This window comes from Gymnoscopelus braueri (assembly GCF_963280865.1).
Source record: "Gymnoscopelus braueri genome assembly, chromosome: 16".
In the NCBI taxonomy this organism is placed as follows: Eukaryota; Metazoa; Chordata; class Actinopteri; order Myctophiformes; family Myctophidae; genus Gymnoscopelus; species Gymnoscopelus braueri.
The window spans coordinates 4,790,799-4,934,977 of NC_137616.1; the positions used below are offsets into that span (position 1 = coordinate 4,790,799).

At 40.4% G+C, this 144,179-nt stretch overlaps 5 protein-coding genes, 2 long non-coding RNA genes and 1 pseudogene across 13 annotated transcripts in view; 1 reads left to right on the plus strand and 7 right to left on the minus strand.

Moving 5' to 3' along the window:
* The first annotated feature begins 9,308 nt into the window (after positions 1-9,308).
* On the plus strand, positions 9,309-10,836 carry LOC308103453 (uncharacterized protein). The gene is made up of 2 exons (XM_080453420.1): positions 9,309-9,810; positions 10,431-10,836. Exons 1-2 carry the CDS (start codon positions 9,341-9,343, stop codon positions 10,612-10,614), a joined length of 654 nt encoding a protein of 217 aa, XP_080309546.1. The 5' UTR covers positions 9,309-9,340; the 3' UTR covers positions 10,615-10,836.
* A 608-nt stretch (positions 10,837-11,444) lies between these two features.
* Positions 11,445-13,185, minus strand: LOC308102734. Its single transcript, XR_013934687.1, has 3 exons — positions 13,051-13,185; positions 12,350-12,953; positions 11,445-12,049 (listed from the first exon to the last, which is right to left on the minus strand). It is a non-coding gene; the product is annotated as an uncharacterized lncRNA (long non-coding RNA).
* A 26,679-nt stretch (positions 13,186-39,864) lies between these two features.
* LOC308103168 (dynactin subunit 1-like) lies at positions 39,865-47,555 on the minus strand. 3 transcript variants are annotated; one of them, XM_080453055.1, is made up of 8 exons: positions 47,460-47,555; positions 46,537-46,648; positions 46,070-46,190; positions 45,575-45,711; positions 45,049-45,214; positions 44,338-44,456; positions 40,716-40,874; positions 39,865-40,606 (listed from the first exon to the last, which is right to left on the minus strand). In XM_080453055.1, exons 5-8 carry the CDS (start codon positions 45,056-45,058, stop codon positions 40,589-40,591), a joined length of 306 nt encoding a protein of 101 aa, XP_080309181.1. In that variant the 5' UTR covers positions 45,059-45,214; positions 45,575-45,711; positions 46,070-46,190; positions 46,537-46,648; positions 47,460-47,555; the 3' UTR covers positions 39,865-40,588. The 3 variants fall into 3 exon arrangements, with proteins under 3 accessions (XP_080309181.1, XP_080309179.1, XP_080309180.1); XM_080453053.1 differs by having other exon boundaries at positions 44,338-44,459; XM_080453054.1 differs by lacking the exons at positions 46,070-46,190; positions 46,537-46,648; positions 47,460-47,555 and having other exon boundaries at positions 44,338-44,459; positions 45,575-45,863.
* A 6,033-nt stretch (positions 47,556-53,588) lies between these two features.
* LOC308102633 (putative E3 ubiquitin-protein ligase HERC6) lies at positions 53,589-87,273 on the minus strand (annotated as a pseudogene). Its single transcript, XR_013934997.1, has 23 exons — positions 87,025-87,273; positions 86,412-86,418; positions 84,063-84,219; positions 83,682-83,770; positions 83,322-83,549; positions 80,780-80,871; positions 80,004-80,131; positions 79,632-79,786; positions 79,202-79,257; positions 78,968-79,059; positions 78,802-78,861; positions 78,535-78,631; positions 76,637-76,807; positions 76,377-76,490; positions 75,137-75,238; positions 73,195-73,371; positions 72,223-72,368; positions 71,919-72,085; positions 64,998-65,064; positions 64,430-64,500; positions 63,499-63,682; positions 54,098-54,200; positions 53,589-53,809 (listed from the first exon to the last, which is right to left on the minus strand). The product of XR_013934997.1 is annotated as a putative E3 ubiquitin-protein ligase HERC6 (transcript).
* Positions 87,274-102,493: 15,220 nt separating this feature from the next.
* Positions 102,494-110,538, minus strand: LOC308103224 (uncharacterized protein). 2 transcript variants are annotated; one of them, XM_080453125.1, is made up of 7 exons: positions 110,426-110,538; positions 108,977-109,294; positions 108,570-108,854; positions 107,427-107,555; positions 106,948-106,976; positions 104,426-104,500; positions 102,494-103,971 (listed from the first exon to the last, which is right to left on the minus strand). In XM_080453125.1, exons 1-7 carry the CDS (start codon positions 110,484-110,486, stop codon positions 103,906-103,908), a joined length of 963 nt encoding a protein of 320 aa, XP_080309251.1. In that variant the 5' UTR covers positions 110,487-110,538; the 3' UTR covers positions 102,494-103,905. The 2 variants fall into 2 exon arrangements, with proteins under 2 accessions (XP_080309251.1, XP_080309250.1); XM_080453124.1 differs by having other exon boundaries at positions 104,426-104,509.
* Positions 110,539-117,522: 6,984 nt separating this feature from the next.
* Positions 117,523-122,490, minus strand: LOC308103225 (uncharacterized protein). The gene is made up of 6 exons (XM_080453126.1): positions 122,364-122,490; positions 121,959-122,252; positions 121,273-121,539; positions 120,811-120,842; positions 119,451-119,534; positions 117,523-118,358 (listed from the first exon to the last, which is right to left on the minus strand). The coding sequence occupies exons 2-6, from the start codon at positions 122,176-122,178 to the stop codon at positions 118,290-118,292; spliced, it is 672 nt and encodes a 223-aa protein (XP_080309252.1). The 5' UTR covers positions 122,179-122,252; positions 122,364-122,490; the 3' UTR covers positions 117,523-118,289.
* A 7,716-nt stretch (positions 122,491-130,206) lies between these two features.
* LOC308103412 (uncharacterized protein) overlaps positions 130,207-144,179 on the minus strand; it is a 16,409-nt gene continuing 2,436 nt past the window's right edge. Inside the window, exons 1-11 of one of the 3 annotated variants that reach the window (XM_080453370.1) lie at positions 144,005-144,077; positions 143,297-143,615; positions 142,874-143,164; positions 142,142-142,210; positions 134,339-134,659; positions 133,917-134,210; positions 132,698-132,847; positions 131,163-131,291; positions 131,040-131,068; positions 130,512-130,594; positions 130,207-130,398 (exon numbers count right to left, since the gene is read on the minus strand). In XM_080453370.1, the coding sequence (XP_080309496.1) occupies positions 130,544-130,594; positions 131,040-131,068; positions 131,163-131,291; positions 132,698-132,847; positions 133,917-134,210; positions 134,339-134,659; positions 142,142-142,210; positions 142,874-143,164; positions 143,297-143,369 (1,407 nt within the window). In that variant the 5' untranslated portion in view covers positions 143,370-143,615; positions 144,005-144,077 and the 3' untranslated portion in view covers positions 130,207-130,398; positions 130,512-130,543. Of the gene's footprint in view, positions 130,399-130,511; positions 130,595-131,039; positions 131,069-131,162; positions 131,292-132,697; positions 132,848-133,916; positions 134,211-134,338; positions 134,660-142,141; positions 142,211-142,873; positions 143,165-143,296; positions 143,616-144,004; positions 144,078-144,179 lie in introns of those variants that run through there. The other 2 variants (XM_080453371.1, XM_080453372.1) reach the window with 2 other exon arrangements.
* LOC308103413 lies at positions 138,301-139,462 on the minus strand. The gene is made up of 3 exons (XR_013934735.1): positions 139,368-139,462; positions 138,837-138,919; positions 138,301-138,405 (listed from the first exon to the last, which is right to left on the minus strand). It is a non-coding gene; the product is annotated as an uncharacterized lncRNA (long non-coding RNA).

The following is a 144,179-nucleotide window of genomic DNA, read 5'->3' on the forward strand; positions in this document are numbered from 1 at the left end:
CATCCGGCCAGACAAGCATTTGGCCGGAAATAGCTGATCTACAAGCTCGCAATGTGACGCGTTGTGAGCATCGGCGAAGAGATTTGAAGTAGAGGGGGGAAAGGAGCCCATGCAGGGGAGTCCAGGTCTACAATGTATATGGCTGCTTGCTCAGGGACACTTCAACATAGTGTACGTACAGTATGCTTTTAGGCTGGGCAGACCCGGGGCCAATGTTTGGAGTTCAAACACCAACAATTGCTGCTACTATCTATACCCTTTATCAAGGCACTCCTTATCAGCAGTGGTGGAAAAAGTACTACATTTTTTCACTTAACAACTCATTCAGTGCCATTTTTTTTAAAATATTATATCACCCCTGTGCCAAGGCCACATTGTAAAAAAAAAGTGCTTAGGAAGCGAGATACAGCCTTTTTCAGTAAGATGTTAAATAAGAAGTGAATGGAGCAGCAAATCTTCAAATCATGATATCTTGGGTTCTGAATTTTTTTTTTCAAAACGTCATTGGCACTCTGGGCTTATGAAAAACGTGACGTCGGCGACGTCATTGGCACTGAATGAGTTGTTAAGTAAAAAATACTGCAATGTAGAAATACTCTGTTACAAGTAAAAGTCCGGAATAAAAAAAAATACTTGAGTACAAGAGTACAAAAGTATTGGCATCAAAATGTCCTCAAAGTACCAAAAGTAGAAGGTACACATTATGCAGAATGTCCCATTTCACAAGTTTTCAAATGTGTAAAATCTATAAGAATCTTTTGAATGCGGCGCATTGTGAGCTTGTAGATCTGTACTTGAGTACAGTACTTGAGTAAATGTACCTGTAGTTACTCTCCACCACTGCTTATCAGTGGCTCCATCGGAGTTACATGCATTTTGTGCGTGTGACGAGAGCATGGGAAGTGGGAACAGGCAGCAGACTTACACATTATAGAAGAATTAGAATGAATGCTTCATTGCTCATCTCTGGAACAGTTTAGGGATTGGAGGTAGGACTTACCTCGTGTGTGTGTGTGTGTGTGTGTGTGTGTGTGTGTGTGTGTGTGTGTGTGTGTGTGTGTGTGTGTGTGTGTGTGTGTGTGTGCGTGTGCGCGCGCGTGTGTGTTATAATCAGCTGCATGTTATTATCAAACATTCATTTGCCAGAGAGAGAGATGAGACCCTGATGAGAAAGAATAGTGACAAATCCATTGCAGGCAATTTAGCTTAGCAATTGATTATCCTTTGATCTTAAAGTAACAGTCGAACAGTATAGTTATATGATCCATTACCACCATTTGGAGGAAGCCAGCCAGAGCAGTTGATCAGTCGTACAACTACTGCCAACTTTTGTGGCACCGCCGCAAGATAAGTAAGTAGTTGTCACAGAACTATTCTCTGTGGTGCTGGAGATAAGGTGGTGTCCTAGAATCACTAGGTCACTGGTTCAAGTTCACCTTTTGGATCATCTTCACTTTGCATCTTAATCCTATTAGAGTAAGTAATTAGTCGTCACACAAATCATCTGTGTCAGCTATGTGCCTATAGCGTGGGACGAAAGCCAGTGCTTTGTTAACAGAAGATTCTTGGTTCAAATCCAACGAATATCCTGCTGCAGTGCAGTATTTGTGATGTATGTGAGCTTAATGTAAAGAATATAAAGAGGTTCAACTCTTAAATAGCAGGTCTGACGTAGTCAGCAGATTATAGTCATTTTTCTCACTACTTTAGACTAGGGTCCAACTAGCTTTGATGTTGCAGAGCAGCCATGATTACAGTATTGATCTCTCTCTCTCGCTCTCTCGCTCTCTCGCTCTCTCTCTCTCTCTCTCTCTCTCACACACACACACAAATATTGTTTTCTTTTTCCACTGTGCAATTACAAAGCAAAGTGTGAGACTGCAGAACATATACTGTACTGTAGTATGGTCAGTATCATGTCAGTATCATGGTCAGTATCATGACAGTATCATGGCCACATTGGCCAGCATCATGTCAGTATCATGAGAGTATCACGCTCAGTATCATGACAGTATTATGTCAGTATCATTGTCAGTATCATGGCCACATTGGCCAGCATCATGTCAGTATCATGACAGTATCACGCTCAGTATCATGACAGTATCATGTCAGTATCATTGTCAGTATCATGGCCACATTGGCCAGCATCATGTCAGTATCATGGTCAGTGTCATGACAGTATCATGACAGTATCATGGTCAGTATCATGTCATTAACCATAGTCAGTACCATATAGTCAACACCTAGCACAATAGTCATTAACCATGGTCAGCACCATGTCCTTTTACATTTATAACCACTGGTACATTGGTCTGATTGGGCTATGCTGTTTGAAATTAAAACAGTTTTATCAAGATTGACGAGCCAGAACCAAGCTTTCAGTTACCGGGTAGGAGCTGCAATCACTTTCTGGCAGGAGGAAAACTGCCTTTTATGGCATATATGGCCTTTTACACCACTTATTGGTCCAATTAGGCTGTAATGTTTGAAATATACACCTCAAGAATTACATCAAGTCATTTTGAGCCAGAACCAAGCTTTCAGTGTATGCACTCAAAAGTATGTTGAACAACAGTAGCCTACAGTACATAGGACGCAGGGGGGCAATCCCAGGTTAAGAACCTCACACATGGACACCTCAACCTATTGCTATTGACAGGAATCGAACGCTCGACCTTCGGACTCACAGGCTGAGACACGACCTGTAGTGCTACAGCTTCGTCCAGGCTGAAGTTGTCTGTTGAAGATCATACATTTTTGCCTTCTGTCATGAACCAAGCCCCTGGCTGAAACTGGTGAAAGTAGCTGATCTACAAGCTCAGAAACACGTTGCTATCTGAAAAGTTGTGAGATTGTAGATCGGCTATTTTCACAATGAAGTACGTCATACATTGAAAAAACATACTCTCAAATAAGCCTTTCATGTTATCTTTACCGTTTGCACATGTATTCATTGATACAGTCATGTTTTTTGCAATTCAACTTAAATGAGTCTGCATCAAGTGAGGCTTTAACCGGCAACCTTGCGGTCGTGAGGCACACGTTTAAGGGAGAAGCCATTGGAGGAACAGACAAGAACCTGTGAAAAAGGAGATCACACAGATGATACAGTTTCACGCAAATAGCTGAACAATCCTGGGTTTAAGTGTTTTTCAAACTGCTTAAAATTGCGGACAATCTAAGGGCGGAGTGAGAGACATGGAAACGGAATAGATTGAAGAGAGAGAGAGATGGAAGCAGAATGGATTGATTGGACGTCTCAACCTATTAGTCCAGTTCTATATGTAATTTCGTTCAAATTTTCGGGGGATTAGGAAAACTATACATTTTTGGAAACTTCAGGGTATAACAAATCAGAAAATCCATGATTCCATTTGCGCAGAAGCCAATATGGTGGCCATCTTGGATTTTGCAAAATGGCGACCTTTGAATATTCTTTTTTCAATATCTCGACTTCTAGATTACGTAGGATCTGGATTCTAGTGGCTAAATCTACATTTTTAGGGTCAGGAAATCCAATGGTGCTAATTAAAAATATTTACAAATGATCAATGGCACAGATTTGGTCATAATCCTTGATTTTGGGGGGAAAATAAATAATATTCGTTTTTCCACTATTTTGACTTCTAGATTACATAGGATCATGATTCAAGTGGTTAAATCTACATTTTTCAGGAAATCCAATGGTGCTAATTAAAATCAGTGATCAATAGCACATATTTACATAACAATCTAGAATTGTAATATATGATTATCTGAAGAGACAGAGACAGATGATTTCTCTCATTGACACAATTTATTTATTTACACAAACACAAACTAGACCAGTCTATACATCATCCTCACTATCATCATTGCTGTCACTAGCCAATGTATCTTGACAGTCTTCATCATTTTGGCAGTCAGCAGTACACTGACATAGCTCCGTACAGGGTAGCCCCACTGATCTGCACAAACATCTAAGTGAAGAACAATCTGCCAGTGACATCTGACCATCTCAATGATTGCCTCTGGTGCTGGGAGGGACTCAGTTGTAACTGGTTTCAGCTGGCCGTCCTTGTCTTGTAGTAGCCATTGTTGAGTGGGTCAAGGAACTCCTGCTGAGCAATGTGGACTCTTAGGACATGCTGCTTGAGAGCACCAAGGGTGGGTGGAAGCTTGTAGCCTGGTAAACCCTCCCTCCGGAAATCTCATTTCCATTTGATTTCAGGAGTGAGTCTGGCCTTATCGCCCATTCTGCAATATTGGCTGTGCTGGAGTTGGGCGGGAGTAATACCGTTGACTGACAACCCCTTCAGCCAATGATAATTTTTCCCCTTCAGCCAATCAGCAGTTCACCAGTCTTAATGTGACGCGACGGGACTTTTGAGACAGCCATACCCAAAATGGGTTGCCTTATTCGGATAGAATGGTGTCACTGCCCGCCCCTACCGGTTCTCTAAATTTTTATTTTTAAATAGGCTTTGTCATGATTAATTGACCACATATATGAAGTTAAACAACTAAATTCTATCCAAACGATATCTTATAAGTAAATTCCGTGCCTCAAAATAGAAGTTAGAGAGCTTTTTGAAGTAAAAAAATAGCGGAGAATTGGCCGCACAAGAAAAAGATGGCTGCCGTTCGTGTTTTGGGCTCACTCGAACTCGCCACCTGATTGGCCAACGTAAGCTGTCAATCACAGAACAATGAGCGACGACGCTGATAGGCGCGGCCGTTTGGCATACACAGCCAATATTGCAGAGAGGCGGTTCATGCCAGACTCACTCCAGGAATCAAATAGAAATGAGATTTCCGGAGGGAGGGTTTACCAGGCTAGGAAGCTTGTCCCCTTCTACCATGTGTTTGCAGAATATCACTCACTATCACCATTGCTGTCACTAGCCAATGTATCTTGACAGTCTTCATCATTTTGGCAGTCAGCAGTACACTGACATCTGACATCTGGGATTTTGGAAGTGGCACCAATATGGAAAATTATGGGTGCAGACGAGCCAAAGCTTTGCCGGCATTTCATGCCTTTACAGGAGCAGACAACACTGGGAGATTTTCTAGGATAGGCAAACCTACCTGATGGAACAGCTACCTCAAAGCTGGTGATGATGTCCTCGAGGCTCTGAAGATGCTTTCTCAAACCAGTGATGTGACAGAGGATCTACTAACTACAGTAGCTAAGTTTGTATGCCCTGCATACTTACCAAAGGGGATCAAAATCGAAAACAACCCTGAGCTGAGATGGCATCTATTCTGTAAACACATGGCAGAAGGGGACACGCTTCCACCCACCCTTGGTGCTCTCAAGCAGCATGTCTTAAGAGTCCATATCCAGGCCAGAGTGTGGAGTCAGGCACACATTGCTCAGCAGGAGTTCCTTGACCCACTCAACAATGGCTACTACAAGGACAAGGACGGCCAGCTGAAACCAGTTACAACTGAGTCCCTCCCAGCACCAGAGACAACCATTGAGATGGCAAAGCAGACTGTTCTTCACTTAGATGTTTGTGCAGATCAGTGGGGCTACCCTGTACGGAGCTATGTCAGTGTACTGCTGACTGCCAAAATGATGAAGACTGTCAAGATACATTGGCTAGTGACAGCAATGATGATAGTGAGGATGATGTATAGACTGGTCTAGTTTGTGTTTGTGTAAATAAATGACGCAACCTTGTGTCAATGAGAGAAATCATCTGTCTCTGTCTCTTCAGATAATCATATATTACAATTCTAGATTGTTATGTAAATATGTGCTATTGATCACTGATTTTAATTAGCACCATTGGATTTCCTGAACATTTTAGATTTAACCACTTGAATCATGATCCTATGTAATCTAGAAGTCAAAATAGTGGAAAAACGAATATTATTTTTTTCCCCCCAAAATCAAGGATTATGACCCAAATCTGTGCCATTGATCATTTGTAAATATTTTTAATTAGCACCATTGGATTTCCTGACCCTAAAAATGTAGATTTAGCCACTAGAATCCAGATCCTATGTAATCTAGAAGTCGAGATATTGAAAAAAGAATATTCAAAGGTCGCCATTTTGCAAAATCCAAGATGGCCACCATATTGGCTTCTGCGCAAATGGAATCATGGATTTTCTGATTTGTTATACTCTGAAGTTTCCAAAAATGTATAGTTTTCCTAATCCCCCGAAAATTTGAACGAACCTTCTTTTTTGGACATATAGAACTGGACTATATTGCCATTAACAGGAATCAAACCCTCAACCTTCGGATTGACAGGCTGCAACACTACCTATAGTGCTATAGCTTTGTCCAGGCTGAGGTTGTCTGTTGAAGATAAAAGTGAACCAGTGAAAGCAGCCGATCTACAAGCTCAGAAACACGTTGCTATCTGAATAGTTTTGAGATTGTAGATCGGCTATTTTCAGAATGAAGTATGTCATACATTGCAAAAACATACCCTCTCAAATAAGCATTTCATGTTATCTTTACCCTTTGCACATGTATTCATTGATACATTCATGTTTTTTGCAATTCAACTTAAATGAGTCTGCATCAAGTGAGGCTTGAACTGGCAACCTTGCAGTTATGAGGCACTCACTTAAGGGAGAAGCCATTGGACCAACAGACAAGACCTGTGTGAAAAGATATAACACAGCAGCCGATCTACAAGCTCAGAAACACGTTGCTATCTGAAAAGTTGTGAGATTGTAGATCGGCTATTTTCACAATTTTGTCATATATTGCAAAAAATACTCTCTCCAAGAAGCATTTCATGTTACCTTTAACAGTTGCGCATGCATTAATTGATACAGTCATGTTTTGTGCGATACAATTGAGAAGTAGCCAGCAAGAGTTCAGGCTTGAACTGGCGACCTTAGATCCAGAGGCTGATGCTGAAGCGAGACACCATTGGACCAACAGACCAGAACCAGTGAAAAAAGAATTCACACTAACACTAACACTAAGATCACTCGTTCACAAACCATTTACCAATAGAGAAATTGTATGTCTCCTCGAAACCGAAACCAGTGAAAGCAGCCGATCTACAAGCTCACAAAACGTTGCTATCTGAAAAGTTGTGAGATTGTAGATCGGCTATTTTCACAATGAAGTACGTCATACATTGAAAAAACATACTCTCGTTTAAGGGAGAAGCCATTGGAGCAACAGACAAGAACCTGTGAAAAAGGAGATCACACAGATTATACAGTTTCACGCAAATAGCTGGAACATCCTGGGTTTAAGTGTTTTTCAAACTGCTCAAAATTGCAGACAATCTAAGGGCGGAGCTTACTGGTCAACGTGATACATGTGTTCCTCATGAGTCAAGGCACATGTGTAAGCAGGTTTAATGGCTGTCGGCCAAACGAGGCATGACTTTTGCCTGTTTAAAGTTTGCACTTTAAAAAAATCGCTATAGCGCCCCCCTTTGACCAATTGGAGTAAGATTGGTTTCAGTAATATTTGGAATGACCCTCAACATTAACGCAAAGTTTCAAAGAAATGTGAGTCTGCATGTATGTGTTAGGGGCAGATGAATAATTGTCATAAAACTGCAATATTCATTGGCTCATTAAAGCTTCATTTTTTCACTTATGGAAAATCTTTTGCACAGGTTTGTCGGCATAGGTCCAAAGTTCATGTGTAAAACGTTTCGTGCAGATTGCTCAAAAATCCCAGGAGGAGATAGATTTTAGCTGCTTTTCATATAATTCAAAATGGTGGGAGATCTAAAGGTCAGAGGTCAAAAGTCAGAGGGTTAAAGTTGTTCATCATGAGTAGACGCATGTGTGTATTGAAGTTTTATGGCTGTAGGTCAAACAGGGCATGAGTTGTACCTGTTCAAAGTTGGCATTTTCAATTGAGTGCTATAGCGCCACCTTTTGACGAAAGATAGTGAGATTTATTTCTTGATAGTTTTTCATGACCATCTACCATATGGCCGAGTTTCGTAAAAAGCGACAGCACGGTTCACCCAGAACTGTGAAAAGTGGCGGAAACAGAAGAATACAGACAATATTAAAACAGGTCCAGAGCTGAGCTCTGGCCCCGTAATAACAATCAATTATATATTTTTTAACAGACCCAACAGTTTTCTAAATATAGGCCTCTACCAAACGGTTGAGATGTCACTTTATGGTAATAGTAAAAGTTTCATGCATTTACATTGATTTATATGCATATGAATAGATGAAGAAAAAGTCAAAGTCAAGTCTGTGTGTGAAAGGCTCTGTGAGAGTATGCGGCCACGATATTTACGCTCGGCGATGGCTTCCCGTTTCTAGATATCTAGCAGGTTTGATATTCGGCTCTGTCGCCGACTGAACATCAGTATCATACAGTATGAAAGGGTCTGAGACCACTCTGCGAGGAGATCCGCGCCACAGCCAATGAGAGCATATTACAGCCACCGTGGCTGTAGGGGAGGGTCGCTGGACCTGACCACAACAAACAGTCCCTACCGCAATATTACCGTCCAGTCCTGTATTAAAACACATTGACTGCCAGAGTTTTTTCAAAAAGTCTGTAGCCTCTGCCAGGGTTTTGACCGATTTTGGTACCTTTTCGCATAGCCACAGAATATTTTTCTCCAGTATGATTGATCCCAGATAATTTCTAATCACAGATGAGATTCAGGTGTGGTTTCACAAATGTCAACGAGGTCAATTTGACCTTGTTGTCATGTGTTGTTTGATGTTTGAAAATAGCTCAAAACCAGTAGTTTCAAACCAAAAAACATTGTGAATTGTTTGTCCGTTTCAATTTTAACATTGAAGTGGATGGAGCAGCAAATCTTTGGGAATTGTTATCTCCTTATTCGTTTGGAATATTGAAAAGGTGTCAATCTTAAATAATTAGAGAATCTTATTAGAATTTTTTTTTTTTTGAAAAAAGTTTTTTTTTTTTTTTTTTTTTAAAGACGTTTTTAAACGTCTTTGGCAGGCAATAGCTGAAGGCCCAAAGACGTTTATAAACGTCTTTGGCAGTTAAAGGAGCATTTCACCCCTGGAAGAAGTTTTCGGTCTTTTAATGAAGTTTAGGAGTGAAGAAACAAGATCCTGGGTTTTTTTTGTGAATAATCTGTGTTTTTAGATATCTAGTAATCTTTGCAATATTCGTGACGTTATTTGCATCATGAGAGATATGTCTCATTCCTTTCCGCACTACATGTTGTCTCGACGCGTCTCAGTCAGACAGCTTCAAAGACAGCCCCAAAGGGTGTTCCCAAGATTCGGTCCAACCTTCAACCTTCTTGCACTCCACCCCTTTGTTTTGAGTTGTAAATAATACCCACCCCTTTTTAGCTATGCGTTCCCCGTTCAGATTTGTATCATGGCGTCAGCACGCATATCTGAGTTAGAGGATTCCATGGAGGAAGATGACTACTTTCAAGTTATGGCTGATTTTGAGATACAGGAGGGCTATCTTTTTGAACCGGAGTATAGCGATGAACAGCTCCAGCGCAGGGACGAGGAAGAGGCGGCGGCGGCGGCTGCTGCTCTAGCAGCCAGGCAGGCAGCATTAGCTGCTGGGGCGGACGTGGAGCAGCCACGGGTCGGTAACACTTCTTGGTGCCTGTGCACCAATTGCATGCCCATGGTGACAGACATCGAGTGTATTTGTTGCCACGAATTCCCCCGTGCGCAATTCCTGCTGGATGAGCTGTTGGATGAGCAAGATGCCAGGGGGGTAACAGGGCAACCGATATGTACAACTGTGCACAACAGCTTTGCAATAAACATAGATCGACATAACCTGGAACTCTACTTCAAGATTCCCAAAAAGAACTGGGAGAATCAACCAGAACCAAAGGGGCCAAATGGACGCATGTCTGACGAGTAAGTAAACATTGCTGTAAAGTAACCACTATCACTAGCCCTGAAACATGACTGTCATACCATGACAGTCATGAAAGTCACAGGCTAGCTGATGAAGGTACATGGAGCCAATTACGCGTCCTGATCTGATTGCATTGTTGCCTCTTTTGAAATAAAATAATAAGTAGCCTGTCCTATCCTACACGAGGGACACAACGTGAGTGCTGGCATCAATTATTTTATTAGCTTATGAATTGTAGACTCCTGGGTCGTTATAATGTTCCAGGTGGATAATATTCTACCCAGTGTGTGTGCATTTTACATGTCAATATTAGGCTACTGTAGGTCTGTATTTACTGTAAGCATTGAAGAGTCAAATGGAAAGATCCGTGGTAGTCACAGGAGCATGAGTGTATGGACAATATTCATTCAACTCAACTGTTTTAGGCCTACATGGAAGCTAGATACAAGTATTATTCGTGTACAAAAATTGGAAAATGGTGAGGTGCATAATGAGGTGTTTGTATTATTTTAGCTGTCATTCTTCTGAATAGAGGTGGAATATTCCAGTCCATGTAACGGTAGTCTACCGATCTAATCAATGATTAGTAATCATGTCTTTTGTCAATTATATCTTTCAGTCAGTATCGTTTGGTAGCCTACAGGCACTACGTTGAGTGGGTGTTGCAAGGAGAGAAACTTGGTCCAGGAGTTCGCATCGTCTTACCGGCCTGCGTCATAAAAGCCGTCAGATCCGCATACCCATCACCAACGGGACAATACCGTGGATTCCAGCAAGTCCGTGAGGCTTTTGAAGAGCTATGAACAGCCCCCTTTAGTTCTGGTTTATTTTTCCAGGTTATGTCGATCTAAGTTTATTGCAAACACATATACACATATCGGTTGCCCTGCTGGTCCCCCCGTGGCATCTTGCTTATCCAACAGCTCATCTCGTCTCCATGGACATGCATTTGGTGCACAGGCAGCTGAAATCCAGCACATTTTTTTTTCTTCATATTTCTTATTTGTTTTGGAAATAAAACTAAGATTGTTCACATTTGGTTGCAATATTCATTGAAGGTATGCCTATAATAACCATTCATGAGAAATGTACATTTCATTACTTGGCCAGTATTTTCAGTTTGACATATTTGTTACCAATTACAGCTGTGGGACTATAATGTACTTTTGAACCATCATTAGACATATCTGGTCTGATGTCTCATTTGGCACAGAATTCCTTTTAGCATGTAAGTTACATAAACAGTGTACGTCATGAGTATACTGTCCATGTTTTAGTCGGAGATAACAGTGAAAACTGCCCAAAAACAGAGTTATTTGTATTTGGTCACATGTAATGTAGCAGGGGAAGCCTATACTGTTATCAACTTGGTGTTAGTGTTCGCATATTCAAAATGATATGGTGAGTAAAAACCAGATTACAAAGTAAGCAAGTCTACTAGCCTGAGTTCAATATTATCAAGACTTATCACAACTTTGTGGGATGATAAATAACACTGGTTGCTGGTTGCATCTTACAGTACATTTCATAGCTTGTATATGAGCACAATGTAAGGGACACAGCACACAGGTAGTAGGTTTTTCCTTTTTACTTCCATATTGGCACATACAAGGATTTTCTCTGGAGCCGGTGCATTACACAGTAGTATGCAACATTCTCCATTCACTCAAAATGTAAACAAGCAATGACAAGGTAAACAGTTTCCATAGTTTCAGCTTGATTCAATATTCCAATTGTCACACCTTGATTGACAAGTACATAATAGTAACATTCTATGTTTTGGTTCCTAAAATGATAGCAGCAATAATATACTGTGCACAATGCCTGGCTGTAGAATAAGCATAAATGCACTCAGACAATGTTATGCCAAAACAGTGTGTTGGTATTCAACTGTGATCATACCCACTTTGAAGTCCATATATTCATTTCTGCTCAACTTTCACGTGCATGAGGGGCCTTCTTTCAAGGACAGTTATTGTCACATCACAAGTTTACAGGTGTGAAACAATGGGTGAAACGATTGCAGTTATAAAATATAATCATAATAGATGAAGAAGTGATAATGCCTGTGTGACGTCCCACGTAGCCAGAGTGATTTAGCAGCAGGGCTCAGCACTCAGCCTGATGATGGAAAGTGTTCTGCCTTTTTCAGCACATCAAGGGTGGCCCATTTGAGGTCCTTGGTCATGTGTACTTGAACTTCAAGTGTTGAACAAAGCTGCTATCATTTGCAGTCTCCTGGGAATTAGAAAATAGCCATAGACAAAACACAAGGAAAATGGTCAGATATGTGAAATGTTCCCAATATGAGCAGATCAAATGTATGGACACATAACGGTGCAGGGTTCAACTAATGACAATGCAGGCATGCAAACAGCCCCGAGGTGAAAAAGGTGACAACATGTGTTTTTCTTTGGGGTCAGGTGTCACACAATTGCCCTATTTGGGTTCAAAAAGGTGACTGTAGCTGAAAAGTGACACTTTTGCATGTCTGACAATGAAATAAGGCAGCACAACAAGGAACTTGAAATTGCTGACCATCTCCACTGCGACACCGTCGATGCACAGGGGAGCAAGCTCTCTTCCCGGCCTCCTGTAGTCCATAATCAGCTCCTTGGTGTCCTTCATTGAGTGCGAGGTTGTTATCATGACACCATTGTGTCAGTGATTTGAGCATATTCCTGTAGGCAGTCTCTCTGTAAAAAATGTATCCCACGATTTTGTAACCCCATTTTTTACACCCAGTGCCAATTGTCTATGTAATCCTGGGCACTGCCTTCCCTCTGCCAACCTAGGGAGGCCAGGGCCGAGCTCATGCCTCCTTCAATGCATGAGAGCCAACTGACCTTCTTGTCACCTGACAGGGGAGAGTTTCCCTGGTTGGATGTAGCGCGTGGAAGGAACACGTTATTCCAACCATTTCCTTTCCCCTCTAGGGAGGGTACCTACCCTAGGGAACACGGGATGAACATGCAAACTCCACACAGAGGCCCTTTCGCCAACCCCACCTAGGGTATGGGCACTGATGACGTGGAGGAGAGAACACGCCCCCAGCGCCCACAGCGTCCCCTGCGGGAATCCTGTAGGCAGTCTCATCATCACTGATGAGACCCATCACCGTCATCAGCATGGTCACCAGCAACTGCATCAGAATATGACAGGAGAGGTGTCACTGACTGGCAACATTTTTGGGAACAATCAAGGAGAACACTAGAAGCTTCACAACATGCAGGACTTACCTATTGGAACCGACTCCGACTTCTGTCAAGTAATTCCTGCAGTGGGGGGGCAGGTGTACGGGCAATGTTGGGCGGAAGGTCCGATGGTTGAGGCAGATTGAGTGAAGATGTCGGGGCCTTGTACACCACACTTGGGTCCCGGCGACGTTCAATGACCAGCTGCATTAGTGCGCGTCTAAAGCGGTAGGTGCGAGGCTTATAAATCTTTTTCTCCACCCACGTGCCTGAGCGCCTGCAGTTGACCTTCTTGTGACGCGGTGCACCTGAATAAAAGGAGGAAAAAAAGTTTCAACAAGGACTCACCATTGAAAGTCTGCTGCAAGTGTAAAAAAATATGTCATATATCTGCTCCTAAAACACACCTGTAAGAGTAGTGGCTTGCCTTCTCTTTACAACATTCTCGTTGTGCTCCATAATGGCAAGATGGCCTCTCTCCTTCATCCCCATGTAGGAGAATGACTGGCGTTTCGGGATGTATTTCAGCAGGGCACTATGGAACACCTCAAGCTCACCTGTGTGTTGTAACATGAAAGCACACAAACATCTACTGTAAACCAACTGGTATGTGTCATTTGAAAAGGTGTCAACTTGACAATCACTTATGATTGCTTATCGCATTCAAGGGCTAATTCCTCACCAGTATGCTTGAAGAGGCCCATTTGTCCAAGGTCCTTTAGGAGCCTTTTGTCCTGGACCAGGGAGGACAGCGTCTTGTACGATGCAGACTCCCTCTGCATCCACATCCTCTTCCGTCGCTGCTCTGAGCACAGTGGAAGATGATGGCAGCTGTGCTCATCGTCACCCTCTTTCCACTTGTGCTCATCACATACATGGTGAAGAATGGACAGCCACCTCTGCTCCAATAGCTACAGTATTGTGAATATCAGTTATTGACTGCTTGGTAATGACTGGCACAATGGAAAGAAATTGCAACTGTCTGAGAACAATCCAGAATCGTACTGCTGGCGATCCCTCACCTCTGTGTCACCGTCACATGTTGAGCAGGAAAACCACATGTGGTTATAAATGGACCTTTCAAGAACAACAACATACACAAGAATAAACAATTACACTGAACAAATGACATGTTTGAAATATGCGTCTTCTTTGCATAAAGACTCAACACTCACATTGTCCAGCCACGCAATACGTCCAGGGCTTTTTTTTTGCTTCTGGTCTTCAACTTTTTCAGGAAACCTACACACACACACACACACACACACACACACACACACACACACACACACAACATTGTGCCCTGTATTGCATGAAATTACATGTGCTGCCACAACTATCTGATGATAACATGAATAGTATATAGTGCATACAGCTTTGAACCAGAGCCAACCTTTAGCTGTGTGCCATACGTCAAACTGATGTTCGATCTCCGGGTACTCGACTCTCATCAGCTTTCGGACCGAGGGAGAGCGATCTGTAGCGATCACGTCCACATACAACCCCATACCAAGCAGCTCTGTAAAAGTAAGCAAAGTTTATCTATGAAGTGCTTTTCAAAACATAGTTACAAGGTGCTGTACAATGACCCACAAAATGAGAAAATGTAGTTATAACAAGGCAGGCAACATAAGAGCAATAAAGCATATGAGAACCTGTCAGTCCACGCCTGAAGCCCAGTGGTTCCATCATAACAGAGCTGGAGGCTTCTGTGACCTGGAAGGAGGAGCAAGAAACAAAATGCAGCAGTACAGAAAGTTATTTCAGTAACAGACCATCCTGCTGTGAACACAACATTTCAAAACATCAACATTACCTGAACCAGTTCAGTGTGAAGAATCTCCTTCGTGTCCTCCAACATGAAGGTGTAGTGGCAGAACTTGGCACTGAATCCAGGAGAGTCGCATCTGGCATCTCCCAGGAGTTGTGGCTCCTTAGTAGGACTATATTCTATGCCTTCCTGCTCAAAGTAGACTCGTGCCAAGAGTCCTCTCCTCTGCTGCTGATATAGGTCCTCAATGGCAGGGTGAACATAGGCCTTTTGAAGTTCATGAAAGGTTGTGACACCAAACATTTGCAGTCTCATGGTCTTTGCCCACGCTGCAATCTCAGTGAAGCTGCACCCCGTGAAAACAACTGCTCCAGCAACTTGTAAGTGGACCTCTGGCATGCCCCTGACATCCGGCGATGACCTCCAGGTGTCTGTGTGGCCGTCAGTGCACCGCCACTTGACGTTGAGCTGTGCACCAACATAGTGCTTCTGCACATCTGATTTTGCGATAGATTTTCCACACACCTGGCAGAATTTGAAGAGGGACATTATCCTCTCCTCATCCACGAGCACCTTCCCACCCTTGAGCACCTTCCCCTTCCCATTCAATGCCGCCGCCGCCTCCTCCTCCTCCTCCTCCTCCTCCGTCATCGTCTCAGGCTCGTAGCGCTCATCCCCCAGGTCACACGCCTCCACATCGGTCTCAACTTCACTGGAAAGTTGTCCTGCGGTCTGAATGAAAACCATGACTTGAAAGCAATCTCTTTCATATGGAAGTATGATTGTATTCAAATGACAACATTCCAGATGTTCATGTCAACATTTGCAGACTTTTCATTGCATATTTTCTATGGCGCTAGAAGTGGATGACACCAGAGTAAAGTAGTTTTTTAAACAGCTAGGCTAACTTACAGATTGACTTGCCCCTGGCACTGCCACTGGAACAATGTTCAGCGACGTTGACGGTTCCTCTGTCTGGATGAGAGTAGAAACAGCAACATAGTGTTATGTCCAAAAAATACATGATCTATTACTACATTCAAACATTTGGACAGCTGTGTGAGGCCTGGTGAGGAATGGTTTAGCGGTACAATTCAAACAATTTATCAGATTCTGTTGTCCAAGCAATATAGAAATTATTTGGTCTTATATTAGTTTGACTAGTTTTTATTTTCCTGATCATGTTGCTAATGCTATGAAGAATGTCACACTCTTATTTCACTGTAAACTGTGGTGTGACAAAGTGCATTCTGAAGTGTAAGATCAGGGTAAATGGCATGACACTAGTCAGCAAATGGAGATGTACTGTAAATGGAGTGAAAATAAAATCACTTGCTGTAAAACATCTGGCCCCCCAGATATGTGGCCCAGTTGTAGGGGAGGTATTATTGAACTATTTTCCAACGTTGTAAAGCGAATTTGAAAAAGGAATTGACCTTTTCCTACAGATGTACAAACAAACTGTACAAAAGGTTTACAGTTGGGTTTTTCACAGCATGTATTGAAAAAGACGTTTGGGAATAGGTAAAAATGAAAATACAAACCCGAAAAACAAACAACTCAGATGGGCAAGGAAATATTACACCAGGCAACTTCGACACATGCAATAATAACGATAGCCATTCATATATACCCATTGTTATGCTACGCGTAGCTATGTTTGCTCAATGTACTCAGATATAACCATGGATCACACGACGGTCGTGAAGTCATCTACATAAACGTTCAGATTTCACATATAAAGTGCTTACCCCATTGCCACGGATGTTACAATATACATCGGGTGGGTCTAAGTACCCGTATCTTCCGTATTGTTCAATAAAAAGCATTTTAATCCGATCGGTGGCCATTTTCTCTGAATTGCTTTCAACTATGCGACCCTATCGGTTGGGAGTTGTATTGCACTCTGATACATTATAACTATGATAAGAATGGCTGCCGATCGGATTAAAATGCTTTTTATTGAACAATACGGAAGATACGGGTACTTCTGGGGGCCCGTACATAATTGTAACATCCGTGGCCATGAAGTAAGCACTTTATATTTGAAATCTGAACGTTTATGTAGATGTACGGGTTGTAAATGCAGAAAGTACCTAAAAACCTGGTTGAATTTGCGCCATGACGCTCGTGACAGACGAACATCATGCGAACCATATGGCTAGTTTCAGGGCAATACTAAAGATATTACCGTGATCCGATCAAAACAAAACAGTGCTATGACTATTACAGTAACTTGGTATACCTGTGTTCGACGCCTTTTCGCAGGCGAAGGTCCGACTGACTCGGCGTCGTCCAAGTTGATGGAAGGAACCGCGGTGGTCGACAGTACTGGTCGAGGTTTTCGACCTCCCATGAGACGATACCTCATCTGGTCACATTCATACTCCTCCGGGTTGAAGTGTAAACTACACACTCTCATGTTCTGTAGCTCCCTGAGCGGTGTGCTGTCGTTCAACTTCGGGTTATTCATTGCTCTGACCCACTTCTTGCAACGCTCTGGATCCTTGACTGGAAAGGTGAAGGCACTAACTCCACCAGGATGATTCTTCCTTTTAGTAACTGTGCAATGTGGTACTGCACAAGGCGGTGTCATGTTTACGATAACTGTCTCTCAATACACACCAAGAAACAAGTCACCTCAAGACTACTCTGAACTCCTACTCTACAAATTGAATATGGCGCTTCTTGAGTTTATAGTACCCACGCATGCCCAAACATACCCAGGTGGCACCGGGGTAGCCATGTGTTGTGGGCAGTGCCAGAAGGCTCTGTGTGGGTGTGTAGATGATATTACGTATGCAATGTGGGTGGCTGCGTTTGTGAACCGCGCCCCGTCGGAGAGGGTGGGTGCGCAAAGCATTCTGGGAGTTGAAGTTATAGGCAGTGATACGCTGTGGTCCCCCTGTGGTCCCCCCTGTGGTCACCCCTGGAACTTCTTCCAGGGGTGAAGTGCTCCTTTAAGCAGTTAAAGGAGGAGTTCACCCAAAAAATTACTTATTTTCTATCAATTACACACCCCATGAAGCCTTGATTTCATGGATGTATTTTTGTTTTTGTGGCATTCCTAAGACAATAATTTGATGACCGTGTTTATTTCCGGTAGGAGACACAAATAATCTACTTTGTGTCTCCTACCGGATACATTAGCCGGTAGGAGACGGGAATCAAATTATTAGCTTAGGAATGCGACAAAAACTAAAAATAATCCATGGATTCAAGGCTTCATAGGGTGTGCAATTGATAGAAAATAAGTCATTTTTGGGGTGAACTCCTCCTTTAAGTTAAACATTATAAAACAAAATGAGAGAGTGAGCGAGCGTGCTCGAGGGGGGGGGGGGTTATTTTAGAGGAATTGCACAGAGAGAGAAGCCTATAAGCCTAGCATGCTGCTTAGCAGAAATGGAAAATATACCGTATATTTGAAAGATATCTTTGTGAATGGAATGACAAACAAGACGACAGCTTCCTGTGTGGGACTTTTAGGAGGCAGAAGTACATCTACAGACATAGTTGTCTGGCTTCCAGAACAACATCTGTAAAAGTCTCAAAAGCAAGACAAAACAAAACAGTTTGCAGTCAAACAAACCTGCTTCAGCACGTCCCAGTCGTAGGTTTCTTGTCCCACCATCACTCCCTGTAACTCGTCTGGTTGGAAAAAGTCCACCACATCTCTGTCACACACCTTGTAGAAGCCTCCCTTGAACTCCTCAAACACTTTCTCCACAGATGTGTTGAATGCATAGTTGACAAAAGCGTCAACAAACTCCTTCCTAGTAAACAAAATCAATAAAAAAAAATCAAGGGATCAATTCAGAAGAACAAAATATAACCAAGCAATTATGTGAACTAGTCCATACCCGTCTGGACGCATGCGCAGATTGATTATTCATCCCATAGGTCGCGGGGCCATCCCACAGCTGGGGAGCCGTAACCATGGCGACATTCTTTTACATAAAAACGCTAATAAACAGCTGACATTTGGGGAAATCGAAAACGGGCTTCGCTGTTCCGCGCACATGGTAATGGTCAATGTCTGTGTGCAAATGCAGAGCAATTGCTCCAGCCACTGAGGAGAACCGGGCAGACGAGATTTTTGCCTCACCACGGTTTTGGGCTCACCACAGAGAGCTTTGTAGAATTATAGGAGGATTGATAGCCGTCAGAATAGGCATTTGATCAAAAACATGTACATGTACGTGTATAATGTATTACATGTACGGTACATGCACTGTATGAATGGGGAGCTGCAGACAAACTTTAGGCACTACTTTATATCAAGGATGCAGAGTTGACCGACGTCTCCTTTACTTTCATTCTCAAGTACTATCAACTGATTCGATACAACTTGGACTCCGCTGAGTTGACAGCGTGGCCTAAACCAGTGTTTATCAACCCTGGCAAACGTCCCAATTTTGGGCCGGGGCTACTGCTGAGGTGTGCCGCGCCGTTTGAAGAAGGTTTGATTATTATTTTTTTTTTAACAATAATAATCAGGCATGCAAACAGCCCCGAGGTGAAAAGGGTGACAACATGCTGTTTTTTTTCGGGTCAGGTGTCACACTATTGCCCTATTTGGATTCAAAACGGCTAGTGGAAGCTGAAAAGCTACAAGTTTGCATGTCTGAATAATGCAAAAACAGAAATATTTGTTTGCATTTGCTTTTTTTCTCCCCCATATATTTTCATAATAAAAAAGTGCGTATCGTATCGAAATCGTATCGAAGTTGTGTGCCCAATATCGTATCGTTTCGTGAAATTAGTGTATCGGCACACCCCTAGTGTGTGTGTATATATATATATATACCGTATATATATATATATATATATAATTATATATATATATATATACCGTATATCTAGGTGTGCCCTGGGATCCTTTGGCTATGCCAGGTGTGCCTTGGCACAAAAAAGGTTGATAAACACTGGCCTAAACAACTCACTCAACAAGCTGCATACCATTATGTCAGAGTCAAGGTTTCCAGAAGCAAAGGTAGATATAGTCTGATACAGGTATGACCTGATACAGGTCTGTAAATATATGGTTTACAGAGCAGTTATAATCAGCAAATACTGAAACTATGTAATCAAAAAGTATTCTACTCTATACATACTTGTTTGAGCTTTTGACAGGCTTTCCCCTTTCTTTTGGATCAAGTTCAACATCACTGCCGTCCCATCGAACCTATAGAATACAATTATAAAATGTACATTAGCACGACCCACACCTAACTTGGTCTACAGAAGGAATCTCAGAAACATCACCTACAGTATTGTACATGACACAGTAAATAAACAAAGGTATATCAATATATTTACCAGTATATTTGTACATTTACGGGTGGAGTGGTAAAGGTATTTAGTACCCTGCCTGGGTTATCTAGCTTTTCCACAGGGATGTATACATTGTAAATCTATAGACCTCCAGGTAAACGTGCACTTGGTTCACTTTTTATATTGTACAACACAGGATCTCTACAGATGTACTTAAATTCATGGTGGGAAATGTATAACCGATAAATCTATACATTAACATTCTTTCTACATTTACTGTGACATACATAGTGTATGATAATTGATTGATAATTCAACCCACCGTGAAAGTCATCAGCATGTTATCAGCAACTTTGTCAGTGTAGTCTTCCAAGGTGCAACACAAAGTGTTGAAACAGAGAGATGTATTCATTTGTAAGTGTCTTACGGTACCTCTGAGCAGTGGTGTAAAGTAACTAAGTACATTTACTGTACAAGTTCTGTACTTAAATACAATTTTGAGGTATTTTTTACTTTACTGGAGTATTTCCAATTATTTTACTTCTACTCCACTACATCTCAGAGGCAAATACTTTTACTCCACTACAATTATTTGAAAACGTTAGTTACTAGTTACTTTGCAGATATAAAATATTATATTATAAAACATACATTAACCACTCCAGCCCTATTTTATACATAACCTATTTGAAAATAGCCGATCTACAAGCTCACAACGCGTTGTGAGCTTTGAAAATAGCCGATCTACAAGCTCACAACGCGTTGTGAGCTTGTAGATCTGCTATTTTCAAACATTTTAGTACTTTTACTTTTGGTACTATAAGTACATTTTGATGCCAATACTTTTGTACTTTTACACAACATTTTGAACACAGGCCTTTTACTTGTAACAGAGTATTTTCATTTAGTGGTATTGCTACTTTTACTTAAGTATAATATCTGATTACTTCCTTCCACCACTGCCTCTGAGGTACCAATCTTCTCCATGATGGAAACACATTTACTGCACTAGAGGTTGGGGCCACTATGCAGCCCTCACATCTAGAGTTCAACACCTACATGGCACCGCCCATCCAACCCATGTCTGTCGTGGGCTTTGTCAGAGTACCCAGAGTACCCTGTGTCCCTTTTATGCCCATATATGGAGATCCCTGATGTCATTAGTAACCTACATGCCCAAACCCTGTATATTGGCTTGCCCATATATGGACATATCGGTCGGATCGGTGGTTCTGGACAACTGGATATCCATCCATGTATGCCCATATATGGACATATCAGTCGGATCGGGGGTTCTGGACAACCGCATATCCAAACGACTCGGCGGCGAGCACCGCACTCCCTCGAGTCATTTTCCGGGAGCTGTGTCGTGTTTCAAGTCAGTCGGTACCATATATGCACATGACTATATATGGCCATAGCGGTTGGATCTGTGGCTCTGGACAACCGGATACCGTATCCATATATGCCTATATTAGGGCATATTGTTTTTTTTTGGTATGGTTTTGTCTGAGTCATAGAGACATGCTTATATATGGGCGTATCAGGTTTGTTTATGGTTATGTCAGAGTGACGTGGCCGAGGTCCGCCTGCTGGCCCTCCCAGTAACCAATTTAAATATAAGAATAATATAGAATGTGCAATTCATCTTGGTTGTTTTATGTTGTGTTTAAGCTTCCTTTAACTCATCATTGCCAGAGACTCCCATTTCCATGTGTGATAATTATGTGATGATGTAGACTGTTAGACTAGAGCAATAACACCTTCAAACAAACTAATAATCAAGAAGCAAGGTTTTTTTGGGGGAGAACATTTTCTTTTCTTATACATCAACGAATTGACACGAAACAATTCTAATAATTGTAATTGACTAAATTGATAGTCTGATTATCCACTCAACCCTGTATTATAATGTATAGTAAAGACGAATCCACAGACGCGCTGCCTGTAGGCAGCCATAGCATGTGGTATCGCGGTGCGGACACCGCAGCAATGGCTGCGCCCAGGGCAGCGCTCCGTGGATTCCACGGAGCGCTGCCCTGGGCGCAGCCATTGCTGCGGTGTCAACGCTGTTGGTTGGACGGTAGGACAAAGATTGCCCGCCCAGCTTCTTTTTGTTTTTTTCTGGTTATTAAATAAGATTTTTAGTAGCTACTACTTTATTCAAAACGTTTTCCCCAAAATAACAAAAAGTAATCATATTTGATCTGCCATTATGCAACTTATTTTTGTCTGTCACGCTAAGGAGGACATGTCCAACTTTCTCCAAATTGTTCATTCTCATTGAAATGAATTAAGGCAATTTGGTAGCCAGAGAGCTACCACACTGAGTTTGTATCCTTTTTAGTTAACTCGTGCCAATACAGAAAATGTCCCAATCATACAATGTTTATGATGAATAATGAGACCACAATATATAATGCTAATTTTGAAACTTATTTTAAAAGGTATAAGTTTCAGTAACAATGCAGTTTACATTTACAAAAGACTATTATTGACCCATCCCTGACTGTAAAATTTGCCTAAATCCTCCAGGCCATAGAAATGAATATTGTTGTTTATGGCACAATAAACTCAAGACTGATGATGTACTTTTTGTCTCCGCCAGGCCGAAAGGCATGGCGAGAGAGTATGTTTTACCCCCTGTCCGTCCGTCCGTGTGTTCGTCCGTCCGTCCGTGTGTCCATCTGTCTGTGAACAGCTAATCTCCGGCACCGTTGGCCCGGTCGCTGCGAAACTGTGCACACACACTCCCTGGATGCCAATTCAGAACCTCTGCCCCAATTTGTTTACATGGCCCTGTTATAGCGCCACCAGGAGGCCGATTTGTGCAAAACAATTTTTTTATATTACTCCTACAGATTTTATCCAAACATCACGCAAATCAGTACACAGTATCTCTATAGTCATGTGATCAACACAGATTTGTCTGATTTTCCATATTCCATCTTGATTGGCTACGGTTGGCTTCCAAAGTTTGCAGGATTGGTCCGTTTTGAACTAAATGCCTCAAATCATCAACACAGCTTGCGATTTCTGTGAAATTTCACACACACATTCCCACTAGGCCGAGGAAGAAATGCCACTTGAAAATGTTCAAATCAGCCTCATGGTGGCGCTATAAAGGCTTTAACTATAACTGCACCGATCTGTGTGAAACTTTGCACGCATACTCCCTAGCCTAGAGGCCAAGGAAAAACATCTGCCCTGCATTTTTCACATTAGCCTTTTATAGCGCCACCAGGAGGCCAACTTATGTAAAACAATTTGTTTGTAGGGGGCACGGTGGAGCAGTCGGTAGCAGCTAGAAGGTCCTGGGTTCGAATCCCGCCGGGGACGCTGTGGGCACTGGGGGCGTGTCTTCTCCTCCGCGTCATCAGCGCCCATACCCTAGGTGGGGTTGGCGAAAGGGCCCACTCTGTGTGGAGTTTGCATGTTCTCCCCGTGTCTCCTAGGGTAGTTAATACCCTCACAAAACATGTAGTAATCCTGGTCGCTATACCGCCTCCCCCATGACAGCCGGGGCGCCTGATGGAGGGGAAAGGGAACTGGTTGGAATAACGTGTTCCTTCCACGTCTAACCAGGGAAACTCCCCCCTGTCAGGTGACAAGAAGGTCAGTTGGCTCTCATGCATTGAAGGAAGCATGAGCTCAGCCCTGGCCTCCCTGGCTGTGGGGGACTGGTGTAGTGCTGGTGTAGGGCTGGTGTAGCGCCCAGGATCACTTAGGAAATTGGCACCGGGTGAAAAAAATGGGTTACAAAAATCGCGGAATAAAATTTTAATAAAAAGAAAAAGTTTGAGATTAAGCTTTCAGATTTTGTCCAAATTTCACGCAAATCGGTACACATGATCTCTTTAGTCATGTGATCAAGATGGATCTGTTTGATTTTTCATATTCCATCCTGATTGGCTAAAATTGACATCTAAAGTTTGCAGGAGTGGCCCGTTTTCAACAAAATGCCACAAATCATGAACACAGCGTCCGATTGCGATGGAACTTTGCACGCACATTCGCACTACGTTGAAAAACAAACGCCACCCTCTTAACATTGCCCTATTATAGACCGCCGAAGTCTGACGTCATTTACACATCCTTTGTTTGTCTACCTGGTTCGCAGTTTTCCACCCCCGTTCTGAATCCCTTAGACGTATTTAATATCGCGTCAAATAAGAACTGTGTTCCAAAAATAAACAAATGACCACGGCGGGTTGACTCTTATGGATATGAAGCATCAACTGACGGTGAGAAAACGCTAATGTTACTTCCGCCAAATTAGTTACATTTTCGCCAGAAACAGACTGTATCAAATATAAGTGACTGACTATCATAAACTATACAGAACCTCCTCCCTGACAATAACGCCGACACGCGGTGTTTATTTTTGGACCACAATTCTTATATGAGACGATTCTAAGATGACCCAATGTTATTCTCCATAGAGAAATTACTTCCGCAAACCTGGGGATGAACGAGTGACGTCAGGACTTCGGTGCTCTATAGCGCCACCAGGAGGCCGATTTTTCTTTTTTATATTACTCCTGCAAAATTTGTCCAAACATCATCTCTATAGTCAAGTGATCAAGATGGTTCCGTCAGATTTTCTATATTCCATCCTGCTTGGCGAATTCCAAACATTGCAGGCCCACAATAACCTACCTGACCTGGCGGAGACCTGTGCTCCGAGGAGCACTTTCTCTAGTTTACTTGTGTTATTTTTTTATGTGTTATTTTCCTTCCATAAAGCTACAGCAGACAATGTTTTGAACAACAGTTGCAAGGAAATCACGAAAGCAAATGCAGATATCAGATCAAAAGAAAAAAGGTATTCTCTGCAGGATATACAGTACAATATAATGTGCATATTCATTATGATAAATCAGGCTTCCCTTTGTCACACTGTACAGGCATTCAGTGGTTTCAACATGACTGTCTGGACACAGTCTATTCTCAGATACTAGGAAATAAGTGTTTGGAGAGCCTCAACAGCTATGTTTAGATGGTTAGATTTTGTGACACAAATGCAACTCCTTTCTTGCCTGCATCTTCATCTTAGACTTTAGAAATAAAATAATGAAAATATCTAACCATACATAGCTAAGGTCTAATACTACAAACTCAAATATAACATATAAACATAATGGAATCAAATACAAAATTGTCATTCGAATGTGTGTGCAAGAGATACATTTGGTTAAATAAAGACATGTGTACCATAACAGCTGTAACTTTCACCATGTTATATTTTCTCAAGCATTGATTTGACTCATTCTACACTGCATCATTCCGCTCAGAAGCCTCTCTTGTGGTTGATGGCTACCATAAGCCTGTTATGCAGTGTCCTCTTGACTGGGTATCTCTGGTAGATAGAGACACACGGCCGGAAGCGGAAGGTCTACAAATCCACGCCCACTTTTGAGACAGCGCCGCTACTCGAGGTCCGTTAGAACGATGAACTGCAGCTCTCAATGCATTCCCTATGAGAGGATATGAGAATTAGCCTACTTTTAAAATATTCCTACATTAACTGAAGACGATATTGATTTAAATAAAAATATGTTTCCAAATGTATGGAGTGTCTTTGTCAACATATCTTCTTGTTTTCGCAATAGTTGATGTGTTTCACATTTAATCTGCCACTTTAACGAGTTACCCATAATGTTAACACAGCAGTGGGTAAACGGCAGACAAACAAGTTTTCGCATTTCAGTGACATCACTGTCTTTACGAGCGCCGACCAGTGGCGTACCCACTGTGGAGGCAGGACAGGCGGTCGCCTGCCCAACTAAGATCTCGCCTTCCCTTCCAATGTGTCATTGTGTGCTTAATGTCCTCAGAGTCACGCATCCAACACGCTTTGAACTGAGCAGATTGGACCTTCTGTTCCAGAGATAATGACCAAAACATCTTGAAAACGGCCACTTTAGCCAGTATTCTGGGTATTGAAAACCTCAAGGGATGCGTCCGTGACGTATATACCATGCGACCACTTAAACTCTAGATCTCCGATGCTAGAGGTTTTGACATACTGATGGAGTATATTATAGTATATTGTGGGTAGTATATCGAGATGACAAATATGGGACATTAAAAAGGATAAATTAAACAAATGGGACACTTTATTAGTCTACTAAATCGCTACAGCCTCAGTAGTTAACCAGTGAAATTACGGTATTTTACAATGCCTCTCATAGAGATTGCATTGAGAGCTGCAGTTCATCGTTCTAACGGACCTCGAGTAGCGGCGCTGTCTCAAAAGTGGGCGTGAATTTGTAGGCCTTCCGCTTCCGGCCGTGTGTCTCTATGGGCAGCAGTAACAGGGAATGGCAGGTGAGAGATTCTGGGAAATGTAGTTCAGTACACTTGGGCCGTACAGCGATTTTCATCTTGATCTCGTCCATATCCAGAATGGGAATACGGTCACAACCTGTAAGGAACACTGGGGACAAGCAATAGAAGAGATGCATTTACAATCTTAAATTCCTTTTTTGGAAGTACATTTTAGCAAACAAATAAGCTCATGAACTAGGACATTTACAGTAGCTGCATTGAGTGCAGCAGCATTTTCTAGATCACCGACATTAACCATAAGTATTGAATTCCAATGGTCAGACCCATACTGGTCGATCAATATCTGTGATCTTAGAGAAATTACATTTAAACCTGAGGAAAACCACGGTTATCATTGTTCGAAGTGAATCAAAACTACAAGCAAAATGATACTTACAAAGGAAGCCTTTCTTCTGATCTTCTGTGAGTTCTTCAAACACCTCCTAGAATGTGATAATGTTGGGATGATTGGGGTGATACTCACCTTCATACACCGTGTTCTACAATTCAATTCAATTCAATTCAATTCAATTTTATTATAGTGTCAAATCACAACAAGTTGTCTCAAGACACTTTACATGTAGAGAAGAGACCCGACATCCCACCCTGAGCAAGCAATTTTGCGACAGTGGCAACGAAAAACTCCCTCTTAACTGGAAGAAACGTCAGGCAGACCCTAGGCTCTAGGGTGGCGGCCTTCTGCCTCGACCGTGTCGGGGGAAAGAAGAGAGAGAGAGGGAGAGACAGACAGACAGAGGAGAGACAGAAAGAGATACAGTGCAAGTAGTAACAATAACAATAGTAGCAAATATAATAGTGTAAGATAGTATATGATAATATAATATAGTACAGCAATAGTGTGTATGCAGTATATAATGGTATAATAAAAGAATGTTAAGATAATATACAGTATAGTGTAGTGGTATAGTGTAATGTAGTAGAAATCCACGGTCGTGCTCCATGGAGAGGCCCGGTCCGCAGTCACAGTATTGAGCCGCAGCTGGAGGGTCCATGGACCTGCGACGTGGGGAGGGGGGGTAGAGGATGACTATAGGGTGACTGAGTCTATACACTTCGGCTATAGGCTTTATCATAGAGAAAGGTTTTTAGTCTAGTCTTAAATATACAGAGTGTGTCTGCTTCACGGACTGAGACTGGGAGAAGGTTCCACAGCTGAGGTGCCTGAAACTTAAATGCTCTGCCTCCTGTTCTAATTTTTTGGGGGTTTCCTGGAGCCATAAGCATTTTTTCATACTGTGGACGCAATGGTGTTCTGGCTGGTTTATAGGGCTCGATGAGTTCTTTGAGATATACTGGTGCCTGTCCATTGAGAGCCTTGTATGTGAGGAGGAGAACTTTAAACTCTATTCTGTATTTAACCGGGAGCCAGTGCAAAGAGGCCAATGAAGGAGTGATATGATCTCTTCTTCTGGTTCCTGTCAGTATGCACGCAGCGGCATTTTGGACTAGCTGCAGGCTATTTAGGGACTTACTTGGGCAGCCTGATAATAAAGCGTTGCAATAGTCCAGCCTAGAAGTAACAAATGCGTGAACAAGTTTTTCTGCATCATTTTGGGACAGAATGTGCCTAACTTTTGCAATATTACGCAGGTGAAAAAAAGGCATTTCTTGAAATTTGTTTTATGTGGGACTGAAAGGACATATCTTGGTCAAACGTGACTCCCAGATTCTTTACAGTGGCCCTGGAGGTCAAGGTAATACCATATAGGGTAAAATTCTTATCGGCTAATTTATCTCTGAGGTGCTTAGGGCCAAGTACAATAACTGTCCGAGTTGAGGAGTAGGTAATTACGGGTCATCGGCATGCTTGAAGTTTAGCCAGTTGATCTGTTTCATCTGGCTTCATCGATAGATATAATTGTGTATCATCTGCATAACAGTGGAAATGTATAGAGTGTTTCCTAATTACAGTAGATGGAATTATGATAATGAACAATTATTGCTGTCTTATATTTCATTCAATATTGTATAGTTTAATTTCATATTGTCGCTGTCCAGCGGGAACCAGCCAACTCCATTTTCAGCTTCTTTTTTTTCATAAATCAACGCTATTGAACACCCTTTACGTCTGTAAAAAAAAAATGTAACCAATGAAAATTATTAAAAGGCGCCTCTGACAAAACCTCCGAACTCTATTGGATCCTCAAACTGTCCGTCAAACCACGCAGCTTCCCCTTTCTCCTCTCCCTGTTGCCGTTCTACAGCAGAGCACACTGTGCAGTGAGCACACACAGAGATAGGAGATCTACCACGGAGCACGCAGCAAACAAACTAACGCCGCAGGGTTCTTCCCCCCTTAGTCTTTTAAAACTATGCAGTGTACCTGTTTATCAAACTTAGCACTGACATTAATTTATGAAGTGTTTAATGAGGAGAGCAATGTGACAAGAAATGAGTTCATAGCATTTCTCTCGCTAGTTCTACTCAAACTCTGTGAACCCCTCTTTGCAGAAGTTATGTGAACCCCTCTTTGCAGAAGTTATTTTAATATTTAAAGTCTTGTTTATTATTGTAGGCCTATATAATAAGTGTCATGAAGCAGCAGGGCTTGGAGATTGTGAGCTTGGAGATCCATTGTTAGCTTTTAGGAATTTAGACCCATTTGAAACCACTCCCTCAGCAGCGATTGGAGCTATTGTCTGCTGTTCGGACTCCTAACTCCACTTGAGCCGGATTTCTGTTCGGACGAAACTCCTAACTCCACTTGAGCCGGATTTGGGTAAAGTGGTGATATTATAATGACACATGCAAGTATCGGACAATATTTAAAGTCACTATACCAACTTTGATGAGGTAGTATTACTTTGTTTAAAAAATATAAGGTTTTCTTCCTTTCCTGAAAAACTTATATTTTGTTTTTTCATTTCCTGAAAAATGAGGACGTGGATACACTGGTGCCTCTTCAGGTGCTGTAACACCCTGAAACTTTTGCTCTGTCTAGAGTAGATTTATTTTGTCTCTAGTGTGGATACGGAGGTGTCTATTCAGGTGAGTTGACTGACTGAAACTCTTGCCACACTGTTTACAGAGGAAAGTTTTTTCTCCAGTGTGGATGCACTGGTGTGTCTTCAGTTTACCTGACTCACTGAAACCCTTGTCACACTGTTTACAATGGAAAGGTCTTTCTCAAGTGGATGCGTTGGTGTGACTTTAAAGTATCTAACCGACTGAAACTCTTGTCACACTGATTACAGTGGAATGGTTTTTCTCCAGTGTGGATACGCTGGTGTTTAGTCAGGGTACCTAACTGACTGAAACTCTTGCCACATTGTTTACAACGGAAAGGTTTCTCTCCAGTGTGGATGCGCTGGTGTCTCTTTAAAGTATCTAACCGACTGAAACTCTTGTCACACTGTTTACAATGGAAAGGTTTTTCTCCAGTGTGGATGGGCTGGTGTGTTTTCAGGTTACCTAACAGACGGAAACTCTTGCCACACTGTTTACAGAGGAACGGTTTTTCTCCAGTGTGGATGCGCTGGTGTGTCTTGAGTTCACCTGACTGACTGAAACTCTTGTGACACTGTTTACAGAGGAAAGGTTTTTCTCCAGTGTGGATGCGCTGGTGTGTCTTGAGTTCACCTGACTGACTGAAAGTCTTGTGACACTGTTTACAGAGGAAAGGTCTTTCTCCAGTGTGGATGCGCTGGTGTGACTTTAAAGTATCTAACCGACTGAAACTCTTGTCACACTGTTTACAGTGGAATGGTTTTTCTCCAGTGTGGATGCGCTGGTGTGTAGTCAGGGTACCTAACTGACTGAAACTCTTGCCACATTGTTTACAACGGAAAGGTTTTTCCGCAGTGTGGATGCGCTGGTGTGACTTTAAAGTATCTAATCGACTGAAAATGTTGTCACACTGTTTACAATGGAAAGGTTTTTCTCCAGTGTGGATGCGCTGGTGTGTTTTCAGGTTACCTAACTGACTGAAACTCTTGTCACACTGTTTACAGAGGAAAGGTTTTTCTCCAGTGTGGCTACGCTGGTGTTTCTTCAGCTCACCTAACTGACTGAAACTCTTACCACATTGTTTACAATGGAAAGGTTTTTCTCCAGTGTGGATGCGCTGGTGTGTCTTTAAAGTATCCAACCGACTGAAACTCTTGTCACACCGTTTACAGAGGTAAGGTTTTTCTCCAGTGTGGATACGCTGGTGTGTCTTCAGGTCACGTAACTGACTGAAACTCTTTCCACATTGTTTACAATGGAAAGGTTTTTCTCCAGTGTGGACACGTTGGTGCGTCTTTAAAGCATCCAACCGACTGAAACTCTTGTCACACTGTTTACAGAGGAAAGGTTTCTCTCCAGTGTGGATACGCTGGTGTGTCTTCAGGTCACTTAACTGACTGAAACTCTTGCCACATTGTTTACAATGGAAAGGTTTTTCTCCAGTGTGGATGCGCTGGTGTGTCTTTAAAATATCCAACCGACTGAAACTCTTGTCACATTGTTTACAATGGAATGGTTTTTCTCCGGTATGGACATGCTGGTGTGTCTTCAGGTGACCTGGACAACTGAACTTCTTGTCACACTGTTTACAGATGTGAGTTTTCTTTCCTAAGTAAGTCAGCTGATGTCTATTTACTTCTGACTGAGTTAAAGTCTTGGTAAACGGCTGACTACTGTAAGATCCTGGTTCTTCTGTGTCTCCTTGCTGATAGCTCGTTGTCAGGAGCAGCAGGTCATCGTTAAAGGTGCTGCTATACATGGTCTGTAATGGGCCAAGACTTGAACAATAGAATATTACTCTTCTGGATCTCTGCTGGAATGTCTCCTCTGTGCCTTATGCCAGACTGTCATTCACACTGTGTCATTTGCTTTTAAGCCGAGCTAACCAAACACTCGCATCATCACTGATGAAACTATGATGATGTCAGCCATGCCCAAATATGGAGTTCCATGTCAGTCATTGAGTTAAAGTGCAACTTACAGCTTAACCCTTTAAAGGTCACACAAAGAAAAAAGTAAAAAAAAAAAATAGTAATAACAATCAATTATATATTTTTTAACAGACCCAACAGTTTTCCAAATATAGGCCTCAACCAAACGGTTGAGATGTCACTTTATGGTAATGGTAAAGGTTTCATGCATTTACATTGATTTATATGCATATGAATAGATGAAGAAAAAGTCAAAATAAAGTGCAAGCCTATGTAGAAAAAAACCAGTGTGGTGTGGGTGCATGGTGGCTGATTTAGGCAATTACACCTGGCTTGAGTCCAAACTAATAGCTCTGTGCACAGCAGCCATATTGGAAAGAAATTGGGCCTCTTCCTTACTTCCTTCACAGGCATTACCAATTAGTCCATGAGCCAGACAAGTTTTGATTATCAAATGAGTGGGCAAAACCGTACCTGTATTAAATTGCTTATAGGGTCAATATAAGTAAATAAATATATGATAACCTTTCCACAGGAGTAGTTTTTTTTAAATATTTATCACACATTTCATTATTTTCACCATACGTGACAGTTGAAAATAATGAAAACATTAAAAAAAATAGTTATCATAATGTAACTTCCCCAGTTGATTACTTACATGAAGACAATGATTTATCGTATTACAAGTTTTCTGAAATTGTATATTTAAATATGCAAATTAGGCATTTAGTCCATGAGCCAGACCCCCAAAATTAAGCCATGATTATGAAATGGGTGGGCAAATCCAGGTTTGATTTTTTGACTAGCTGTAGATCTCTTGTTTACAATTTGGCATGATATCCATTGCAGACTAGTAGCTTAGTGGTAGTTATCATGCGGTTAATATTTGGACCCCTATATTGTCACATGCAAATTGTATGAACAACTTTTGAACCTTATTTTGTGTAGAGACCTATGAACCCACTTTCCTGCATAATTCAAGTATGGGGAATTGATTAGAATGGTTATTTTACTTCTTCAAAACTTCCATATATGCTTAAATGGCCTTTTAATGCAAGATGCACGTTTTGGAGTTAGCTGGTTACTGCTGGACAGCAGAGATATCATACCTCCTCATTGCATTTCATCTAGTGTCTTGAGATAAACTTGTACACACTGTCCGATATTTGGTCCGATTATGCTGTCGGGGACCTTTTTTGGGGCTCGCCGACAAAACCCCCGATCTGGCGCAGATCGGGGGTCCACTTCAGCCCTATTTTATATAAATGTATATCGGTCTGGACTGGACAATGGGAAATGTACCCATTTGCCGATAAATCTTACATTTTTTTCCCCCTACATTTACTGTGACATACAAAATGTATGATAATTGATTGATAGTCTTCCAAGGTGCAACACAAACTCCTGAAGGTATATGTGTTGAAACAGAGAGATTTATTCATTTGTAAGTGTCTTACTGTACCTCTGAGCAGTGGTGTAAAGTAACTAAGTACATTTACTGTACAAGTACTGTACTTAAGTACAATTTTTGAGGTATTTCTTTACTTTACTGGAGTATTTCCAATTCTTCTACTCTACTCTACTTCTACTCCACTACACCTCAGAGGCAAATATTGTACTTTTACTCCACTACAAAGCTCACAACGCGTTGTGAGCTTTGAAAATAGCCGATCTACAAGCTCACAACGCACTGTGAGCTTGTAGATCTGCTATTTTAAAACATTTTAGTACTTTTACTTTTGGTACTATAGCCTAAGTACATTTTGATGCCAAAACTTTTGTACTTTTACTCAACATTTTGAACACAGGCCTTTTACTTGTAACAGAGTATTTTTACATTGCAGTATTGCTACTTTTACTTAAGTAGGCCTATAATATCTGAGTACTTCCTTCCACCACTGCCTCTGAGGTGCCAAATCAATCTTCTGCATGATGGAAACACATTTATTGCACTAGAGGTTGGGGCCACTATGCAGCCCTCACATCTAGAGTTCAACACCTACATGGCACCGCCCATCCAACCCATATGTCTGTCGTGGGCGCGTTATTATGGATCCCACTGCAGCTCCAGGCAAACCCCGCTGTGATTGGTCAGTAGTCGCTGTGATTGACAACTATGCCTAAACCTAACCTTAACCCCTAACCTCAGTAAAACTATGCCTGCCAGGGAGCCAATCAGACAGGTAAGGCGGGTCTATATCCTGGAGCGTAGGTGGGATCCATAATCACGCGTCGTGGGCTTTGTCAGAGAACCCATTGTACCCGTCTGTCTGTGTCCCCTTTGTTCCCATATATGGAGATCTCTTATCTGTCTGTCTACCTGTGTCCCTTTTATGCCCATATATGGAGTTCCCTGATGTCATTAGTAGCCTGAATGCCCAAACCCTGTATATTGGCTTGCCCATATATGGACATATCGGTCGGATCGGTGGTTCTGGACAACTGGATATCCATCCATGTATGCCCATATATGGACATATCAGTCGGATCGGCGGTTCTGGACAACCGCATATCCAAACGACTCGGCGGCGAGCACCGCACTCCCTCGAGTCATTTTCCGGGAGCTGTGTCGTGTTTCAAGTCGGTCGGTCCCATATATGCACATGACTATATATGGGCATAGCGGTTGGATCTGTGGCTCTGGACAACCGGATACCGTATCCATATATGCCTATATATGGGCATTTGTTTTATTTATTTATGGTTATGTCTGAGTCATAGTGACATGCTTATATATGGGCTTATCAGGTTTGTTTATGGTCATGTCAGAGTGACGTGGCCGAGGTCCGCCTGCTGGCCCTCCCAGTAACCAATTTTAATATAAGAATAATATAGAATGTGCATGTTCATCTTGGTTGTGCATGTTCATCTTGGTTGTTTTATGTTGTGTTTAAGCTTCCTTTAACTATTTAAAACATCATTGCCAGAGACTCCCATTTCCATGTGTGATAATTATGTGATGATGTAGACTGTTAGACTAGAGCAATAACACCTTCAAACAAACTAATAATCAAGAAGCAGGGTTTTATTCTCTCCTCCGCGTCATCAGTGCCCATACCCTAGGTGGGGTTGGCGAAAGGGCCTTTCTGTGTGGAGTTTGCATGTTCTCCCCGTGTCTCCTAGGGTAGATACCCTCACAAAAACATGCAGTAATCCTGGTCACTATACTGCCTCCCCCTGGCCATCCGGGGCGCCTGATGGAGGGGAAGGGAACTGGTTGGAATAACGTGTTCCTTCCACGCGCTACGTCCAACCAGGGAAACTCTCCCGTCAGGTGACAAGAAGGTCAGTTGGCTCTCATGCATTGAAGGAGGCATGAGCTCGGCCCTGGCCTCCCTAGGTTGGCAGAGGGAAGGTAGTGCCCAGGATTACATAGACAATTGGCACTGGGTGTAAAAAATAGGGTTACAAAATCGTGGGATAAAAAAAAAAAAAAAAAAAAAAAAGAAGCAGCGTTTTTTGGGGGGAGAACATTTTCTTTTCTTATACATCAACAAATCGACACAAAACAATTCTAATAATTGTAATTGACTAAATTGATAGTCTGATTATCCACTCAATCCTGTATCATACGTATAGTATAGACAATCCATAGCCATAGCTGCGGTGTCGCGCTGCGGACACCGCAGCTATGGCTGCCTATAGGCAGCGCATCTGTGGATTTGTCTATATGTCAACTACTAGCATATACCTATAGTCTCATGGAGCCAGACAATCGGAGATATCTTGCCTACCGTTGATGTATGGTGACATCTAAGTTTAATGAATGGGCTTAAACTGTGTGGAAACAATATGGAAATGTGACTGCATTGCAGAACCCAAGCAAAGACTTTTGGGGCGATCCTTCATATTGGGAGAGGTCACGGTGATATGATTGGTTTTCAAGCAGCGGACATTGTTTTTCTCTGTTCTAGTCCAATCATTGTGATCCAATGCACTTCATTTATAGAGCACATTTAATACAACAGCGTTGTATTAAATACACAATAAACAGGGGGAAAATACATTAGAGGGTGCAACACATAGACACATTGCGGAAAGAGCAACTGTTAGTCTGAATCATCGAAAGAAACGTGATTTAAACACAGACAAGGTTTGAGACGCTCCAACATGGGGTAGAAGATCGTTCCACACTTTGGGCACTAGAGCAGATGTCACCAGACGTATCAGTAGGTGGAGGTCTCTGATCATCTTGTGGTATGAATTATAATTGACACAGTGCATACATGTGTTGAATCACTCTCCTCTGTGTAAGCACTACTGATACACTTGACGCCATGACAATCAACTACTTTATGTTTTTGTCCTTGTCTCATATATTCTGGTCACGTACTTATGTGTCATCCATATTGTCATCACTGTGATTTTGATTGTCTTGTTTTAACATAAAGCATTGGAAACTTGAATCACTGGATATGTGGAGTACTTATGACATTTCATTACTGTGTGTTTGTCTGGTGAGAGGAGCCAGAAACCAGCTGAGGATGTTGACTATAGACGAATCCACAGACGCGCTGCCTGTAGCTGCCTGTAGCTGCCTGTAGGCGGCCATTGCTGCGGTGTCGCGTCCGCGGAGCGTTGACACCGCAGCAATGGCTGCGCGCAGGGCAGCGCTCCGTGGATTCGTGTATAGCTGCAGCACAGCCCATCTTCATGTACTGGCTCACCTATCACCTCATCAGATAAGACTTGGAACCCAAACTTTTGCTTTCTCACACGCACACGCACAAACGCACACACGCACACGCACACACACACACACACACACACACACACACACACACACACACACACACACACACACACACACACACACACACACACTAAATGATTAGCTTCGAAGAGTCATTTTATTTCCTGCTTTTTAAACAGAAAGATTAAATAAAGGGAAGAGATTTGATGGTCCAAAGCCTGTGAAGGTTAGGTTTGTGTTTTTCTGTTGAGATACTTGAAATACTGCAATGACTATAATGGTGTTTTGACTCATTCTGCATCAGTTGTTGATACACTATATGTCACTTTACATAACACAACCCTGGCATGTGATTTTTAGGGAAGGTATCCCTCTGCCTAAAAACAGAACGTTTGCACCTTTGAGAAACCCTGTAGTATTAATAGGGCAGTGCTCAATTCATGTTTACTGATGTTCAATAGTAAAGATACTTTATTCAAAACGTTTTCCCCAAATTAACAAAAAGTAATCATATTTGATGTGCCATTATGCAACTTATTTTTGTCTGTCACGCTAAGGAGGACATGTCCAACTTTCTCCAAATTGTTCATTCTCATTGAAATGAAAGGCAGTTTGGTAGACAGAGAGCTACCACACTGAGTTTGTATCCTTTTTAGTTACAGAAAATGTCCAAATCATACAATGTTTATGATGAATAATGAGACCAGAATATATAATGCTAATTTTGAAACTTATTTTAAAAGGTATAAGTTTCAGTAACAATGCAGTTTACATTTACAAAAGACTATTATTGACCCAGCCCTGACTGTAAAATTAGCCTAAATCCTCCAGGCCATAGAAATGAATATTGTTGTTTGTGGCACAATAAACTCCAGACTGATGATTGTACTTTGTTTACTTGTGTTATTTTTTTATGTGTTATTTTCCTTCCACAAAGCTACAGCAGACAATGTTTTGATCAACAGATGCAAGGAAATCACATAAGCAAATGCAGATATCAGACGAAAAGAAAAAAGGTATTCTCTGCAGGATATACAGTGCAATATAATGTGCATATTCATTATGATAAATCAGGCTTCCCTTTGTCACACTGTACAGGCATTCAGTGGTTTCAACATGACTGTCTGGACACAGTCTAATCTCTGATACTTGGAAATAAGTGTTTGGAGAGTCTCAACCGTCCGGGTACTAAAGTATAATTGGGGTCCTGCATGGGCGCAGAAACGAAAAAACGAAAAAACCACTTCAAATTCCGATTATTGCATGGGTGCACGGATTGAAAAAGGGAAAAACCACTTGAATTCTCCTATTCTCGTTCTATGGAGGAAACCAACACAGACTTCAAATTCCGTTTATTGCATGAAACGAACATAGAGTGTGTCAGAATCAATTTTAGTACCCGGACCGGCATATTCTCCCTTCTCCGGCGAAACAAAATAACCAGAAAGGATAAACGAAGAAACGGACGCCATTGGTTAGTTCAACTGTGGGCGGGCTTGCTCCTGATTGGTTACTGCCCTGTCAATCTCCCCCCGCCGTGTGTCCTTCAAAATAAGTACCCTACTTCCCGTATGAAATACGTTTTACTTTCCAAAAAAGATAGTTGTAATAAATGTAAAAAAAAATATATAAAAACGGTATTTGCACAGACACAAGCGTGTCAGGGATATAATTTAATAGTAGTCTTCAACAGTGGGTCCACGGACAATTAATACATTTATTTATTTTTATATATATATATATATATATATTTCCAAAAAAATCCATTTGTCTTTAAATATTTTCCATATTTATGTTGAAAATAAATCATGATTCTGGCCATTAATAGCTTGTATACATGATTGTTGTGCAATTGACAGATTGTTGATAGTATTATTCTTCTGTTAGTAAAGAATGTTTACTAATGGCAGTGGATATGAATGAATATATGAATCTATTATTTGAATAGCTTGAATGCACAACACGGTATGTCTATACATATGAAACACAATTTTATACATTATACAATATATGCTGTACCCACGGGGGTCCCTGGCCTGAAAACGTTTAAGACCCCTATGACTGTCACATTTCTGTGCCCTTGTATTAGGTGTTACAGTGAATAATAAATGTACAGAATGAATCTATTGCTTCCAAAAAAGTTGCACACCTTAAAGGATTTCTCTCTCAATGATCAAGTTATTTGAAACTTGTCCGCCATCTAATCATATCATGTAATCATCCATCTATATATCTATGGTCTTGTATAAGATCATCCTGAACATTCCTCAAAGTCCCTTTGTTTAACTCATCACCCTATATCGGTTACATTCATCAAACAGGTGGTATACCTAGTTTGTGTAATCTGAATCAGAACAGAAAGTCAAGACTAGTGTATAAATTATATGAACACACATTGTTAGCAAACACAAACCTGAAAATAAGTATATTTAAAACCAAATCTTATCAGATGGGGGTCTGTGGACAAATACATGTTAATCTGCGGGTCCTTTTGTCTAAGCAGAAGCAGTACTCCCTGTCATCGTCGAGGTGGTGAAGGTGGCAAACGAAGACTACTACGTCCTCACACTCTATGGGAAATGAAATCACCGAGTCTGAAGGGACAGCAGTTAAATAAAGAATCTTTATTTATATTTCTAATGAAAGTTACAATTGTGTCCTTTCACCAGACTCCCATGAACTACCAAAACACAAAGTACAAACTAACCAATAACGAAAATCATACCAAACATTAAAAACACTTACAATCAGCCCATCGTAACTGAAATAAAGAAAGTACAAATAGTCAAGGGAACCAATAAACTCTTGTGCTCTGCTGGGGTGCTGGGGGGAATAGCCGAGAGCTGGCTACAGCTCCGTCCTCTTTATAGAGTCAGGCTCTAATCACACATGAGCTGAGAAGGGGAGTGACAGGTGTCTAGCCAAGACCAGGTCAGCATAGACACTAGGACAAATAAAAATGAGTGAACACATAAGCATAGAAAGACTGTAGACTGAGGTGTTAATATGTGCACGCACATAACAGTCAGGTCTTGGATAAGAAAAGATCTGAAATTTTGGAATTAACAGATGCTTTATCGAGAGTGAGAGCTACTATGATACTTCTTAGCCGTTGAATTTGAATCACTCTGCTGGGACGTGCATGACAGATTTAAGTGAAGGCCTCACCCAAGTAATGCCATTTTTTTTACTTTAGTAACTTTAAACTGGTTACTGTACTTAGGAACTATAATGTATAACAGGGAACAGGAATGGGAAAACAGTTACTTTAATGCGTTAGTTTAATCCCATAATCCCATGTTTCTCACAGCAGCATAAAGTCTGTCAAGTGCATAAGTCTCACTTTGGTCTGTCGCTAGACAACATGATTCACTGCAGTATAGACTACATGTTGTCTTAGCTTGGTTTACTTAACTATTGTTTGTTTTACAGGTCAATCCTCGTGTCATTTGTGGTCATATATGCATTGCTGAATGTTGTAATTAAAATGATCTGAAATTAGTGTCATTAGTAAATGAGCACCTATTTAAATGTGGTATCTTGACTCTGCATTACTCTCAACGTAGGGTCCAGCTACTGGAAGCAAAAATGCCAGGAAGGTGCTGGCTGTGGATGAAACGGCCTTCAGGTAGTGGTGCGAAAGACAGAGTCGGGTATTGTAAAACAAAATATCTTACATTTTGGAATTAACAGTTGCTTTATCGAGAGTTAAAGTTATATCTGTATACTGTAAAACACAGAGGCCCACCGTCTCTCCAGATGTCACCACGCTCTTCGTGGTAGTCACCCACCGGTACTCCCACTCCCAGAGTTTTACATAAACAAAAAGCATCTACTGATGCACAAATTTGGACACATCAGTGTTGTATCTTTTTTATTATTATTATACAGACAGATAAGACCTGGGGGCAGTTCATGAGCAATCCTGATGGCCGTGGCAGCAGCCCACTCTAGGTTCTGTATGCAGTGGATATACTCCATCATCGTCTTGGCACAAGTCTTGGCATAAGACACAACATTAAATGCACAGATTAGATCTGATATGGATGTAAATTTAAGGTGCTTTTTTTTTTGTTGCAGACATCAAGTGATTACGTTAACTGCACTAATCTCTGAAAAAAATCCATATCTGACTCATCAGCTGTCTGTATGATCTTGAGCACAACTTCAATCCTCTCATAGTTATAGGGACTGAGCTGCATCACAAAAGTATGCAACAGGGCTTGATAAAAAATATTTTACAATCACCATCTGTAACAAAAGGCTGACTGAAACGGACATAAATCTAGGAGCCCTTTGTAATAATCAATAGTCGAATGATGAACGTATCCAGCTAATAAGAAAAAATAAGTAAATTAGCGGTAGAATATAATCTCCCAATGGGCCTTGAGCATGGCAGCACTCAGGCTGTCAGTGAGGTTGGTGGTGCTCTGCAGCATGGGAATGATCTGCAGGACACGTTCCAGGGCATCAGCATGGCTCAGGCGCTGCACCTCTTCCAGGCCTATCACAGGATCACCAGCTGCACCAGTGTCTTCCTCCTCCTCCTGTAGCAGCAGCAGGGTTGCGATGTAGCGGTTGATCACGCTGTTGGCTTTCACCTTTCCATAGCGGAATTCAGAGTTGAGGATTGATCTGTAAAACAAACAGAACAGGACCTAAACCACCTCTGATTTCTCCCATATAACACTTTCCTGTACGGTCCTTCCTAAAACACCAACATATTCCACCACATGTAGAGTACCTGGAGTTTTCCCGGTGATGTCCACCACTTTGTCATCTGCAGCAGCGTCTCCAGCAGCTCGTCAGACCGACTCCGGTCGGCCTCCATCTTTGGAGGGCAGCTTGGGCAAATGGAGGGGGGGCAGAGAGGCCATTTGATTTGGGCACGCATCTTCTCAGCCTTCAGGGAGGAGAATAGAACAAAATAAACTAGAAGGTACTGTTCCTGAAGAAACAGTGTGGGATCGCTAAGAATGTTGCTGGTATTGAGTATTGATAGTGTTAGTAGTGTTATAGGTTTGAAAGGTTTGAAAGGTTTGAAGGGTTTGAAGGGTTTGAAAGGTTCGAAAGGTTTAAGGTTTGAAAGGTTTGAAAGGTTCTAAAGGTTCTAAAGGTTTGAATGGTTTGAAAGGTTTTAAAGGTTTGAAAGGTTCTAAAGGTTCTAAAGGTTTGAAAGGTTCTAAAGGTTCTAAAGGTTTGAAAGGTTCTAAAGGTTTGAAAGGTTGTAAAGGTTCTAAAAGTTCTAAAGGTTTGAAAGGTTCTAAAGGTTTGAAAGGTTTGAAAGGTTTGAAAGGTGTGAAAGGTGTGAAAGGTGTGAAAGGTTTGAAAGGTGTTAAAGTATTTGTATTGTTATTTTGGGTTAAATTGGGTATGTTTACTCAATTTAAGTACTCTTAAGTATTGTTACTCAATGTATTTACTTTAAATTATTTTTAGTCACTTTATTTACTTTAAAGTATTTTTTACTAATTTTTACAACTTTTAAGTATTTTTACTCTTTTTATCAACTTTTAAGTATTTTTACTATTTTTTTCAACTTTTAAGTATTTTTTACTCATTTTGAGTACTTTTAAGTATTTTTACTCAATATAAGTACTCTTAAGTATTTTTACTCAAGGTATTTACTTTAAAGTATTTTTAGTCACTTTATTTACTTTAAAGTAGCTTTTACTAATTTTTACAACTTTTAAGTATTTTTACTCTTTTTTATCAACTTTTAAGTATTTTTACTATTTTTTATCAACTTTTAAGTATTTTTACTATTTTTTTCAACTTTTAAGTATTTTTACTATTTTTTTCAACTTTTAAGTATTTTTTACTAATTTTGAGTACTTTTAAGTATTTTTTACTCAATATAAGTACTCTTAAATATTTTTACTCAAGGTATTTACTTTAAAGTATTTTTAGTCACTTTATTTACTTTAAAGTAGCTTTTACAAATTTTTACAACTTTTAAGTATTTTTACTCTTTTTATCAACTTTTAAGTATTTTTACTATTTAAAAAGTGAAATATCTCTAAAAGTACAAATGATTTCAAAAATTCTAATGGTAGCCAATATGTCCTAAGTAGGCTGAACGTTATAGAGTTGGAACGGAGTTTCTAGCTAAAAGTATGAATTTCTCCATTGAAATGAATGGGAGTTTTTTAGAAGTAAAAAGTGAAATATCTCTAAAAGTACAAATGATTTCAAAAATTCAAATGGTAGCCGATATGTCCTAAGTAGGCCGAACGTTGTAGAGTTGGAATGGAGTTTGTAGCTAAAAGTATGAAGGACTAGTTAGCCGTCAAAAAACGGGGGGAAGTATATAATAATAAATAGTGGCAATAACATTAGTGTGATCGCTTTAGCGATCCCACAATCATGTTATCGTTACATGAATATGCATCTGCATTAGAACACTTATAACTAGAAAGTACTGTTCCTGAAGAAACAGTGTGGGATCGCTAAGAATGTTGATGGTATTGAGTATTGATATTGTTACAATTATTAAGTTAATATGTAGTGTTAAAGGTTTGAAAGGTTTAAAGTTCTAAAAGTTTGAAAGGTTTGAAAGGTTCTAAAGGTTTGAAAGGTTCTAAAGGTTAAGGTTCGAAAGGTTCGAAAGGTTCGAAAGGTTTAAGAGGTTTGAAAGGTTTTAAAGGTTTGAAAGGTTTGAAAGGTTTAAAATGTTTAAAATGTTTAAAAGGGCTGAAAGGTTTGAAAGGTCTGAAAGGTTTGAAAGGTTTGAAAGGTTCGAAAGGTTTGAAAGGTTTGAAAGGTTTGAAAGGTTTGAAAGGTTCAAAAGGTTTGAAAGGTTCTAAAGGTTTTAAAGGTTCTAAAGGTTTTAAAGGTCTACGGTTCTAAAGGTTTGTCGGTGTTGAATAGTGTAAAATTTAGTTTTCTAGGGTAAAACTGTGGTTGCTAGGGTCTGATAGCCGGTTGCTAGGTTCTAATAGGTGGTTGCTAGGGTCTAATTGGTGGTTGCTAGGGTATAACAGGTGGTTGCTAGGGTAAAACAGGTGGTTGCTAGGGTCTAATAAGCGGTTGCTAGGGTCCAATAGGGGGTTGCTAAGGTCTAATATGCAGTCTATATGGTCTAATATGCGGTTACTATGGTAAAACAGTTGGTTGCTAGGGTAAAATGGTGCATTGCTAGGGTCTAATCGGTGGTTGCTAGGGTATGATAGGTGGTTGCTATGGTCTAATATGGTGTTGCTAGGGTCTAATAAGCAGTTGCTAGGCTCCACTGTAGCTAAATAGGATTTCCCCATTGAAATGAATGGGATTTTTTTAGCAGTAAAAGTGAAATATCTCTAAAAGTACAAATTATTTCAAAAATTCAAATGGTAGCCAATATGTCCTAAGTAGGCTGAACGTTATAGAGTTGGAACGGAGTTTCTAGCTAAAAGTATGAAGGACTAGTTACGGTCCAAAAAACGGTCCCAAAAGCGGTGAAGATAACAGTAGTGTGATCGCTTTAGCGATCCCACAATTAATTCTGTGTCATATTATGTTGCCACAGCAATTAGTAATTGGGAAACATGTCCAGGCCCTAATGAGTAAGCAATTAAATTGGAATGGCTATTTAGCAATATTCATGTTAAATACACCTGCAACTTGAAACTAAAGCCAGTTCTAGTACTTCCGAGGCACCTGTGCTCAGTTGGGCCAACCAGCATTTTGTTTTAAAGTCACAAGCCTTCAGAATACTAAACCTTGTATTAAACGCCTACAAAACAAAGGTCATGTGGTTTGGCAGTTAGAAATCTGCTCCCCTCAGAGTACTGCAAAGGACAGCTCAAAGCTTGTAGTAGATACAGACAAAAACCGTGGCTTCTGGTTAGGTAGCATTCTGTCCTCAATACACTTAAGCCCCTTTCCCACTGTACCAAAACTCCACTAACATCTAGCTTTTATCTTTACTGGTAAAGGTTACAATCAGCTCCTGGGATATAATAACTCTGCAGTAGGTACATTATTTATTAGCTCCGATCGGCAGTGATGAAAACATAACTCCCAGGTAGACACTCAAATCTTTGCCCCTTTTCCGGCATGATGCTATGAGAGAGCTTCTCCTGATTCGATGGGAAGAGGGAATATGGAGACCATAGGCTCTATAGTGTGAGTATTTCACTCACCACTTTGCCACTAAAATGTTATATGTGTGAACCATAAAAATAAGTTACAAGCTTAAGTGTGCAAGTAAAGATACTAACAGCCATAATCATTACAGTCCAATGTCATGCCCCCCACCGGCCCAAGTCTATGGAACACACTCATTTCTGGTGAAAGAACGGTTATTAAGAACAAAACTGTTCGTAATAACCTGTCTGGTTAAATAAAGTTTAAATGAAGAAGACACGTTAAAGACACTGACCCACCTTGAGCCTGTTGTTCTCATTCTTCAGTTGTTTGATGCAGAGTCTCTGAGCCTCAATCTGCTGAGTCAGCAGTGGAGAGAACATCACCTGCACCCCTGATCCTGTACCTGACACCATGCCTGCTGTGGGGATAAGAGATATTAGTTATCAGCACAAGACCTGGAAAAACACTGAAAAACTTTTTGGGTTATGCAAAAACATTGTGTTGACATGAGTTCGTTCAACGAAATCCAGTGTACATCTAGGAATTAAGTATTGAGAATCTTTGGCATGCAAGAGAAAAACACACTGGTTAGTATTTGAGGTAGTCCGATTTAAAAGAATAGACAACAACTACAGCATGAAGTGACAGAAGCCAGTATGACTTCAGTGGGCAGGTATCTTTTTGTTCTTCTGTAAGTTATAAGGAGGTGCAGAGACGGAAAGGAAAGAAGAGATATAGAGACACGTTAGGGTTTGGCGTTGTCACGTAGGGGCGTTAGGGTCACGTAGGGGTTTGGTAAAAAAAAAAAAAAAGTAAATGGTGCATTTATATAGGGCTTTTTTAAATCATTTCGATCATCATTTTAATACTTTAATCAGCACCTGGGTCTGACTTCATCTTTCACCACATAACTAAGTTAGTAACTAGGTATTTTAAAGTATATTTTTGTACTGTATGTGCCAAACGAAGACAATACAATGAATGTCACATTGATTTCCGACCCTCACCTCCCAACATCCCTGAGACAAGAAGATATGCCTGATGGGGATGTTCCTCTCAGCCCGTCGATGGGCATCTTTGATTGGCTGTTGATGCACAGCTTCAGCTTTGCCTTCTCGGATTCCAGTTGGTCGATGTCGGCCTGCAGAGCATCCATGGTTTCCTCAAACCCCCCTAAGAAAAAAGATGCTGTTATGGAGCAGACTGATAATAGACATCAGAGAAAAAGATCTCTCCAAAATGCTGAATCACTTCCATCAGTGGCAAGAACGATTTCACAATTTGTGAAAGTTTATTTAATTGAAAGCGTTTTACAGCAGACCAGAGCACCTATTACTTACTTTAAGCGTGTATTTGAGTGTTGCATTTACTTCTAGTCATGGCTTGTATATGGATGAATATTTTAGAATTACGTACATTTGCCTTCAGTCAATTATGAGTGGTGTGTATATTGAGACTATAGGGCTTGAGCCTATATGTGATTGTCTTACAATTACTACAGCTCACATGCAAGTGCATGAAAAACAATCCTACTTCTTTCTTCTTGAGCAGTGTCTGGGTCTCATCTAGTCGCGTCTGTATCTTCTCCACACGTTCATCTGCGTCTTTGGATGAGATGTCCAGCTTCTTCTCCAGCAGACTCAAGCGCTGGCCTCGCTCAGCTCCTCTCCCTGGAAAACACAAAATCACCTCCATTTATTTACACTTAATTTTTAAACCACTCTTCTAGTTCTGTACTAATATTCTCTGGATTCTCTAGTGTCTGGATTGGATCCAGACACTAGAGTTGGGATCACAATGACTCTTTATCTTTTATGACAGACTGAACACTTTAGGACGTTACTTCACTTATCCGATTACAAAATCCTGAGTGGACTGAGGGTCCACTTATACAAAACACTTGTATAGATTGTATAGTGAGTGTCAGACAAGTCCCACTTGAGAACTTAAGCTAATGGTCAGGTGATTAAACTAATTAACGCACAAATTTACATTGAAACACCATTTCTAACCACAGACTGTCCCTACCTTGATCTTAAGTGACTTCTTAAGCTCCGGTCTCTCTGTCCTCCAGCTTCATACCAAGACCCTCTGCATCAGTGATCTCTGCTCTCAGAGCTGCTGTACGCAGCTCCACTGGTGGATAGTTCTGGGAAATGACAAAAACAACAACATCTAAAACTGGGTTGAAAAACAAGGCCCTGCTTCAGTTAGAGTAATTTGATGATGCAAAACTGAAGGGGAAGCCATGTTGAACACAGTGTGTGTTAGAACATGTACATGTGTAGTCACGGCACTGTTTGCTTTTAACTTAAATCCATATTCTTTGGTAGTAACCATGGATTTAACAAATGCCTACTTAACGAATGCCTAAAACATACTGTAAAAGAGAAAAAACATAGTCTATGTCTTGCTTCCATTTTCAATACTACCACTTTAAACATCTTCTACCTCAATAGTACCCTGTTTGAATATAAATTTAATGTTTTTTTTACTTGGTTCTGAGGCTTCTCTGAGTCATACTCTCCCTCTTGCATGACAGTGGCCATCTTGTTCAAGGTTGGTATGACAGCGGCAGGCACTCATAGGGGTTGGCGTTCCATAGATCTGGCACAGATAAATGAATGGACATAATGTGTACAAGATACAGAAGAACAGTGTAACATGCTATACAGTACATGAGATGCATCTATTGGTTGCTTTTAGGGGTGCAACGGTTAATTGAACTATCGATTGAATTGATTATAAAAGATCCATTTGACAATATATAAAAAATAAAACAACTTTGGTTAATCGAAAAAGTAATCGTTAGAATAATCACTGAAAAAATTATCGATAGTTGCATTCAATGCACTATTTTGACTGAGGGATTAGGAGGAGGAGGGTTACAACATTCTGGGTTGTAAGTATTTTTCATAATTTATTTGTAGCATGTAAACATTTGAGTACTTTTACTTTTGGTAATTTAAGTACTTTTTGATGCCAATACTTGTACCTTTACTCAAGTACATTTTGAATTCTGGACTTTTACTTGTACATTGCAGTATTGATACATTTACTCAAGTACAACATTTGAGTATTTCCCACCACTCCACTATTCACAAGTTACCTAACCAACATTATTTTTTGGGAGACATGCAACATTTGGGAGTTGAAAAGCACCAGTTGCTACGTTTTAAATGCAACCAGAAACGTCAGAATATCAGAATTATCTTGTCTTTAAAACGAACGCTAAGCCAATGGAAATGTTAGGTCCATGTTAGCATAATAGTTAGCCACATTAGCCATTGAGCCAAACCAACTAACTCTGGGCTCGATCAAATAGGGGAAATATAGACTTCTTGATGTTATAGGTACTGTTAACTAACGTAACACAGACAATGTGACTTCGCTATATAGATATAAAAGATATACAAACCTTTTCTTTTCATTTGGGTCGCCGGATCGCTCTGATGCTCTGACTGTTTGTGTGGAGCGTGCGCCAAAACACTTCCGGATACAGACAGTGACGTCAGACGTGAGACGTAGGCTTCAACCAATAGATAGACGCGTCGCGCGTTCACCCCTCACGGCCGCCATTATAGTAGTCAAATTCAGTCAAATGAACTACACATTGTAAAAGTGGATTGTGCCCACAGGCAATGTAGGTAAACAAATAATATACATGTTGGGTACAAGCAACAATAACCAAAAATAACCCAATACCATATAAATAACCCAAAATGGGTAAAACTAAGTACATAAAAACGAATCATTAGGAGTCATGGTTAACATCAGTTACATTATCATCGTGCATAGCAATGCACCTCAAGTAGTGACTGTGTCTGTTTTTAATTACATTATTGTTTCATAGAGACACTATATCAATCAATCTGTCAATATGATTACCATTGTATTGACATATGATAGATCTTACAAAACTGTTGCATGACAGCACAAGACATAATCAAAATTAATATTCATTCTCATAGTGGGATATGGTATGATACACTCCCTGGCCTTAACACCGTGCTCATCTCAAAATAACTGACTTCACTAAAGGGAAAAAGCAACTGCACCCATGTGAACTTGAGACAACGAGGGGACTGAGCAGCAGTTCGGATCCATGTTGAACGGGTCATTGGTCTTGTGAGGAACAAGTACACCATATTACAAAGCACATTAGAGATGTGTCAAGATGGTCAGAGTTTGCTGTGCTCTGTGCAACATTTATCCATCTGTTGTCCCTTCAGAATAGCATGGGTTTCAGTAACATTGTGTAGCACAGCAATGTACATCACGAATTTGAATGATGTCGTTTTTTATCATTGGCTGCCGTTCATTTGTTTCATTGTGACCGTGTCCAGATGTGCAGATATCTGTGTCATCAGCTTTACTGCAGTATTATCCTATTTCAAGTGGCTGTTTGGTGGCTGCAGTGTCTGTGGGACTCGTCGTGGCAGGGTAATACAACCAAACCTCTACCAAAAATGTGCTTTAAACTATGTACCTTGCTGCACCATTGGAGAATCAACAAGCACGGGGATAGCAAATCCTTTTGATGGAGGACACAGGTCTTTTTGCTCTGGCTGCCTCACCAAATATTGATGCCGTGACTCATCCTGGCCTCTGATCAAACCATAAGTTATCTTTAGCTTTACTTTGCTCCCTGGTGTCCTCCTCAGTTAACCTCAGTTAGTTAGTACAACTTTCGATATTGTTTAGCTTGTCAGGAATTACAACAGACTTTATGGAATATTAAGAGTTGTACCACTGTCAGATGATCATTAGGAACTAAGGCCTTGGACATGACAGGGCTCTTGTTTGTGACTGAAACTGATGTTGCAGATCTCTGCATATGGGACACCTCGGACAGACTCCATGCTGGGCTGACTCCGTGCGCAGGGCATCTGGGTGCAAGCCTGCCCATCTTTTTTATCAACATCAGCCAACACAGCATATGCATGAGAGCACACCTCTCCTAAGCCTGCCTTACAGGTGCAATGAGCCATAAGGACTGTTCCATCCTCTTGCACTGTGATCCAAGGGAGTGTTGGGGTCTCATTGAGGCTCATTGAATGCTTTACCTGCAAGTTGCAACACAAGTAGTGAATTATAAGACACATTTCTCCCAAGGGAGACAACATAAAGTAACCTTGAACCTTGAAGTAAGCTACCTTGATTAAAACATGTAGTTTAAGACATGCATAACATAATTCAGGATAGCTAGGTAACAGCTAGGCAGTAGAGTTTAGCCCATTATGTAATGTTTACTATTTGGTTGCATATCCTTTACCTGCCATGACCTCTGTGACCCATCAACATCAATTGGACAAATACTGTACTGTCTGATGGCCATTAGAAACAGAGACACAGGAACTTAGACAGAGGACTTCTCTCAAATAATAAATACTGTAACATTAACAATGAATTCAATTATAACAGAATTTGTCCAAACATCATATCCTAATGTAGTCTAATTTTGCATCCTAATGTAACACAAGCTAGTGTATTGTCATACTGTGCCATTAGTAGTATTATTGTTAATTAAACACTCTTTATTTGCTTAAGCGTGGAATAAACTCCCATTACACCTAAGACAGGCAGCCTCTGTGGATAGCTTTAAAGCACAGCTCAAGCCCTATTTCATCACTCTTGCTTTTAGTTGACTTTTAAATCTCTGTGTTGTTATTCATGTCCTCACTGTTTTGCCTGATTCACTGCCTTTTTGCTATTATTTTAATGTTGTGTTATTCTTTTGCTTTTCTTTTTTTACTTTATTGTTAAATTAGTTGTACTTTTTCTGTAATTGTATTCTTGCTCTGTAAAGCACTTTGAGCTGCATTTCATGTCATGAAAGGTGCTGGTGCTATACAAATAAAGTTTATTATTATTATTATTTTTATTATTATTAAGGCAGGGATTCCAAATGTGAATTTGGAATCTGAGGTACAGTATCAACAATTCTAAAGGCTGGTGAATGTCTATATGGTAAATTTCAGGTGCTGTGGACTTAATTAGCTAATCAGAAACGGCAAAAGTTGCGTAGCCTATTGTATGTAATGAGTATAGGCCTAAACCACCTGTTTGAGGAATATAACCTATATAGGGTGATAAGTTAAACAAAGTAGCTTTGAGGAATGTAGCCTACAGGATGATCCTATACAAGACCATATATATGTTGATATACACACACACACGCACACACTCGCACACTCGCACACACACACACACACACACACACACACACACACACACACACACACACACACACACACACACACACACACACACAATAATAAAGTAATAAAATAACAGCTGCTCGTACCTGACATTGATTGGCAGACTCCGCAGAGATGGCGGACCAGTTTCAAATAATTTGAAAATCTTTGGCTCATTGAGAGAGAAATCCTGTCTAAGGTGCGCATGTCTTCATTGTAAGCATAGAGTCATTCTGTAGATGTATTATTCACTGTAACACCTAATACAAGGGCATGCACGTAGCTCTACGCAACTAATTGGCCATGCAGCCCAGCTCTGATTGCAGATATCTTTTCTCATTTTTAACTCTAAATTTGATTTCTTAAGCAAATTATTTGTAATGTAATTGTGCGTAAAAATGACAGAGAACGTGGGAACAAGTACTTAAACTCCATACAGATTTGTTATTGGCATATGATACAACAAGTGATGTTCAGAATATGACTTCACCAGAATATAACATTAACACAGCTATCAAAGCCGCTGGTTAAGCGCCTCTCGTCCATGGCAAGATATTGCACTCCCCCCTAAAAACACAGTAATCATTTATTATATTAGATATAAAAAATGTTGAAAGCCCAGTGTTTCCCAGACACGTTTATATGTGCTTAATCACGTTTCTTTTCTTCTTCTTTTTTTACATTCATTATAATTAATTATTTATTTATAAAAAATAATTTTATTGATTCAATTAATTAATTAATTAATTGAAAGTAAGAAAAATAGAAGATCTACAAGATCACAATTAATGCTTCGCTATGTGACCTGCAAAAGATTATATATATATATATATATATATATATATATATATATATATATATATATATATATATATATATATATACAGACAGATATACACACTACTATACAGAATGTCATACAATCAGCTTACAGGTATGAAGGTTAGGTATAATAAACAACCTTTCAGTAACTAATGGTCATGATTTCTATCGTGATGGAAATATGATTATAATTTCAATTAACTTGTGGCTATGTATGTGAATATTAGTATGTGAATAAGTGTTTGAAATAGATAAGCTGCCTTGCACTCCCCCTGTAAGCATATTGAATATGATTATTTATTATTATTTTCTGTAAATTGTATCAATTGATATGGCTTCTCTTCATCATGGGAGAGTTTGTTGTCTGTTGTACAAACTGGGTAATAGAAACTTAAGAGATGCCGTTTTTTTTTACATTCATTACAATTCATTATTTATTTATACTCAAAGTTTTAATTAATTTAATTAATGGATTAATTTAAAGTAAGAAAAATAGAAGATCTACCTGATCATGCTTCGCTATGTGACCTTCAAAAATGTATTATATACAATAATGACACAATAATAAAAAATAAAATAAAAATAATAACACAAAAAAAGTATTATATATATATATTTTAGATTAGGTTTATATATATATAGCAACAATTTCACGGACCCCTGATTGATTGATTGATTGATGTAGTTTATTTAGAAAGACATGAGAATAGTACATGACAGTACATAACAGTACATGGAAGTACAAATTCACAATACAAGGTCTACTAAACTGGAAACCCTCATTAAGCATAACGCTTGTTTAAGATGAGAACCCCATGCACACAAATCATGATGAAATATAAGAGGCAGGCAGATATACACACTACTATACAGAATGTCATACAATCAGCTTTCAGGTTACTGGTATGACGAGAGAAAAAAAATATATATATATATACAAAAGAGGAAAATGAAGGAGGGGGTAGGTTAAGACTTAGACAGGAGTGCACTATCTCCGCGGAATTATTCATTCATTCATTCATTACTTACTTGAAAGTAAGAAAAATAGAAGATCTGTGAAAAAATATTTCATACGGGAAGTGGGAAACTGTTATTTTGAAGGACACACGGCGGGGGGAGATTGACAGGGCAGTAACCAATCAGGAGCAAGCCCGCCCACAGTTGAACTAACCAATGGCGTCCGTTTCTTCGTTTATCCTTTCTGGTTATTTTGTTTCGCCGGAGAAGGGAGAATATGCCGGTCCGGGTACTAAAATTGATTCTGACACACACTATGTTCGTTTCATGCAATAAACGGAATTTGAAGTGGCACTCTGTGTTGGTTTCCTCCATAGAACGAGAATAGGAGAATTCAAGTGGTTTTTCCCTTTTTCAATCCGTGCACCCATGCAATAATCGGAATTTGAAGTGGTTTTTTCGTTTTTTCGTTTCTGCGCCCATGCAGGACCCCAATTATACTTTAGTACCCGGACCCTCAACCAAGGGCGTATCGTCATAGAGGCCAATGGGGCCATGGCCCGGTCTGGAAAACTCTGCTCCCCCAGGGGAAAAAAACAAAAAATCAACATAACAACATTAGCACCCCCTCACCCTATTCTCTTGTAGCCAACCACAGAAATTCGCCTTTGTTTTCAAGTCGGGCTTATTTGCATTCGGCCGAATTGTTAATGGGTGGCCATTAAAAACTGGTTTCCCCGTCAAACCGGTTCTCTTGCCAGGTAAACAGTATAAAGCGGGTCCAGAAATAGCTCTACATTTCATTATTGTTGTGACTTGTGACTATGCAACTGAAATGGTAAAAACTCTCAATGTCTCTGGCAGTGTTTTTGGTGTAACAGTTAAAGAACAGCAGCTTCATTCATTTTGGACCCACCTTGCAAGAAAAGAAAGCGAGGGTGAAAAATTTGACACACTAATTAAGGTTTTGGATGCGTGCCCAGCTAGCACCTTCTCCAGTGTCCGCTGTTTCTTAAACGCCTTGATAACACTGCCAATGACCACATGCACCGTTGAACGCCTATTTTCCAGTGTAGGCAGAATCAAAAATGCATGCAGAAGTTCAATGACAACCTCTCGCCTAAACAGTCTATGTCTCCTGTCCTTTGAGAGAGATTTAACTAACCGTTTGGACCCAGATGAGGTTATTGACATGTTCAAGCGGGCGGGCGGGGGGGGGGGGGGGGGTTAAGAATCTGGCCCGGTCCACGTTAGAACCCACCATACGCGCCTGGTCTCAACAGCTATGTTTAGAAGGTTAGATTTTTTGACACAAATGCAACTCCTTTCTTGCTTGCATCTTCATTTTAGACTTTAGAAATAAAATAAAGAAAATATCTAACCATACATAGCTAAGGTCTAATACTACAAACTCAAATATAGCATAAACATAATGGAATCAAATACAAAATTGTCATTCAAATGTGTGTACAAGAGATAAAATAAATAAAGACATGTGTACCATAACAGCTGTAACTTCCATCATGTTGTATTTTCTCAAGCATTGATTTGACTCATTCTACACTACATCATTCCACCCAGAAGCCTCTCTTGTGGTTGATGGCTACCATAAGCCTGTTATGCAGTGTCCTCTTGACTGGGTATCTCTGGTAGATGGGCAGCAGTAACAGGGAATGGCAGGTGAGGGATTCTGGGAAATGTAGTTCAGTACACTTGGGCCGTACAGCGATTTTCATCTTGATCTCGTCCATACCCAGAATGGGAATACGGTCACAACCTGTAAGGAACACTGGGGACAAGCAATAGAAGAGAAGCATTTACAATCTTAAATTAAGTTTTTGGAAGTACATTTTAGCAAACAAATAAGCTCATGAACTAGGACATTTACAGTAGCTGCATTGAGTGCAGCAGCATTTTCTAGATCACCAACATTAACCATAAGTATTGAATTCCAATGGTCAGACCCATACTGGTAGATCAATATCTGTGATCTTAGAGCAATTACTTTTAAACCTGAGGAAAACCACGGTTATCATTGTTCGAAGTGAATCAAAACTACAAGCAAAATGATACTTACAAAGGAAGCATTTCTTCTGATCTTCTGTGAGTTCTTCAAACACCTCCCAGAATGTGATAATGTTGGGATGATTGGGGTGATACTCGCCTTCATACACTGTGTTCTACAGTAGATGGAATTATGATAATGAACAATTTTTGCTGTCTTATATGTTTCATTCAACATTGTATAGTTTAATTTCATATCGTCGCTGTCCAGCGGGAACCAGTCAACTCCATTTTCAGCTGTTTTTTCTTTTTCATAAATCAACGCTATTGAACACCCTTTACGTCTGTGTAAAAAAAAGAAATGTAACCAATGAAAAGTATTAAAAGGCGCCTCTGACAAAACCTCCCAACTCTATTGGATCCTCAAACTGTCCTTCAAACCACGCAACTCCCCCTCTCTGCTCTCCCTGCTGCCGTTCTACAGCACAGCAGACTGCGCAGTGAGCGCACACAGAGATAGGAGCACGCAGCAAACAAACTAACGACGCAGGGTTTTTCCCCCTTAGTCTTTTAAAACTATGCAGTGTACCTGTTTATCAAACTTAGCACTGACACTAATCTTAGAAGTGTTTAATGAGGAGAGAAATGTGACAAGAAATGAGTTCATAGCATTTCTCTCGCTAGTTCTACTCAAACTCCAAATCTGTGAACCCCTCTTTGCAGAAGTTATTGTAATATTTAAAGTCCTGTTTTTTATTGTAGGCCTATATAATGAGTGTCATGAAGCATCAGGGCATTAATTCACACGTTGTGATGCATTGTGAGCTTGGAGATCCATTGTTAGCATTTAGGAATTTAGACCCATTTGAAACCTCTCTGTAAAAGAGTTCTTTCGGATGAGGGCTAGGTAGACAGAATGACAAACCAAATGTTGCAATAATCCGGATTTATTTTTCTTAAGGTGCACAAAAAAATTTCAAAAATAGTTTCCAAAAAAAGTAATTCAAACATACATCAAACATACAGGGCCGAGCTTTAGCAGCAGCATTGTGCCCATGACTTTTCCTCTCCAGGCCTGAGACTAGACTGACTAATATCATGTACCTGTATGGCCTCTACCTAGTGGCCTCAACCATGTCTTAAAAGGACAGGTAACCTCAACACATTCACCTCCAATACTAGTGAACTCAAACAAAGAAAACATTTTCCAAACTTTACAGAAACCATTCAAATCAATCAAAAGGTAAGTATTAATCATATTTAACAACACACCTCTTTTCCATCATAATATACCTTATACAGACAAATCCCACACTCCCCTGTCAAATGGTATACATGTCCCAATTCCCCTACCCCTCCATATAAGGAGCACTGTGGTCATGTGGTACTCTTTTCAGATCCTGAGACCAGGAAGAGGTCATGGCAAGTATGTGTGTTTGTTTGGTGTGGTGAGGAGCTTTAAACTGTTGAGATAAAATAAAGTGGTTATGTTTTAAACAAACAATTGTCTCTGTGTTGTTTGTATAAATGAAATGAGTATGAAATGAGTAGTATGATAAATGCATATGTTAAACAGAAAATAATGAAAATAATGGAACATGTGAGGCTATAAAGGTAAAGTGGGAAAGGCAGTGTCTGTCTTTACCACACATCCCCCCCCCCCTTTAAGACCTGTCCCTTACATCCCTTTGCGGGACAGGAAATCAGCTACCACCTTTCCAGCACGGTACTTCACAGTGAACTTATAAGGCTGCAAAGAAAGGTACCACCGTGCTATTCGGCCATTTGTGTCCCTCATCCTATGGATCCATTGGAGGGCACGATGATCAGTCTCTAAAAGAAAGTATTTTCCCAGGATATAATACCTGAGAGTGTCAAGAGCCCACTTGATAGCAAGACCTTCCTTTTCGATAGTGGAATAACGTGTCTCTCTTGGGTAGAGCTTGCGGCTCACATACAGCACAGGTCTCTGGTCTCCTGCTCTCCCCTGCAGTAACACTGCCCCAAGACCAATCTCAGACGCATCGGTCTGCACTGTAAAGGGCAATGAAAAGTCAGGGCTCTGCAAGACAGGATCTTCACACAGACACTGTTTGAGGTCCTGGAAGGCTGCATCACACTCTGGTGTCCACTTGACTTTTGCAGGACAGGACTTCCGTGTCAGGGCTGTAAGTGGTGCTGCTCTGTCTGAAAAATTGGATTTAAATCTTCTATACCATCCCGCTAACCTGAGAAATGACCTGACCTGACGCTTGGTCGTAGGTGGTGGGCAGGATTGGACAGCTTCAATTTTGTCAATCTGAGGGCGAATTTGGCCTCTCCCTATTACATACCCCAAATACTTGACCTCTGACTTAACTAACTGGCATTTCTTAGCATTGACCACCAGCCCAGCCTGCTGAATACGCTGGAAGATGTCAGAGAGTTGCTGGAGATGTTCTTCCCATGTGGAGCTGTAGATGATGACATCATCGATGTAGGCTGTTGAGTAGGCTTCAGCCCCTCTCAGAACATTGTCCATGAGCCTTTGGAATGTCGCTGCTGCTCCGTGTAGGCCGAAGGGCATCACTGTGAAGCGATACAGACCAGAGGGCACTCGGAAGGCGGTAATGTCTTTGGCTCTCTCAGTGAGGGGAACCTGCCAATAGCCCTTACACAAATCAAGAGTAGTCAAATACTTTGCATTCCCCAAACGCTCTATCATTTCATCTACCCGTGGCATAGGATAGGCGTCAAAGGCAGAGACACTGTTCACTTTGATAAAATTGATACAAAACCTCAAGTCTGGACTGTCTTTCTTTGGCACCAGCACCACTGGACTACACCACTGGCTGTTGCAAGGCTCAATGATGCCCATGTCCAGCATCATGTCCACCTCCTTTTTGAGTGCAGAGACTAAGGTGGCTGGAATGCGGTAGCTGGACTGGCGAATTGGTGCTGTCTCCGGAGACAAAACATGGATGTCATGAGTAACCAGGTCTGTGCGTCCTGGTCGCTCACTAAACAGCCCCTCAGGAAAACAGTCTTTCAGTTCATTTTGCTTGGAAGGAACCAGGTGACTTACATCAGGGAGTGAAAAGGATTCAGAGGATGCAGGGAAGTATTGCTCCTCCAACTCTTCCTCATCAGTGACAACTCTGGCCAGGAGCTGTTGAGACAGAGGGATTCTGTCCTTCCATTCCCTCAAGAGATTTAAATGAAAAGTCTGATGTTTCTTCCGGCGCTCTGGCAGGTAAAGTTCATAGGTCACCGGTCCCATTTTGCGAGTGACCTCAAATGGACCCTGCCACTTGGCAAGGAGGCTGCTCTCAGAGCTGGGCAACAGCAACAACACCTTCTGTCCTGGTTGGAAAGTGCGTCGTTTACTGCTCTGGTCATAGCCCTTCTTCTGCCTCGCCTGTGCATTGTCAATATTTGCATGTGCCAATTCAGTTAGCTGCTCCAATTTGTCTCTCATCTTAAGCACATAGGACATCACTCCAACCTGCTTGGCTGGCTGCTCTCCTTCCCAGGCCTCTTTCAGAATGTCCAAAGGCCCTCTGACATGACGTCCATATAGGAGGTCAAAAGGGGAAAAAACAGTTGTTGCCTGGGGGACCTCTCTGTAGGCAAAGAGCAGGAACGGAAGCCACTGGTCCCAGTCGGCACCCGTACTGGACACAAACTTGCGGAGCATTGCTTTAAGGGTTTTGTTGAACCGCTCGACCATGCCATCGGTCTGCGGATGATAGGGGGTGGTTCGTATTCCCTTAATGCCTAAGAGGCGATAAACCTCTTTCAAAAACGTAGACGTAAAATTGGTTCCCTGGTCTGTAATTATCTCCCGGGGGACCCCCACCCTTGAGAATAGCTGTATTAAACAGTTAACGACCTGGCGACTCTTAACTTGTCTAAGGGGAAAAGCTTCCATGTATTTAGTAGCATAGTCACCAATAACAAGGATGAATCGGTTGCCTGATGAACTACGCTCTAAGGGGCCAACAACATCCATAGCGATGCGTGAAAAGGGCTCATCTATCACTGGCATAGGAATTAAAGGGGCCCTGTCACCTTTCTTTCCTGGGGCGGTTTGTTGACATTCTGCACAGGTCTTACAGTACTCTAATACTTCAATGTACATTTGGGGCCAGTAAAAGCGTGCAGCTATGCGGGCATAGGTTTTTGTCTGACCTAAATGTCCTGACCAGGGTATTGAGTGTCCTAGGTGTAAAACTGTGGGCCTCAAACCTTTTGGTACCACCAACTGGTCCCCTGTACTGGTGCGCCTGTACAAAATCTGTCCCTTGACCACAAACATTTCCTTGTCAAGAACTGAAACCTTTGTAGTCTCATCTACAATCTTCTCAAACAGTTTCTTGAGTGTCTCATCCTGTCTCTGCAATGCACTGATGTTACTGGGCAAAATGTCACAGTCTATGTCTGGCATTGTTGGCTCGGGCTCTACTAATTTAGTTCCCCAAACCTTCTCCTGTCGCTTCTGACTGCGGGTTTTCTTCCCCTTAGGCCTACTCTGCTTGGCCACCTCCCCAGCAAATGCTAGCTCCTCCCACCCCCGATCTAAATCTGAGCGTTGGGATCTAGTGACTACCAGGGCTTCCCTGTGGCTGTCTGAAACACAGTGTGGGGCACCAAAACTGTCAGAAACCTGGAACTGACTTAATAACTCATAGAGTATTGGCAAATCTCTTCCCAATACTACGGGATAGGGCAAATGTGCTACCACCCCTACTCTGAGAATGTACTCCTGTCCATCTATCTGAATAGAGATATCAGCAGTTGGAAAAGGCTTGCAGTCACCATGGACACAGGTTACATTAACCTGCCTTGCCTGTACCAACATATGATTGGGCAAATGGTCTTCTCTAATGAGAGTCTGGTCACTTCCTGAATCTAACAGAGCTTTGCAATAATGACCTGCTATACACACTTTAATCACACTGCCTGAACTTAGTATTGGCTGTTCTGGAGAAGGTGCATACACAGAGCTCAAGTGAGATTTCTTAACAGCAGTAACTGGGCATTCTACCTTAATGTGTCCTGGCTGACCACAGTTGTAACACACAGGGGGATCCTTCCTATCTGGTCTCCTATTAGGGGGATCCTGCTGTCTAAGGGGCCTGGCATCTTGAGATCTATTAAAGTTCCTAGACCCACTAACAGAACCACCTCCGGGATTACCATGGTAGGAGAGAGGTGTAGTGGTGGACTGGTAGCCCTTGGAAGACCTCCGGGCTGCAATGAAGGTCTCTGCCAGCTCAGCTGCTGCTCGTGACGTAGCCGGATCATCATCTTTGATCCACGTTCGCAGCTCTGGATTGAGGATGCGAAAGAACTGCTCCATGACAATGGCGTCCCCAATCTGCTCCTTGGATTTCTGTCTGGGGTTCATCCATTTGTCATAAAGCTCCTTCAGCCGTGTCTCAAGTTTTTTGGGAGTTTCACCAGCCTCCACTCTACTGGAACGGAATCGATCACGGTAAGTCTCTGGATTAATTTCAAATTTTAGCAAAATGGCTGCTTTCACCTGGTCAAACTGCATAGCAGAATCAATGTCCATGGATAGATAAGCTGCCCTTGCTTTGCCGGTAAGAAGGGGAACAAGATGAAGAGCCCAGTTGTCCTGGGGCCACCGACAAGCCAACGCAATGCGTTCGAAAGTGGCAAGATAGTGTTCGATGTCTTCATCCTCCCTGTAGGGCTGCATTTTCGGCCCTTTCCAATTAATCGGTGGTGGTGCTGAAGATGCGTGGCTTGATGAAGGAGACTCCGCCCCCTGCTCATCAGGAACCCCAAGAGAACCAGCCCTTCTGGCCGACTGCAATTCCCTGAGGTCAACAGGAGGGGGCGCTGTAGTGCCATCAGGTGTTTGTGCTCCCAGCGGCCTTCGCTCAAATCGGTCCAGCTGTATTTCCTGCTGCAACTGGCCAAACTGCTGCTGAAGGTTTCGCATCCGGAGCTCCTGGGTCTGATTATCTCCCTCTTTGAATCTCTCAGCTGTTGATTCAGGAGGAAGGTTTGGAAGTTGTGGCTCAGACTCTCCACCGTCTCTTGTGGTCCATCACCCGTGGCTCCTTCCTCCTCATTCAGGATCGGTTCCTCTTCAACATCCTCTGCAAAAGATGTCTGGTTGCCGCCCTCTTGGCGCGTTCCGGATCGGGTAGTTTTTTTGGTTGTCATTGTGGTTCTGTCACCCTTGATTGCCACTCATCCCACCACTGCCACCATATGTAAAAGAGTTATTTCGGATGAGGGCTAGGTAGACAGAATGACAAACCAAATGTTGCAATAATCCGGATTTATTTTTCTTAAGGTGCACAAAAAAAATTCAAAAATTGTTTCCAAAAAAGGTTATTCAAAAAAACAACTCTGTCAGACTGAGATACAGGGCCGAGCTTTAGCAGCAGCATTGTGCCCATGACTTTTCCTCTCCAGGCCTGAGACTAGACTGACTAATATCATGTACCTGTATGGCCTCTACCTAGTGGCCTCAACCATGTCTTAAAAGGACAGGTAACCTCAACACATTCACCTCCAATACTAGTGAACTCAAACAAAGAAAACATTTTCCAAACTTTACAGAAATCATTCAAATCAATCAAAAGGTAAGTATTAATCATATTTAACAACACACCTCTTTTCCATCATAATATACCTTATACAGAAAATGGTATGTCCCAATTCCCCTACCCCTCCATATAAGGAGCACTGTGGTCATGTGGTACTCTTTTCAGATCCTCAGACCAGGAAGAGGTCATGGCAAGTATGTGTGTTTGTTTGGTGTGGTGAGGAGCTTTAAACTGTTGAGATAAAATAAAGTGGTTATGTTTTAAACAAACAATTGTCTCTGTGTTGTTTGTATAAATGAAATGAGTATGAAATGAGTAGTATGATAAATGCATATGTTAAACAGAAAATAATGAAAATAATGGAACATGTGAGGCTATAAAGGTAAAGTGGGAAAGGCAGTGTCTGTCTTTACCACACTCTCCCTCAGCAGCGATTGGTGCTATTGTCAGCTGTTCGGACTCCTAACTCCACTTGAGCCAGATTTCTGTTCTGACGAAACTCCTAACACCACTTGAGCTGGATTTGGGTAAAGTGGTGATAATATAATGGCACATGCAAGTATCTGACAATATATATGTCACTATAACTTTGATGAGGCAGTATTGCTTTGTATTAGAAATATAAGGCTTTCTTCATTTCCTGAAAAACGTATATTTTGTTTTTTCATTTCCTGAAAAATGAGGACGTGGATACACTGGTGCCTCTTCAGGTAATGTCTGAAACTCTTGTCACACTGTCTACAGTAGCTACATTTTTTCTCTAGTGTGGATACGGTGGTGTCTATTCAGGTGAGTTGACTGGCTGAAACTCTTGCCACACTGTTTACAGAGGAACGGCTTTTCTCCATTGTGGATACGCTGGTGTGTCTTGAGTTCACCTGACTGACTGAAACTCTTGTGACACTGTTTACAGAGGTATGGTTTTTCTCCAGTGTGGATGCGCTGGTGTGTCTTCAGTTTACCTGACACACTGAAACTCTTGCCACACTGTTTACAATGGAAAGGTTTTTCTCCAGTGTGGATGCGCTGGTGTGTTTCTAAAGTATCTAACCGACTGAAACTCTTGTCACACTGTTTACAGAGGAAAGGTTTCTCTCCAGTGTGGATGCGCTGGTGTGTCTTCAGTCTACCTGACTGACTGAAACTCTTGCCACACTGTTTACAACGGAAAGGTTTTTCTCCAGTGTGGATCCGCTGGTGAGACTTTAAAGAATCTAACCGACTGAAACTCTTGCCACACTGTTTACAGTGGAAAGGTTTTTCTCCGGTGTGGACACGTTGGTGTGTCTTCAAGTGCCCTAACTGACTGAAACTCTTGTCACACTGTTTACAGAGGAAAGGTTTTTCTCGAGTGTGGACACGTTGGTGTGTCTTCAGGTCACCTAACTGACTGAAACTCTTGTCACAGTGTTTACAGAGGAAAGGTTTTTCTCCAGTGTGGATGCGCTGGTGTCCCTTTAAATGATCTAACCGATTGAAACTCTTGTCACATTGTTTACAATGGAATGGTTTTTCTCCGGTATGGACACGCTGGTGTGTCTTAAGGTGACCTGGACAACTGAACTTCTTGTCACACTGTTTACAGATGTGAGTTTTCTTTCCTAAGTAAGTCAGCTGATGTCTCTTTACTTCTGACTGAGTTAAAGTCTTGGTAAACTGCTGACTACTGTAAGATCCTGGTTCTTCTGTGTCTCCTTGCTGATGGCTCATTGTCAGGAGCAGCAGGTCATCGTTAAAGGTTCTGCTATACATGGTCTGTAATGGGCCAAGAGTTGAACAACAGAATATTACACTTCTGGATCTCTGCTGGAATGTCTCCTCTCGATGTGCCATATGCCAGACTGTCATTCACACTGTGTCATTTGCTTTTAAGCCGAGCTAACCAAACACTTGCATCATCACTGATGATGGTCAGCCATACCCAAATATGGAGTTCCATGTCAGTCATTGAGTTAAAGTGCAACTTACAGGTTAACCCTTTAAAGGTCACACCAAGAAAAAAACAAAAGTAATAACAATCAATTACATATTTTTTAACAGACCCAACAGTTTTCTAAATATAGGCCTCTATCAAACGGTTGAGATGTCATTTTATGGTAATGGTAAAAGTTTCATGCATTTACATTGATTTATATGCATATGCTTAGATGAAGAAAAAGTCAAAATAAAGTGCAAGCCTATGTAGAAATAAACCAGTGTGGTGTGGGTGGTGGCTGATTTAGGCAATTACACCTGGCTCGAGTCCAAACTAATAGGCTCTATGCACAGCAGCCATATTGGAAAGAAATTGGGCCTCTTCCTTACTTCCTTCACAGGCATTACCAATTAGTCCATGAGCAAGACAAGATTTGATTATCAAATGAGTGGGCAAAACCGTACAAGTATTAAATTGTTCAATATAAGTAAATAAATATATGATAACCTTTCAACAGGAGTAGCTTTTTCATATTTATCACACATTTTGTTATTTTCACCATACTTACGTGACAGGTGAAAAAAATGACAAAATGTATCATCATAATGAAACTTCCCCAGTTGATTACTTACATGAAGACAATGATTTATCGTGATTTAACACAATATTACGTCTAGTCCTGTATTAAGTTAAACATTATAAAACAAAATGAGAGAGTGAGCGAGCATGCTCGAGGGGGGGGGGGTTATTTTAGAGGAATTGCACAGAGAGAGAAGCCTATAAGCCTAGCATGCTGCTTAGCAGAAATGGAAAATATACCGTATATTTGAAAGATATCTTTGTGAATGGAATGACAAACAAGACGACAGCTTCCTGTGTGGGACTTTTAGGAGGCAGAAGTACATCTACAGACATAGTTGTCTGGCTTCCAGAACAACATCTGTAAAAGTCTCAAAAGCAAGACAAAACAAAACAGTTTGCAGTCAAACAAACCTGCTTCAGCACGTCCCAGTCGTAGGTTTCTTGTCCCACCATCACTCCCTGTAACTCGTCTGGTTGGAATAAGTCCACCACATCTCTGTCACACACCTTGTAGAAGCCTCCCTTGAACTCCTCAAACACTTTCTCCACAGATGTGTTGAATGCATAGTTGACAAAAGCGTCAACTAACTCCTTCCTAGTAAACAAAATAAAAAATAAAAATCAAGGGATCAATTCAGAAGAACAAAATATAACCAAGCAATTATGTAAACTAGTCCATACCCGTTGGGACGCATGCGCAGTTTGATTATTCATCCCATAGGTCGCGGGGCCATCCCACAGCTGGGGAGCCATAAGAACGATAAGAACGATAATAAACAGCTGACATTTGGGGAAATCGAAAAACGGGCTTCGCTGTTCCGCGCACATGGTAATGGTCAATGTCTGTGTGCAAATGCAGAGCAATTGCTCCAGCCACTGAGGAGAACCGGGCAGAAGAGATTTTGGTCTCACCACGATTTTGGGCTCACCACACAGAGCTTTGTAGAATTATAGGAGGATTGATAGCCGTCAGAATAGGCATTTGATCAAAAACATGTACATGTATAATGTATTACATGTACGGTACATGCACTGTATGAATGGGGAGCTGCAGACAAACTTTAGGCGCTACTTTATATCCAGGATGCAGAGTTGACCGAAGTCTCCTTTACTTTCATTCTCAAGTACTATCAACTGATTCGATACAACTTGAACTCCGCTGAGTTGACAGCGTGGCCTAAACAACTCACTCAACAAGCTGCATACCATTATGTCAGAGTCAAAGTTTCCAGAAGCAAAGGTAGATATAGTCTGATATAGGTGAGGTATGTGGTTTACAGAGCAGTTATAATCAGCAAATACTTAAACTATGTAATAAAAAAGTATTCCTCTCTATACATACTTGTTTGAGCTTGTGACATGCTTTCCCTTTTCTTTTGGATCAAGTTCAACATCACTGCCGTCCCATCGAACCTATAGAATACAATTATTAAATGTACATTAGCACGACCCACACCTAACTTGGTCTACAGAAGGAATCTCAGAAACATCACCTACAGTATTGTACATGTTACAGTAAATAAACAAAGGTATATCAATATATTTACCAGTATATGTGTACATTTACGTTTTGGAGTTGGTAACGGTATTTAGTACCCTGCCTGGGTTATCTATAGCTTTTCCACAGGGATGTCTACATTACCCATTGTAAATCTATAGACCTCCAGGTAAATGTGCACTTGGTTCACTTTGTATTTTGATATTGTACAACACAGGATCTCTACAGATGTACCTAAATTCATGGTGGGAAATGTATACATTTGGCCCTGGTGGAAATGTATAGATAAACTGGGAAATGCATACAGGTACAGTTCCAATGGGAAATGTACCCATTTACCAATACATACATTTTTTTCTACATTTACTGTGTCATACAAAGTGTATGATAATTGATTGATAATTCAACCCACCGTGAAAGTCATCAGCATGTTATCAGCAACATTGTCAGTGTACTCTTCCAAGGTGCAACACAAGCTCCTGAAAGTGTTGAAACAGAGAGATGTATTCATTTGTAAGTGTCTTACTGTACCTCTGAGCATTGGTGTAAATTAAGTTAGTACATTTACTGTAAAAGTACTGTACTTAAGTACAATTTCAGGTATTTTTACTTTACTGGAGTATTTCCAATTCTTTTACTTCTACTCCACTACACCTCAGAGGCAAATATTGTACTTTTACTCCACTACAATTATTTTAAAACTCGTAAACTAGTTACTAGTTACTTTGCAGATATAAATTATTATATGATAAAACATCCATTAACCACTTCAGCCCTATGTTATACCTATTTGAAAATAGCAGATCTACAAGCTCACAACGCGTCGCGATGCAACGCGTTCTGAGCTTGTAGATCTGCTATTTTCAAACATTTCAGTATTTTTACTTTTGGTACTATAAGTACATTTTGATGCCAATACTTTTGTGCTTTTACTCAAGTAACATTTTGAACACAGGCCTTTTACTTGTAACAGAGTATTTTTATATAGTGGTATTGCTACTTTTACGTATAAGTATAATATCTGAGTACTTCCTTCCACCACTGCCTCTGAGGTGCCAAATAAATCTTCTCCATGATGGAAACACATTTATTGCACTAGAGGTTGGGGCCACTATGCAGCCCTCACATCTAGAGTTCAACACCTACATGGCACCGCCCATCCAACCCATGTCTGTCGTGGGCGCGTTATTATGGATCCCACTGCAGCTCCAGGCAAACCCCGCTGTGATTGGTCAGTGCAGTCGCTGTGATTGACAGTTCTCGTTTTTGCAACTATGCCTAAACCTAACCTTAACCCTAACCCCAGTAAAACTATGCCTGCCAGGGAGCCAATCAGACAGGTAAGGCGGGTCTATATCCTGGAGCGTAGGTGGGATCCATAATCACGCGTCGTGGGCTTTGTCAGAGAACCCATTGTACCCGTCTGTCTGTGTCCCCTTTGTTCCCATATATGGAGTAAGGCTGTAACAACGAATCGATTCATCGATTTAAAATCGATTAATACATTTGACATTAAATGTAATGTAATAATGTAAATGCTTTAAATCATAGGGGGAGACGAGCAGTCTGTTCCTCCTTGAGAGTTGCGCATGCGCACGAGCGACCGCAGCTGACAACAAGCCGGCTAGCATATTGGCGGCGTCCACTAGTGCTGCAGCAGCGTCTTGCGATCGCACCAAAAGATCTAAAGGCTGGGAGCATTTCACTCTGAACAGAGAAAAGAAAAAAATGACCTGCAAACATTGCAAGCCGGACTTTGCTTGGCACGGGAGCACAAGCTCAATGAATGAGCATCTGAGGAGAAAGCATATGAGTTTTGGAGACGGATGAAGACTCGCCTCGGTGTGTTTGCTTGTGGGCTTGCCTATATAAGACTGAGTTGTCTTGGCTTTTAACATTTAAAAATTAACTTTCCACTGCGGAAAGCCTGGTTTCTTTTTATTGTTCAGTACTGGTCAGGATTCAGGTCCAGTCAGTCTATTTATTGCATTGCAAACATTAATGCTAGGACGTGATCAATTCACTTAGCAGGCTGCTGATCCGGTCTGAGGCGGAAACACTATGGGCCCTATTCACGGGGGAATTTGAACAAACCACTAATTAGGGATTTCGGACTAGGCAAGAGGCGTTTCCCCGCAAAATTCGGTATTCTATGGCACCCCCCTCACCCGCCAAACACCTGAGCTACCCGTTACATTATGCATAGGTGTGGTTTGGGCGTTACAATGATAAAACCAATCACGTGCCAGAAGCCATTGCCTTTAAGAGAAGACTGCGCTAGCCGTCATCCCGATCCAATATATGCTCTAGCCTATCTACCTGTCTGCACTGTTGCCTGGTCTGATTATTATAAGCCACATTGGGCTTGTTTTCCTTCTTTTTTTTTTTTTTATCCAAATACATTTTTATATTAATTTGTAGCCTATTGTGTTCACAATAAGCTTGTCATATTAGTCAGATCCGGAATAGTATATGAAAGCCATTTAAAATATGTATACTATTGGTACACACTGGCTGCTCCCAAATAATTAATTACATCATGTTGCGACAACGCTCCTACGTGGTACACAGACAAACAGTAGCACATGGGTATAATAAATTGGACAGTTTTAGGAAAGGTCTATAGCCTATGTACTCACGTTGGCTGTTATCGTTCTATTTCCACCGTTCTAATGGATTCCAGGGGTGTGTAAACATCTCTGAAGTTGCTCCATAGTTTCCTCTGAAGTGACGCAGTTAAAGTTAACTTACATCCATATTGTCCCCGTTATCTTTCATCATCCACCTTTGTTCAGTAATCCCGAACAGAGCTAAACTTTAAGTTTACATCAATCAAAGCCTCTCAAACCCAGACACATTGCTGCGATGCGTATGTGCGTTGCCTACCCAAAATAACAGACATACAAGCTATCAACGGCGCTGCGTCATGTCGTGTCGACAGCTTACAGATCTGTTATTTTGGACAGCATACAATGAGGCGCGCGCGCGCCACGGAGTAGCCTATCACTAAACCAAAAACATTACATTACGTGGTCAACAACATACTAGACATGTAACTTGCTTGGAGCTTTTAATGCAGTGGTTCTCAACCTGTGGGTCGAGACCACAATGGAGCACCCAACGCCTGGCGAGCTTGTAGATCTGCTATTTTCACAATATTTATCTGTGGAACCGAGTCAAACAAAATGGGGGGGTCCCCAGTTCAAATATGGTTATTTTGGGGGGTCATGAACGTAGCGTTTACGCGGGGAATATAATAATAATATAGGCTAATATATATAATATAGGCTATAATATAATATTCACCCGCACGTCCCGCAGCATGGGTTTAATGAGACAGCAGCCAAAATGAAAATCACACTATGATCCGATCATCTTATAAAAAATGTAAGTGCTTAAGATTTTAGCCCAAACCCAACGGGACCCGACCCGGCCCGTCGGCACCGGCTGAGCCGGGTCTAAGTTTTTTTTACATCCAAATAAATTCACATATTAATTAATTTGTAGCGTAGGCTATTGTGTTCACAATAAGCAACTTGTCATATTAGTCAGATCCCCAAGAGTATATGAAAGCCATTTAAAATAGTTATATATTCCTACACAGCTGATGCCAAATAATTAATCAACAGTGCAGCGCAACGCTAAAGTAGCCTAGGTCAAATCAATCACTGTCTTGTCATGACGCAGCAGTAGAGAGCTCCCTTTAAAGTTTAAACCATAACATGACATAAATAATGGATCTTCAGAACTTTCTTCATGTCTTTTTCACCTCAAAATAAATGTTGGATTATTTCTTCAAATGAAAGCACAGGCAGCGGCCAGAAGGTAACATTTGATGTGATTTCTCCATTGCAAAAATGATTACGGTTATTCTATGAAACATATATTTCATAGAATAACCATAATCATTTTTAAAATGGTTATGGGGCAGTGTATATATTTATATAGCCCTATTTGCTCCAAGCTGTTTTTTAAATAAAATATAGACTGTTGGAATAGAGTAGAATGACTCCTGTTCTTAACGAATTACCAAGATTTAATGAGAAATAAGGCTTCTTTAGAAAAATGACTGACGGGCTGGGCTGGGTCTAATTTGTCAATTATTAGTCGAGCCGGGCTGAAATATTTAGGGGATATGAAAGCTCTAGTTAGTAGTTTGAAGTGCTCATGTGGCCTTAGAGTTGCTTCTTTTTGTTTTCATAGACCTGCGGACTGCGGTTGCTTATTTCTCTCCAAGGCTGGCAACACGGCTCATGGTCCAACGCACAAAGCCATTGTAGTGTCTGTGTGCACTTGACGGGTGATTTTATAAACCAGCGGGTGCTTCTAGAATCCACTATCCCCCGTCCCCAAGCCGTACCCATGTGTGTCTGTAGAATTGCAATGTGGGGGATATAGCAACAACACGCCCACGGGCACACCTCCACGCGCAAATAACGGCGTCGGCATAATGGTGACGGGTAGAGCAGGTGCTAGAATAACCTATTGGGGCGGCGCAGCTCCATTATCAGGTTAAGGGTAGCGTTGCGGCTGGGAAAACTGGCACAGAATAGAGCGGATGTGCGTATATATGTATGTGTAATTACCGGATACAGTAGGCGGGCTCTAGACCGGATCCGAGCGCTGAGCAGTAAATAGAAACCAGGCTTTAGCATCAGTGTTGCCAGATCTGCTTATTATAAGCTTTTTAAGATTTTATTGAAAATAGCAGATCTACAAGCTCACAACGTGTCGCTCGCGATGCGACACGCTGTGAACTTGTAGATCTGCTATTTTCAAATAGCCTATGTATAATATACAGTAGGTTTAAGTACTAAGTATTAAGTGCTCATGTGGCCAACAATAGTCGCTTCTTTTGGGCTTGTTTTCCTAGACCTGGCTGCTTGTTTCTCTCACAGAATCTAGCTACACTGTTTAGCACGCAGCCCTGCACATTAAAGCCAAGACATCTACGATGTGTTCAGAGAATGCACTTTCGTGTGTTCAGAGAATGCACTTTCTTTAATTGAGTTAACAGCACTTTGCCTACAGCAACCCACATGATTTTGGGGGGTACCCGGATGACAGTAAAGTGTCAATTTAAGGACTTATACCCTTTTAATACCTAAAAAGACCATTACTGGGATCAAGGGTAATCAAAAAACTCTATATAAAAACTTGTCAATTGTGAAATAATATATATAGCTGATCTACAAGCTCTATCTCAATCTATTTTGTAGATCAGCTATTTTCACAATATTTATCTGTGGAACCGAGTCAAACTAAATGTGATGCCTCAACTCCTACAATTCCAAGTGCTTGCCAGGGTAGGGGGTTCCCTGTTATATGATTATTTTGGGGGGTCCCCTCTCCCCAGTTCAGATATGATTATTTTGGGGGGTCCCCTCTCCCCAGTTCAAATATGATTATTTTGGGGGGTCTCCAGTTCAGATATGATTATTTTGGGGGGTCAGCCTCAAAAGGTTGCGAACCACTGTCCTAGACTCCTAGGATACACAAGTTCAGCAGCACCTTTTTTATTTGATTGATTGAATACTTTAGTAACAGTTTTGTTATGTTGTTGATATACTGTATTACAGAGAAAAAATATGTTTTATATTCAGTATCTTTTGTATTTGATTGATTGAATACTTTAATAACAGTTTTGTTATGTACTACTACTTACAGTAACAGTACAGTTGTTGTGCAGTCAAGAAAGCTGTAATAAAATATTACCTTTGAAGGAAGTATTCATTATTATTGTCTTTATTGTTAGTTAGAACATGCCTAAAACAACCTAAAATCTAAATTATAAGGTAATTGCTAAATAAGTGCGATAATCCGATTAATCGATTAATCGTTAAGATAATCGACCGATTCATCTATTATGAAATTAATCGCTAGTAGTTGCAGCCTTAATATGGAGATCTCTGTATCTGTCTGTCTACCTGTGTCCCTTTTATGCCCATATATGGAGAATGGAGATCCCTCATTAGTAGCCTACATACCCAAATCCTGTATATTGGCTTGCCCATATATGGGCATATCGGTCGGATCGGTGGTTCTGGACAACCGCATATCCAAACGACTCGGCGGCGAGCACCGCACTCCCTCGAGTCATTTTCCGGGAGCGTGCCGTGTTTCTAGTCGGTCGGTCCCATATATGCACATCACTATATATGGGCATAGTGGTTGGATCTGTGGCTCTGGACAACCGGATATCCATATATGCCTGTATATGGGCATATTCAGGGTTGCACAGAACTTTTTAGGTCTTGTACTCAGAAGAGCACCTGGAGATGTGACTTGGTGCGCACCAAATAAATGGTCCGGTCCCGTTTAGTCAACGGGGGGGGGGGGATGTGGTATTCAGCACGGTGCCCACCGGGACAGTTTTGTCAACGACGGACGGACGGACGGACGGGGGGGGGTTGGGGGGTGGGTGCTGCGCGAGAAAAAAGGACGCTCAGCTTCCAAATTCCGCAGTTTTTCACTTTTTTTTTTTTTGGTGAACCCCCCAAGGTTGGTGCCCTGTGCTGCGCTGCTTTTATCTGCCAGATTGGGACATTCAAGGCATATTTTGCACCATTACGGTGCGTTCATCATCGGTGACGAGTGCCTCTAACAGCCGCTGCTGGTTGTGTGCAGCGAGCTGCGAGTCGCAGCGTGTCTGTGTGTAAGGATGCGAGGCAACACTCACACAATCACGTGCAGCATGCGTCCCCTCCTCCTGGGCAATGGCTGTACATGGGGCCGACGCGTGCTTTAGCGTGATTGTGTGAGTGTGGCTTCAGGAAGTAAATTCCTAGCCTCGATCTCCAGGCTTTTATTTTTTAGTTTTGCTAAAAAATAAAGGCTTGGAAATTCCTGTCCCAGCTGTTGGTACGCAAAAGCGCCTCGCGTCGTCTGATGTGCCGCGCATTATTTATTTTGGGTGCGCATGCGCACCTGCGCACCAGTTATGTGCACCCCTGTATATATGGGCGTATCAGGTTTGTTTATGGTTATGTTAGAGTGACGTGGCCGAGGTCCGCCTGCTGGCCCTCCCAGTAACCAATTTGAATATAATATAGAATGTGCAATTTATCTTGGTTGTTTTATGTTGTTTAAGCTTCCTTTAACAATTTAAAACAGCATTGCCAGAGACTCCCATTTCCATGTGTGATATATGATAATGTAAGCTGTTAGACTAGAGCAATAACACTTTCAAAAAAACGATTTATACAAACCAGGGGAGGGGAAAATATTGCTGACCTCCACCCCTGCATGAATGTGATCCCTTGTTTAGATAGTCACATGAAGCCTTGTGACAGATACAAGTTACAAAAATAACGTTTTTGTCATTCATTCTTACTCTCCAACTATGGGTTCAAACTCCTTCATGTCGTCCAATGAGGGTTTGATGTTCAGCAGCTTCTTGAAGAGGACCAATGGGAAGGGCAGGTTGATCATGTTGTGGTTGTACAGAGCAATGCCAACAAGAACCCCAAACAGGAAGTAGCTCTTCACCTCAACTCTGGGCTGTTGGCATAGCGGTAGAACATGATGAGGTTAATCAGGAGATATAAAGGAATGCAATAATATGAACATGGGTAGGCCGCCCAGCCTGGCGGAGATAGGCGCACCGCGGAGCCCCACTTTCTAGTTTGAACGTTCACTTTCTGAAAGTGAAGAACTGCAGTACTACCCTCCGATTTGTTATATCACACATCTGGGCATTAGGAGCCATCAGCTCACCAAACACATGGAAGAAAAAGTCTCTTCTGTTGACATCAGTCAGCTTCAAGTCCTCCGAAAACTGCACCTATGAAACAAAAAGCATTGAAAATTGTAAATTGGTACTGGCAGCTATGATAGGCTATCAATATTGTAATATATTGATCTCCGTCATCTATCTATACATTTACAGAATCTCTTTCTCTGTCTGTCTGTCTGTCTGTCTGTCTGTCTGTCTGTCTGTCTGTCTGTCTGTCTGTCTGTCTGTCCTGGGCATAACTCGGGCACCGTCTGACCGCATGACTTCAGACTTTGCTTCTGTGTCCCAAAGGTGTGCAGTGACAAGTGGGAGTTAGACCAAACAGAAAAAAACCCCATGAATATCTGTATCTATCGGTCCGTGGGTCTGTGGGATGCACTGAATCTCTGTGTGTTTGGGCCAATTGGGGGGGGGGGTTGACACATTGGCATCACCGAATAGCTGAGCTTTGAGTCACGCTTGTGCCTGTGCGCCAATAATAGGGAGCGTGTACAATGGAACTCCATGATTCGCGTATGCTCATGTACGTCATCAACGCGACGTCAGCTATTTCTGACGGTTTCTGATCAGGGATCCCCATATTTCGTATGGTAGTGGATATCGCACTGGGTACAACCGGTACTCTGTACAATGGGTATTCTTTAACGGTTGGGGCATGCATTCTCAACTTGCATCGTTCCCGACCTGAGTAGTGTACCTAACTGGGTACTAACAATGGGTACAGCGAGTACAGTATGTTAAATGATTTAAACAACATGTTTACACTCATGTGTATCTACTGTATTTATTTTCTTGCCCTCTAATCGTTTTTTAACTGCTGTACTGTCTTTGTTGCTGTATTTCCCTACCGGGATTAATAAACGTCTTGACTTACTGTTAGTTCCCTCTGGAAAGCACCGTAGTCAGCTGCACCTAGTTGTCTGAAGGTGTCCTCCACAAGGTGTGGCCGTCTCAGCTTCAGCTGGAAAACCGGGACAGGGCTAACCTCTGCCGGTGTCCAGTCCACTCCAGGCCACGCCGCAGACCATCCGTCAGCCAATCTGCGAATTCTCTGTAATTACAAACAATGGTACTTATTGTCTCCGCCAGCCCGAAAGGCATGGCGAGAGAGTATGTTTTGCACCCTGTCCGTCCGTCCGTCCGTCCGTCCGTCCGTCCGTCCGTCCGTCCGTCCGTCCGTCCGTCCGTCCGTCCGTCCGTCCGTGTGTCTGTGAACAGCTAATCTCCCTCACCGTTGGCCCGGTTGCTGTGAAACTGTGCGCACACACTCCCTGGATGCCAAAGCCGAACCTCTGCCCCGAATTTTTCAGATTGGCCTGTTATAGCGCCACCAAGAGGCCGATTTGTTCAAAACACATTTTTGGATATCACTCCTACAGATTGTGTCCAAACCTCACGCAAATCGGTACACAGTATCTCTAAAGTCATGTGATCAACACGGATCTGTCCGATTCTCCATATTCCATCCTGATTGGCTAAGATTGGCTTCCAAATTTTGCAAGATTGGTTCGTTTTCAACAAAATGCCTCAAATTATCAACGCAGCATGCTATTTCCGTGAAGTTTTCGTGCATATTCCCACTACGCCGAGAAAGAAATGCCATTTGAAAATTTTCAAATCAGCCTCATGGTGTCGCTATAACAGGCCATTTTGGCCTCATGTAGGCCAGACCCCCTGGGTCTGGCCTACATGAGGCTTTGTCGGTCTGTCCCTCTTTTCCTCTTTTCCTACCCAGCCAATCAGATGTCGGCATGACGTCACCTCAACGTCACCTCGAGTATTTAACCACTAGGGGTCTGGCACATCCAGGTCTCCTGCACCGATCTGCGCGAAACTTTGCACGCACACTCCCTAGAGGCCAAGGAAAAACCTTTGCCCTTCTTTTTGCCAGACCCAAGGGGTCGGGCTTACATGAGGCTTTGTACCTGTTTCGTCCATACATGGGCATGGTCACTTTGTCCTCCGGCCCCAGCCAAAAAAAAGTCTATCACTTTGTCCTCCGGCCCCAGCCAAAAAAAATTCTGTCCCCCAAAAAAGTCTGTCCATACATGGGCATAGAAGGGACACACGTCGTGCGAAGTCTGTCCCCCTTTCGTCACGAACTATTCATGACATCATTATTATGTCACAAGTATGTGATTAAGTAAAGCTTAAAAGCTTAATCATTCTGGGTCTGGCAGAACCAGGTCTCCTGGTCTTGTTTCACATCTGCCTTTTAGAGCGCCACCAGGAGGCCGATTTGTGCAAACCGCAAATCGGTACACAGTATCTCTATAGTCATGTGATCAACACAGATCTGTCAGATTTTTCAAATTCCATCCTAATTGGCTAACATTGGCTTCCAAAGTTTGCAGGAGAGGTCCGTTTTGAACAAAACGCCTCAAAACATGAACACAGCGTGCAATTTCTGTGAGATTTTGCACGCACATTCCCTCTAGGCCGAGTAAGAAATGCCACCCTTTTCAGATTGGGGTCAACTATGTAGATTTATTAATACAGACAATTATTTAAGGGGACACATCTGTGAAATTTCTGCATCTGTGAATATTTTTAGATTTGAGCTAAAAAGCATTATTTTACACTTTGGCTATTCAAAAATAGCAGATATACAAGCTATGCAAGCTCATATATACGAGCTTGTAGATCAGCTATTTTTGAAAAATCAAGAACATTTTTGCAAATATTCGATTTTTTTTTTCCATTTGTAACTCAAATCTTTGCTTCTGGGGGGTCTGAATGGCCCAAAGAAATAAAAAAATGACACAGATGCGTTCCCGGTCGGAATGGGTTGATATACATAATATCCTATACGGTACCTTTGCGCAGAATGCATCAATGTTGAACATCGCCAACTTGCAACAGAGGGTGAGGACAAATGGGTAGCGGCAGAAGATGGTTGGTGTGTCTTTCGTATCCCTCTAAGAAAAACATCCATCATTTATCTACAAATCACCTTGAAGTGGAATACCCGTAAAGCTAAGGTTGAGAAATTCATGCTACTTGTCAAGTCTACTGTAGACAAAAAGTAGCCGATCTACAAGGGTGAGGCTGTGGATCTGCTATTTTTGGCAAAGAGGTTTGTTAGAGGGAAAAAAGAGCAGACCAAGTACAGAGCCAAAGTTTCCTAAGTATTGAGGGTTTAAGTTGTCTGAAAATACACATTAACATGAATCCAATATATTATAGTAACGATTATGTGTAAACAAAAAAAAGCATGAATTTACACAACACTGATGATAGTGCTATCAAACAAGTCTATGAAGCCATCAATGAAATCTATGAAAAAGTTTAATCTCCCCATGCAGCACAATTTTATACATGTAGTGGGGTCCCTGCCAGTGTTGATTTTGTTGACTAAAACTATGACGAAAAATGTTCGTCGACTACCTTTTTTCACTGACGAAAACAAAATAACTAAGACTAAATATATTGTCAATTTCGTCAACAAATAAAAACTAGATTCAATGTTAGTGAGGGACTAGTGGAGAAGAGATCCAGCAGAACTAAAAGACAAGTCATTTTATGTTTGGTTGCGCTCGGGCGTTGCGCTCTGAAAATAGCAGATCTACAAGCTCACAACATAGATCTGCTATTTACAGCATGCAACCAAGTGTAAAATCTGCCATTACGACGCCATCAAGGCACCGCCACAATACGTTTTAGTCGACTAAATCAACTGTAGTTTTAGTCGACTAAAATCTTATGATATTTAGTCGACTAAAACTAGACAAAAACTAAAACATTCCAGACGACTAAAATATGACTAAAACTAAATGGAATTTTATTCAAAAGACTATGACTACAACTAAATCAAAATTTGCTGTCATAATCAACACTGGTCCCTGGTTCATCTCCATCAGGGATCCGTGGCCTGAAAAACATTTAAGACCCATGCTCTATGGAGCTGCTTTATATCCTTCATATTTAGCTAACCCAGCCTTGGTTACAGAGTTGTTCAAAATATTTTTCAACACAGGAATTACCGTAATAAAATCGATAGAGGCATTGTTGGAATCTTCACAACACAAGGTAGCTTCAATAAATATATGTCTTTACCTTCGTGCACCCACGCCATAGAATGATATCTCTGAGTGGACACACACTACTGGAGATTTCTTCCACATAAAAGGTGCTCAGTGGGACCTTTGAAGACCCATGTTCGTTATTTGCCTGTAAAGACAAACAAAAAGTGGTCATCCAAGTTACACAAGGAAATGTGATCCTTTTTTCTTTTTTTTACTGTGTAGTTCCACTTCTGTTGTGTGGGTTACAACAAAAGAAAAGAAAGGCATTTGAGATGAATGAGTAGTACTGACTTTGAAGAGCATTTCGAGGACTTTTAGCAGATAGTTAATCCCTGGGGTGTACATTTCCAAAAGGCCATTTGACAGCATGAAGGACAGGGCGTTTCTGAACACCAGGATGGCCCTCATCAGATTGGGGGGTGTTAGAGAAGCCCACCAGCCTCCTGTAGCGGACAACACAACACACACGTCCCGTCATTTATCACATATCGATGCTGTCGGGCAGAAACCTCGTATCTCTTTATTTCAACTTTTTCGTAAATGAATGCCCTACTTGAACATACTACAGCGTCACACAAAAGCAGCAGATCCGCAAGCTCGAAACGCAGGGCGACGCGTTGTGAGCTTGCAGATCTGCTACTTTTGCTGTTTTTGAATTTGAATCCTGAAAAGTAGGCCTAACAGGTTTCCACCCAACAGGGACGATATCCGGCCCTCATTTGTGGTTCAGGACCCCCAGGGGGGTCCCCAGATGACAGTGAAGTGACAATTCCATTTTTGAATACCTAAAAATAAAATTGAATGAAAAAAGACCATTATTGCATCAAAAATAATCAACAAACTATACTATAAAAACAGGTCAAACATTGGCCAAATAATATAAGAAAGAGGCAAACATTTTGAAAATAGCAGATCTACAAGCTCACAACGCGTTGCGAACAGATCTGCTATTTTCATAATATTTATCAGTGGAACCGAGTCAAACAAAATGTGATGCCTCAACTCCTACAATTCCAAGTGCTTGTCAGGGTGGGGGGTCCCCAGTTCAAATATGATTATTTTGGGGGGTCGCGGCCAGAAAAGGTCGAGAACCATTGTACTAAAAAAAATCAGTAAACTATCTGGCACCAATCGTGTGGAGCCAGCAGCACTGATCACACTGGTTGGCTAAGCCCTGGGACTCGGTTGGTGTGAAATGTTGCACAACCATAAACAAAAGATTCTACTAATTACCAAAACAACAACCTATGGAACTCAACACTATCATATGTGTTTATGACCAGTAAGGAGATGTGAGACAGTGTGTTCCTGGGTCATTACTGTAGGAACGAAGCTAGCATTAATGCTTCTGGTATTCCACAAACCGCCAAATGCCCTTGAATGGGAGAATGTGCACAATGTCAATATACTGTAAACTGTTACATATCAATTGTTATACAAGTAAGCAATCATTCTCAATGTAGGGAGGTACTGGATATGTTGATAAGGTAGTTATAAATGCAATCAGAGATAAGTTTACCAACTATATTTGGGTCTTAATATGTTTCATTATCCCCAGGGACATGGAAATGACTTGGCGATCTCAGGGCAGTTACTGAAGTTACAAGCCTATTCATCAGTGGACCAAAGCGAAAAGAGTCGATCTGCAAGCGGAACAAGGCAAACATAAGCATAGGCGAACATTCGGCGACAATAGTTGAACAACAACTATTTTTAAGTGGTTAACCCTTTAAGACCTGGAACTCATCTATGTAACCAAACCATTATTTTATACTTTGGCCATTCAAAAATAGCAGATTTACAAGCTCATAGCGCGGCACCGAGTGCCGCCCTATGAGCTTGTAGATCTGCTATTTTTGAAAAATCGTGAAAATGTGTGCAAATCTTTGAATATCGTGGAAAATCGTGTCTTTGAATATATATATATTTTAAAGCGAACATTTTTAACTCTGTTTCAACTTCTCTGGGCCCTGGAACAAAACATTTTGAGATGGGGGTCCAATACATATAATTTTTGAGAACTGCACTGATATTATAGCAACATTAGTTAGGATTTAGAAGACATTTGTAGAATCCCCAGAAGCAAAGATTTGAGTTACAAATGTTCGCTTTAAAAAATATATTCAAAGACACGATTTCCCCCCAAAATATCAGATCTACAAGCTAAATGGGTTAAGGAAACTCTTAACGGTTTGTTTGATCCAAGGCACTCTCAACATCTGGTCAAACGTCTGGGCAGCAGTGTCAATATCCACTGTTAAGGCATCTGTATCTGATGGCGGGCCACTGATTAGAGAGACAACATAACATTACGTTATAAATTGAATGCAGTACCAGCCACCAAATTAGTCATTGATCAAATTTGTAAAATTCCAGGTACATGAAAGATACTTTTCTGACCCAAAACATATTCATTTTGCCCCTTAAACTTGTTTAAGTTATAATGAAGGCCTTACCCGTCTTTCGTGAAGCTTGCAACAATGCCTGAACTTGAATAAAGCATCATCCTTATTTCTCTGTTGGATTAAAGACATATTGGCCAGCCTGTGAACACCGCAGTGATGAATATCTGATATTTCACTTGCGCAATGATTAGAAAATATAACTATTGTGAATGTGAACCTCAGTGCCATATAGCTCATTTGGTCCATTGCCAGCCATTTTTGCAACTTCTTCTCGTCTAGCCTTCCGATTGGCTGCTCCCTCTCCAAGTTCTAACATGACAAAAGATTAAGGTTACCATATCAAAGACAATCAAGATGCACTCAGTCAATTGCAATACATCTCAACCAACAATCATCACAATGAGCTGCAAAACATTATTGTCACAAGTAAGTTCAAAAAGGTTTAAAGTACCTCAGTAGATGAAGCATAGGCAAAGTTGGTTTTCCATCCGGAGACTATTTTCATGTCTGTTCAAACAGATTTGTGTCACAACAAAAATGTGTCATGGGAATATTCCACGAGATTCCATGAAGGTTCAATACAATAGCAGGATCCATTTGAATGATCAGCTGATTGGCAAATTCTAATTAGACAAATATTCCTAAATTGTTGTTTGTCAACTGTCAACTGACAACAGTTATATAATGTTTAATATAAGTCATGTAAATGACTAAATGACCAAAGATACACCAAACAACCTCCGAAACATGACATACTGTAGAACCTGGAGTAGTTCTGCACATTCTAGTAGTTCTGAGCCTTGGTGAGGACCAATTATATAAAGATAACGGTTGAAACTGGGTGAAATTCCCCTTTAAAAGAAAATGTGACCCATGTCTACCTTTGGCTGCGATTGCGGGGTCATCAGTGGTCCACGGCAGCTGAACCAGTTTGGGTGTCAGGCTGCCTTCTAAGCTCCCAGTTCCAAGCTGACCTTTCTCCCCACTTCCAAAAGACCAGAGCTGGCCCGAAGACACCAATACAAGAGTGTGGTAGCTGGAAGACCAAAACCATACAAAAGAAAACAAGATAAAGTGTAGATATACCTTAGTATCCACACTATCACTACATCCCAGGTATCTCATGAAAGTATTCATGGTATATGGGTTAACCTGAACAGAATGGAAGGTCGAATTTTACAATAAAAAAGGCCTGTCTTATCTCAAATAGTGATAATAAATGTGTGGAGGTGCAGTCAATTGTTTGTGCATACCTGCCACAGTGAATCTGTAGGGCGGGGCCATCAATACCCTGTACCTGTCTGGGTATCAGTTCATCCGCAGTGGAGTTGTGCCCAAGCTGACCTTGACTTCCATCTCCAAAGGTGAATACCCTGCCATCCTAGGGTACAACATGACATTAGGACTGACAACTAAGATCATTGGAGTGCACTGCTACATGTTGACAAACAACAAGAGCTGATTTAAAAAAATGCCTACGATTTCACTTAAATGGTTAAATTGGAGTGAAAGGAATTGTGAAGTGCACAGTGGTGTAAAGTAACTAAGTAGATTTACTCAAGTACTGTACTTAAGTAGAATTTTGAGGTACTTTTACTTTACTGGAGTATTTCCAATTGTCTTTACTTTTACTCCACTGCATCTCAAAGGCAAATATTGTACTTTTACTCCACTACAATTATTTGAAAACTTCAGTTACTTTGCAGATATAAATTGTTCCATTATAAAACATACATTAACCACTTTAGCCACATAGTAAGTTATGCCTAGGCTATTTGAAAATAGCCGATCTACAAGCTCACAACGCGTCGCGACGCGTTGTGAGCTTGTAGATCTGCTATTTTCAAACATTTTAGTACTTTTACTTTTGATACTTTAAGTACATTTTGATACCAATACTTTTGTACTTTTACTCAAGTAATTTTTTTATTCCGGACCTTTACTTGTAACAGAGTACTACATTGCAGTATTGATACTTTTACTTAAGTAAAACATTTGAGTACTTTTTCCACCACTGGAAGTGCAGTACCTTTGTTAAGACAGCAGAGTGTGCCATTCCACTGCTCATGAGAGACACTTCTAAGGTTCTGAGGGCAGGTACTGCACACACATTAAACCTGCCTGTTGACAAGAACAAGAAATATATGTAGACAGCTTCGGTCACACGCAACCTTCCTCTGGCCTTTTGTTTGAATCATGCCTGAGGAAGGTCGTGTGTGACCTAAACGTTGCTTTACATAATAATAATAGACATAGATTGAGGTCCACTTGCTTCTACCATATAATGTAGCCCTACTTCTGCATACACGTACAGTCAGACACACATGTGCAGACACGCTCACACACATTCAACTGCACACACGGTACTTGTTGTTTGTCATGTCTTATTTTTGATCACTATGTGAAACTTACTACTTTTTTTTTGTGAGAACCTTGTATGAGCCCTATATGGGGTTCCTTTCTCACCTGCACTTATTTCAGTGTATTTTAATAATGTTACCGTTGTACTGTTTTTATTGTGCGAATAAATAAAACAAAACAAAAGCTATGTGTACAAGTGTCAGTGTGCGGGTTACCAATTCATTCATAAAATTACTAACAACTACCTGTCAGAGGTGAGTTTCAAAACTGAAACCAAATCCCCTGGTTGCATTTATTTAAAAAAAGGTATAAAGATATACAAGCTCATAGCGCGGCACCGAGTGCCGTGCTATGAGCTTGTAGATCTGCTATTTTTGAAAAATCGAGAAAATGTTCGCAAATTAATATATTTATATTCTTTTAAAGCTTACATTTTTAACTCAAATCTTTGCTTCTGGGGGTCCCTGGAACAACATATTTTGAGATGGGGGTCTGCGGCCAAATACATCTTGGGGGTCCTTGACATAAATGGTAAATGGTGCATTTATATAGCGCTTTACATAGATTGTGCATTACATTCACCCTTACACTAGGGCATTCACGAATAGTGATTTTTAGCATTCGAATTATTCGACCTATAAGTATTCGAATATTCGATTAATCGATTTGATTATAAAAAATAAAATAATAATAAAAAAAAAATTCAATGGCATTGATGACTCGACTCAAGGAATGCGAGTTGACGTCACACCAGAGCTCACAGCTGCGTGTCTGCTGTAGAATATTCGAATATTCGACTATTCTGTGAATGCCCTACCATACACGCACACATTCATACACCGATGGCGGAGGAAACTATGCAAGACACCAACCTACTCATCAGGAGCAATTAGGGGTTCAGCGTCTTGCTCAAGGACACTTCGACACTAACTCTGGGGGAGCCCCCCAGCCCGGGATCGAACTGGGAACCTTCCAGTTCACTCTACCCAGCCACTCTACCCCTGAGCCACTGCCGCTGTGACTCAGGGGTAGGGGACATGAAAAAAGTTTGAGGACCACTGATGTTATACCAACATAATTGTTTTCAAAAAAAGAATTTGGATTTAGAAGACATGTGTAGAACCCCCCCCACCAGAAGCAAAGATTTGAGTTTAAATGTTTGGTTTAAAAATATATATGTTACAGTATGATTGGAGAACCAGTACGATTGAAGAATGCGCGCTCGTTTTTACCACCCACCCAGCACTAGAGGGAGCCACAAGCCAGGCTTGTGCACAAACATATATGGCCACACACACACACACACACACAGTCACACACACACAAACACACACGCGCACACACACGCGCACGCGCTCATGCTTTTTTTGGTTTATTGAAAGCAGGACTGTTTAGATACTTTTATTGTGTTCTGGCTTTTGTTTTACTTTCTCCCTGACACACACACACACACACACACACACACACACACACACACACACACACACACAGTGAGTGATCCATGAAAAGAACTATTCTGTCCCTATCGGTTTACAAATCAAACGGCGCTGAGTCGACTAGTGGAGCGTCGGCCGGTCACCGCGGGCACTCGCGCCTGGAGGCGCGAGGGCGCGCTTCCTCGGCCTCAAGCTCCACTAAGTCGGCGCGCCGTGCGTGTGAACGCGTGTTCAGCGTTCCCCTCATAGATATTATGGTTCCCCTAGCGTAGCTTCCTGGTTGCTATGTGGGGGGGAACAACAAAAGACAGGTCTCCGTCGGCGCATCAAAGCCCCGCCTCTCCGCGCTCTCCTTCTCCTCCTCCTCGGAGAAGGAGAAGGAGAGAAGGAGAGGACGGGACGGTTTAAAACGCGAGGAGGAGGAGGAGGAGGAGGCTCCTCTTCCTCGCGAGCCTCGCGTAATAACCCCCCGCCTCGCAGCGCCGTCCTCCTCCTCCTCCTCGCGAGCCTCGCTAATAAACCCTGTCTCGAAAAGCCCCGCCTCGCCCCGAAGGAGCCCCGTGCCTAAAAACGAGCGCTCTGTCTTCAATCGTACTGGTTCTCCAAACGTACTGTGACATATATATTCAAAGATTTTCCCACATTTTCACAATATTTCAAAAAAAAAAAAGAGCAGATCTATGAGCTTGTATATCTGCTATTTTTGAATAGCTCAAAGAAATCTAAAAATTACACCGATTCTTTCCCGGTCTAAATGGGTTAAATTGTCTGTACCCTTCTCATCCACCCGGTTGAGCCCAAGTTGGCCGAATTTGTTGGCACCACAGCAGTACACCAAGCCTGGAAGAGTGAGGAACAGGCTGTGCGACCCTCCTGCTGAGATCCGGCTCACCGCTGTCCCACTCAGAGAGAGAACCTGGGCAGGTGATGGCTGCAGTGAAACGTCCTTCCCCAGACCCAGCTGACCATGACTGTTCGAGCCCCATGCGAAAACGTCTCCCGCTGAAAAAAGAAAAGAAAAAAACATGTATAATAAGCCATAACACAGATACTATTTGAGCAGACAAGGAATCTTACCAACAATTACAAGCAGAATTTCCCTTTTGTCCAGATTTGAAATATGTTACTTCTTACTTTTAATTAAGGCCAAGGAATGGAAGTTTCCACAAGCAACTTGCACCACTGGGATGGGGTCTAGTATCGGCAGGGGCAGGGGGACACGTCTGTAGGTTAGTGGAAATATTGTTAGTTAGAATAAATGTAAAACTCTTACATATCTTATACTGTGTCACAATCTAATGTAATGTTGTATGCCTTTGTTTTAGCCCATCTTTAAAAATCAACCTTATTTTAACCAGTTCAACTTCAGTTTTAAGGCTTGTGCTAAGTAATGCCAAGTTTGAAGTCGAACGGTCAGATGCTTCTCGAGATACGCCAAGGACAGACAGACACAGAGACACACTCACAGTGAGTCTGCAAATGTATAGATAGATGTTCTATTAACTTAGGTCTTGCCTTGGTTTTACAATGTTGAATGAACTATGGGGTTCATCACCCGGCTGTCCTTCACATCCTGCTCCCCAGTAGAGCAGCTCTCCAGAGTAGCTCACAGCCAGAGAATGGTCCTGACCACAGGCCACTGTCAACACTCCACCAAGACCCTCCACACGGCCTAAACACAAACGGTAAACACACACAGAGAGAGACACACAGTGGTGTAGTGTGCGGGGGGGGGGGGGGGGGGTGATACAGGTACTGTATATGCCAGGGGACGGCAACCTTTTTGACATGAAGTGCCGTGTTTTTTATTTTCTTGATAGTCAGTGTCCCATATCAACATTTTATTATGACACCACATCAAGATAAAATATTTTCAACAGATTTTGATTGTCAAACTAACTTTATATTTCTTTTGAAATATTTTCTTTCTCATCAGGACATTGGTAATGATCATTAGACTCAAAAACCCACCTATCTCTCAGACTCCCTCCCCAGTCAGAGTTCAGAGTTTGAATGAATGTAGAATTATGTGCTGGGCATAATTTACATGTGAGAGGACTTTCATTTATTTGACTACAGTATAGAATATAATTATATTGAAATAAAACTCCTCTCTCTCACACTTATGCCAGTGTGCCAGTGATCACTCTCCCATGTGCCAATGTTACACCCTGCTCTGCCTAAGGTTGCCTAGAATGCCTACCCCTAGTATTTATACTGTACCCAGCTCTTCTTCAGTGGGAATTGTGTACTCACTTGTAGTGTGAGTAGCAATCAGTTTTATTGTTGTTGTCCCCGCCGGAGGCGGAGAGTATGTTTTCGCTTCGTCCCGCCGTGTGTTCACCTCCCTCCTAGCCAAGCTAACATTGGTCAAGCTCCACGTGACACGTGTCAATATGTTGACACCAATGCCTTTGATTGGCTACGCATGACGAAATAAAATCCTATAAATAGGTGTGTCACTTCAAAAATCCATTTATGTTTTTGAAGTGAGGTAAGACAGGATCAATCAGTCTTGATTGGAACAGTACCTTCCAGTACAAATCACCCGTCCGTGCGTGTGTGTGTCCCTCTGAGAACACCTAACATTGGTCAAGCAAAGGCGCAGAAGGCCAAAAAAATCAAAAAAGAAATCTAAATTTAATTATGTTTTAAGTAGCATGTGAGGTGTCAAACTAGGGTGTTTTTATGATTCTGAATCCATTGCAAGCATTTGTTTTGCACCAAAACCACTCCTTGGGCTAAAAACGGTCCAATCTCAATGGGCTTTTTACACAAAAAGTATACCTGGAAAAGGATGGCTATGGCCGTTTTTAGCCCAAGGAGTGGTTTTGGTGCAAAACAAATGCTTGCAATGGATTCAGAATCATAAAAACACCCTAGTTTGACCCCTCACATGCTACTTAAAACAGAATTAAATTTTGATTTTTTGGGGGGATTTTTTGTAACCAAGGTTATGCTGGGTACCCCAACTTTAAGGAGCTGTCAAAAATTATCCTAGGGGGACTGCAATTCAGTCTTTGTGAGATGTGTTACTAGACACCTTTACAAACACATTGGCGAAGATTTTTTTTGGTAAGGAATTTATTCCAAGATTGGAAAATATTCTGCTAATATCCCCTGACTATAATAGCACAGGTCTGCTGGCGGAGACTTGTGCTCCGAGGAGCACAAGTCTGCTGGCGGAGACTTGTGCTCCGAGGAGCACATTTTCTAGTTATACATATTTTTGAGGTTTGGAATTTTGCACCCCCCCAACCCTGCGCTGTGATTGGCCACCAGTGTACCCCCCTAACCCTGCACCGTGATTGGCCAATCACAGTCTATTCAGGACTGTGATTGGCTAGTGAAACATGACACATGTGCATAGCCCTATAAATAGGACTATGCACTTTTAAAGTTAGGGGTGTACAATGGTTGGTCCACAATATTACTTTTCTTTAAGTGAACTTCCATCACTGTGATGACCACTGTGACCACACCGCCCACTTCACACTGGGTGTGATTTTTTTTTAATACATATCAATTCAAAATATTTGAAACTCATTAGCACTACCAATACTAGCAAGCAATACCAGCCATGCATAATCCTCCTGTAACTCTTGTAACACACACACACACGCACACGCACACACACACACACACACACACACACACACACACACACACACACACACACACACACACACACACACACACACACCTTACCTTTCCTTTTTCAAAGCTAGGATGGAGGAAACGAAAGTGAAACTCAACTAGCTCATGAGCTCATCTTAATCAGCCCTTATGTTTCATGTGGGTGTGCCAGCAAAAAAAGGTTAACTGTACAGGATAATATGTAACATGCTACTATAACATGCACACCATGCGCCTTTAACAACCAGTAAGATGGTTGTTAAGATGAGTCTCTTTTAAAACGGTGAGCAGTGGTGTAAAGTAACTAAGTACGTCTACTCAAGTACTGTACAGTTTGGAGGTATTTTTTACTTGACTGGATTTCCAATTTTCAGTTATTTTACTTCTCCACTACATCAGAGGCAAATATTGTACTTTTTACTCCACTACAATTATTTGACAACTTTAGTAACTAGTTACTTTGTTGATTTTGATTATTATTCCAAAACATACATGAATCACTTCAGCCGCATATACATTTCGGCCATTTGAAGGGTGCGTTCGGAAATTACGCACCGGAGCACACTCGCCTATTAGTTTGTATTGGCCAGTGCGCTCAGTGCTGTATTTTCGAACGCACCCGAAAATAGCCGATCTACAGGCTCACAATAGAGCTTAGATCTGCTATTTTCATAAAATGTATACTTTTGAAAACTTGTGAAATGGGACATTCTGCATTAAGAGTACTTTCTACTTTTGGTCCTTTACATTTTGATGCCAATACTTTTGTACATTTATTTCAGTAATTCCGGACTACTTGTAACTTGTTGACTGATTGTGACTGGATAGATGTTTTACTCACCTGGTATGTGTGGATCAGAAACATGCTCTCTGCCCAGCTGTCCTCTGGAGTTGCTCCCGAGAAGACCTCTCCGCTACTAGTGACAATTAAAGTGTGTTTCTCCCCACAGCTGATCTTGGTGACATGTCCAGGGCAGCTCCATGATGACCACTGCTGCACGGCGCGACTGGGTGCCTGCTGTGGACCAGACTGTCCATTTAGACCAGTGTCTCCCCAGCAGTACAGCAGCTGCTCCTCTTTCTGCTCCATGGTGGTACACCACCACTGGCTGCACTCACCCCACTTTCACTTAGCCTGGTAAACCATCCAGGGATTTCAGCAATTCCTGAAATCAAATGCAAATGAGATTTACGGAAGGGGAGTGGTTTACCAGGCTAACTTTCACTGGCCTCAGCCTTAACGGACCGTCAACACTGTTGCCAGATTGTGTGAGAGAAGTAAGCAACCAGGTCTAACAAGCCCAAAAGAAGCCACATGAGCACTCTCTAACCCTATAAACATTGGCTATTTGAAAATAGCCGACCAACAAGCTCCTCGCGACGCGTTGTGAGCTTATAGATCTGCTATTTTTTAAGAAACATATTGGAAAAAAGTGAAAATATAGGAATATTTTAAAAAATTGTATGGGGGTCTGTGGCACAAAATATTTTCAGAAGGCTGGGTGAGGGTCTACAAATATATATTAATTTGGGGCCTTGGGGGTCCTTGACATGAAAATGTTTGAGATCCACTGGTTTAAAGGGATACTTCACTTTCACATAAAATAAACATTAAAAATATATATAAAAAAAAAATGAAAGAAGTTATGGCAAAATAAAGGCCCCCTCACACATTAGTAGGACACTCTAATGCGTGAATTTTCCATTACTTTTTTCATTTATTTTTAATATATTTTTTAAATGTTTCCCCGACCCGAAAGTGAAGTATCCCTTTAAACAACATTAGTCAACAAGCCCAAATAAGCAACTACACTTTAGAAACAAGCCCAAAAAAACGCAACCCGCAACTACCAATATTAAACAAGCCAAAAGTCGCTTATAATAAGCGTACGTGGCAAACTGATAAACACACGTCTCAGGCGTCTCTAAAGAATGGGCGTTCCCTCCCGAAGCTGTGAACATGCTGCAAAATGCGGTGGCAGTGGTGGAAAAGGTACTCACATTTTTTATTAAGTGTTAAGAGTATCAAAACGGCAATAGAAATAAAAGTCCGGAATTCAAAATGTAGTTTTCAAATAATTGAAGTGGAGTAAAATGTTAATGTTTGCCTCTGAGATGTAGTGGAGTAGAAGTAAAAGTACAGAAAATTGGAAATACTCCAGTAAAAGTAAAGTAACTCAAAATTGTAATAATGTAGTAAAACAAAACCTGTACTTATCTTAGGTTATAATTTGTCATTCTCATAAACAATAAATATATTTGATAAATGTTCGAAAAGGGTGTTTGAACAGCTAAATCTGCCCTGCCGCAGTGAGGGGTACTTGAATTGATCAGTGCTGTGTCAGGAGTCAGAGTGGCATAAGTCCACCCTAGTAAACCCACCCAAACTCCCAATAAACAAATACAAGGATACTTATATCATCAAAACACATATACTTTAACCATTTACAGGAGAGGCTTCTATAGCATTGCAAATATACCTACTTTTACATGTTAGACATTTACAATTTTCATTTATAGGCCAATATTGTACTCAAGTAGCCTACTGTCAATACTGTGGTTAATGCAGTGTGTTAGATCTGCCTTAACCACTTAAGCCCTTTATACTTTGTCGTGTAACAAATAGCAAAAATGAAAGATCTACAAGCTCACAAAGATTTGCATTGCATGACGTGTATTTCTTTTAAGTTCATGAAAGTCTTTGAACATGTTTGCCTATGATATAAATGTGCATGTGTGTGAAGTTGTTGATGTTTGTGTGCACAGTTGCTTGTGTGTGCCCATGCAGTAGCAGGCAGGCAAACAAACAAGCCAGTATCTTCTAATGACATTAAAATGATCTCCACACAGCTGCTCAGTCACCTTCCTCCTTCATCTCCTCACCACCTCATGTGGCCGAGAAGAAGGCTAGACTGGTGGAAGCATCATCCAACCACCATGTCATCACCACCTGGCTGCAATTAGGGAAAACGATCACGAGAAGGTTCCAAGAGGAGGTGTGTATGTGCGGTAGAGTTGTGAATGACAGTTTAATTCAGGGTATATGTTCACACTTATGTTCACTTTTATGAAAAAAAGGCTCTGTCCATATAGTGCTTTTTCTGCTGAAAATGAACACTGTCTGTGTTTCTCCTCGCTGGCTACCACCTCTCTCCCAGCAGGCACTGCTGCTGCTGCCCTTTTGATTTCTCAAGACAGAAAACTGAAACTATTCTGGTCGTGCAACCTATGCGTGCAACACTCTGCTCAGCCAGAAAAAGCGCTCTGATCAGCTCCTTCTAAAAGTGACCGCTATGCATTCAACTTTTCGTAATTTCCGTAATTTGTAATATTGCTTAACGTAAAAAGGAAGTGCCTAATGCCTATTAATTAATTAATGTATTTATTTATTTGTGGTGCAAATTTGAACATATGAAAAAGGTAGTGCACGCACATCCGTTGGCCCAGGTGCTTAGACAAACAAAATATAATGAAAAAATAATAAAGTCTGCACACTGGTAGTTGCACTTTAGAAGTCTTCTCGGCTGGAAGCTCAGTAGCTGCACTGTGGACTTAGTTCAGAATCAGAATCAGGTTTATTGTCACATCACAGGTGATAGAGTTATTTGATCTCTTATCTGAATTATCATAATGTGTCTAGGGTCCATTAACCTGGTTAAAATGTCCTATTAATAATGGTTTCATACTGACCTAAACCATCATGTTAAATGTACTCTCTACTCACAGTCTCTGTGTCTGCAAGCCAAGGTCAAACGCATGCAGGCTTTCTCTGCGGCAATCTTTTGTTTTAAGAACACTGTATCTAGAATGCTCTTTTCTACAGCTGTCTCCCTTTAGTGTCACCCAAATCATCTCTGACCAGTGACAGGTCAGAGCAGTCAGATGTCAAACCTGTTGACCCAGACATGGGGACGCTGTTGTCCAGAGATAAACTGTCACACCATCATTACCATCTATCATCATCTACCATCATCAGACGACGACGTAACCATCGCTCTCATCCAATCCGAGAAGTCCACCTTCGCCCGGAACCTCATCGATGTCACATCCTATGATGTCATATGTTTATGTTACTGGACAATGTTAAAAGCTACTGCTTTCTCTGTTACACTACAGAGAGATGCCGACCGAGGATGCGGAACCACCTGTGATACTGTAACCTTCTATGTCTCTCTGATCTGAATACAAACATGTTTCTTTGCACCCATGGCTGTGTGTCTTGAGTCTGGTTTCTTCCTTAACCGTTATACAAGTATGTGGTACTTTGTGTGGGTCATAAGATGAAAGCCAACTCCATCAACAGGTTTACAAGGTAAAAAAGTGGGTGAAATTCGTTTTTGTACATCGTTCCCATCGCAACGTTAATTCCATAGAAAGAAGAGGGGGGGGGGGGAGAAGAAGAGGGGTGGGGGGCAAGTGGGAAGGAGATCAAAAACAAGAGAACAACAGAAGGCCAGACAAGTTATCTACATATTTACAAAGTACCTGAGATAATAAAAAACTAAGGTGCCTGAGCATAGCAGCAATGTATGTATACTGTGCATGATATATAGGCTACTTATACTGTGCATGATATACTTATGGACGTTAAGGTGCTAAGAGAAAAAAAAATGGGATTAAGGTACAAAAGGTCAATGCGTGTCCACCTAGGGTGGACTGACCCTAGTATACTCCGCAAGTAGCTCCATGAGGGAGTGCAACAAAAAGTCAAATCAGTACCTGGTGTAGTCCACAGGTATGTCCGAGGGGGAGCTAAGTCCAAGTCATTTGTCCCTGGTATAATCCACAGGTGTGTTCAGGAAGAGACAGAAAAAGTCTGCGACCAGCTGGACAGTACCACCTGTTGTCAGGCTGCTGAACAAGGCTTATGCCTCATTCAGCATTCTGACAGCAGCCGGATTAAAACTGCACCAGAACCTGGTGGTGGAACTCTTGATACTGCGGTAGAGCCCCTTGCCGGGTCGCGGTCGTTGTAGGGGTTTGAACAGTTTGTGACTTGGGTGGTGCTTGTCCTTGATGATGCGCTTCCTGGAGCGCTGGGAGCTCGCCTCCCATTATCCGCTCTGCCGATCGCACTACTCGCTGTAGGCTGATCTTTTCTCGGGCAGTGCAGTTCCCGTACCAGGCCGTGACACAGCCTGTTAGGATGCTTTCAACAGAACTGTTGTAATACAGCCTGAGGATGCGATGTCCTACTCCGAGCTTCTTCAGGCGGCGGAGCCAGTACAGTCGCTGCTGAGCCTTTTTCCTCACGTGTGTGGTGTGCGTCTCCCATTTGAGGTCCTCCTCGATGTGTACTCCGAGGAACTTGAACTCGCTGACCCTTTCCACTGCAGCACTGTCGATGAGGATGGGCGCATGGTCTCTCCGCGGCCTCCTGAAGTCCACGATCAGTTCTTTGGTCTTGTCGACGTTAAGAGCGAGGTTGTTCTCCCGGCACCAGAGTGCCAGTGAGTTGATCTCCTCTCTATAGTCAGACTCGTCGTTGTTGACGATTCGGCCTATCACTGTCGTGTCGTCCGCGTACTTTATGATGGTGTTGGAGACATGTGTGGCTATGCAGTCATACGTGTACAGGGAGTAGAGGAGAGGGCTCAGCACGCATCCCTGGGGTGCTCCGGTGTTGAGGGTCAGGGGGTCGGATGTGATGCTGCCCATTCTCACCACCTGATGTCAGTTGGACAAGAAGTCCTGTATCCAGTCGCACATGCTTGGGTGTAGCCCTAGGTCTCTGAGCTTTTTGTCAAGTATTGCTGGGACAATGGTGTTGAATGCTGAGCTGTAGTCCATGAACAGCATACGTACATATTTGTCCTTCAGCAGCTTGTTGTCCATGTGCGAGAGGACGGTGTGGAGAGCCATGGCAATAGCGTCATCGGTGGATCTGTTTTTGCGGTATGCATACTGCCACGGATCCAGCGAGGCAGGTAGCGTGGAGCTGATGTATTCCCTCACCAGTTTCTCGAAGCACTTGCTGACGATCGGGGTGAGAGCGACAGGTCTCCAGTCGTTCAGGCATGTCACTTTGGCCTTTTTGGGAATGGGCACAATGGTTGACATTTTGAACCCTGCAGGGACCACAGCCTGGGAGAGGGAGAGGTTAAAGATGTTAGCGAAGACACCCGCCAGCTGGTCTGCACATGCCTTAAGGACCCGGCCTGGAATCCCATCAGGTCCGGCTGCCTTGTGGATGTTGACCCGTGCGAAGGCTGTACGCACTTCTCTCTCAGAGATGATTAGAGGGTTCTCCTCTGCTGGTGCTGCTGATGGCCCCGCTTGGCTGCCGCGGTTGGGGCTGATCTCAAACCGGCCGTAGAAAGTGTTCAGTTCGTTGGGGAGGGAGGCAGGCGGGTTCACCTCGCTTCTGGTTCTTGTTTTGCAGTCTGTCAAGGTGTGTACCGCCTGCCATGTGCTCCTGATGTTCGCCATTGCTGAGTTGGTCTTGCATCTTTTTTGTGTAGGCCTTTTTTGCCTTCCTGATGGCGCTGTTTAGGGCCACGCGTGTCGTGTTGCGCGTTTCCACGTCGCCAGATTTGAAACCAGCACCCCGTTCATGCAGATGTGCACATACTCCGCTGTCCATCCATGGTTTCTGATTGGGATAGATCCGAACTGTCTTTTTTGGGACTAGCCTCTGTTTGTAGGCAGGTAGCAGCTGGATGGCGTAGTGGTCAGAGCTTCCTAGCGGTGGGCGGTGGAGAGCTTTGTATCCATCCTTGAAGGGCGTGTAGCAGTGGTCAAGAATATTGTCACCACGGGTACTGCAGGTGACATGCTGGTGGAATTTGGGAAAGACCTTTTTTAAGTCTGTCCGGTTGAAGTCGCCTAGGCAGATGGCTGCGCAGTCCGGGTGACGATTTTCTTGTGCACTGATAGCCTGGTGTAGCCTCGCGTGGCCAGACAATATCACACGACACACTGCGTGGATATTAGTCTGGTCCCTATCAACGATAGATTTTTTTCCAAGGGGCGGTTACAAAAAGATCCAAACGGACTCTATTGGTTAGACCTAAACCAATCAGAGCAGTGCTTCCTTGTTCACGAACTAATCAGAGCAGTGCTTCCTTGTACGTCATTGCTCCAAATAAGGTGATAAGCCCGCCCACATTTGGATACTGGGCCCTGGTTGGCTCCACACCACTGCGGAGGGAGAGAAATGGAATCTCTATGGAGGGGGGCCAGACCTAATCTGCCGAGGGCTAAAGTGCGATGCGATTTTGCAAAGGCAGATTCGGCTGGAACCAGGCTAAGCCTGGTGTAATTCCCTCATAGCAATGTCCTTATTAGCTCCAGGATGAATGTAAACAACGGCTACAATCACAATGCTGAAGTCGCGTGGTAGGTAGAAAGGACGGCAGGCTATGATTAAAAGTTCAAGGTCTGGTGAGCAGTGACTATCTAGGATTTTAACATCTTTGCACCAGTTGTTGTTGATCAAGGCACAAACTCCCCCCCCCACGTTGCTTACCGCTTAGTACAGGGTCTCTTCCCTCTTCCTATACGCGGTGAAGCCAGGAGGAGTGATGGAAGAATCAGATGCTAACTCCGTTAGCCACGTCTCCGTTAGCACAACAATCGACGTGTTCCTCGTCTCAGCGTTATACTTAACGCGCGCCAGTAAGTCGTCCATAGTGGTCACTGTTCTTGATTCACACAGAGATCTAACTTTCGCTAGCAGGATTGAAGGCAGTGCAGGTTTATATCCACGTTTTGTTGTTCTTACGAGGAGACCCGCTCTTGTCCCTCGTCGGCCTGGCCGTCTCCTTCGCCGTTTCCGTGTCTTTGTCCCAGCCGGGACAAAGGGGGGAAAAATACTAAAAAGACGGAAAAACGTTGCGACGCTACGGAGCGAGTACAAGAGCAGCCTTTCTCCATGGCGCTCCCAGTTTCGTCACACATAGACATGTAGCCCTGCATCATTTGCCCTTTATATGAAAACAACAAATTAAAATACTTACACTCCTAAGTGGCTCCTCTGTCATTGTGACAGTGTTTAGTCTTCTGTGCATCATTACCTGCAAGGATAACAGGCATTTTGCTGTGTGAAGATGGCAATAATAAAACCACACATTAGCCACACAAGTCTCTTTGTATGAGATAATACAGGCATTACGCATTGTGGTTGCATTCAGTTGATAAATGTCCGTACTTTCTTCTTCTAAGCATCCTTTATCCTCTTTGGTGGCTCATTTCCCCTCCTATTTTCTCCTATTGGACCAATCCTCTTTACATTAGTCCATTTCAGCCTATAGCGTCTTGCAGAGTACATAGTATTGTAATTTCATACTTAAGCAGCCAATCATGGCACGCAAAGAGTATGGTAATCCAAGGAGTTACTCCCCACACACACACACACACACACACACACACACACACACACACACACACACACACACAAACTTTATTTATACAATCTTTCAAAACTGGGTTACAAAGTGCTTTACAAAGGAAACAACGAAAGTAACAACACACAAAACAAAACAAAATAAATACTGGTGAAAGACCAGCGGAGATAGATGAGAATCAAGAGGAATGGGCATTAAAAGCTAATCTATAGAAGTGGGTTTTGAGGAGAGATTTAAACCGGTGGACAGACTCGGCGAGCCTGATCTCCAGAGGCAGGGCATTCCAAAGGGTAGGGGGAGCTCTGAAGGCAAATGCCATGCAACTTTTTGTATTTATCTGACCCTTTGGAATGTCCAGGAGTGCTTTGTTTGAGGATCTCAGACTATGTGCTGATTGCACGTGGGGGGGAGTAGGTCCGAGATATAGGCTGGGGCAAGACCTAGCCTGGCCTTACCTGTAGTGAGTAAGATCTTAAAATGAATTCTAAACTCAATGCAGGGATGCTAAAATGGGTGTCACCTCAGGAATGCAAATGCCGGAGTGTTACATTTCCCATCAGCCACTGCAGCAAGCTGCCCCCCCCCCCCCCACTTCGTTAGCAAAACAATCGTCATAATCATTACCATGTAGAAACATTTTGATACATTTTCAAAAAATAGCACATCTACGAGGTCAAGATGAGACGCGTTTTGAGCTTGTAGATCAGCCATTTCCACTAATCATCATTTAGCTTTTTATTTTTAAGTATTTTAAGTAGTAAGTTATTAAATTATGTAAGTTATTTGTCATGTCTGCCCTGTGCACATTTTGTTTACAAAGCCTGAAAGCCAAACAGAAATGTAATTGTCATTCATATTATGTTCCAAAAATATTTGAGTGACAATTAATTGTCAAGTAGAACTGCTTGTGGCCTGGCTGCTTACTCGTGTGCATATGAGAATAATAGATAATAGATAATAATAGTATTGTGAAGAACTGCAACGCAACAAAGACCACATCCTGTAGAAGTTCACATTTAGAGAAGTACCTCTGGTCTGGAGACAAACAACATTCTACATGCTAACAGAATGTTTGCGGTTATAGGCGTGGAATCACACTGTCTCTTCTTTTTGCTGCTACTGTGTGTGTGTGTTAGTGTGTGTGTGTGTGTGTGTGTGTGTGTGTGTGTGTGTGTGTGTGTGTGTGTGTGTGTGTGTGTAATTATAGATTATGTTCTTATCTTTGTTGTTTATCACTGTTACTTTGCTGCTACAATGTCCAAGCAGCCGAACAAAAGTAGGCTACATTTTACTCTCATGTACCTGTAAACAAGACGTATTGCAACAACAACTGTTCTTAGAAACAAAAACAAACGTATATTCTTTATTCCAACTCATGAACTGTCATGCTCAGATGAGATTGCATCCCCACAGACCATGTGTCTTTACACTAAAACACCACCATGGTTCTCAAAGTGGAGTCTGGGGAGGCCCAGGGTAGCCTGGTATCCAGCCTGCTTCGCTACGTTCGGCGGACTTTTTTTTCTCGAAGAGAGAAAAAAAAGTCCGCCGAACGTAGCGAAGCAGGCTGGATACCAGGCTAGGCCCAGGGATCCTTGAGGGGTTTCCACAGGATCCCCAGCAAAATGACAAACAGTTTAACCACTTAATGGAGTAGCCTAGTTCGCCCAAAATGACTTATTTTCTATCAATTACACACCCCATGAAGCCTTAGGCCACATCCACACGGATACGATTTTAGGTGAAACCGCATAAGTTTTTAATCGTTTGCACGTTTTGGCCACACGGAGCCGGCGTTTTAGGTCTGCAATACGCTTATTTTTGAAAACGGGTCCCAGAGTGAATTAATCTGAAAACGCCACCCTTGCGTCTCCGTGTGTACAACCAAATACGGCAATACGCATCTTTCCTGAACCGATGACGCTATAGCTCCACCTCTCGCTTAAACCCGCCCCCCCCCCGTCCCCGTCCCCCCACCGTCCCCCCACCCCCGTCCCCCGTTCCCCCCACCCCCCGAAGACGCCACCCTTGCGTCTCCGTGTGTACAACCAAATACGCTTCTTTCCTGAAACGATGACGCTATAGCTCCACCTCTCGCTTAACCCGCATGCGCCGAGCACCCCCCCCCTGCATGCGTGCCCCCCGAACCCCCCCCCCGACCCCCCCACCCCCCGACCCTGCATGCGCCGCCGCCCGCCCCCCCCCCCCCCCCCCCCAACAACAACAAACACCCCGACCCCGTCAGCGTTGCGTTCGTACTACTTAACGCAATAGGGCTTTTACAGCCACAAGTGGACATGGAGTAAATGTACTTAGTTACTTTCCGCTTAGTTACTTTTTAATGTACAGTATATTCACGTGCATACAAATGAGCCATGCGGTCTTATAAGAATGAAAACAAACGCCTTGCTGTTGACCATGGATCACATGACGGTCGTCTGTTACGACGATCATGGATGAACTTCAACCTGGTGTTTGCACTTTCTCCATTTATAACCCGTTCATCTACATAAACGTTCATATTTCTAATATAAAGTGCTGACCCCATGGCCACGGATGTTACACTTATGTATGGGCCCGCATAAGTACACCTATCTTCCGTATTGTTCAATAAAAATCATTTTAATCCGATTGGTGGCCATTGTTCGAATTTTCTCCATTGACTTTCATTTACGCGACCCTACCGGTTGGGAGGAGTATTGCACTCTAATACATTATAACTCTATGAAAAAATGGCTGCCGATCGGATTAAAATGCTTTTTATTGAACAATACGGAAGATACGGGTACTTATACCCACTCGAAGTGAATTTTAACATCCATGGCCATGAGTTAAGCACTTTATATTTGAAATCTGAACGTTTATGTAGATGTGCGGGTTGTAAATAGAGAAAGTACAAACACCAGGTTGAATTCAGCCAGGACGCTAGTGGCTAAACTAGCAGTTTGAATGGGACGTTAGCTAAATCTGGCATTTAAAAAAAAAGAATTTATATCGAATATCTTAAATACAATGAAACAAACACATTTAGGCTCTCTACCTGTGCTCAAACAAGCATGACAGCACACAATAAAAATATAAACATGTTGTGTTGATTGATGAGACCGAGTCTGTATGAGAATCAGCGTTGCCATGTCGGCTTATTATAAGCGACTTTGGGCAGAACTTTTTCTGGCTTTTTCTGTAAAGTTGCTTGTAAAATTGGTAGTTGCGGGTTGCGTTTTTTGTGTGGCTTATTTATAAAGTGTTCTTGCTTATTTAGGCTTGCTTCCAATTTTTTATTTTTTTTTAAACCAGTGGTTTTCAAATATTTTCATGAAAATGTTCTGTGCCAGAGCATTAGTGTTGTTAGAATGTTAAAAAAAAAAAAAAAAGTATTCTTTATTTTATTGCAAGAGTTTTTTTTAAATAGCCTATGTACAAGCTCACGTGAGCTTGTAGATCGGCTATTTTCATTCAAGTAGCTGATGTCACTAAGCTCTTCTGGGCTTGTTTTCATAGACCTGGTTGATTATTGTTCTCGCAAAATCTGGCAACACAGGTTCCGTTCCGTTCACTTACTAGCTCAATGATTAATGAATGAACAGTATAATAATAATAATAATAATAATAATAATAATAATAATACTTCGCTAATAATATAAATAATAATATATAAATAATCAGTACTCAAGATGACTATATTTTATTTTCGGTTCAGGTGAACCAGTCTATGAAATGAATGATTGTGACTCTGACTGGGCACACTGTCATTACATGATCTGGGGCACAGATTTAATGAATTTTTTTCCAGGTAGCGTGCCTTTGCATCCGCGTTCAGCTTCTCTCTGAAGTGAATTTTAACATCCATGGCCATGAGTTAAGCACTTTATATTTGAAATCTGAACGTTTATGTAGATGTGCGGGTTGTAAATAGAGAAAGTACAAACACCAGGTTGAATTCAGCCAGGACGCTAGTGGCTAAACTAGCAGTTTGAATGGGACGTTAGCTAAATCTGGCATTTAAAAAAAAAGAATTTATATCGAATATCTTAAATACAATGAAACAAACACATTTAGGCTCTCTACCTGTGCTCAAACAAGCATGACAGCACACAATAAAAATATAAACATGTTGTGTTGATTGATGAGACCGAGTCTGTATGAGAATCAGCGTTGCCATGTCGGCTTATTATAAGCGACTTTGGGCAGAACTTTTTCTGGCTTTTTCTGTAAAGTTGCTTGTAAAATTGGTAGTTGCGGGTTGCGTTTTTTGTGTGGCTTATTTATAAAGTGTTCTTGCTTATTTAGGCTTGCTTCCAATTTTTTATTTTTTTTCAAACCAGTGGTTTTCAAATATTTTCATGAAAATGTTCTGTGCCAGAGCATTAGTGTTGTTAGAATGTTAAAAAAAAAAAAAAAAGTATTCTTTATTTTATTGCAAGAGTTTTTTTTAAATAGCCTATGTACAAGCTCACGTGAGCTTGTAGATCGGCTATTTTCATTCAAGTAGCTGATGTCACTAAGCTCTTCTGGGCTTGTTTTCATAGACCTGGTTGATTATTGTTCTCGCAAAATCTGGCAACACAGGTTCCGTTCCGTTCACTTACTAGCTCAATGATTAATGAATGAACAGTATAATAATAATAATAATAATAATAATAATAATAATAATACTTCGCTAATAATATAAATAATAATATATAAATAATCAGTACTCAAGATGACTATATTTTATTTTCGGTTCAGGTGAACCAGTCTATGAAATGAATGATTGTGACTCTGACTGGGCACACTGTCATTACATGATCTGGGGCACAGATTTAATGAATTTTTTTCCAGGTAGCGTGCCTTTGCATCCGCGTTCAGCTTCTCTCTGTATGGTATGTCTCTGTCACGCATTGTGTGTATGTGTTGTAGACTTTACACAGACTGTGCGTTCAGGAGACGTTGTGAGTAGCTGTCAATGTTAGTAAAGTAAAAGTAAAAGCAAGTAAAAGTAGCAATACCACAATATAAAAATACTCTGTTACAAGTAAAAGGCCTGTGCTCAAAATGTTACTTGAGTTCAATCAAAGTAAAAGTACAAAAGTATTGGCATCAAAATATACTTAAAGTACTGAAATGTTTGAAAATAGCTGATCTACAAGCTCACAATGCGTCGCGATGCGTGTTGTGAGCTTGTAGATCGGCTATTTTTAAATAGTCTATGTAAAATAGGGCAAATAAATAAATATAAATGTTTTATAATGTCATGATTATATCTGCAAAGTCACTAGTATTAACTAAAGCGTTCAAATAATTGTAGTGGAGTAAAAGTACAATATTTTCCTCTAAGATGTAGTGGAGTAGAAGTAAAAGTATTGGAATTTGGAAATACTCGAGTAAAGTGAAAAATACCTCAATTGTACTTAAGTACAGTACTTGAGTAAATGTACTTAGTAACTTTCCTCCACAGCACCACCCACAGGCCAGGCATATATACTACAGCGTTTTCAGTTTGTGGCGTTTTCAGTGGTTTCGTGTGGACACACACATTTCTTGAGACGATTCCGTGTGTACGGTAAACTTTTTGAAAACGACTCTGTGACATTTTTAAAAACGTCTCCGTGTGGATATGGCCTTAAATTCATGGATATTTTTCACTTTTTGTGGCATTCCTAAGCCAATAATATGATGACCGGCGGCGGCTCCGGTAGGAGACTCAAAGAGTCAACTTTGAGTCTCCTACCGGAGACATAAGCATCTTTCCGCCGGTCATCAAATTATTGGCTTAGGAATACAACAAAAACAAAGGAATACAAACAAAATAAAAAATAAATTACCCTAATTTATACTTTGTCTGAAAATAGCCGCTTTACACACATGAGAGATTGTAGATCTTGTATTTTTGCTACTTTTGAAAATGATGGTGGCACTAAATCTTTTCAAATGGGGGTTTGTGGCCTAATATGTAAAATATGTAACTTGACAAATATGTGAGAACCACCGCGCTAATGATTAGTCTGAGTATTTGCCTGCTGCATACCACACATACTGTACCTCTACCTAATAATAATTAAACCAGTTTATTATTAACATAGCCTTTTATGTTTGCCAAACTTTCTGTTCAAGGAGTTGTGTAAACCATATATATATATATATAGTAATATTACTTTACTTATTCCTCTTTGTGCCGGATATGAGGTCTTCACCAATAAACACCAATGCTGCTCAATCCTTCACTTGGCCCCAGGTTCCGACCGAGTTCTTTCATTTCCTTCTCCGCAGACCTTTTTCATGACTGTTTAGGTCAACATCGTTTTTTCTTTTTCCTGGTGGTGTCCATCAGGCCTGTTCTCCTGTAAAGATCTTCATTTGAGACTGTTGTGAGCCAAAATATCCTCAGATCTTTCCTACGGCATCTCGTCTGGAATAACGTCTAGCTTAACATGGCCTGATGTGTCACTGTCCTCGACTCTGCCCCATACAGGAGATAAATATTATTATTTTTTTAGTTTTGTCTGTTGATCTTGGATGATCTCCATATTTTCTTTAATTATATTATATTATAGTTTATTAAAACTACAATATAAAACAAAAATATTGTTTTAAATGGTATGACATGTAAACATAATAACAAATACAAATATTCACAGTTGCAACTAGCACAGCTATAAAAAAAAGAAGAAGAAAAAACAGAATAAGACAAGACTTTGTTTGTTTTGAGACATTTTCTGCCTGTGCAGCCTGATCTGTGTTTATCTGCTTATTGATTTACTTCTGCTCTTCTCCCCAGTGCACCGTAGCCTGTTTGGGTTGTTTACCTACCCTACCCCCACATGACTGCCTCTGGACAATGTATAGTCATAACATAAGGTTTCCCAATGCCTGTTTGTTGGTTCTCACTTGCTCTACCCCTTTCTTTCTCTCTGTGTTGATTCTACGAACCTTGGATTGGGTCTTACAGGGCAGTTCCCTACGATGTGTGGCAAACTGGAGAGGTGATATACACCATCTTGTTTGGACACTCTCCTTTTACCTTACCCGTCTGATGACATCACCCTCCAAGAGCCACAGATGGACACAGATCAGCTGTCCCAATGTAAGCCATACACAGTCACACTCTTAAGTCAAAAGGGCAGGTTTTTATGACTTAGTTTGCAAAGGATCTTGCACATGCCCAAGAATTACAGAGAGCATGACCAAAAAAACGGACTATAAGAACTGCACCCCTGTTAAATAAACTTAAACAAAGTTTTATATTTGGTATTTTTACTCTTATTCTTACTACTCTTATTATTTATTTCAAAGGAAACTGCAATTTGTGGAGAGACTTGCGCAAAAGAATTCCACCCACTCATTCATCCATCTTCGACCGCTTATCTGGAGCCTACATTTGTATTAAACAACAATTGGACTTGAAGCATTTTTGAAGTGAAAGGCTGCTATTGTTTTGTGCTGCTGAGGCTAAAGTAACAGGATTATACAATTCAAGTATGTATCTGAAGCTCTTATCTACAGTGATGTACAATGAATGAGCAGGTAGGGGTTGTTGGTGCCTTGCTCAAGGACACATCCACAGGAACCACATGAACCTTGATAATATCATGCTGGAGGTTGAGGGAATAGAGCCTTTGACAAAACCTTTTGGTCAAACTGTTTTTATTGTGTTTAGTTTGTCTCTTAGGAATAGAATAGATTAGTATATAAGAGTTGTTTTATCTTCAAAGTATGACCCATGCATTCCTTCCAATAATAGATAGATAGTACTTGCCATATTTTTGCCCAGACATTAGTCCATTAGCAAGAGTTTTAAAAGGTTTCACAGAACATTCAAAGCCACTGGTATGAAAACAGCAACACATCCAGTGTAACATTAATTGGTAGAAAAATAATTAAATACATGGTAATCAATACTAGATCAATCAATATGCATGATATTAATAATTGTAAGTGAGGATGAGTGAATAGAAACTTTGACAAAACCTTTGGTTAAACTGTCTTTAGCCTGCTTTATTTGTCTGTTAAGAATAGAATAGAATAGATAAAGCAAGTAATTACATGTTAGACCATTAGCAAGAGTTTTAAAAGTTTCATAGGACATTCAAAGCAACTCGTATGAAACAGCAACACATACTGTGTATTATAAATGGTAGAAAATTACTTAAATGATAATCAGAAATAGCCAATAGGACAATCAACTTAATATTTATAACAGACAGTGATGGGACCAAGTCAATATTGTGTAGATAACTCATTTAGCCTTTATGGAAGAACTTTATCGATGTGAGCAAAAGATAAGCTACATTAGAATATATAAATGTACATAAGCTACATTAGAATATACAAATATATAAGATACATTAGATTGTATAAATATATGAGCTACATTAGAATGCAACTGAATATAAATATATAAGCTACATTATAATGCTACTGAATCAGCTGCATTAGAAGGATACTGAAATGTTTGCTTCAGAAACATGGAGGTTTAGTGAAGGCATGTGCTTAACTTTGTGGAGACAATTAATTTGCCTATTCTACTAAAACACATGGAGAAATATTTACAATCAATCATGTTATGCTATGTAAATAATCATCTATGATTGATGGGACAGCAGCTGTACAAACCCTTAGTTGGTTTACTACGCGCCCTGGTGGACAAAAAGCTTTTCACACTGATAAAACCTTTAGGTACACAATATATCACAACAAACAACCTATGGTTACTAAGAGGATGAGTATTGATCCAGGGTGGTGGAGTTTACTTGTCACATAAATACAATAGTAAAACAAGTGGTGTGGTTGGTTGTTGTTTTTTAGAAATTAAAATTCCTTGTTTACAACTTCAAAAAATCTTGATGAAGCTGTTAACCAAGATGCTGTTTTGTTGAAAAATAATTTATATGTACGTATAAAAGACCAGTGGTTCTCAAAGTGGGGTCCGGGGACCCCCAGGGGTCCTTGGGGGAGTACCAGGGGGTCCCCAAAAAAAGTAGTTAATATAGCGTCACAATAATTTGAATCACTTTAACCATGTTTTTTTTATACTTTGGCTTTTCAAAAATAGCAGATATACAGTACAAGCTCATAGCGATTGTAGATCTGCTTTTGTGCAAATCTTTGAATGAAGGACACTCCATTTTTTAAGCGTACATTTTTAACTAAAATCGTTGCTTCTGGTGGTCCCTGGCAAAAAACATTTTTTAGATGGGGGTCCGCAGCCAAATACATATCAATTTGGGGGTCCTTGGGACGAAAATGTTTGAGAACTAATTGGTTTACATAATGGTTTTGCTCTTTGAAAAAGTCCTGACATTTATGTTTCTATCACCCTGGTGGTCTGTGTTTGTGAATCCCAACAGAGCAGGTATTAACTGCTGTGGTCAACGTTGAAGAGGTCGGTGGTAGTTCTGCTAGTGTCCAGCAGAGGCAGTGGGGGCCTTTACCGTGGCGTAAGTAACTGTATCATCATCAGGAACCTATAAAAATACACAATAAAATGTAAACAAAAGCAATGTATCCAAACACAATAACACAGTGTCACTCACATGTACATCACCACACAACACAAGATGACAAAAAATGCAACACAACACACAGATCAACACTGTGCAATTAAACAACACAATACATCGCAAAACAACAGTGTAACATTCAACAACATAACATGATGCAAAATAATACTACAATATCCTAAATTCACAACAGCTGAAGATGAAAGCATCACACAACACAACACAACACAACACAACACAACACAACACAACACAACACAACACAACACAACACAACACAACACAACACTAATGACATGATGTAATACAACACAACACAACATAACATAACACAATGCAGCGCATGAAACATTCATTCCTTTAAGCAGTATTGCAAACAACAACATTAGCTTAAAAAAGCTAATATTGTTCATGTTACCTTTGCCCTCCTAGTAGTGTGGTTCTTGTTAGAGTGGTTGATTGACACATAGGTGAGGCCCTCATCAGGATCAGCCTGCACAGTCTGACAACATGGTTGACATGAGGTTAACACTTTTATATCTATTATATTCTACTGTAGACTATTTATTCTCATTCTACTTTTCACGAGAAACAAAAAACCGTGTCAGAGCGAAATGAAATTTGTGTCTCCATCTAAAGGACACTCCAAACCATTGATCAGTGGTGGAAAAAGTATTCAAATGTTTTACTTAAAGGTAGGGTAAGTGATATTTTTTGGTTAAAACAAAAAGTATTTTGTTAAAAGGTTAAAATACTATATTCTGATAGTAATCATTGCTATAGAGTGTTTTTTCAGTAACAGATGTCTCCATGTCTCTCCAGCTCTTTAATAAACAGAAAATATTTTTTTCGGTAGGTGTCAAAATCTCAGCCAATCAGGAGAAAGTACCCATTTTTAAGCTTAATTTGTATAGTGTTCCAGTTCCAATTTTGTCTGCTCATTTCTTAGTGTCATCACTTCCAATTCCACTTGTTTAATCTGTATCCTGATTGAGTTCTCTGTCCTGGTTGGATAAAATTGGCAGGGAGACTCCTAATACTGAACAAACACTCTATAGCAATGAGTACTATCAGAATATAGAGCTATTTAACACTTATTTTAACCAAAGCAAATCACTTACCCTACCTTTAAGTTAAAGTACCGATACTGCAATGTAGAAATACTCTGTTTACAAGTAAAAGTCCGGAATAAAACATGAACTGAAAATTGGAAATACCCCAGTAAAGTAAAAATGACTTGAGTAAATGTTACTTTACACCACTGCCAATGATTCACCATGCAACTCCTTGCAACCACTTGCAACCATTATCCCCAATGGCCAGTGCAGGATTAACGGGAGGGCTTTAGGTGCTGAAGCACAGGGCACCAACCTTGGGGGGACACCAAACGGCAGGGAGAAAGTGAAAGAAGACTGAACTAGCGCCGACATTTAGAAGCAGCGGCTGCTGAAGGAGTGCTAAAACGGTGAAATGCGCCGGTGAAGCGTCAATCTTCCGCGCAGAACCCCCCCCCCTTCTGACAAAACGGTCCCATTCTGTCATGTCTCGCTAGGACGCGCCTCACTAGCCAACACACAAGAGGAGGTTGAATGAACTGAAACCAGCGCACCCCGAAACAATATGTAAGGAATTGATTGCATGAAACAATCGCCTGTGCGTCCAGTCTCAATGTTGGTAAACAAATAATTGGTCTATTGCACCATATGTTAGATATTGAGTTACGGATCTACTATATCGTTGCTGTCGGGCAGAAACCTCTTATCTCCACATTGGTTTTTCCCCTGTAAATTAATGCCGTACTTGATCATACTACAGCGTCACACAAAAGCGCCTAAAGTAGCAGATCCACAAGCTCGAAACGCAGCGCTCAATACAATTCACTGACACAAAACTTCCTAAAATATGTACCTATTTTGCAAAAATCAGAAAATGGATGAAAGCATTTGTAGCAGAATGTATACAAGTTAAACATACAAGCAAGCAAACATAAAAAAAAACGACATTTCAAAATGTCAAAATGTAATTGGTGCGGTTGACATTAAAACTGTTTTGTTGCAAGGAGTTGCGAAGGAGCCTTCAGGACTAAAATAAAGAAGTAAGCTGCATGAAGGTCACCAAACGTAATACCATGTGTTGACATATTGATGGAGAAATATTTCCATTTGTGGTGTTGCTGTTGCTGTGAAATCCTGTGTGTTTATTTAATAATATATAATTACACAAAAGCATCAAAAGTAGCTGATCTACAAGCTTGAAACGTGGCAAAGCACGTTTTGAGCGTGTAGATCTGCTATTTTTGCTATTTTTGCATTTGAATCATGAAAAGTAACAGTTTTGGACATAATGAGGTTTCCATCCGACAGAGACGATATCAAACTTATATAGTGCTTTTCTTGGTACCGAAAGAAACTTCAAATAAGTAATACAAATGTATACCCCTGTGTATACTCTCTACGCCTTAGAGAGTATACACAGGGGTATACATTTGTATTACTTATGTGTTTTTTTAAAAACATATTTTAGTGGTAGATCATGGCTTACAAATGGAAATAAAATGTGCTCTTGGGCTTGAAAAGGTTGGTTACCACTGCTCTAAGGTATTCATGGATACATTGAACACTGATGATTTTACTGTGCAGTTACAGCAACACGTTTTGTTTGTTAGATGTTGGTGTGCCGATGAGCAAGCAATGAAAATACTGTTGACTATTAGCATTTTGGCACAATGGCACAACTAAAGAACATTAGGCATTATATTCTGCTATGTTGTTTGGAGGATACAATTTTGTTAGATTTTCACAACACTCTATTACACAGTACCTAAAGTAGGATAATGAATCTGTTATAAAATGCCAAATAATCATTTTTGCTGAAGCATTATAATTCAATTAATATATTTGGTTTGCAGACATGTTTGATTTTGACAATGTTATTACTCACACTATTGCCATCAGTTGGTGTCTGGCTCCCTGGGAAATCAAAATCACATTAGAATTCAGAATATGATTATGTTTTTAACCCATTAAGACCTGAGGCTGATTCTACAAATGTCTTCTAAATCCTAACAGTTTTCTGAAAAACTTATGTTGCTATAATATCAGTGTTGCATTAACATTTATATGTCAAGGACCCCCAAATGTAACATGTTGTTCCAGGGACCCCCAGAAGCAAAGATTTGAGTTAAAAAATGCTTACAATCATCTACACTGTATATATTAAAACATTTGCACAAATGTTCACGATTTTTCAACAATAGCAGAAGTGACGAGCTATCCCTTTATGAGCTTGTATATCTGCTATTTTTGAATAGCCAAAGTATAGAGGAATGCTTTTTAGCTAAAATCTAAAATGACACAGATGCTTTCCCGGTCTTAATGGGTTTTAAATGCGACAAAAATCAGACGCGAGACCATGCTCACCTTTAGCTCTCTTCCTGTACATGATGATTAATACCATGGCAACCAGTATCAGCAACACACCTCCACCAACAGCCACCAGGATGAAGGTCAGATCTGCAGGAGGCACAGCAGGGGACGCTGTCTTCTTAACTATAGATTGAAATTAAGAAACAAAAATAACAAATTCAGGACAATCACAATGACAGGACAATGTACATAATACAGTATGTACATTATTATTATATTTACACACATCCTCCACCACACATGATACAACCTACAGCTATCCATAGTTGAGAGCCATGTGGTGACCTTGACCTTTGACCACTGAATAGACCCCTTAACAGACGAAGTCACACTGATAACAACCAGTATGCGCGCGCAGGCCGGCACCAAATGAAACCCATTCTGTCATGTCTCGCTAGGACACACCTCACTAGCCAACACACAAGAGGATGTTGAATGAACTGAAACCAGCGCACCCCGAAACAATATGTAAGGAATTGATTGCATGAAACAATCACCTGTGCGTCCAGTCTCAATGTTGGTAAACAAATAATTGGTCTATTGCACCATATGTTAGATATTGAGTTACGGATCTACTATATCGTTGCTGTCGGGCAGAAACCTCTTATCTCCACATTGGTTTTTCCCCTGTAAATTAATGCCGTACTTGATCATACTACAGCGTCACACAAAAGCGCCTAAAGTAGCAGATCCACAAGCTCGAAACGCAGCGCTCAATACAATTCACATACCACTGACACAAAACTTCCTAAAATATGTACCTATTTTGCAAAAATCAGAAAATGGATGAAAGCATTTGTAGCAGAATGTATACAAGTTAAACATACAAGCAAGCAAGCATTTAAAAAAAACGACATTTCAAAATGTAAAATTGAAACACATGCAACTTCTGCTTTCTATTTATATATTGCTGTTGGTTGATTTTGTCATTAGGCCTACGTCACATTGTTTTGTTATCACACACCATTATTCTCCCGTCTCGGCATTATTCTCGGCGGATGAATGTAAGCTACTGCTTACATTCATCATACTTGATTATAAATACTTGATTCATTAAAGACCTTAACCACCTGGCACCTACATACCGTATAATTTTAATGATATGCATTTTCAACATATGAAAGTAATATTTCCTACCTGAGGCCGTGACGGTATAATCAATAGATGTATGAACTCGTCCATCTCCACTAGTCAGCTGACACCTGAACACCTCACTGTTATTCCTCTTCTGGGGGATCTTAATGGTCACTGTGTCATTGCATTTCTCTTCACTGGTTTCTTTACATTTGTTATCATCCTTATCTATCCATCTTAGAGAATATCTACAATTTCCAGACAGTTTATCTCTCACTATAGAGCAGGATAACAGCAGCTGGCTGCTGCTGGGATCCAGATCTGTCCCTGGTGACGGTGTTTGAGATACTGAGAGAGAAAACAGAGTGAATATTAGTTCAACATTTTGGCTGAAGACACAATGTTTGATTTCAATCAAAACGTCTAAACCAAATTCAGTGGATTGAGAAAATGGAAAAGAAGATACTCACTGGTGAAGAGAGAGACAGAATAACGTACTTTAAAACCCCCATCGCCTTCAGGTCGGCAACTGTACTGACCAACATCCTCAACTGTGAAGTTATTTATAACCAAAGAACAGATTCTTTCAACTCTCAGTCGCTGTGCTCTTGCTTTGTCATTTATCAATCTATTATTATCAATCTTCCCTTTATCAACTAAAACTAGAGTAGTAGGAGAACTGTACCCATTAAAAACCCATTCAGCCTTGTCACAATCAAGGTTACAAGGCAGTGTGACTTTTTCTCCAACTCTGTGGTAGACATATTTGTCCTCTTGTCTGGTATTTGCTGATGGATAAATGACAATGATAATTGATCATTATTGCATCCCACTAATACATTTACATTCATATGAACATTTTAGATAACTTGTCCATATCAACCAATGTTCGTGTTGTTCAATGTTTAACCTCCAAAATCAACAACTAACAGTGAGGAATGTAAAGTTTACCCCATTCAATCCGGGAAAGCATCTGTTTCATTTTAGATTTCTTTGGGCTATTCAAAAATAGCAGATATACAAGCTCATAGCACGGTATGTATTTGGCCCTGGACCCCTATCTCAAAATATTTTGTTCCAGCGACCCCCAGAAGCAAAGATTCGAGTTGCAAATGTTCACTTTAAAAATATATATTCAAAGATTTGCACTAATTCTCAAGATCTTTCAAAAATAGCAGATCTACAAGCTCATAGCGCAGCACTTGGTGCTGCACTATGAGCTTGTATATCTGCTATATTTGAGTAGCCAAAGTATAAAATAATGGTTAAAGTGGTTCAAATCTAAAATGACAGATCCTTTTCCGGCCGATTCTACAAATGTTTTCTAAATCCAAACAGTTTTCTGAAAAACTATAATATTAATTAATTATTAATTAAAAGCTATAATATCAGTGGTTCTCAAACTTTTTCATGTCAAGGACCCCCAAAATGATGTATTTGGCCGCGGACCCCCATCTCAAAATATTTTGTTCCAGGGACCCACCAGAAGCAAAGATTTGAGTTCAAAATGTTCGCTTTAAAAATATATGTATATTCAAAGATTTGCACACATTTTCAAGATAAAAAAAAAATAGCTTGTATATCTGCTATTTTTGAATAGCAAACCAATATGCTATATACAGTATATAGCTAAAATCTAAAATGACACAGATGCTTTCCCAGTCTTAATGGGTTAAGTATGAGTTAAGTTTCAGAGCCACAAGCACAGATCAAACTATTGCTCCTTTGTCTAAGCAGAATTACATCATAAATAGATAATAGATGTGTGCAATATATCACACATGGATAGGATCAGTTGTCACATTTAAAAAGGGTGGATACATTTTCATATTGTGTTGAACACTGTATGTGTGGTATACTTAAATGTAATGTACGTAAATGTACTAAATGTGTAATATTTAAATTGAATGTATTCTCACCTGGCAGATGAAGCAGTATTGTCAATAACAATGTGAATTCAGTCCATTTGAATTCAGCCATACTTCACTTTCTATACTCTCTATTGTTCTGTTGATCTCTGCTGTCTGTGAACCATGTGTCTCAGTCTTAAAAGGAGATGTACTTCCTGTGATTGACTTCCTCCTTGTTATTACATCTATTTTCTGCTCTTGTTTAACCTTATGTTCACACACACACACACACACACACACACACACACACACACACACACACACACACACACACACACACACACACACACACACACACACACACACACACACAGACACACAGACACACACACGTAGTTTCTCATTTGCTTATTTTTTGTTCACATGGAATCTTTTGCTGTGAAAGTGGGCAGTAGCCTACTTAAGGTATGACATCAGCCATTAGGCAACAGGCTGACAACGGCCAGTAGACCTTAAAAGGAAAAGACAAGATGGTAATGAGGCAGCTAGTAGGCTACAGTGCGTAGAGAATGTTTTATTAATGTACGTTGATGCAATGTACAGTTCTTTGCAGGATTTTCCAAAAATATGTTTCTTATATCGTAGCTTCAGCTATTATTTCTTACTGGTCCATTTTAACACTGTAAGCCAACGGTCACACCGCACTTTTATTTGACCTATGGGGCGGAATCTGCCGATGCTTTGGCAATGCAAATGCGTGGATTCATGGTCTTGCGCATCTTTCACTCGAATCCATGCATGCATTTGCATTGACAAAGCATTGGCAGATTCCGGCCCATAGGCAAAATAAATGTGCGGTGTCAGCGTGCCCTAATAGAGAAACAACTGGCCAGCTCATAATCTTGTTTACACTCTCAAGTGCAAACATTTTGTGTCACTGCTGCATTACATCCGTATCCGCTTTCCCTTGGCCTGTTCCAAGCTGACCTCTCTCATTTAAAGTGCAAGTGTCTAAAAGCCCCGCGACACCTGCTATATAGGCAAGGCAAGTTTATCTGTAGCGAAGCGTGCTTGTATGTGCTTTACACGATTCCTATCCTGTGGTACAAGGCCCACTGGTGGTTCATGAGGATACCACAAGTGGAAACAAAAATACCACAAGTGGGCCTCTAAATAATTGGCAAAACACATTTGAATGAAAATACATTAATATTAAAATAATGTAATTGTTATACCGATTAACAGGAACTTAAAAGGATACTACGGAACCCAATTAGTTTGTTGATCATTAAAATTATGCTCTAAAAATGCAAGCGGCCCACCCATCTGACCACTGAAGTGGGCCCTGATCCAGAAAAGGTTGAGAACCTGTCACGATCTGCGGGGTCCCGCGGACCCACGATCTGCCCCTATATTGGCTGCCCTGTCCCTGTCATGTGCTACTGTTGCCCTAACCTCGTGTCACCAGACTTTCCGCCTCGGAGGAAAGTCTGGTATTCGTTCTAAAACTGGTCGTGTGATCCGGTTTCGAAAAAAGGGAAATCATGGTTCCGGTGGTTGGTTCGCATTGTTTTTGTTCCCCACACAATACGAATCAATAAGTTTAGTCTCGCTAGTCGCGCTACGAGTTAGGATAAAATATGAACATTCCAAACTATTATTATACCAAAAGAAACAAAACAATTATACCAATTTCAACCAATGTTAAACTAGTGAACTAGTGGAATCATTTTGGAGGTGCACGGCACCGGAGGTTCCGGTCGTGGGTTTCGGCCGCCTGATGACGTAAAGTTATTTCCGTCCAGACCGGATCAGAAACCCAAAAATGGTATTGATCCCAGGCTACTGTTGCCCTGTGGTGACTCTGCTCCTGCTCAGCCCCTCCCCCCTCTCTGTGCGGCCTGATTGTGAGACTGGTTCCACCTGGGTTTCCCAGCGGTGACTGTTTGCACTAATTGGTAGACTATGGATATTTAATGGGTCTGAGTGTTTTTCTTTATTGCTTGTTCGTCGTCGATGTATCCCGGGAGTTTGTTCTACAGTGTGGTTATTTAAGTTACAGTTCTGATCCCTCTGTGAAGTTGCACTTCTGTTTATCATATTTAAGTAAAGCGTGATTCTACTTCAACTCTTGGTTTCCTGGCCTGGACCGCTACCTAGGCTCAATGTAGCCTGACAGCGCGTTGCGGGTTTGAGTCCCGATCCCTATGGCCTTTGCTGCATGTCACTCCCCATCTCTCTCCCCATTTGCTGTCAGCCTACTGTCCTATCCATATAGGCATAAAAGCCCCAAAATAAATCTAAAAATCTAAAAACTCTTGGTTTCCTGTGTGTTCCTGCATAATGGGCCTTACCTGTCGCTGAGTCCTATCCTGACACTGCTTTACACAACAATAACAAAGTATTAACTCTGAGGAGTGCAAATTACGCTGGACAATTTCAACGCTTATATAACTTGCAATTAGGGCGCTCAGGTGGTGCAGTGGAACCCGCCCACCACTGTGGAGTCTGTGGGTTCGAATCCATTGTGGTGCATCTGGCTTTGCCGAGCATCTATACGAACACAACTGGCCCGGGTTAAGGGGAGGGAAGCCAGGGCGGGGAGGCTGATATTGGTCATTGCACATACTCCTACGGGCTGGTGTGACATAGCCTGGTAAAGCCCCTCCCTCCGGAAAATCTCATTAAGGTTTCGAGGCCTATAAGGCTCGAAGCCTTATTGCATCTCTTGGCTTTCACTATTCTTCTTCCGCCGTTTTTGGCAGTTCTGGCCTAACCGCGTGGTCACTTTTTACGAAACTCGGCAATATGGTACAGGGCTATGCCAAACGGCGAAGAAACGAAACTCACAACTATCGGCCAAAGGGTGGCGCTATTTTACTCAATTGACTTTGAACAGGTACAACTCATGCCCTGTTTGACCCACATCCATGACACTTCGATACACACATGCGTCTCCTCATGCCTAACAACTTTCACACTCTGACTTTTGACCTCTGACCTTTAGATCTCCCACCATTTCGAATTATATGAAAAGCAGTAAAAATCTATAGCTTTCTGGGATCTTTGAGCAATCTGCACGAAACGTTTTACACATGAACTTTGGACCTATACCGACAGACGTGAGCAAGCGGATTTTCCATAAGTGAAAACGTTAAGCTTTTATGAGCCAATGAATATTGCAGTTTTATGAAAATTATTCGTCTGCCCCTAACACATACATGCAGACTCACATTTGTTTGAAACTTCGCAATATTGTAGAGGGTCATTCCAAGTATCACTGAAACCAATCTTACTCCAATTGGTCAAAGGGGGGCGCTATAGCAATTTTTTGAAAATGCAAACTTTAAACAGACAAAAGTCATGCCTCGTTTGGCCGACAGCCGTGAAACTTGCTTACACATGTGCCTTGACTCATGAGGAACATATCTATCACTTTGACCAGTAAGCTCCGCCCTTAGAATGTCTGCAATTTTGAGCAGTTTGAAAAACATTTAAACCCAGGATTTCTGAGCAATTTGCGTGAAAGTGTGTCGTGTGTGAAGTCCCTTTTCACCAGTTCAGGTCAGTTGGTCCAATAGCTTGATCGCTTAATCGTTTGTCTTGAAACCTCAGGGTCGCCTGTTCAAATTCCACCTCATGCAGACTTCATCTCAATTGCATTGCACACGACATGACTATCAATGAATAAACTTGCAATTGTTAAATTAAACGCTTATTGAGAGTAGTTATTTTCAATGTATGACGTATTTCATTCCCACTTTTGTTTTGTTTTGTTGGAGTCTCCTTTTTCACTGACTAAGGTTGTGGGTGAATAGCTTGATCAGTTCAGTGTTAGCCTCATGTACCAGAGGTCCACGGTTCAAACCCCACTCATCACAGTTTACATTTCAATTGCATTGTACATAACATGACCCTGTTAATTCAGACATGTGCAATTTTTAAACAATAACATGAAATGCTTTTGAGAGTAGTTGTTTTTTATGTATGACATACTTTCTTGTGAAAATAGCCGATCTACAATCTCACACCTTTTTAGATAGCAACGCATTGTGAGCTTGTAGATCGACTATTTTCACTAGTTTCCATTCCGAGGACACAAAAAAAAAATCTTTATTGGTAAATGTTTTGTGAACCAGTGATCTAGACTAGTTAGCAAAACAGAGGCTTGGTTCATAACGGACTGAAAAACCTATAGATATCAACAGACACCATCAGAGAGGCCATATCTCTAGCTCCATGAGAATAAAGGCAGCTTGTGAATCCATAGGTCACTGGTTCAATCCCTGTCCCCAACAATGTGTTGAGGTGATCATCATTTGGAATTCCCCATATTCCCATGGATTGGATCCACCCCTCTCACTCATCACCAATCACACCTGTCACATGCACAGTACAATTTTTAGGTACTTTTACTTTACTACTCTACTCTACTACAATTACAGCAGATGACAGCTTTAGTTACTTGTTACTTTGCAGATGTAATTATTAATACAACACCTACAGTAACCACATACAGCCCATCTACAATGTGACGCGTTATGAGCTTGTATGTATATGTTACAGGGTGAATGGAGAACCAGGGTGATTGAAGAAGGCTCGCTCGTTTTTACCACCCACCCAGCAATTCTGTAGAAGCAACACTAGAGGGAGCCACAAGCCAGGCTTGTGCACAAGCATATATGGCCGCGACCGCACACACACAGTCACACACACACACGCGCGCGCACGCACACGCGCACGCGCTCATGCTTTCAATGGACTGTTAAGACTTTTATTGTGTTCTGCTGGCTTTTGTTTTAGTTTCTCCCTGACACACACACACACACACACACACTCACACACACACACACACACACACACGCACACGCACACGCACACGCACACGCACACACACACACACAGTCCATATTTTGGGCATGGCCATCTCAAAAGTCCCGTTGCGTCACATTAATCTGGAGGTGGTAAAAATGCACTGGCTGAAGGGGAACACAGCTGATTGGCTGAAGGGGTTGTCAGTCAACGGTATTACTCCCGCCCAACTCCAGCCCACAGCCAAAGTGAATGAATGGGCGATCATGCCAGACTCACTCCTGAAATAAATTACAAATGAGATTTCCGGAGGGAGGGTTTACCAGGCTAGGTGTGACACCTGTCAGCAGGGAGGGAGTGTTGGGCGGGAGTAGGACGGAGGCTCTCTACGTCCTCCCGGTGGGGGCTCCTCACTGGCAGGTGAGTCAGTAGGATATCATACAACAGCAGTGACAGCACACACAAATGTGTGTGGAGAGGAACTAATTGGCATAATGACTAAATTGTGAAGAAAAGGGGTAAAAAGCAAAAACAAAACAAACACCTTGCACATAGCATTGCCCATGATAAATCAATTGCAGTTAATTCGTTATTCTGTGCTGCTTAGACACTATTATATTATTTGTTTGAAGACTTCTAAGAGGTTTTTTAAAAAAAATCTTCTACAAAAATGTTAATTAAAAAAGAAGGTATGGATCAATACATGTCTAATATTCGGAAGTGTGTAAATTACCTCTACAGTATGTGAAGTAGTTCATTCTAAAATGTAAGCTAGTACCTGCCAATATGAAATCACCATGTCAGCTTGTGACGGACATCTTGATCAATATTTTATTTTTGTCATACAAAATAACTGGTCAATAATTTTACCAGAAACCCAAATGATTAGCGCTAAATGTAAACTAATGGACGCGTAACGTGCCATAGTGTCTATGCCAGTGTGCTACACATTTTAAAACTATTAGACTAGTACGTGTGCATAAACACTAGTGCCACAAATACTGAGCCTCATATATATATATATACGGAAAAAATAAACGATCTACAAGCTCACAATGAAACAAATTTGTGACGTGAGTGCTAATTCAAGAAGTATAATTATGTATAATTATGAAAAAAGTGTAATGCACATCAAAAAATAATAAAAAACATTTATGATTAACACACTGATGATTGCACTTGACTTGATATTTTCATATGGCAATGGTTGAAATTTCAGTTCCTTTGTTTATTTGTTTTTCTCACTTCTCTGTCTGCTGGAAATGTCTAGTCAAATGACATGTGGTTTGTCCGCAAGTGTCTTTCCAAGTTCTCTTTCTTCACCATCACTGTGCAGTTCTTGCTGATGAGGCAAATACTTACAGTAATGATGACAGAGCTCTATCCCGTTCCATGTATGGTAGCCTACACAAATACATGATATTTAAATTCCTTTTTCTCAGTTCTATGTCAGCTGGAAAGGTCTAGTCAAATGATTTATGGTTTGTCAGAAAGTGTCTTTCCAAGTTCCCTTTCTTACCGCATAGTTGTTGCAATTCATTTTCCCATCAAAAATAATGTGTTGTATACTATGTCTTTTGTCTCATGGCGTCTGTTCCCAAACTCATTCAACTGATATCTTGTCTCCTTAGATGTGGTTGAAAAAGTGGTAGTAACTCAATAAACAGGTAACACACGTGTACCATTGATATGCTGCCAGGGTCAATCTTGTGTTCATTCACACTGCCCCACTCTTTTGTTAGTTTCAAGAGTTCTGGTTTCCGTTAAGGTGAACAAGTATTCAATATTGATGAGAAAGTCTTAGACCATGCAAAAGTGGTATGTAAGGTATGCCAGTGGAACAATGAATGAATTAAGGCAGCTATTAGCTAACATTACTTCTAGCTGTCTGTCTTGTCTTGCATCCTCACCTGATGCAATCATGTACGGGTACCAACACAACAAATCTCCTGCAACATATTAATGAGCATGTCATCCCGACACTTTACGAGTCACCAAAATCATTCAAACAAATTAAAAATATAATGTGAATATTTACAGTAGGATAGATTATGTACACAGGTTGAAGGAATAGAACCTTTGACAAAACCTTTTGGTCAAACTGGTTTTATCCTGTTTTATTTGTCTCTTTAGAATAGAATAGAATAGAATAGAATAGAATAGAATTGTGCAAAATCTGACATGCCTTCCCCAAAACAGAAAATAAAGGTAATAATACCTAACAAAGCAAATAATTCCAAATTCTCACCCCTCATTAGATTATGTCACAGAAAAAAAACGGAAAAACATTAGATCATTTGCAAGATGTTTGTGTCAGATGATTACATCTCTGACACACTCACTAAACAGGAGCATGTCATCTATGACTGATGTCACATCAGTTGTAAATATCATTCACCCTTATAGTTGGTTTACTGCGCACCCTGGTGGACAAAAAGCTTTTTACACCAATAAAACCTTAGAGCACAAAATATGACACCAAACAATCTCACATGACTATGGTTACTAAGAGAGTGAGTATTGATCCAGGGTGGTGGGTTTACACTGTGACACAAATACTTATTTACAGGTATAGTTCAGTGGTGTAATGTAACATTTACGTTTACTTTTTTAATTTTGAGGTATTTTTACTTTACTGGAGTATTTCCATTTTTTTCGTTTACTCCTCTACAATTATTTGAAAGCTTTAGTTACAGTACTAGTTACATTTTAGATATTAATGTATAATGAATATTATTGTAATATTATTACAAAACATACATTAACCACTTCAGCCCTATATACATTTCGTCCATTTGAAAATAGACGATCTACAAGCTCACAATGCGTAGATCTGCAATTTTCTAAAGACTTTTATACATTTGAAAACTTGGGACATTCTGCATAATGAGCACTTTCTACTTTTGGTACTTTAAGTACATTTTGATACAGATACTTTTGTACTTTTACTCAAGTACATTTTGAATTCCGGACTTTTACTTGTATTTCTACGTTGCAGTATTGATACAGTACTATTTTTACTTAAGTAAAACATTTGGGTACTTTTTCCACCACTGGTACAGGTATAAAAGAGGCTTGCACTACATTTTCTGTGGTGAAGAAGAGGTTGGTGGTAGTGCTGCTAGTGTCCAGCTGAGGCAGAAGGGGCCTTTACAGTGGCGTAAGTCACGGTACCATCGTCAGAATGAACCTATAAAAGACAACACAATGAAATGTACACAAAAACTATGTATCCAAACACAGTTACAGTGCAACTCAACATATGTACATAACACAGCACAAGATGACAGTAAATGTAACACAACTATAAATAGTCAACACAACACATAACAGTGTAACATTCAACAACATAACAACATGCAAAAATATGCAACATGGGACAGACGAACATTACACAACATAAGCCAGTATGACACAACAAACCATAATATACAAAATTAACAACACATGAAGATGAAAGTGAAGCACAAGACAACCCAAATGATATGACGTAATGCAGCACATGAAATTAATACCCTAATTGAAAAAAAGAAAAAGGAAAACCTGAAACATCAAAACACAAAAAGACATGAGCTTAAAGGATCTACACCATGAATTTAAAAAAAATATTTGATATTTAATATCATATGGTGTATGTCCCTCAAACCTTTTTCAAAAGGTTTGAGCCTAAATCATCACTCAGATATACTCATCCCAAGTCAATTGTCTCTGGCTTATACAGCACTTTCAGCTGCAATACCAAAACGTCCTCTTGGGCAGGGGGGGGCTACTGAGCAATTCTGTCTGTTTTATTATTAAAAATTATTTAAAAATTATTAAAAGAAAAAAAAAAGAAAAATTCTGCATAAAAAGAAGCATCTAAGAAAAATACAAAATCGAAAAAAAAACACTTTGAACATTTTTGAACAATTCCACCAAGTGTTTGAGGTGCCTGTTTCACCCACTTCCGGGGGGCGGAGCCAAAATCCGAGCCCGAAGCATTTGTTCGTAGACCACCACTTAGGGGGGGTAGAAAAAGTTTCGGAGCGATTCGGGCACTTTTCATTTAACATTGGGTTTGCCATCAAAAATGTTTGTGACATCATGAACATTTCCATTCTGAGATCGCCTGTTCAGACACGCCCATTCTGGAAATCCATGAAATGAGAAGGAATGACTGAATTTAAAAAAAAAACATTTTTTGGGGTACAAGAGACACTGGGGACCCCAAAAAATACAAAAAAACAAGAAAAAAGTGATTTTCATGGTGTAGACCCTTTAAAAAAAGGGAACCATTGGTTACCTCTGCTTTCCCAGTAGACTGGCTCTTCTTAGGGTGGTTGATTGACACATAGGTGAGGCCCTCATCCGGATCAGCCTGCACAGTCTAATGACAACATGGTTAACACTTTTATTTCTATTATATTCTATTTTTCCACAAAAACAAGATGGAGCTTGTGTCTGTATTGTGACATTTTTGTCTGTATTGAGACCTTGATGTAAAAATATTTTCATAGACAGTAAAATCCTCAGTGTTCATTTATTCATCTGTAACTCAGAGAGTGAACATAATACGAGTCCATTTGGTTATATCTGTACACTCAGAATTGGATGATGAACACTGATGATTTCCCTGTGAACTTGACTCACTCACTGTGGTGTTACAGTGTGAAATGTGTGGTTGGTATGTGTGCACAGAGCCTGCACAAACAGCTCAGTTACAGCGTCTGTACAGTGGTTCCCAAACTTGGGGTCGGTGTCCCCAGATGATTAGCTTAACATTGTTTTCTTACTAAACAGTAAACAAACTAACATACAGTATAAGTGTGTACAGGGCACATTTCTAAAGTGACAATGTAAGGACTTTTTAATACCTCTTTTTTTTAAATACTAATAATAAGACCATTACTATGTCAAAAGTAACCAACAATCTATACAATAAAAAATTTCAAATATTACCAAATAAAGAGGCAAACATTGTGAAAAATAGCACACAAATAAATGTAATATTTTCACAATATTTATCTGTTGAACCGACTCAACTCCTACAATTCCAAGTGCTTGTCAGGGTGGGGGGTCCCCAGTTCAAATATGATTATTTTGGGTTGGTCGCAGCCTGAAAAGTTTGGGAACCCTTGAGTTTACAGAGTTGTGTTTGTTAGTATGTCAGTGTGCCCAGTGAAGCACTTACAATACTATTGACTATTAGCATTTGGCATGATCACATTGGCACACTTAAATAGCATTGCAGTACATCGTCACTGTCGGGCAGAAACGTCTCATCTCCATATTTTAACTTTTTGTGTTTTTTTCCGTAAATTAACGCCCTACTTTTTACTACAGCGTCACACAAACGTGTCAAAAGTAGCAGATCTACCAGCTCTAAACTTGAGCTTGTAGATGTGCTACTTTTAATGCGTTTGAATTTGAAACCTGAAAAGTAACAGTTTTGGTTTCCACCCGACAGAGACGATACAGAAAGGCATTATATTTTATGTATTTTCTGCATATTGCATCTTGTTTGAATACATGCTTGTTTGACTGCTCTCTCTGTTACACAGTAGATACGGTGGAATAATTTACAGTAATAAAATAGAAAAAGATTATACAGTATTTTACTATTTAGTTTTCAGACATGTTATATTTCCAGTGTTATTACTCACAACAATATTGTCATCAATTTGTGTTTGGTACCCTGGGGGGAAAAAAATATATGAGAGTAGAATTCAGAATCTATACACGTAACTATCTAGCTTAAACCCCATTTTGGGCGAGAACCACTATTTGTAAATATAGCTTTCAGGACGGGAACCCCTTTTGGGGTTCTTGTTGCTATGTAGTATGTACAGTATATAGCAACATACATTTGTTGTAATTTTTTTTTTTTTTCAGAAAACTTCGGTCAGGATTTAGAAGGCCTTTTTAGAATCGGCCTCAGGTCTAAATGGGTTCACACTTAATTTATGAGGAACTAATGAATTAATTAAGCATTAATTCATCATGAATTCCTGGTCTTCATCGTCAATTAATGTTGAAGTAACATAGACTTAACCAAAGTAATACATCATTAGTTTATGTTAATTGTATGTTTAATGCAAGGATATCAGATCAGAGATCATGCTCACCTTTAGCTCTCTTCCTGTAAATTATGAATACCATGACAACCAGGACCAACAACAACACAACTCCACCAACAGACACCAGGATGTAGGTCAGATAAGGGGGATCTGCAGTGGGACCAGGAGGGGGACCAGGAGGGGGACCAGGAGGGGGACCAGCAGGGGGACCAGAAGGGGGACCAGGAGGAGGACCACGACGGGGGCCAGGAGGGGGACCAGCAGGGGGACCAGGAGGGGGACCAGCAGGACGGCGAGCAGGGGGTGCTGTCTTATCTATAGATTGAAATTAAGACACAAAATAGTACAAGATCAGGAAAATACAGGACAGTACACACAGTACTCCAAATAGACATACCACTAACACTCTCAGAAAAAAACATCCTAATACATTTGTGCCAATATGCAAATATGCTTATATTAAATATAAGTTAAATACACATCATGCAAGCTTCTTCTTTTTTTAAACAAACTACAAATTGTAACTTACAGTACTGTGCATGCAACTGCTGCTTTCTATTTATATATGGCTGTGTTGGCATATCAAACTACATTTACCTTAACACCCATGATTGATACGTCCCTGTCAGTAGCTTTCATTCATCATGCTAAATACTTGAATCATTAAAGATCTTAAACACCTACATACTGTATCATTTGAATGATTTTCATCATATGAAAGTAATATTTCCCACCTGAGGGCATGGCTGTAAAATCAATAGATTTCTTCACTCGTCCATTTCCACCAGTCACCTGACAGCTGAACACCTCACTGTTATTCCTCTTCTGGGGGATGTGAATGGTCACTGTGTCATTGTACAGGCGCTCATGTTTTCCACTGGTTTTGTTCAATGTATTACTATTCTTATCCAGCCATCTCAGAGAATGTTTTTCCCGTGTAGACCGGTCAAGCATCACTATAGAGCAGGATAACACCGTCTGACTGCTGCTGGGGTCAAGATCTGTCCCTGGTGAAGATGACTGAGATACTGAGAGAGAAAATGTAGTGAATATTAGTTCAACATGTTGACTGAAGAGAACAATACAATTATTTTCAGTCCAATTCAGTGGATTGAGCTGATGGTAAAGAAGATACTCACTGGTGAAGAGAGAGACAGAATACCTATCTATAGGTCCATTTGGACCCAACTTGGACTCCCAGCAAATGTATTCGCCAACATCCTCAACTGTGACATCCTTAATAACCAAAGAACAGTTTGATCCAACTCTCAGTCTCTCTGCTCTTGCTTTTTCATTTATCTCCAATACATTGTCAATCCTCTCTCGATTAACTAAACGTACAACAATTGAAGGGTTCTTCCCCTCAAAAATCCAGCCAGCGTCCTGACAGACGTGAAGTTTGGTCACATTGTCACAAGGCAGAGTGACTTCATCTCCAACTCTGTGGTAAAGGGAGGTGGGTTCAGGTTGTTTTCTGGTATTTGCTGAGGGATAAATAATAGCAGATAATTATTGTACCCCACTAATACATTTACATTTACATGTACATTATAGGAAATTATCTGACACTATTAGCCAAGATTCTATTTGTTCAAGGATTAAACTCCAAGATTCCACAACCAACAGTGAGGAGTGTGTGCTTTAGGTTAGAGTTAAGTGTCAGAAATACAACCACAGGTCAAACTATTTTCTTTTGTTTTTTATCAAGGTGTGGTAAGTGATATTGTTTTGTTAAAACAATAAGGTTTTTGTTAAAAGGTTAAAGCACTATATTCTGAAAGTAATCATTGATATAGTGTTTGTTCATTCACAGGGGTCTCCCTGTCTCCTCAGCACTTTAATAAACAGAAAATACTTTTTCCATCAGGAGATAGAACCCATTTATCAGCTTCATTTTTATGGTGTTCCAGTTCCAAATTTGCATGCTAATTTCTTTCTGTCATCACTTCCAATTTCACTTGTTTAATCTGTATCCTGTCTGATTTATCTGTCCTAATTGGATAAAATTGGTATCCTGACCTGAAAATGCATTCTCTGTTTAATAAAGAGCTGGAAGAGACTGTTAATGAACACACACAACACTTATTTTAACCAAGGAAAATCACTTAACCCACCTTTAAATAAGTCAATACTTTATGAATAAACAATAGATGTGCAATATATCATATGATCAATAGATTGTGTCTTTAGTTTCCATAATAGCTAAACAATTAATTCAACCAAGATTAGATTACATTTTATGCTATCAAACAATTTGCGAGAGCAGTTGTCACATTCATAAAAGGGTGAATATTTCATATAGCTATATATGAACACTGTACTGTATTTATGGTATTCTTAAATCTACTATGGACTTAAATTGACTAAATGAGTAATATTTAAATTAAATGTATTCTCACCAGGCAGATGAACCAGCACCGTCAATAATAATATAAATTCAAATTTGAATCCAGCCATACTTCACTTTCTAAACTCTCTAATCTGTTGATCTCCGCTGTCTCTGAACTACTTTCTTAAGACACATAGTATGTAGGCTACTACTCTTTGTTACTACATCTATTTTATGGCACACACTCACTCACTCACTCTCTCACACACACACACACACACACACACACACACACACACACACACACACACACACACACACACACACACACACACACACACACACACACACACACACACACACACACACACACACACACAATCACACACAATTTTCAGTGGTGTAAAGTAACTAAATATATTTACTCAAGTACTGTACTTAAGTACAATTTTGATGTATTTTTTTCACTATCTTCAGTATTTACAATTTTCAATACTTTCACTTCTACCCCATTACATCTCAAAGGAATCTATTGTACTTTTACTCCACAACAATTAAATTAAAACTTTAGTTACTAGTTACTTTGTAGATTTAGATTATTATTACAAAACACACGGCCATAGCTGAGTGGTTAGTGAGCCCGCCTAGGGAGCCAGATGCCCTGGTTACCACAGGTACGATTCCAGGCCACGCCAGCATATGTGTCGATGAAATGAAATTTGTCCCTGAGCAAGACTCTTAACCCCTAATTGCTCACAGGCCCTCATTGGAAACAAGCCCGCAAGGACTTTCATGAACATCCTGTTAAAAGGAATTATCCTTATCCTTACACTAACCACTTCAGCCATATATTGATTTCGGCAATTTGAAAATAGCAGATCTACAAGCTCACAATGCGTCGCGATGCGACGCATTGTGAGCGGCTATATAGATCGGCTATTTTCAAATGATTTTTTTATACATTTGTAACTTTGGAGTTTGGAAATTCTGCACAATGAGTACTTTTACTTTTGGTACTTTAAGTATATTTTGATGCCAGTACTTTTGTACTTTTACTCAAGTACATTTTGAATATGGGACTTCCTACTTGTAACAGAATATATCTACGTTGCAGTATTGATACTTTTACTTAAGTAAAAAATTTGAGTACTTTTACCACCACTGACAATTTCCAAATTCTAAGAAAGGATGTGACAACACCTAAACGACAGCCTCAAAGAGCTAACCAGCTATGAAAAAAATTTAATAAAAAAACACCATCATGATGTTTCATCAACCACCCAGACAGTTGTTAGTTCCTCATTGCTGCATATCCAGCCACATTGTCACCTCAAGTAACCTTGCCTGACTGTAGTTGTTTGACATGACAGTCATTTCTATTATTATGGCCTCTACAGCCAGGAGTCTAGCTGTCTAGAAGAGGTGTGTGTGTCTGTGTGTCTGACATTGTGGTCTGTACATCTGTGTGTCCAGATCTCACAAACCAATTGACCGATCGGCGCAGGTTTCATGTGAGCGCTGCCAGTAGGCCACAGAAGTACTTCCACTAATAATTTTTTCCACGTTTTAATTTTCTTTTAAATATTAAACTTTAATTTCATAATATTAGTCAACGAGGTTCTGATTGGGCTGAAACCTCGCCCAAAGTCATACGTCATACAGTAGATACGGTAAGTCAAATGACTGACATCACCGGCTGGACATTTGCATTTCTTGACATTTGATCTCAGACAGTATAAAATAAAATAAAATAGAATGCGTCTGAGATAAAAGTTCAATCTGAACCTAAAATCCCTAAAAAAAACAAACAGCTTTTGCTGATAGCTTTCTCAGGGAGTTTGAAAAGTGTCTCCTTTTTTTAAGCAAGAAGACATGAATCTAAACTAGCGTTAAAGAGTGTAATCACTCAAGCAGCAACAGTACATGGAAGTACAAATTCACAATACAAGGTCTACTAAACTGGAAGACTCTTAAAGCACTAAGCTTGTTTAAAATGAGATCCCCATGCACACAAATCATGATGACATATAAGAGACAGACAGATATACACACTACTATACAGAACGTCATACAATCAGCTTACAGCTAGGTAACACAGCTAGGCTTACAGCTATGAGGAGGAGTCAGGCTCTGTGCATAACTAGTTTTCAGAAGGTGGCATGTTTCCATTTCCAATTCAGAAAACAGCTAGTTTTGTTTGATTGGCTCAGCAGCAGATTTGAACTAGAAACGCACGACACCTTCACAAACCTCTACTTTGGATCGACAATTAGACTTGACTAATACTGGGAAGTGTGTATGTGAAATACTATACTATACTAAATTAAATATAAATACATAAATAAAAGAATCGTTTTCTGTGCAACATTTGTATTAAACAACAATGGGACTTGAAGCATTTAGCTGAAGCTCTCATCTACTGTACAATGATGCCTTGCTCGATGAAGACACATCCTGGAGGATGAGGGAATAGAACCTTTGACAAAACCTTTTGGTCAAACTGCATTTATCCTTGATTGTTTGTCTCTTGAGACTAGAATAGAATAAAATAGAACAGTTGTTTACAGTAAAATATGACCCATGACATCCAAAAATAGAAAGAGCACTATTAAATGTAATAACAAAGAATATAATTCCAGAATATTCCAAAGTGTTGCACCCTTTATACAGTATGGCAGGATTGTTTCTATTATTATATTTCATCAATTATTAAAATTATTAACATTAATGGGAGAAAATTACTTAAATAAAACAATCACCATAATATGAATACCTGACAGTGATACTGTAGGTTCAAGTCAATCTATTGTACTCATTTAGCCTTTATGAAAGAAATGTATAGGATGTGCGATAATAGAATACTATTACTGAAATATTTGTTTCAGAAACATGGCTTTGTAAGTAAGGAGCGCGTTGAAGTATTATGAAAATACATTCACTGTCCTATTCTATTACAACACAAGACATATTTACAATAATTTATGCCATGTAATACTGTGATGTCATCAGGGGTTACACTCCTGACACACCCACTAAACGGGAGCAAACATGTCAGAGACGTCATTTATGATTGATGGGTCATCAGCTGCATGTCATTAACACTTAGTTGGTTTACAAGCACAAAGGTGGACAAAAACATGTATTTACACTGATAAAACCTATGGGTACAAAATATCACACCAAACAACCTCACATGACTATATGGTTACTAAGAGGATGAGTCGTTGATCCAGGATGGTGGAGTTTACTTATCACACACACATGCAAATGCAAATGCTTTGGTAGATCAGCTAGTGGGGTTAGACATAAAAAAGTAAACCGAGAGTATATTGTATTTGTTGTATTAAGTTAGTAAGTTGTAACCACAATAATATTTAAATTATATCTCTGCTGTCCGGCAGAAACCAGCTAACTCCAAAATGTTCATTTTTCAGGAAATGACAAAAACAAAACAAAAAGTGGAGTTAGGAGGTTTTGTTCATCATTGATAAGAACAGCTGAATGGACCTCCAAGCTCACAATGAGGTTGGAGGTCAAAAGGGGGTGGAGACTGGAGTCAGCAAAACCAGCTAACTCCACCCACCTTTGGTGGAGTTAGCTGGTTTTGCAGAAAGTTTGAGGATCCAATGGAGTTAGCTGGTTTTGTCAGAAGCACATTTTAATGCTTTTCATTGGTTAAATATCTTGTTTTACCAACACAAAGACGTAAAGGGTGTTCAATGGTCCTGATTTATGGGAAAAAAATGCAAAAGCGTCAAAATGGAGTTAGCTGGTTTCTGCCGGAGAGCAACGAGTGTAAAAGGATTTTACACAAGAGTTTTGCACATACAAACAATCTTACTTTAAATATATATATTATTTTATCTCTAACTCTAAATTTTCAACATTGAACCATGTCATAATATACCTTAGAGCTGTTGTGTGGAAATATGAGAATTGATTGTTAGGGTCATGTGTTCAGTGACATACGGAAGGTGTAGGTCTTTGGCCCGCCCTCTAGGCTGCCTCATTCACTAGAAGGGTGAATTTCACTTCCAGCTGAAACAGTGCGACTTGAATTCAATTCAATCTTTATTTCAGACTCAGGGTCCATACAGCAAAACATGACAATCACACAGTAAAAGCAATAAAATAATAAAAAGAAATAAAAAAACACATAAAAACAGTCCAACTACAGCTTTTCAAAGTCAGTAGAGGCTGTTACGCCAATGTCTCCATATCGTGGAAGAGAACCGAGTAGAACTTTTGACAGGGTTAATTAAAATCTTAATAACATGATTGTCAGACTTTTTCACCAGCAACCGTAGAGCATCATTATATGCTACTTTTAGTTTTCGCATGCTGCTAGCTTTGTAGTTACTCCATAAGTGAGCCGTATACAATGGTGTACAGAATGCTTTAAAGAGTGATACCTTGACATGTACAGAGCATTTGTGAAATTTCCGCATTAGTATGTTTGCCTGGGCATACAATTTGCATCTTTGTCTATGGATGTCTTTGTCATCAGAGAGATCATCGGATATACAGTGTCCTAGGTACTTAATCTCACTGCACACAAGTAGTATGTTGCTACTGAGAATAAAATGAGGAAATACTGCCTTTTTATCATCTTTACTTCGCACAATCATGATGCTACTCTTCTTGGCATTATACTTAATATTAAAATCAATGCCATACTGGGAGCAAACCCTGAGAAGCTGTTGTAAGCCTGCACTGTACGGGGAAAAGATAATTAAATCATCTGCATACATAAGGTGGTTGACTACAGAGTCACCTATGACACATCCAGTTTTACACTGGTTCAGTTTCCTAGACAGACCATCCATGTATAAATTAAATAATAGAGGAGATAAAATCCCCCCTTGCTTAACACCATTACCAACATAGAAATGTTCGGACACAGTATTTCCCCACTTCACCTGCATAGTCTGATGTGCATACCAAAAGGCTAGTATCCTTATAATGTACTTGGGTACCCCTCTTTGGCACATTTTGTCAAATAACTTGAAATGATTCAACCGGTCAAATGCCCTAGAAGCATCAATAAAACACAGAAACATGGTGGAATTCTGGCTTCTATATTTTGCAATAATGTCCTTTAAAGCAAAAATACACATATCAGTGCCATGTTTCCTTTTAAATCCAAACTGGTTGTCAGCTGTGGTAATATACCTATCCAGTCTGTCCAACAGGATTTTCTCCAATACTTTGGAGAGTATACTAGCTAAAGCAATGGGTCTGTAATTATCAATGCTATTTATTTTCCCAGCTTTGTCCTTAATAACTGGCACAAGTAGTACAGCTAACATGGAATCTGGTAAGATACCATGGTTAAGGAAACCAGTAATACATAGAGCAAGCATAGGAGCAAGCTTCAGACTGGCATATTTTAAGTGTTCAGCTGAGATGTGATCCGGGCCACAAGCTTTGTTATTTTCTAGCTTCATTATAGTGTTATAGACTTCCTCAGCTCTAACTGTCACATTTTCAGTGGGGTCAACCTTCTCCACCAGAAAAGAGTCACTCTTAACACAGTTGAACAGCTCATAATAGTGTTGCCGCCACAGTTCTGCAATGTTGCCAGACCCACACACACCTTCAATGGATGACGGTAAGGGAGTTTTACTACTGTTTAAGGTTTTGACCTCTTGCCAGAAATCAAAACAGCTGTTGTTGCGCAGCTTTTTGGCAAGTGAGTCAGCCCTCATTGTGTCCTCATTTTTTTTGATGAATCGGACAGCATACTTGTATTTGGCGTTAGTGGCCTGTTTCTGTTCAAACACAGACCCCTGTCTTGGCCTACCTGATTCTGACCATACTTTAAAAGCATCTCTAGCAGCAGTGTGTAGCTCAGTCACATATTCATTCCAACCCGGTTTTATACTGAACTCCTTTTTCTTATCCTTGTAAAGACCCTTACTTGAGGCATTTAAAATGCTAATGATAACATCATAAGTAGAACATAAATCTCTACAATGATGCACATTTTTACAGTTGATGTCACTGCACTGCATGGCTTCTCTAGGAAGTCTAACAGAGTCTAATGATTTGTCTGTGAGTGAGGTATAGTGATTAATATCCTTCTCACTTAGCTTAGTCCAATCCAGCCTCCCTGTGTATGTTTTACTGTTATCCACAGCTATAGCTGGGATATTTTCAACATTTAGGGTCATTATAATCGGGATATGATCTGTGGTGGCCAGATCATAGCAGATAGTTTTGTTATCAACAGAAGCATGTGCATCAGCTGTGCATATACAGTGGTCGAGCCATGACACTGTATGCCATGCTTCACTAATATATGTATAGCTTTTCTCAGGTAATAGTGATTTACTTGTCAATATAAGATTATTATCATTACAATATTGCAGTAAACATTTTCCAAACAGAGATTTGTCATCCGATATATAAAGTTAAGACTGTTAAAGCATTTTCAGACAATTGATTTCTATTATCTAGTACAATGTCTTGTGAAATGTGATATATAACCATATGCCATTATAAACTACTACAAGTCGCACTGTTTCAGCTGGAAGTGAGATTCCCCATTCTAGTGAATGAGGCAGCCTAGAGGGCGGAGCCAAAGAGTACACCTTCCGTGTGTCACTGATCATATGACCCCGACAATCAATTCTCCAGTTCTAGACAACATAGAAGGGGGGGGGGACTTTATTTATTTATTTCCACACAACAGCTCTAAGGTATTATGACATGGTTCAATGTTGAAAATTAGTGGTATTCCCCCTAAATTAACACCAGTGGCCTGTGTTGGAATCCTGACCGAAGAAGCAGAAGTCTTTATGGTGACATAAGTCACTGCAACATCATGGTACACCATACTGAACCTATGAGACAACACACAATGAAATGTAATCAAAACAATGCAAACATTACAACTCAACACATGACAGTAAAATGCTGTGCAATAAAATACAATGTGATATAACTCAATTTTTACCTGTGTTGTCCCAGTAGTATTGCTCTTGGTGGTTAGACGGTGGTGGTTTGATTGACATAAGTGGGTCCATCATCAGAATAGTCCTACACAGTGATAACAACATAGTTAACATGAGGTTGGTCACAGGCACATGGACTTGAACTACTGCTCTCCATTTCATTCTATTCTATTAGAAACTGTTTATTCTCATTATGTTTGAACAGGGCAATCAAACGTTGAGTCAGCTGAAAGATTGAGTTCGTGTCTCCATCTGCCAAATTAAACGAACACAAATAATGAGTTGAGTTGTAGTGAAGGTTCTCAAAGTGTGTGTATTGTCATATATATTGATATCAAATATGTTCATATAAGTTCTCGTCACTGTGGTGTTGATACAAGTGGCTGTGGTCAGACTAACAGCACAGTTACAGCTCTCTGTTACACAATACCTACAATAACTTGACATAATGGTCAGTTATAAATACCAAAAGATTTTTACTGCAGCATTTCACAGTATATTTTGCATATTCTTCACATTTTATTACTCACCATATTGCCATCATTTGGTGTTTGGCCCCCTGGGGGGAAAAAATACATCAGAGTTGAAGTTAGAATAATTTATAATTATGTTTCTAACATAACTCACTTAGACCTGAGAGAGACCATTCTCACCTTTAGCTGATCTACACCTGTATATGATATATGATATGATAAATATCATAACAAACATGAACAGGTACAGCAGTGCTCTACCAACAATGTGGGTCAGACCAGCGGGCTCTGCAGAGGGTGTTGTCTTATCTATGGATGACATTAAGAAAGAAAATAACATTACACGTTCGGGACAAACACATGGAACATGTATATGTACACCTTGAATACAACACACACCAATACATACTGTACAGTAATAACTAATAGACCGCCGAAGTCTGACGTCATTTACACATCCTTTGTTTGTCTACCTGGTTCGCAGTTTTCCACCCCCGTTCTGAATCCCATAGACGTATTTAATATCGCGTCAAATAAGAACTGTGTTCCAAAAATAAACAAATGACCCCGGCGGTTTGACTCTTATGGATATGAAGCATCAACTGACGGTGAGAAAACGCTAATGTTACTTCCGCGGAATTAGTTACATTTTCGCCAGAAACAGACTGTATCAAATATAAGTGACTGACTATCATAAACGATACAGAACCTCCTCCCTGACAATAACGCCGGGACAGTGTGTTTATTTTTGGACCACAATTCTTATATGAGACGATTCTAAGATGACCCAATGTTATTCTCCATAGAGAAATTACTTCCGCAAACCTGGGGATGAACGAATGACGTCAGGACTTCGGTGGTCTATAACATTCACAAATAACTCAAATAAAACTTCTTAAAAACATTTAAAACACTTTCACGATTGGCCTGCCGCCTGACAGAAATCACCCACAATGAAAAGTAGAAAAGCACTTTTGTGAAGAATTTAGTTTTTTGCTTTTAGTTTTTATAACAGTTTATTCATTAATTCATTCTGATTTTTTTTGTTTTCTTAGTAGTCTTGTTTATCAATGTTTCTGTGGAGGATTTATTACCGCACAGGGATCAATAAAAAAAATAATACAAAAAAACAATGCATTGTTTAACCACGTAAACCCTATATACTTTGTTATATGCGTGATGATCTCCAAGCTCACAGCGTGTTGCATCGCAACTCTTTGTGGGCTTGTAGATCTACAATTTTTTGCTATTAAAATAGCAAATAAATATTTATTTAAATAGTCAATTGTGATATTTTCACAAGTGACACATTGAAACATCAGACAGTCTACACTTTCCAGAAATAAATGCATATATTTAATTCAGTTTGACCAGAAGCAGAGATAAAACATATCCCCACCTGTCATAAAATGTAATGACCAGTGGGGGGATATCAAAAGCAGAGGCATGTTTCTTTATGTGATTCAATAAAGATTATAAACACCCACAGACAATATTAACAATCACGTTAACCCTGGCATCCCTATAGGGAGGATAAAACAATACATACATTAAAAGTAATAATTAAATCTTTCTCTCTAAAATAGCAGACACAACACATCCCATACGACACATTGTGAGCTTGTACATTAGCTATTTTTGCTATTCATACGATGAAGTATAAATTAGGGCTTAAGTGGTATCCATTTTCATCATGTGAAGGTCAAATCTCCTACCAGGACGGGGACCAGAAGTGGAACCAGGAGGGGGACCAGGAGGGGGACCAGGATGAGGACCAGGAGGGGGACCAGGAGGGGGACCAGGGGGACCAGGAGAGGGACCAGTGGGACGACCAGGAGAGGGACCAGTAGGGGCTGCTGTCTTATCTACACGTTGAAATGAAGACACAAAATAGTACAAGATCAGGAAAATACAGGACAGTACATACAGTACTCCAAATGGACATATTACTGACACACTCAGACAAAACATCCTAATAAAATATGTGCCAATATGCAAATATACCATATGTACCACATCAGAGAATTGACAACTATAAAAGCATCTGAATACATAAAGTACTGCTGCAACTGCTGCTTTCTATTTATATATGGCTGTTTTGGCATATCAAAACTTCATATACCATAACACCCATGATTGATACGTCCCTGTCAGTAGCTTTCATTCATCATGTTAAATACTTTAATCATTAAAGATCTTAACCACCTACAAACTGTATCATTTTAATGATGTACATTTCATATGAAAGTTTCACATATGCTATTAAACATTGGTGCAAAAAGGTGCATAATTATGTTGCATTAATTATGTATTTATTGTAATGTAGGCCTACTTAAATTGACTAAATGTATACATTAAATATATTCTCACTAGGCACTAATAATAATAATTCAGTCCATTTGAATTCAGCCATACTTCACTTTCTATACTCTAAAAAAATTAACAAACGTGCAAAATGCAACAATTGGCCAGGGGATTACACTATCATTTGCGGACAACTTTTTTTCTTAAATTGTGAAACGAGGCGATCTACAAGCTCATGACAGGTTGCAATATGATGTGTTGTGAGCTATTTAATTTGCTATTTTGGCTTTTTGTCGTATGACAAAGATTAGGGTTTAACACATTGATTGCCAGAATGATTTCAGATTTTTTGCATTTTCATGCCAGGGTTTTTACATTGAAAAAAAAAAGTACTCAGGAGCTGAGATACAACATTTTAAAGTTTTAAGTTAACAAGGAAGTGGATGGGAGTCTAGATCTTCGACAAATCATATCTCCTTGGTCTTTGGGTCAAATAAAAAAAAAATATATTAAAAAAAAAAAAAACGAGTTCTAGGCAATCAAGCGATGGATTCTAAAAACGAGTTAACTCGATCTAGGCAATCAAGAGGTTAATAACTTGTATTTTCATCATATGCAAGTAATTCCTACCTGATGGCCCGGCGGTGATATGAATAGATTTAATGACTTGTCCATTTTCACCAGTCAGCTGACACTTGAACACCTCACTGTTACGCCTGTTCTGGGGGATCTTAATGGTCAGAGTGTCATTGCAGTCATACTGTTTCTCTTCACTGGTTTTGTTCAATATTTTATCATCCTTATCTATCCATCTTAGAGAATGTCTACACTTTCCAGTCTGGTCATATCTCAACATAGAGCAGGATAACAGCAGCTGGCTGCTGCTGGGATCAAGATCTGTCGCTGGTGACGGTGTTTGAGATACTGAGAGAGAAAACATGGTGAATATTAGTTCAACATGTTGGCTGAAGACAAAATGTATGATTTCAACTAGAACTCAGTCTAAATATTCAGTGGATTGAGATTAATAAAATGTTAAAGAAGATACTCACTGTTGAAGAGAAAGACAGAATAACTACTTTTAATTTCATTTGCGTCGACAAACCGGCAAACGTACCGACCAACATCCTCAAATGTGAAGTTCTTTATAACCAAAGAACAGTTTCTTTCAACTCTTAGTCTCTGTTCTCTTGCTTTGTCATTTCTCAAATCATGATTGTTAATCTTCCCTTTATGAACTAAACCTAGAATAGCAGGAGAACTGTACCCATGAAAAAGCCATTCATCCTCATCACAATGACTTGTGTCACAAGGCAGAGTGACTTCTTCTCCAACTCTTTGGTAGACAAATACGTCCTGTTGTCTGGTATTTGCTGATGGATAAATGACAATGATAATTGATCATTATTGCATCTCACTAATACATTAGTGACAATTACAGTATATTGCACTATTGGCCAAAGTTCTTGTTATTGAAGGTTTGTACACCACGTTTCCCAATATTACAACAACCAACATTGAGGAGTGTAAGGGTTAAGTGTCAGAGACACAAACACAGGCCAAAATATTGTTATTGTTTTAAACATAAAGCATAAACGTGATTAAATAATAGATGTGTGCAAAATCATATGGATATGATCAGTTGAATTAAGTAATTCAACCCAGATCAGATGAAATTGTATGTTATCAAACAATTTGTAAGAGCAGTTGTCATAAAAAGGTGCATAATTAATGTTGCATTAATTATGTATTTATTGTACTGTAGGCCTACTTAAATTGACTTAATGTATAAATTAAATGTATCCTCACCAGGCAGATGAAGCAGTATTGTCAATAATAATATGAATTCAGTCCATTTGAATTCAGCCATACTTCACTTTTCTATACTCTCTATTGTTCTGTTGATCTCTACTGTCTCTGAACTACTGCCTCTTGCACACACACACACACACACACACACACACACACACACACACACACACACACACACACACACACACACACACACACACACACACACACACACACACACACACACACACACGCCACAATTTCTAAATTCTAAGAAAGGATGTGACAACCTCAAAGAGCCAACCAGCTATAATTAAAAAAACACCATCATGGTGTTTCATCAACAAGAGATCGAGTTGTTACTGTAGTTCCTCATAATCAGAAACAGATTGTGATGACAGTCAACCACCTTACTTGCTTACGGTTGTCCATCGTGTCCGATGACGACATTCCATTCTAAATTCCATTTAGTTTCAGTAATATTTCAGTCATATTTTAGTCATCTGAAATGTTTTAGTTTTTGTCTAGTTTTAGTTGACTAAATATCATAAGATTTTAGTCGACTAAATCTACAGTTGATTTAGTCGACTAAAATGTATTTTGGCGGTGCCTTGATGCGTCGTAATGGCTGATTTTACACTTGGTTTCATGCTGAAAATAGCAGATCGACAAGCTCACAACGCATCGCAGCGCGACGCGTTGTGAGCTTGTACATCTGCTATTTTCAGAGCGCAACACCCATGCGTCTTTTAGTTCTACTGGATCTCTTTTCCACTCGTCCCTCACTAACATTTGAATCTAGTTTTTATGTGTTGACGAAATTGTCAAAATACATTGCTTAGTTTTTTAGTTTTTATTTTGTTTTCGTCAGTGAAAAAAGGTAGTCGACGAACATTTTTCGTCATAGTTTTAGTCGACGAAATCAACACTGATCCACACTGTCTGCCACAAGCAGAGCAGGTAAAGGCACTGACTGGGGGTGTAGGTGTGGTACTGGCTTCATCATGTCTCCCTTGACGTTTCCTGGTCCGTCGATCACCTCGGCTTCAAGCTTGTGCATTGTTGGAGGAGCTGCCGCCAGGTGGAGCTTGTTGTTTTAGAGAGATGCAGAGGTTAATTGTTCAAATATAGTGTCTTAGCTTTTTGAGGTAGGCCTATACTACCAGTGGTGGAAGTACTCACATTTTGTATTAAGTAAAAGTACCACAATGTAGAAATACTCTGTTACTCTCTCACCCACTTCTTTACCTTGTAAACCTGTGATGTGACAATAAAACTGATTCTGATTCTGATTCTGATTCTGATACAAATAAAAGTCCGGTATTCAAAATGTACTTGTGTAAAAGTGACGCGTTGTGAGCTTGTAGAACGGCTATTTTCAAATAGCCTAAGTATGCATAGGGCTGAAGTGGTTAATGCATGTTTTGTCAAAATAATCCAAATCTATAAAGTAAGTAGTAACTAACGTTGTCAAATAGTGGAGTGAAAAGTACAATATTTGCCTCTGAGATGCAGTGGCGCAGAAGTAAAAGTGCCGACCATTTCGATTACTTTACACCACTGGGTAGGCTACTACATTGTTCTCACTGCACTGCATTTATGTGACTATTTACCTTGTTGCTTGTTGACTATATGGTTTCATGCTGGCTCTGCTACTCTGATCTCGTATTTGTCTCTCTGGATAAGTGTGTTTGCTAAATGATGTTGGAGAGACTAAATGAAGCAAGATATGTTTAGTATTATGACATCTGTCTTCACCTGCTGGATTGTTTGTGTATTCGTGTCTCTCTCTCTCTCTCTCTCTCTCTCTCTCTCTCTCTCTCTCTCTCTCTCTCTCTCTCTCTGTCTTATCCTTTTCATATCAAGGTCCATTATTTATTCGGCATTTGAGCCAAGGCCCACCATTTGATGAGATTTAGAATCTCAGACCCGAGATTTAGTATATTTTGTTGTTGTTGGATAAGATTTTGTCCACAATTTTATGCTGAATGTTGGTACCAATAGGAGAGATAACAGGCAAACATTGATTAAAATAACAATTCTTTAATTAAGTAATGCAGATTAGCAACAATTTAACTCTTGAGAGCGTAAAATGATCTATAAGGGTCCATTTGGTTACCAGCTCTCCATCATTTAGCAGGGGACCACCTGTAACCCCCTCAAGGACCACTAGTGGTCCCTGGACCACTTGTTGAGAACCACTGATCTACAGTATGGACGTTTTTCTGTGATGATGGTGATGATGCATTTTAGTTTTAACAGGTTTTTTGGATGAACCTTTTTTCTACAGTAGGAACTTTAGATAAAAGCATCACCTATATTGCATACAAACTGCACAAGACTGTTCAAAGTTTAGAAGTAGAATCTGTGAAGTAAAAAGTTTTATTTTGCGGAAGAGGACCAGGAAGTAGCATGATGACATCTAAACACAATTAGCAATTTCCCATCAGTAGCTACGTATGTTAAATGAGGAAGTGTCATTAAGTAATAATAGTAGACTGGTGTGCATGTGGTATTGATTGCTCAAAATTTACATAATTCCAATGAGCAAAAGTCAAATGAGGTTGATGCCTTGCACAAGGAAGGACACAATGTCCACAGAAACCACATGACCCTTGATGGAGAAACATTCTGGAATGGAGGGAATAGAACCTTTGACAAAACCTTTTGGTCACACTGGTTTTATCCTGATGTATTTGTCCCTTAAGATTGGAATAGACCAAAATAGAATAGAATAGAAGAGTTATTTTACTGCAAAATATGACCATCCAAAAGTAGAATGAGAGCATTTTATTAAATGTCACAACAAAGCAAATTCCATATTCTCTTCCAGGAAAACGAATGCAACTATAATCAAGTGTGTGAGAAAGAAAATAGAGAGTTTTAAAAAGTTTCACAAAACATTCAAAGCAACTTAAGTTATGACACAGTAACATGTCTAATATTAACATTAATGGTAGAACATTTCTTAAATGCATGAAACATGAAAATAGATCAATCACCAAGCATAGCTCTTAGAACTGAGAGTGATATGTTCAAGTCAAATCTATTGTTTGTAAAACTCATTTATAGCCTTTACGAAATAACTTTGTGTGAGCAAAATACAGTACGTAAGCTGCATTAGAATGCTACTGAATACGGCATTGGCATGATAACTAAATGTTTATTTTATCTATTTGAAAACACCTGACAGAGCAGGTATGGTCACTTATTTCTGTGGTTTGTTGACAATGTTGAAGAGGTCGTTGAATCAATGACGAGCAGAAACAGAAATGGTCTTCATGGTGACATGAGTCACTGTACCATCACAGTCATACTGATTCTGAACCTGTGAAAGACAATCAGTGTGGAAAAAGTACTCAAATTCTTTACTTAAGTAAAAGTACCAATACTGCAATAGAAATACTCTGTTACAATTATTTTCAAATATCCTATGTATAAAATAGGGCTAAAGTGGTTAATGTATGTTTCATAATATCTCTGAGATGTAGTGGAAATACTCGTAGTGGAAATACTCAAGTAAAGTACAAATACCTCAAAATTGTACTTAGGTACAGTACTTAAGTAAAAGTATTTAGTTACTTTCCACACCTAAACACAATGAAATGTAGGAGACTAACCAAAACAATGTAAACACTATAACACAACACAACACGATTATGCAGACAAAATAAACAACACAGAGAATGCAGACCAACAATATAATGTGCCATAATAACTCCATATAGAAATACAACTTTTAAAAAAGTACCCTTTTACCAGTGTTGTCCCAGTAGTATTGTACTTGGTAGTCAGACTGTGGTGGTTTGATTGACATAAGTGGGTCCACCATCAGAATCATCCTACACAGTGATAACAACGTAGTTAACATGAGGTTGGTCACAGGCACATGGATTTGAACACTTCTACTGCTCTCCATTTTATTCTATTCTATTCAGACTGTTTATTCTCATTATGTTTGAACAGGGCAATCAAATGTTGAGTCAGTGAAAGATGGAGTTTGTGTCTCCATCTGCCAAATTAAACAAACAAAAATAATGAGTTGAGTTGTAGTGAAGGTTCTCAAAGTGTGTGTATTGTCATATATATTGATATCAAATATGTTTATATAAGTTCTCGTCACTGTGGTGTTGATACGAGTGGCTGTGGTCAGACTAACAGCACAGTTACAGCTCTCTGTTACACAATACCTACAATAACTTGACATGATGGTCAGTTATAAATATCAAATGATTTTTAATGCAGCATTTCACAGTATATTTAGTATATTTTTCCAATTGTATTACTCACCATATTGCCATCATTTGGTGTTTGGTCTCCTGGAGAAAAAAAAACATCAGAGTTGAATTTAGAATCATTTATAATTATTATTGTTTTTAAAGGCATACTAGGTAACGTTTTCAACAAAACTAAAGTTAAATTGTATATCTTTTGTGAGTGGCAAAAGTTTCACAACACCCACTCCATGAATTTCACCCCCGGAAGCCTTTTATTTATATATTTTATATTGAACGTGGACTGGGGGGACTTTCCCGGGGAAATGACGTCATCTGGCCGGAAAACGGAGGTGGAAATGCACTGGTTTCCTGTTTGGCCAGGAACTACCGCAACGGTTTCCTGTTTGGCCAGGAACTATCGCGCTGATAACAAAAAGGAACCTCACGCTGATTTTAAGAGAATGTAGGATTAGAAGATCGAAAAAGAACAGAAAAAGAAAGCACAGCTCATGGTAACTAATGCTCCACTGGCTAAGAGAAACGATCCGTAGATAGTATAAAACAATTAAAAGATCGCTTTTTGAAACGCTTCCGGCTTCCGGTGAAAACGAATGGAATTCTGGGTAATCGAGGACTCCGGAAATTGTATGCAGTGACGGTAGTGACCAGCAGAGGTTGCTAAAAATCGTTAGTTGTGAATTTGCATTGTACAACTTTAATGTACAGTAACTCACTTAGACCTGAGAGAGACCATTCTCACCTTTAGCTGACATACACCTGTATATGATATATGATATGATAAATATCATAACAAACATGAACAGGTACAGCAGTGCTCTACCAACAGTCCACAGGATGTGGGTCAGACCAGGGGACTCTGCAGGGGGCGCTGTCTTATCTATGGATGACATTAAGAAACAAACATTATACTGAAAAACGTTCAGGACAAAGGGCACATAACATTAAAGCGGCACTATGTACTGTAATTGTTATATATATATATATATATATTATATATATATATATGTAATGTCCAATCTTTATGGTAGAGTATGTCAATACAATATAAATTATACAATTGGGGTGGTTGTATTTTGTCTCCCTGATCTTATATTGAGACATTTAGATTATGTCAAAGGTCATGTCTTACCTAGACACAGGATCTGACATGAATTTTGACCTTATGGTCAAGATTCAATTTATCCCCTGAGCAAGCAGGCATTTAGCTCAATGGTAAAAAAAACTAATCAGCACTTGCTCAGGAAAAGGGTTCAAATCCGGGGTAGAAGAGGAAAGTTACATAGTATGTATACTGTATACCCTCAGAACAACAATACATACAGTAATAATAACATTCACTAATCACTCAAAACGTCCTAAAAACATTAACAATCGTGCAAAATGCAACAATTGGCGAAAAAATTGCTAAAAGAGACGATCTACAAGCTCATGACACGTTGCAATATGATGTGTTTTGAGCTCTTTGATCTTCTATTTTAGCTTTTTGTCGTACAACAAAGTATAGATTAAGGTTTAAGTGGGTAATAACTTGTATTTTCATCATATGCAAGTAATTCCTACCTGAGGGCCCGGTGGTGAAATTAATAGATTGAATCACTTTTCCTTTTCCAGCAGTCAGCTGACACCTGAACACCTCACTGTTATTCCTCTTCTGGGGGATCTGAATGGTCAGAGTGTCATGGCAGAGATGCTGTTTCTCTTCACTGGTATGGGCGCTTTCACACTATGGTCCCGGGTGCGCACCCCGGACCACATGGCAGATGTTGTGGTAGTGTGAACGTAGCGAACCGTTCCCCGTAACGCATCATCGTACCGTACCCGAAACCACCTTGGGAGGTAGTCTCGGGTCCGATTGCTGCGGAGTCGGGAACGGAACGCGGCAGTGTGAATCCATCCGTTCCAAGAGAAGGAAGTGGACTGCTAATCATATATCATTTATATATTTTTTATAATGACACATTATTTTAGCTGGGTTATACCTTCTCATAGTTCTACTTGAATGTTGACAAGAAATAATAATCCCGCTAGTGTTTGAGTAGCGCGAGCCGTGAAAAATAATAAACAAAAAACACATGTGTGGTCGCGTGATTTGTCCTATGTGTAACCACGCTGATAGAGGCAGACGCTGACGCCAGCTGCTCCTCTACAAACAGGCTCCTTTTATCATTTTAACACCGTAACTTTTATCCACCTTTTTACTTTGGACCTTTATTCATTCATGTTCACATGGCCATTGGATTTTATTGATTGGATACGCTGATATTAGTGTATTTATGTCACTAGTCGGATTGCAAGCAGTAGCCAGCGGCGGGTTTTGACAGCTGTCACCCAGTCACTCTCTGCCTGATCCTTCCTGCACTGACGATCGGATGCACTGCTTTGGATGTGTATTGTTGATCTGTTGTTATTATAACTCAAGACAACGTCAGGAACACAGTCAAACTTTATTATTCACTCTAGAGTGACTTTTCTTCTGTGAATGACATTCGCTCTCCCAAAGCCCCATAGTCAACAGCGCCCCCATGAGGCACATATTTACCATTACTGTTCAATGAAAATGGTCTCGAGTGCGTTAGAATCTTGGCCAGTGTGAATGCTGGCCAGCCAAGCGTACTCGGGAACGGTTTGATTCAAACGAACCGAGTCTGAAACCGCCCGAATGGCTACAAGTTCCAGACCAGTCATAACTCAACATAGAGCAGGATAACAGCAGATGGTTGCCGTTTGGATGGAGCTCTGTCCCTGGTGACCTATTCATACGATGAAGTATAAATTAGGGCTTAAGTGGTATATGCATTTTCATCATGTGAAGGTCAAATCTCCTACCAGCAGGACGACCAGGAGAGGGACCAGCGGGAAGACCAGGAGAGGGACCAGTAGGGGCTGCTGTCTTATCTACAGGTTGAAATTAACACAAAATAGTACAAGATCAGGAAAATACATGACAGGACACACAGTACTCCAAATGGACATATTACTGACACACTCAGACAAAACATCCTAATAAAATATTTGCCAATATGCAAATATACCATATGTACCACATCAGAGAATTGACAACTATAAAAGCATCTGAATACATAAAGTATTACAAGTTAAATACACATCATGCAAGCTTCTTCTTATTTTTTTAAAACCCATGATTGATACGTCCATGACAGTAGCTTTCATTCATCATGCTAAATACTTTAATCATTAAAGATCTTAAACACCTACATACTGTATCATTTTAATGACGTACATTTTAATCATATGAAAGTAACATTTCACATATAAAATAGCAGATCTACAAGCTCACAGCGCGTCTGCGACGCGTTGTGAGCTTGGGCTATTTTCGGCGAGGAGGTTTGGTGTAGAGGGAAAAAAAGAGCAGACCAAGTGCCGAACCAAAGGTCAAGTTTACAAAAGTAAGTTAAGTTTTGAGGGTTTAAGTGGTTAAATGTCTGTAAAACCACATTTAACATGAATCCAATAGGTAGTGGGGGTCCCTGCTTCATATACAATATATATCATTTTAATGATACAGTATGTAAGTAATATGAAAGTAATAATTCTCACCTGAGGCCACGGCAGTGTAATCAATAGATGTCTGCTCTCTGCCTTTTTCATGAGTCACCTGACACCTGAACGCCTCGTTGTTTCTCTTCTGGGGGACGTGGATGGTCACAGTGTTGTTGTGGAGAAACTTCTGTTCTCCTCTGGTTTCGTTCAATGTTTTATTGTCCTTATCCAACCATTGCAGAGAATGTCTACAACGTATACACCGACTATATGTCACTATGGAGCAGGATAACTCCATCAGACTGTCACTGGACCCAAGATCTGTCCCTGGTGAAGATGACTGAGATACTGAGAGAGAAAACAGAGTGAATATTAATTAGTTCAACATGGTGGCTGAAGACACAATGTATGATTTCAACCAAAATTTCTAAACCAAATTCTGCGGAATTGAGATTAATAAATGCAAGAGAAGATACTCACTGGTGAAGAGAGACATAATAAAGCTTTTCAAAGTCAGTTTCGCCTTCACGTCGGCAACCATACTGACCAACATCCTCAGCTGTGAAGTTCTTTATAACCAAAGAACAGTTTCTTTCAACTCTTAGTCTCTGTGCTCTTGCTTTGACATCTTTAAATCTTTTATTGTCAATCTCCCCTTTATACACTAAAGCTAGAGTAGTAGGAGAACTGTACCCATTAAAAATCCATTCAACCTTGTCACAATCACTGTTGTCACAAGGCAGAGTGACTTCTTCTCCAACTCTTTGGTAGACAAATACGTCCTGTTGTCTGGTATTAGCTGATGGATAAATGACAACGATAATTGATCATTATTGCATCTCACTAATACATTTACATTCATATGAACATTTCAGACAACCACAATATATTGCACTATGACACACAAACACAGGCCAAACTATTGTTATTGTTTTAATCATAAAACAAACATTTGAATAAATAATAGATGTGTGCAACATCATATGGATATGATCAGTTGAATTGTGTCTGTCATGTAATTTGTTTTCATTTTCTAAGTAATTCAACCCAGATCAGATACAATTATCAAACAATTTGTAAGAGCAGTTGTCATTAAATGGTTCATAATTAATGTTGCATTAATTATGTATTTATTGTACCGTAGGCCTACTTAAATTCACTAAATGTATAAATTAAATGTATTCTCACCAGGCAGATGGAGCAGTATGGTCAATAATAATTCAGTCCATTTCAATGTAGCCATACTTCACTTTCTATACGCTCTAATGTTCTGTTGATCTCTGCTGTCTGTGAACTACTGCCTCTTAAACACACTGATGTACTTCTTGTCATTAACTGACCTCCTCCTTGTTATTACAGCTAT

Coding starts and splice junctions, on each gene's coding strand:
- LOC308103453 (XM_080453420.1), top strand. CDS start 9,341: ATGGAGGAAGATGACTACTTTCAAGTTATGGCTGATTTTGAGATACAG. Junction 9,811..10,430: donor AATGGACGCATGTCTGACGA/GTAAGTAAACAT, acceptor TATATCTTTCAG/TCAGTATCGTTTGGTAGCCT.
- LOC308103168 (XM_080453053.1), bottom strand. Junction 40,875..44,337: donor ATGAGAACAACAGGCTCAAG/GTGGGTCAGTGT, acceptor TCCTCCCTGAAG/GCTGAGAAGATGCGTGCCCA.
- LOC308103224 (XM_080453124.1), bottom strand. CDS start 110,486: ATGGCTGAATTCAAATGGACTGAATTCACATTGTTATTGACAATACTG. Junction 106,977..107,426: donor GTACAGGAAGAGAGCTAAAG/GTGAGCATGGTC, acceptor TTGATTTCCCAG/GGAGCCAGACACCAACTGAT. Junction 103,972..104,425: donor ACACTACTAGGAGGGCAAAG/GTAACATGAACA, acceptor GTATTTTTATAG/GTTCCTGATGATGATACAGT.
- LOC308103225 (XM_080453126.1), bottom strand. CDS start 122,178: ATGCTTGACCGGTCTACACGGGAAAAACATTCTCTGAGATGGCTGGAT. Junction 120,843..121,272: donor TTACAGGAAGAGAGCTAAAG/GTGAGCATGATC, acceptor TTTTCCCCCCAG/GGTACCAAACACAAATTGAT. Junction 119,535..120,810: donor AAATTGATGACAATATTGTT/GTGAGTAATAAC, acceptor TGTTGTCATTAG/ACTGTGCAGGCTGATCCGGA.